Raw genomic sequence first — 132,353 nt, 5'->3', positions numbered from 1 at the left:
AGTTTCTCCATCTTCTCTCTTTCTCTGTATGTTATTGTGAAATTCAAACACCTGAACCATTAAACCTTCCCTCCTATTCCAGCAACTCACACCTCCGAACAGACACCCTTGTAACCATTCCCACCCCTGCTTTTCATTGTCATTCTCTTTCAACTTGTATAACAGAAATTTGAAGGTTCTTGATTAAGTATGGTTGCATCAACCATAGGTTTTAATTAATAGCCATTGGATTGGGCTTACACTAAAAAGCATGGGCTTTTGGAATTTGGGCCATGATTTGGAGTGGGCCTATACTAAGAGGTAAGACATCATATGACATGATGCATTGAATGCTATGGGGTAACATGAGAAATGCATGCAATGGGGGTTAAGATCATAAAATGATAATTTACTTATCATTACCAACAATAGCTATATAACTAAAATTTTCTTCCCTTTTACATCAATCTACTTAAATTTAGTCAAAAAGGATAAATGACCAAAATAAAATTACATTTCCGGTAGTATCTAAACTGAATCTAATTTTATTTTGTTAAGGCTAAAAAGTTTTTTCTACTTAGACTATTTTATACTATCTAAGTAGTAAGATAAACACCAAGGCCTCCTTATGAATAACCAAAACTTTGTTGCTTGCTCTATGAACTATGGCTATGTAGGATCAGCACAAGAAGCAAAATTGCAAGGAATCCAAGAAGAGCTCGAAAAGGCACTTCCATTGGCAGGACAAGAAGTGATTGTGTGGATGGATTCGAAGGAGATTGCAGAATGGCTAACATGTCCGGAGCAGCATTCTTGGCCTTATCAGTTTTATACTTGGTTATTTGACATTTCTCAGTTCATTACAAAACTTGGGTCTGTAATAATTCTTAAACAACCTAGATATTATCTTAAACCTGTAGATAGGCTTGCCAAATATGCTAGGCTTAATTCGGTTTCATCAGATTGCTTGGAGGACCATGTAACTATTATGTTTAATCAATATTAAGTCTGTTTTTTTTCACCAAAAAAAAAAAAAACACCAAGGTTCCTCACATTTCAAATTTTGTAGCTGAAATTTGACAAATGGTATTTTTAAATCATTCCCTAGATATCCGACGGTGGGATTCTCCACATCATTCTTTCATGTGGCAAAACTTGGTATCCCCCATTGAGGAGGTTCTATCTTAGACGTCCTGTGGGAAACTTTTTTCCATTAGTTGACACTGAAATTGTGAATATATTAAACTCGAAAACTAGGTATCATATAAATTTGGAAAATCTAACTAATACCTGAATTAGTGCCCGGCACCAAATTAAAGTTCTTATCAATGCCCCACCTACATACTATTTTGATTTCAATTCTACACAAGCGATTGAAGCCGTTAAAAAGTAAGTGCGAGTGTTCTCTATCCGGGAGCAGAGGGTGCACTAGCAACTCCCGCTCTCTGTTTCTCTAGTTCTGGGCAAAGAGGTCATTTCATGCCCATAAGAGAGAGAGATAAAGAGGTCCCCTTAATAGGCCCGGAAGCTTATAGGGGCTACAACTAAATAACAATCATGTCGGTGACTCTTTTTATGGTCTGATCAAAATAGTAGATGATCTACTCTTTTTATGGGTTCCCACTTCATGATGATGACAAAGCTAGTAGTTATCTATGTACAATTCTCTTCTTTTTTTTTTGTCAAGAAAATACTTATATTAAGTATATAATATATATATATATATATATATATATATATATATATATATGTAATATTATATACCTATAATTAATACAGGGTCGGGTCGGGCGGGCAGCTAGGCCCGAGGATCTAAACCACGGACCCGACCCGACCCTACCTGCGGGGTCAGACTATAACTAAACCCAAACCCGCCCTCGGGGTCAAAAAATCAGGGTCGGGCCGGGCCGGGCTCAGGGCGGGTTCGGGCGGGTTCGGGCCAGCCGGGCTTTATTGACACCCCTAGTGGGAAGTGCTAGCACACCTAGGAAAAGACGTAAAAATTTGTACCAAAAAGCTCTCTCTTATGGAAAAGACGCCCATGCCATGTGTATCCAGCGCTGCTATTGGTTGGAGCTGCTATGCGAGCGACCACTCGTAAAATTGGACTCTCTTCTTTTAAAATTAATGTAATGAAATGGATGTGGTGTACCCTATCACATCAACCCTCAGGTATGCTACTAGGCAAGAAATTTTTATCAAGTGAGTTCCAAATGACACTGTTAGGTAAGGAAAAACCTTCATCAAAATAAAGAAGGGTTCAAAGGAAATTTTGAGTATGATCAAATGATTTTAACCATCCGATCTAGGTGTTACTTTGTAAAACATTTTGATAATCATATATGATTAATGTTTCTTAACAGCCCAGATGAATGATAACAAATTACACAATCTATAAATGTAAGCGTCCATTCATTGCAAGTTATAGAGGCCCCATATCAAACATGAAAATTTAACTTAAAACATTATAAAAACAAAACAACAAAAGGTTTATTCCGTTGCCGGGACTTGAACCCGGGTCTCTCGGGTGAGAGCCGAGTATCCTAACCAACTAGACTACAACGGATCAGATGAAAAAAAACCGATACATAATAAATTACACCACCAATAAATCTAAGCGTATCGAATTTTTTTCCTGTTCCTTTCATAGGGACAGGAAATGACTTTTTAATCTCCCTCAAGCAAGGGGTTAGGTCATCATTTTTCTTCCCGCCCCCTATGAGAAGAACTGGACCACTGTACCAGGCAGGGAACAGGAGACAATAATGATCCAAACATGTTTACATTTGAAGTTTTAGAGGCCATATCAAACATGAAAATTGTACTTAAACGTTGGGGTTTTTAACAAATGCACCCCTAAAAATGCCCATTTGTCCAAATGCACCCCCTACAATTTTTCAAATTGTAAACTTCCCCCTACTTTCAAAATACTATAACACTTTGGTCCAGTTTGTTAGTTTGGGAGGTTAAACATTAGTTTTAGGAAATCTGATGACCAAAATGCCCTTATGACAAAATCCATTAAAATTAAAAAATAAAATGATCAAATTGCCCTCATTTTCCCCCATTTGTTTACGATTTAAAACTGAAAACTAAATCCTAAATCCACCAACAAATGATGATGAAAAGGAAAAACATCCTTGAAAAGATACTGTCTTTGAGTTGCAATGATTTACCATAACGGTTGAAGGCATGTTATTTCTATATAGACTTATTTCCTGAAGATTATGAGATCGATGTTGAGCGATTGATTCTGTTGTGGGTTGTAGAGGGTTTTATGAGATGTGAAAGAGATTAAACAATATTGGAAGATGTGGCTAAGGAATATTTGAATGAAATGATGGACAGAAACATGCTTCAAGTGGCACAACAAGATGAATTGGGGAAGGTCAAGATTTGTCCAATCCATGACCTTCCCCCTCCTCTCTCCCTTTTTCGTCTTCATCTCTTTCTCGTTTCCTTCTTTGATTCAAGAGCAGAAGATCGGGTTGTGAAAAGCAATCAAAAAAACGTCATTACATTACCAAGACTTGAACCCGGGTCTCTCAAGTGAAAGGCCAAGTAACCTAACCAGCTAGACTACAACGGATTATATATATTTTATTTTATTGTAAGTTAACTAATAGTAACAGATTGCTGCCTGCTCGCATAGTCCTTGCAAGTAGGAGGTCTTTACACATGCCAATGGATCGACTGGATCATATTTGGTTCGGTTTCGCAATATAAGTAACAAAATCCGAAGACCACTCAAAATTAAATCGGGTCAGCAAACGGATCAAACCATACTTGATCATCTAGAATGTCTGCATAAATGCAATGTCCATGCGTGGACTACATTATAAAACGACATCTAAACGTATGGAATTTTATCACCTCACATCCGGTGCACTACCCAATGTACCTTTAACTGCTTTTGTTTAAACCCCACCCCAAGTGCATGTTCACTGTCTGATGCACCTTTTAGGTGCACCGGCCTTGACAGGATAAGGATCCCTTAATGTATGGGATCAAGTATCATGGATTGTTGACCGTTGATCTTGAAATTGATTAATGATCTAAGAAGAAGATTGGTCAGTATCGATGGATTGGCTGGATCATGAGAACCGTATCTTCAGGATTTGGGCATTTTAAATTACTTTATCAGTTTTGCGGTTCAAGCCGAAATCTGAGGTGGGTCTTTGGGCTGGATAGTGGCCCGAACACATTGTCTTTTTTTTTTTTTACATGAATGAAAAGAAAAGGCACCATAAGTAAATTAAAGTAGATCAAATCTATTGATTCTTTTTTTTTTTTTTGGTAAAAAATCTATTGATTTCACCTTGTGAATAAACAATTCAATCACGGAAAAAAATAAATAAATAAATAAATAAACAATTCAGTCTTTAAGAATTAAATCTTAACCTAATCATAAATGCTGCTAATCTTAGATTCTGATAAGATTGCACTCTAAAGTCCACAATGGTATGAGAGGGAGAGGAGGGGGTCCATGGCAATCACTAAAAACAGTGCTAAAATGAAATATATTCTAAAAGCATGAGCATATTTGTGTTTATACTTTATACATGAATGTATATAAACATGGATTTTAAGGTTTGTTAAAATAAATGAGGGAGATCTAGAGAACAATTTCAATTTTTTATTTGGGCAAGAGATATCTACTTGGCGGTGTTTCCTACGTCCTCTCATAGGGCACCGTGAGATGAAGCCTCTGCTCCTTTGATAGATATGCAGGCGTGCTCACCCATTAGAGAGCGTAGAAAACACCACCAACTAGTGATCTTTTTTCCTTTTTATTTATATAGAAGAAGATTGACGAAGACAAAATTGATGCAATCCAATGATCTAGTCACAACAATCTAAAGTCCTCATTGTTGAGAGGCAAGCATAACCTTTAAAAATGAAATTAAATTGGAATATATACATGATTGAGACTTGAAAAGAAAGTAGTACCAACTCCATTAAAAGGAATACGCTACTAAAGTTGTAAGTTGTAAGTCAAGCAACTTATGTTGGCTTATATCATTTCTAAATAAAAGGAAAATAACACAAGTTGCATGACATATCAATTGAAAAAATCATAGGCGAATTCTTGGATCATCCGGTTCTTTCTTTTTGCCAGGGAGAGCCTTAGAACGCTTGATAATATAGGTCAATATCTTGTCAACTCTCTCTTTTTTAAGGAGAAGGAAAAGAGTCTATCGATTTCCCCTCTATGAATTGGTTGTACTCTTGTTTCGATGAGGCATTCTCTTCGAACTATTCATCCCTATTTGTCGCTAATCTCCCCCTCAGGAATAGGTTAATTGGTGTTGAAACTTTCTAGACATGTAGATAAAGTCATCATCTACTTGTGTAAAGTTTTGGCTTAAATTCATTTTGTGATTACGTGAATAAAGTTTTTAAGAAAGATTGAAAAATTAGTATTAAGTTTGTGAAATAATTTAACAGCTGAATAAACAAGGAAAAAAAACTTACTAAATTTTCTCCTTTTCCTATTTTTTATACCAATCTATCGACTAATCATTAATTATAACTATCCTGCCCGCATTATGGTTCTCACTTCCTCCTCCCCCCCCCCCCCTATTTCCTTTATCCAATGTATTAAGTACTTTGATAGAATTCATCCTTAAAAACATTTTTTTTTATAGAAATTCATCTTTAAAAACTAGTTGTTAAGGAGAGAGTGACAAAAGCACAGGAGATGCATGACATACATATTGATATGTGAAAGGGAAAAAGACCCAAAAAGTGTGTTGTGCTCGTTGGGTGTGTGGGTTTAGTACCCCCTTGGATGTTTGAGTATGGTATACGTTGTGTATCTGCCATTCCATCAGTGTATGATTTTGATGTGTGTTGTGTGTATCCACCATTTCGCGATCCCAAAAGTTTGTTAAACCTTTTGAGAAAGAAACAACATTTACCTCAGCGTCTCTCTTTTATTTATTAAAAGAGAAAAGGTCAAAATTAAGTTTTTCCGCATAACATTTAACTTATTCTAACTATTATGAAATAACACATGATTAGATGTTTGATGTAGCAATAATACCACAAAGGGTTCAAATAGATCCTACCACGTGACATACAAGTAGCGACATTAATGTTGAACTACAGTCATATATAATTTTTTTGGTAGAAAAAACTACATTCATATGCTTAATCCTCTAATTTAATGTTCGGTTATATCCTCATTCCATTTGGCAAGTTTCAATTGTTCTATCAGTTCAAACTTCAAACATAATCATCTCTTTTGGTTTTTGCCTATTTTTGCCTCGTAACAATTTTGATTTGGTCATTCTGACTCTTGGGGTAGGAGAAGAGATCCTTAGATGTCATGGGGGTGGAATTTTAGCCTTTCATGAGGGGTGGGGTGATCATTTCTCCTTCCCCCCTTGTGTCTGAGTGTGAGTGCTACACTCCCTTACAAAGAACTTTTTTTCGTATTAATTAAATATAAGATGAACTATGTAGATAATGTTAACAAGGAAATCATACATTAAGACACTGCTCATGTATGCATAATATGCAATCGTTTATAAATAAATGATCGATTATATTTTATAGTATTTTGTGATATTTAATAATGTTTTTAAGGAACCAAAATTAACGCAATCATTTGCGAATAAGTAATTGCTTTATTTTGTATCAGATATGATGTTTTTCTTATAAAGGTCCACAAAACTGTTGATCATGTTATCACATGCTTTGTAGTATTGCTATGTTTCCTTCCACTTTTCATATTCATATTTAGAGGAAGGAATCTACACGTCATCGGTGTGTATATATCTCCATGCCAAACCAATAGGAGCACAAGAAGGGTGTTGCATGGTTTCTCAATAAGGGGTTCATATGTCAAGGATTAGATGGAGTGTCAGGAAGATAGAGAATTTGATAAAATAATACACAACAATGACGTGTATTACCTTTTTAACGTTTAGAATTAATTTGTTTGTATCTTTTCTTGAATAGCTTCGTGAAAAATAAAAATAAAATTTCCTAGAAACGTATAAAGGTTGATTTTTTAGTTATAGGTAGCATTTGAATAAAATAAACATAAACAAATGCGGCAAATGATAGATAAATGGACTTGTCCCATTCAAGAATGGAGAATCATGCATACAAAAAATTCACCGAAGAAACTTAGTAAACAAAACATGATGACAGAATTTATTCTACATGAAGTGATGTCGAAAGCAATCCAAATATAATTAAAAAAAGAAAAAAGAGAAAAAAAACCTCCTTATGGAACAGATATAGCATCACCACTTTGTTTAACTTTGAATAATTTGTTGTCGTGGATTCAACTTTTTTATGACTAGAAACTCTCTGTCCATTAATTAAGTATGAATCAATCTTGAAAAATTAGACGCAAAGCATAGCATGAACCAAGCTTTGATTGCTTGGTAAAACCTCTTTTCTTGTGGATCCCACTCTTAATCATAATCATTTATGATCACTATCCATTAGAATGCTAACTGGTGTTATGTGTGGATGTGTACATGCACCCAGACATAACCCAACGCGAAAAGACCGTCACATCTCTAAAAAGGTGGAAAGGTCTAGGGGTGTGGCGATTTTTATGCATTGGGTTGTGTCTAGTGCAGGTACATGCCCACACACAACACCGATTAGCATTCCTTTTCCCTTAATTCAAATACCGAGAGAAACAATTAATTAAAACTCTCCAAAAGAAAACCTCCAAAATTACACTTTTTTGTACAACATAGTAGTTGGAAAACCGGCCGGTTTTAACTGTCGTCCGATTATTTGGTTGTTTAATTATATTGGACCCTTGAGTCCTCATATCTTAACTAATGGTATCTTCTTTCTCTAACCAAACCTATATATATACATAAAGGTTTTAATTCAATTTGAATCAGGTTTTGATTGGGATAGACATATATTGTGGTCTTAATCAACAATTAATTTCACTTTGGTACAAATGTCTTGGGGTACAATATTGCAATTAATATCCATAAATGGCACACCTAGTACTCCCCAGCTTGGATTAATGTTCCAGCATTCAATTAATAGAAAGCTCCTCCTCCTTTTTCATATCCCATCTTTCTTCTTTTGATGTATTTGAGGAATTCCATAGTCGTTTTGTATCTTCTCATTCTATTAATTAAAGTTCAGAATTTAAATTAAAAAAAAAAAAATCCATGTTTGCTCATATTCATGTCTTGTCTTGGTTTAAGAGTCCGGATCAGCTCGACATATGTGGAGAGTGTAAAAACGCTCCACATATGATGGGAGGCTGACACGTGGATATATACCCAACGGTGGAGTGGAGAACCATTATCTTTTTTCAAAAAGTTTTCATGGTACTAATTGTCTTTGCTTTACAGGTCTCCTTTCCCAAGAAAATGTACATTTGCAGGTCTCTACTTCTCTGTACATTTTCAGGTCTCTTTTCCCAAGATTGACATTAAAATGCCAACTCACTCCCCAACTATCCAAAATGCATTGAGCTATACTGAACGAATGTCTCTAGAGAAATTCTTGCATCTTTTACCTTGATGTTACAATTAAAATATGGTTAAGCCCTTATTTGTGGGGTTAGGGAGTGATATGCAAGATTAGTTAAATTGGTAACTTTAGAATTACTGGTGGTGATTTTCATGATTTTATATTATTGTTTCTTCATAACTTCTCCCCTTGCCCGGATCTAACTGTACGCTCAAAATGTTTTCTGTTAGTGCATCTATTGCACATAAGTAGCTCATTTTTGCTGTTGTTTTAATTAAATTGGGAATTATAGTCTGTCCATTGTTCAAGGGATAAGCTCATTCTTATCCTTGAAATCAAATTCATTATAATGACATGCACGGTGATACACACACCCTTTGGAACCTAATCGTTATCCTTTCCAATTTGTTGCTCTCTTTAATTCCTTCAATTCCTCACATGGGGGTGGAAATGATCACCCTACTCCTTATCCGAAAATACTGCCCAAGGTGAGGTCCACTCCCCTCTATTAGAGGAATTAGAAGAATTGAAAGTGCCCACAAATTGGAGATGATAATTATTCCTTGGAACCGCACAGTGGTTGTTTGATGAAATCCACTTTAAAAATTACCTATTTATAAAGTGAAAAAATGCAATTGCTGTATTTGAGGAGATGATTGGGTGTAGAATTGTAGTGAGGCTGATGGCCCGTAACACAAATTGGGAGACACCAGTTCAATAAATTCATATCTACCTTACTTTTTTTGCTTTGTGTCCACTAAATCAATTAATGGCATTGTTGTATTCAAATTCAGTCATAAGTTGATTCTCACTACAAACCCCAAACAACCATTTGGGAAACAATAACGATTGAATTGAAGAAACAAAATAAACAAAGCCACACATGTAGTGGTGATGATTTTCATTCCTAAGAGTAATCATCTTCTTCATCAATTTGCTCCTTTTGCTGATTCAATCGAAACTCCAACTCCTACAAAATATTCAGAAATTATTAAGTAAATGACAGTATGATAAACCTCCGACTCTATAAATTGCGAATAGAGTAAATGAGAGCATGATAAACCTGGTGAGATTGAAATATTGAATATTAGTGAGGCATGACAACACTTACATGAAAAACTTGAATATTGTTGTTATTGCAGAATGGTAACAATTGGGCGTCACTGGGAGGAAGATTTAACGATTCCTACCAAATATTTCCAAAAGAAAACATTATCTTAATATGGATATATGACACTCTTGATCGAAACTATGATTATCCAAAATATTAAAAAGAAAAAAAGAAGAGAAAATACTTATAACAGGTATTATTACCTCAGTAAGTTGAAAATGAGTGGTATGATGGGAATCAGGAGGTGAGATGGAATGCCCAAATTGTGTAGGACCACTAGAAGGATTGCTCGATCCCTTCCAAATTTTGACTACTTTGTCCTGTGATCAAATAGTAACAATCTTTTACTTTGTTTCCTCATCATAAACAGATACTAGTTATGGCCAGTCAAAACAGTAAAGAAAACAACCAAAGACAAATACAAGCTTCAGTGATAAAGGGATGGAGAAAAGTGACAAACCAGAAGGATTAGTATTGGCTTAGCTGTACAAGAAGAAGATACTCATAAGAGGTTCGAAGGAGCTCCGCTGTGAATAAGTAACTCACTTCCTCACCTCCTCCCATGCTTAGACCTTATGTTCATTGCTCTGTTGTAAGTAAAGTCTTTCTCTTAGTGTTCATCGTCCATGACGGAGAAAGAAGAAGAAGACACTAAAACAACGGCCTCCGAAATTCAGAAATGAGTGAGTGAATGGAGATTAGAATGATGGAGAGAGAGACCGAGATTTGAAGCTTGGACAGTGTTCTGAATGGTGGACAAAGAAGAAGAAACAGAGTATGTTTTCACAAATCACCACTTTCCTCCCAAGCCTAAACCCTCCAACTTTTGGATTTTGCTGAAGACCTGTGCCCAGTTCTACCATGATGGCCAAGTTTGGGTTGTCTGGTTCTATGCATTTTGGAGAGTTGGCAAGGGAGTTGCCATTTTGATGCAAATACTAGAAAACGAGACCTGCAAATATACAAAAATTGCAGATGCAGGTGCTACAGAGTAAAAAACATAGTACCATGAAAACTTTTTGAAAAAAGATAATGATTCTCTATTCCACCGTTGGATATATCCACGTGTCAGCCTCCCATCATATGTGGAGTGTAAAAACACTCCACATATGTGGAGCGGATCCGGACTCTTTGTTTAGTCCCTTTATTTTATTTTTATTTTTTTTAAAATTTTGGTGTCCTCATCGGAATCATACTGACAGGTAGGGATCGAGTTCCCTTCATTTGAAACTTTGAAAGGTAGTGGTGCATGTGACGTACGACGCATGAATCAAGCAAACCTCCCCCCCTTGCAAAGCAGGGGATGACGACAGGAGGTGTTGGAGCTTAACACTTGTGGGCCATCATTTCACAGTCCATCCACTACTTGCTAGATATGAAGCTTCAAAGTATCGATGATGGCCTCACATTTTTGTTTTTTTTGTTTTTTTTTTTTTTTTTGGATTTTTGGATTCTTCCTACCCCTCATATGTTAGATCCTTTTCTAGGAAATGAGGTTAATGTCTCTTTGATTTTACGATTTATCATATTTAGTGGGAGAGAAATTTGAGAAGATGGTCGAATTTTTCGTATATCAAACTATAATTAAATTTGGAATATTATCAATTTTGAAGTCCTTCAAAAGACTCATACTATCCTTTCCCCTTGTAGGGAGTCTGAAAAAAAATAAAGTCATTGCCTTTTATTGGGATGTGCTCATTCAATTCATTCCATCCTTTTCCTTCGACTCAATTAGAGTGTGGCTCAGGTCGATCCTCATACAACTCCCTGAGACCAGAGCACCACCCATATGGAATCCATTGACCCCCTCTGGATTCATGTGGGTGGTACTTGGGTCCCAAGGACTATCCTCATACAAAGTCCTAAGCGGGAGTACTCCTTCAACCATCCCTCCTCTTACCTAGGTCCTTTCCCCCTCGGCTATCTTATTTATGGTAGTATCTTTGCTTTGATGAGCCTGCATAGTTCCTACTGTTCATCAGTTGGACTTGATTAGCCTTATATTTTTCTTGGTATATTAAATTAAAAAAATACATACAATCTTTTTAAAAAAGCATTAGAGGAAGATAGGGTTTCTTACTATCATCTGTTTTCTTTTGATTAAGAGTTTGACTTGGTGTAGCCACGGTTGGTTATACAGAGTGTTTTAATATGACGGTTTTGCCTTTTTTGACAATGATTTGTAGAATATGAGGACGAGGTATATTTGGTAATTAAAAATTCAGCCTCATAATAATCGTTTGTCTTAAATGCAACACAGTTATTTTTCTGTCATATAAAAACGTGGATCAATTGCAAGCAGATTAACTATTTTTTTTTTCTCTCTTATTTTTGTACATTCTCTTTTTTCTATGGCGTGCCTGTGCTTTAGAGCTGGCCTATGCAATGGATCTTCATTGGCGGAAAATTTTGGTTGATCCACAATGTCCCTGTTGTGGGCCTGCACATTTGCTTATGTCATTTGGTAGTTGGGGTTCTTTCACCCATAAGGGTAAACAGGCAAGTTGCGAGATGCATGGAGCATTATTTTGCCTATCTTAATCTAAGTTGTCCAATGAGACTTCAACTACCACTACAAGAGAGATTTTTTAACAAATAGGGGGGAGGGTGTCTTATGGCACAAATGTGAAACAGGAAAATCGATCCTTTGTCCTCCTGCGGGCATGCACTCTATTGGCAAGCTACCAACTAAGCCAGCAACTGTTCATTTAACTCTCTGTATCTCGACATGACTCAGTACACATTCCACGAAGAATTAGTAAAAGGAGACTTAATAATCCAATTAAGTAAGGACTTCTGAAAACCCGAACCGACTTAGCCAAGTTTTTCCAATATTTTATAGATTCCTTTGGAACGATCGATCAATTGATCAACTATATATGGTCTAGAAATGCTAGCAGAAAATTGTTTAGAAGCATCCATTCGATGCTAACCATGTCTTTAGAGCTGATTTTAGCCTCCAGTCTCCACCAGCGATGATCAATGTTTTATAACTTGAAATATGGGTTTGACCTTAAAAGTTTATTCGGTTTATAGTTTATACTTAATGACTCACAATTCATCCCAAGAGCAGTTAAATAATAATTAAAAAATAAAATAAAAAAAAGAATGTTACTTGGTTATGTTGTTTCTATGTCCAGATATAAGAACACATAAAATTACCATCCCTCCCTAGACTTGGTTTTTATTGAGTTTTTTTTTTTTTTTTTTTTTTTGGGTGGAGGGGAGGGGGAGGGAACAAAGCTCATCCAAAAGGTGACAAACAATGACTATTAATCAAATTTTAGAAAATTTTCGATTCCATGAGAATAGAAGAAGTGGCAAACGTATCTTTCACGTACAACTGGGAATTCTAACCTTATAGGGAAAAGAACAAGAAGATCGAAACAGAAGATTTTATTAATGGGTCATCACTTGTATTCATGCACCATGCATGGAAATCCAACTTTACATTACAATACGGGTCAACACTTGTAGGGGACCATTGTGGGTCATACTAGCTAGTAGGGGACCAGTGAGAGAAGCAGCCACTTATGATGAAGTCAAGGCAACATAACTAGAGAAACTAACCCAGCTAAAAAGACCCAAAAGCCCATCGAAGAAACAAAGTATAAATTAACGAGTTGTGCAATTTATGTTGATTGGACTGTCGGTGGGGTGGTTGACGAAGAGGAGGATAGAGATTGCGACTTTTGAAAAGCTCAGGACGCAAGAAAAGAAAATGAATAATATTAAAGAAAAGGAAAAATTTCACAGACATCTCTTAAAAATATCCAATATCTCATAAATTTATCAAACTTGATCAAAATGTCCAAACGTTAAGCACAGTGAATACCCAATGGTAAAAAATTCATTTTATCTTTTAGTTATTTAAATAAAGGGACAAAACTATCATTTCATTTTCTTCCCTAAATATTCATTTTACCCCTTAGTTATTTAAATAAAATGATAAAATTGTCATTTCATCTTCTTCCCTCTATGGCTACGGCTCCGACGACCATCACCTGCTCTGGCTACAGCGACCATTACCAATGGCAAGGAGAAAAAAGTCTGAAACAAGGATGGATTTCCCTGAGCTAGGGGAAAACCAAGAGCCGATCCTCCTTAGATTTTCTCTTCAGATACCACCAATGGTTCCTTCGCTCCCTCCGCGGCCGATATCATCTCAAAACCAGTTCATCATACAGAGTTACAGATCAGAGAGAAAAAAGAAATCAAATCCCTTATGGCTTGCATGTATATACCCTTCCCTACCTGTTATAATACATTGTAATTCGAACCATCTCAAAACCAGTTCATCATACAGAGTTACAGATCAAAGAGAAAAAAGAAAGATTAACTATGCTTACATCTTGATCCAAGAAATCCATGAAAGTTCGCTTGTGAGCTACCATGGATTCTTCGTTGATGTCCATTTATGCCTTTTTCCTGCTTCACAGAGAGAGAGAAAGAACCCCTCAGAGACAGCAGAGAGATGACGAGCCGACGAGGGTTCACTTTGTAGAGTGCCTGCGATTTTCCCTTGTCTTTAGGTTTTGGCGGGAATCAGATATGATGCCCATAGCCATCATAGTATTGCAAGTCGTTGAAATCGAAACCTCGCCCTGCTTCCTCTGCAACTCCGATGGTCTCCAGGACAAACGATATTTGGCATTTAATTTGTAGGGTTAGGGTTTTAATTTGTAGAGTTAGGGTCTTTATGGGGTTGGGTTGCTGAGAGCATGGTCGGGCGGGGGAGACTGGAGAGGGTGGTGGCGGGGTTGCAGGGGAGCAAGAGGAGGGCTGGAGGGGGTGGCGGTGGAAGAAACAGCAGAAGGAGAGGAAGAAGGGGAGGAAAAAGGAATAAAAAAAAAATATTGAATAAAAATAAGGGCAAAATTGTCTTTTTATAAAAAACTAACTTCTAACATCATTAATTCATCATTAAGGGTATTACAAGGAGTTCATTGTGGTAAGGGTAATTTCATCATTATAAAAGAATTAACAGTAACTTAATTACACAGACCTAATGGAGTGGACTAAATTGAAATAAAAATATAAAATAAGGGTAGTCTGTGACATTTTGACCAAGTTTGGTAAGTTTATGAGATATTGGATACTTTTAGGGTGTGTCCGTGAAATTTTCCCTAAAGAAAAAAACCGTTGTCAGGTTGCATGGTATATATTAGCTTCGGACCGTGTCTATTTGTCCTATGAAATGACATATCTGTATCTATTGTGAAAGAAGAAAGATGGAGACAAGGAGACGCTAGTTTATGCTACACAATCGGATAAAGAACTCAATCCCTAAATATTATTAGAGGAGAGATTTTGTGTACGGTTGTGGACAGTGTATGGTCATTCAACAAACCATTGGATGGAATGAAGAGTCATATATTATACAAATGATAAGATTTATTTTTTTTGGAAGAAAAAAATTTGTAATATTAAGACAGCAAAAAAATAAAATTACAAATTATTTGACACCTTAATTATGGGTTATCAATAAAAAAATCCCTATTTAAATTGACATTTAGACAAATAGAACTCAACAACAAACAAAAATAAAATCTTGAGAAAAATACACTTGATGATGGCCAAATTTTTAGATCCACCGACCACTCAATAATTAAAAATAATTTCTAGAACTGTAAGAATTATATAATCTTGATTTACAAAGAACCAGAGATAAAAAGCCACAGAAACTAAATTAGAGTACTCAATTAGACAAGGACAAGGACTTAATAAATTTTAGAAAATACTTCCATGCAAGTGAAGAGCAAAGCTTTATCCATAAGCATTTGATGTGAACAAATGTCACATTCTGAAAGACTTAAGTGATGGAACATCTCGTCAATCAATAATCCATATTTAAAAAATAAAATAAGGATAATTAAGAATTCCCTTGTACAGACTCTATCTATATATTTGTCCTTTGTAATTGACAATGATGGTGGGAGAAATTTATTATTAGTCATAAAAATGTATTAATTATTAATAAATGCTATGAATAACAATCAAACTTCCTATAGAAATAGAGAGCAGGGGTTAGACCGTCGCAGGTGAAAGTTGCGGGATAAATAGGAGTGTTTTGACAAAATGAGTTATATAAGTAGTTAATTTTGTTTATTTTAAATTATTAAGGCATGTAACATGTTATGTAACTTCTGAAAGTGTTTTTTCTTTTTTGACATTTTTTTTTATGCCTTATAAAAGCTTAACTTACTCTCTAGCTACCTCCATGAGATTGGAGAATAATTAGTTAAGGGGAAGGTATTCGTAAACAGGAACTTCTCCCATCGATTCCATCAAATAGGGGGATGAGGAATTTTTATCATTTTGGATGGGTATTTATGCCCATTTGATTGCACTTAATGTACGTTGTGTACATGACGATCATGCATAAAACTTTTGCATTAGTTTATGCCTATGGGAAAATGAATAGTTGAATTTTACATATACAATATTGTATATAGAAAAGTACCTTTTAAATTTAAGACCGGTCTGTCAAGCTTCCCTTCACCCACAGTGAATGTGAGGTATTCCTTAACTAACCATAATGAAGGGAGAAGTAGTTCGGACATTCGTTTTATAAAGGAGAATAATAATAGTAACTCAGCAAAGTCATGGGTTTTCCACCTTTCATGGTGGAAGAAAACTCTCTCAAAATTTAATATATTTGAAGATATAAATATTATTTGGTGGAAATTTTGAAACAAGTTGATTATAAAGTATTATTGGATATAAGTGGTTGTTTATTAAATTTTATTTATAAGAATTTATAATATATTAATTTTATCAAAAGATATTTATCATAAATTACTTCCTTAGTAAAATATGTTAGAGAGAAAGAGGTCTTAGTCTTAATTGTCCCTCCGTTAAATTTTAAAGTCTAATTCAATCAAGAGCTAATGGAGGAGCACGAGCACATCTAGGTATCTACCCTGGGGCAAGGGTTGTTATTTCATCTTGCACACATGCCTACAATACTCTTGTTAATTAGTTAATTACCTTGTACTCTTCCATGACAATGAATTTCAAAACTAATTTTCCCTAAAAGTAATTCAAAATAAAAAATTAAGTTCCAATTAAATCTGCCACATGGCATTTATTAATTATTATTATTGACATGTAGGAATGATTCCTACAAAAAAAACGTGTGGGAACCGATCTCCTTTAACTTTTTCTTTTGTAACAGGAAAGTGTCCGTCCGCCCGCCCGCCGTGAGCCCGCCCAATTCCGGGACAGTTTCCCAGTTCCTTCCCTTCCTTCCGTCCAATTAAGAGAGACACTTTCCCAGTTCCAACATATCCAAATAAAGGAAATGGGAAAGGGGGGGGTGGGGGGGGGGGGGAAACCGTTATATTGTTCTGTGTCAGTCAGTGCAGAGAATAGTGTTGGTCCCTTGGGAGCTTCGATAATAGAGTGACGACACAGAAGACGTAAGCAAACCTTAACGATGAAGCTGACGCCAGAGAAATCGTCAGCACACGACTTCATCAGCTAACGCCTGGTTAATAACAAGAACCCAACTAACCAAAGCCCTTCTTTTTTCAGTTCTCACTTCTCAGCCCTCATATTCACTTCCCCAGCAATTTCCTTGTCTTTGAATTTCTCTGTTTTTCTGGTGTGGGAGAGATTTCTTGGTCTTGATGGATTCAAATCGATGGGAATTTCCACGAATAAAACTGATGATTCTGTTGAAATTCAAAGGGTTATCCAGTGAATTAGAAGTCGTTCAATTTATTTCTAATGGAAAGCGTTGACCTTTGAATGATTTGGGTGGATCTAGAAGGAAATTTTTTTTCTTTCTGTTGCCTAGTCTCTGTTGTGCTGGAACATAGAAAGAAAGAGAGAGAGATACAGAGGGTTTATTGTGGATGCGGTGGAATGATTAATTTGGAATTACCATTCAGTTTTCTGGAGAATTTGGAGGTATTCCAATTTTTGTTTTCCTGGTAATTGTTATGATTATTCTCTTTTTTTGAAAATTTTTAGTTTGAATGTTGGTAGTGTTCTGCTTGAGCTGACGGGTTGATGGAATTCAAGTGAGATCAGAGGGATCTTTGGGTTTTGAATTTGTTCATTGAGGACTGGAGAAAGTTCCGAGAAATGTGGGGACAAATTGGAGGATATGTAGTTTAGTTTTTGAACTTTTCTTTTGGCCCTTTTCTAAGATTTCTGAGTGGGACTTTCTCTCCCCCCCCCCCCCCCTCCCCCTCCCCTCCAAAAAAAAATTCTGGTTTCTTGTAAGTTTGAGGCTTTCTTCCTTTGTGAGATAATTGGACAGTCAAGCAAGATGGAAGCCATTATTTGTTTCTCTCGGCCTCCGTTTTCTTTTTTGATTAGTGTGGCATAGGAAGATTTTTCCTGAATGTTACTCTGGGATGCTTTCTTCAGGGGGGTTCTGCTTACCCATTAGAAGCAATTTTTAGTGTTCTTTCCCCCTCCCCCTTCCCTCTCAGTCCATCTATTTGTGCCACTCCTCTGATGGCCTGTCCATGCTATAATTTAGTAGTATATTTTAGTTTCAGTTTCTGTTTGTTCTTGCCCTCTTGCTGATTCCTTGTTAACCCTAGGTACTGTTGTAAGTGCATTCTTTGATTTTGTGTCTTTTCCAATGCATACAAAATATTACAATGTTTCACATGAATTTGTTTCCACTGAATGTGAAGCAGCTAGGATCATGAGTTGGATGATTGAGAAGTTTCGCTGTTGCACAATTCCTTTGATTGGGGGATGCCCTGTTAGGATTTGATTACCCGTCTGAACTCTGCTTGTGGCGATATTCATGATTGTCGATGGATTCAAATGCTGATTAGGTCCAATTGGAAGGATTTAGATTCTCTAGTAGAGTATGATGAATTCCACTGAGCCATCATCCTTTTTGAGCTTTACTTCATCTTCCCATCTATCAAATGATTCTAGTAGCTTTAACATGTCTGCCTCCAGTATGCCTGAATCTGGAGCTAGTCTTGAAGTCCTTAGTTTGAGCAAGCTTGGCTGTAATCTGGAACAGCTTTTGGCTGATACTACATTTGACTATAGTGATGCAGAAGTTATTGTCGAAGACATCTCGGTGGGTGTTCACCGATGTATTTTGGCAGCCAGGAGTAAATTCTTCCACGACCTCTTTGTACAGGGGAATACCTCTTCCCGGAAGGAGGGTAAACCAAAGTATTGCATGACCGATTTGGTGCCGTATCACAAGGTTGGTTATGAAGCCTTCTTGATTTTCTTGAGTTACTTGTATACTGGAAAGTTGAAGGCATCTCCACTGGAGGTTTCAACATGTGTCGATGGTGGCTGTGCTCATGACGCATGCCAACCAGCTATCAATTTTGTTGTCGAGTTGACATATGCTTCTGCAGTTTTTCAGATAACAGAGCTCGTCTCTCTTTTCCAGGTCAGTTATTCTCTGTATTCTGATGAATTCAACCATATCTGGACACTCCTAATCTAGTGGTTTCCATATGTATCTTCAAGTAATAAATGCCCGGCTGCACCATAATGGAAGATGGAATTCATCTTTAGGCAGCTTCTTTGTGATTTTGTTTCCTGAAATCTGATTTACTGGCAATGACAAATAATTGAGTTCAAGCAAAATTCTTGGAATTCCAAAATTTCATTTTGAAATTAATGCAACTGGAATGGAAATCATAGAGGATAAGATATAGGTTAAGACGCTAGCACATAGGAAATGGAGAGGAAATCTAGGAATATGAAACATTGGATAAATATTAGAGATGAATAAGAAAGAAATATAGCGATCTATTAGAGATGAAAATAAGGTTTTATCAGGTTACCAGGATATTATTAGATTCTGATTTGATTTTTTCCCTTTAGATTTCCTCAGATATATTTGATTTTCAACAAAGTTTGAAATATTCTTGTTAAGCTTGAGTAACGGAGTGCATTAACTTCCTAACCAATTTTTGCGTGTTTATGTTCTTTGTCACCTAAGAGATAATTCAGCTTATAGCATAAAGCACCATACCTAAATCCTGACCGAGCAATCTTTATCCATGATAGCTCAACCAGATGTCTGCCTGCTACGGAACTTAGATTTAGTTCAACTTCCATTTTTGACACTGATGTTAATGAAGTTCTCCGGAAACTTTGCTAATTGGAGATTTTGCTCAAGGGAGAAAATTTTGATCTCAGATTAGTAGGCAGTTCTGAGATACTGGACAGGACTCACTGCACATGTTTTAAAGGTTGAACAGAGATAAATCTATACAACCTTTATTCAGTTGGATTCCAGTGACTTCCTTGTGTCTTAAATGAATAAAGTATTTATTTTATTTTATTGAATTTTATTATTTGATTCAATTGTCAATGCTTAGTGGCACGTAAAATACATACTTTTTGAAGATGCTTGAAATCTTCCAAAAGTTTTGAGACATGGAAACAAATCCCCAGGATTCAAATAAAACATAAAGGCATATGTTTCAAGCATTATGAGGTCCTATACCTTGCGTTGAACCTTCACCTTTTGAAACTCTTCTGTCAATGTCCCTCCACACCCCCCCCCCCTTCTTTCTTCCTTTGGTGGTGAGTCATGGTTTCCATCTAATTGAGCATAATGTCTTGACCACTTCCTCATTTCCATTATGTGTGTTCAGGATATTGTTTGTGGCTGCTGGAACCTTAGATTTTCCAACATCATTCCTCTTCTCAGTATACAATGACCATGTGACTTGTATTTTGTTTCTTACGTTTTTGTATCAAATAAAAGAGAAGTTTTTCTAATCTAGCACGCCTAGAGAGTTTCTCTAGTCTGGTACCAATATTTGCCACGTGGCAGACTGGATAGAGCTGAAATGTTGTGGAAAGTTAGATCCCAAAAGCCCCTGCTCACAAGTTTCAGCCAAAATGGAGTTGGCCAGGTAGCAAAATAAAGCTCTGAAAATCCAGTGAAAAAAATGAAGCTTTTCTAAAGAGAAATGGATGGTAGAAGACAAGTGTTGGAGGGGTATATGATTGAATGAGTCTGAAATTTGACAATTGGCCAATGACCAATGTAGACTATTTCCTAGAGATCCCATATGTTCGAAATTGCCACAGCAACCTCAATATGGCAAAACTTGGTGCCAAACTAAAGTGACTCTCCAGTCTTGCCAGACAAGAAAACTTTTGCCAGTTATTTAAGATTTTTTGTTGGCAATGGAAAAACAAAGCCTAAAATATGATCACAGGGGCTTATGTATGAGTTCTGCATGTGTACATGCTTGTTATGGATGATTAAACTGACAAGCAGTTTTTCATTCACCTACAAACAACCATTACAACCCTGAATACAAATAGCAACCAATTCAAGTTGAACTATTGCTCCTAACTCTTCAGAACAAAGTTACATTAATATTGTAGAGGAGATGATACCTCTCTCAAATATTTTACTTTCGCTGAAGTCTGGCTATTAAGTTCTAGTCGGCTAGTAAGTTCTAGTTTTCATTTCTTTGGTTATTTGGAATTCATAATCAATTATGTGAATTAGTTAGTCTTTCAGGTTAATTTCCTAATTAATAGCAATCTTTCTTTTTTCTAATATCTTCTCAAAAAAAAATTTTCTAATAAGAAAATTTCCTATCAAATCACACAATTTCCATTCCCAATGCTAAGTTAATTTCCTAATTAATAGCAACGTTCCTTTGTCCATTAGTTTCCTAATTAATCACACACTTTAATTCAGAAAATTATTCATTCGCTCTCACATTTGAACCTCATATAATGGAATTATTTCATTTTTTCTCTCATCTTGACCCCATATTAACCTTTATATTTTTTAACAATATTTCTGAACCTTTTCTTTAATATTTTAGCATTTTATTGAAACAAGAATTAAGTTTGTAAATTTTGATGTTCAGAATTTTTTTATTTATATAATTCTACTGAATTTTTATTTTAGCTTGTTTGGTATATTGTCATCCATACTTTTCTTTTGTTTAAAACTAAATAACATTAATTCCGTAGATATTGATATTGTGTTATATATATATATATCTCTTAGTTCCCATGCATTGCATATGCTTCCTGCCAGTAAATAGAGAAAAGAGTGTATATTGTAGGCTCTCAAACTGATTTGATGGCACATCACTTCCATACGAACTTATTATATTGGGGGATTGGTTCATCTTTGATCGAATTTAATTGTGGCTGTCAGAGAAAATTTTCAGTGAGGAATTTTGATTTTAAACCTGTGAAGCAATGAAAAGAGGGAGATGGTATCTCTACATTCTCCCATGCTTCTATTACTGTCCTAATTCTTTGTTTGACATTAGTTGCTTCTGACTTTTTGATATTTCCATAATCATCTTATCTATTAGGATACACTTCTATTCTTGTACCATTGATCATCAATGATTTTGAGCTCATTATGAACTATCAAAGCCAAGAGTTGATCCAATTGATTTTTTAATATGGGCATTATGCTGGTGTATCCAGCTGCATCACATTTTTCCTCCATTCAAACTTGGCGTGTTATTTTAGATTTATGTGGGATGGACCTGATTTGCTCTGTTCAAAACATCTTTTATTTTGATGGTTGTGTTTTTAGTTCCACTTTATTTCCTTTCTTCATGCACTTAATTGTAAAAGGATTGGGTTAGGAGCATCTCAGAAAACATAGCCATTTAATTTAGGCCATGTTTCTTCACCATTTCTCATCCTGTTCTTAGATCGGTTCTGAGTTCAGGTTCCATATTTCCATGCAGCGGCGTCTTCTGAACTTTGTTGATAAAGCATTTGTGGAAGATGTCATCCCAATCCTTCTGGTCTCCTTCCATTGCCAATTGAATCAACTTCTCAACCATTGTGTCAATAGAGTAGCACGATCTGATCTTGACAGCATCTCTCTAGAGAAAGAGCTCCCATTTGAAATCATAGAGAACTTAAAATCTCTTCACCTCAAATCTCAGTCAGACAAGGAAAATGAAATGGACATGGATGCCATGCGTGAAAAGAGAATCAGGAGAATTCACAAGGCATTAGACTCTGACGATGTTGAATTGGTGAAACTACTCCTGTCTGAATCTGATATCACCTTAGATGAGGCCAATGCTCTTCACTATGCTGCTGCCTATTGTGACCCCAAGGTTGTGGCTGAGGTCCTCGATCTTGGATTAGCTGATGTCAACCTCAGGAATGACCGAGGTTACACAGTTCTGCATGTGGCTGCAATGCGTAAGGAACCATCAATTATAGTGTCTTTGCTGACAAAAGGGGCTTCTGCATTGGAAACAACATTGCATGGTCAAAGTGCTGTTAATATTTGCCGGAGGCTGACAAGGCCAAAGGATTATGGTGCAAAGACTAAACAGGGCCGGGAAACGAACAAAGATCGGTTATGCATTGACGTCCTGGAAAGAGAGATGCGGAGGAATCCATTGGCAGGGGACAAGTATATATCATCACCAGCTATGGCTGATGATCTGCATGCATGGTTGCTATACCTAGAAAACAGAGGTGAGCTTTCTATATGTTAGTAACTTGTGAAGCTTCAGACATCATATTAATTTTATCTAGCCGGCTACAAACTTAATCATTCGTCTTGCTCTTCGTCTTGCTCTTTGAAATCTTTATGGAATTTTGGATTCTTTTCAAGAGGTTCAACTTTGTCTTCCCTCAGTAAAAAATTCAACAACTGAAAATGTAGATTAATTTATATTGAGTATTTCTGTTGATGAGCTTTATGTATCAATTGCTGCAAAATTGCATTCTTTTCCTTGTGATGTTTCCGATTAATTATAGGAAAGGTCTAATGCAAGACTGAAGCTTGCCTTGAGGGACAACTTAAGACACTCAAAACTACCCAGCACCCACTGCTGCTCTTTTGTCTATGGAAGTAGACTTTTTCTCACTGTTCTTTCTCCATTGTTGGTGACTTCGATAAAGATGTGGCAATTTCTTGCTCGCATATATCTGGCCTGAAGGCCTTTAGAGCCATATATAGGCCCAAGATGAGTGAGGCTTGTGATTCATTTGGCTGAGCCTTTACTTCAGCTGTTCATATAAGCTATACAAATTACATTATATGACTTACAAATATCATTTATTAGAATGTAATATAACAGTATATACATTTACCAAAGAATAAATCAATGTGCTTGATAATAATATATCTTGTTCTTTAGTCATGGAAAACTTGAGAAATGTGTTATATATGATGAGAGAAACAACCCTAACCAGATCACTTGGTTTCTACATTCCTTCGCAAAATACGATAAGGGAAACAGTGTTTTATATCTCTTTAATCTTTATTAACCTACATCCACGGGAGAAGTATTTCACTATGTCTTCAACTCAATGTACAACAGTCCTCTTAAAGGATGAGGATTTGAGTGAATTATGGGATTGATTCACTTTACACAGAAGGAGGATTTCTATGGTTAGGAAGATTAGGATCCTTATCTACAATACAGCTGGGATCCAAGGAAGGAGGATTACTACAGTTAGGAAGATTTGGATCCTTATCATTATCTAAAGCAACAATTTCCTTTCCTTGCTTGTATCCATCATGAGTAGGTGTAGAGGAGATGATTCCTCTTATACGCTCCCTCAACCTCGAGGGGGTTGGCATCACCTTGAGATTGACCCTAAGAAGATTAAACCGAGAGGAAGGGAGAGCCTTTGTAAAGATGTCGGCCACTTGATCCTTCATGGAGATAAACCGAACATCAAAATCTCCATTTGCAACTTTGTCCCTAACAAAGTGAAAATCAATTTCGACCTGTTTTGTCCTTGCATGAAACATCGGATTGGTTATGAGGTATGTGGCACCAACATTGTCACACCACAATATCGGAGCTTCTGAAAGGAAAATGTGTAGTTCCTTGAGAAGAGACTGTAGCCAGGTCAAGAAATATAGAAAACCCACCCGTTGATTTTCTGTCATCTGGGCAACCCGCCCAATCAGCGTCAGAGAATGCAGACAATCGCATGGGAGAGTTCCGATGAAGGAGGAGACCATGAGTGACAGTTAACTTTAAGTACTGAAGAATATGCTTCACTGCCATCCAATGATCAAATAGTGGGGCAGTGCATTAACTCGCAAACTTTGTTGACACCATATGTGATGTCAAGACGGGTAAGAGTGGCATACTTCAAGGCACCAATAGTACTGAGGCATAGTGTGGGTTCATCGATTAGCGTGCCAGAAAGTTGATTGAGCTGACCAGAGGTAGAGATAGGAGTGGATACCAGCTTACCACCTGTCATCTTTGTCTTGAGGAGGAGGTTGAGAATGCATTGTTGTTGGGAGAGAAGAAGCCCCTGAGATACTGGAATGATGTTGATTCCAAGGAAGAAGTGAAGTGGTCCCAAATCCTTGATGGCAAATGCAGAGCCAATCTTGTTAATGAAATTGGTTAGAAGAGCTTCATGACTACCTGTGATAATGAAGTCATCAACATAGATGAGGATGTAAATGGTGGCACTGTTCTCATGATAGATGAATAGGGAGGTCCGTATTGGAGCCTTCAAAGCCAGATTCCAAAAGAAACATACTCAGCCTATCAAACCAGGCACGCGGTACCTGTTTGAGGCCATAAAGAGATTTATGAAGCTTGCATACATGATGTGGGAAGAGAGCATCGACAAAGCCAGAAGGCTGAGACATTAAAACTTTCATTTAAAATGCCATGAAGAAAGGCATTTTGAACATCTAGACACATGGCTAAAATTTTCAGTGTAATCAAATCCTTACTGTTGATTATAGCCCTTTGCAACAAGGTGGGCCTTATAACGGTCAATTGTGCCATCCTCAGTCTTTTTAATTCGAAACACCCATTTACAGCCTACAAGATTCATCGACGGGCAAGGAGGCACAAGAGTCCATGTGTCATTCTTGAGAAGGACAGTGAACTGAGTGTCCATAGCTGCGCGTCACTGAGGAGATTTATTTGCAGTGGTGAAGCTTGTCGGTTCTTCAAGGGCATGGTCAGGTTTAGAATTTAGGGAAAGGGTGATTGGTGGTGACAAAGGCCTTTGATCGTCTTGTGCCATCTCATGTTCTTGTGATCATAGGATGATGAGGTGGGGAAGGTGGAGGGACACTTGGGGGTGGTGAAGAGCCGACACTTGGGGAGGGTGAAGAGGATGGGTTGGATGACTAGGCGCAAGAAGCAGTTGGGAGATGTGGGGCACAGGTGGAGGAACTTGGGGTTGGGATGGCGTTGATGTAGGTGGGACGGTAGAATTTTTATCCTCTCCTGTTACAGCACGGTGCTGTAGCGCATCGTGTGGTAACAGCAGAGCCATGTGCGCCATGTGGGGCATGCTGTGCCACATGGCCTCTGCTGTTACCGCACGATGCGCTACAGCACCGTGCTGTAACAGGAGGGGATAACGATTCTGGGACGGTAGGAGTCCATGAGATGAGGGTTGGGGACCAAGGATGGAGGGTTGGGTGGTGGCAGTAAGGAACGCAACAAGAAGTTCACCAAAGGGGAACCGATCCTCATCAAAGACAACATGCCGAGATATGATAATTTTGTTAGTGCTACGGTCAAGGCACTTGTAGCCTCTGTGGTGAGAACTGTAACCCAAGAAGATATGCATACAAGAGCGATAGTTCAATTTGTGGTGATTAAATGGACGTAACAGTGGATAGCAGGCACTACCAAACACACGCAGCTGATTATATATGGGGTGTGTACCAAATAGTTGAAACATAGGGGAAACATTGTGTAGGGTAGACATTGGAAGGATCCATAGGCTTTTCTGAGCTGCCACACCTTGAAGTACTTGGTTTATGAGTCCCAGGTGAGGCGCATATGCATCACACCTTGAGAGAAATAATGTTGGGATTTTTCATGTATTTAATGAAGCCCTTTATTTGACGGGGCTTACCAAGTATATTAGTTGATAATCGTAAAAGACGGATGTATCAAGTATTTAAATGTTCGGAGGAAAATGAAAAATCAATCAACATAGATCAGTGTTGCAGATGTTTATATGTATATAATATTATATCTACCTTTACAATTGAGATATACTATGGGACCGCAGAATGATGGCCCCAACCACTTGCCTGGTGCTGACATGTCCTGTACTATATCCCTCTATAAACTTTATTTGCAGCCCATATGACTCTGGCTTCAGATTTTTCCCTATAATAATAACCCTCAATAGTTCATTTCTTTGTAAGGGCATATGGTTGAATGCTGAAAGTGTCATTGTAATTGGCAGTGGCATTTGCGAGACTGTTCTTTCCCTCTGAAGCCAAGCTGGCCATGGACATAGCACATGCTGATACAACATCTGAGTTTATTGGTCTTTCTGCATCAGAACGCTCTGGAAACTTGAGAGAGGTTGATTTGAATGAGACACCCACAATGCAGCAGAAAAGGCTCCGTTCAAGGTTGGAAGCTCTTAATAAGACAGGTATTTTTTTTACTTGCAACTCTTCAGTCTTGTTTTGAGAGCTAGTATCCTAGGGGTTGGATATGTAATGTCTACCACAATCCTTTGTGTAAGAATATACGAAAATGTTAATTATTTTACATATTACGCACTAATAGGGAATGCCTTGTATGAGTGTTACGAATTGATGAGTTTTTCCTCTAAATTTTTTATACCTTTGATTTTTTTTTCCAGTTGTGATGAAGGTGTCAAGTCATTGTCCCTCTACCTTTTCTCTCTTCAGGGAACAGGAGAGATTTAATAGCAACACATAATGAGTTTGTAATCTTTTTACGTCACATATCCAACTTGTGGCAGGTCCAGGTAGGGCCATGTGTCTCTCCATGTCATATCCAGGAAAAATGCAATAGAGAGGGACCGTGGGTGGACAGGGTATTATATGTACTGATCTAGATGGTCTACTGTAAGAGGAATGATCTAGATCTGTCGTATTATCTTCCCCCCCCCCCCCTCCCTCTTCGTAGTAAATTCACCCCCCAAGAAAAATAAATAGCCACATCATCCCCAAAGCTCTGTCAGTATGCTACATTTAATTTGGAAAATAAACAAAATATCCCACATAAACAAATATTCTACATGTAGTTTGGATATCAAATATAATATCCTTGTGATGTCCGCAACTTAGAAGTACAACTGCCCTGATACTTGCAATCATAAATGCAACAGGTAATAGAAATATGCTTGAAATTAGTTTTAGGCAAACTCCAACAATCAATTGTTAAATCTGGATGGGACTTGGCTGGTTAGTTACCAAATCCACCTCACATTTCGTAGATGTCTTTTTATCGTATGAAAAAAAAGAATGAAAGAAGAGAAGATCTTTATGACATCCATTTTATCATCAATGGAAGAGTCATGAGTTGCGCCATTGAAGTTCCAATGACTACAAGATTCCCTTGTGTGATGTCTAATGAAGCTTTCTTTTTGTGATTGTTATAGTGGAGATGGGACGACGCTATTTCCCCCACTGTTCACAAGTGCTGGACAAATTCCTGGAGGAGGATCTGCCTGACTTGTTCTTCCTTGAGAAGGGAACTCCAGATGAACAGAGAATCAAAAGGGCACGTTTTACTGAGCTTAAGGATGATGTTCAGAAGGCATTTAACAAGGACAAGGCTAAAATCAGCCGCTCAGGGTTGTCCTCATCATCGTCGTCCTCAACTTCTCTGAAGGGGTGTGTAAATTACAAGGTCACAAAGAAGTAAATGTATGGTAGTTATGTATTTCTGAAGGAAAAAGAAAGTACTTTTGAGAAATGTAAAATTTTTTTGATAGTATCGTTTGTCATAGATCTCCCATAAGAGCCTGCAATTGTTGGAGCTCCTCTGTAAACTTTTCCTCCCTTCTATAGCTCGACTGTTCGATCAGTTTATCTAGTCCCACATGAATTTCCTTCTCCTAATTCTCTGTACTTGATTTCAGAATCTGAGGTCTTTTTGAAGGTATTGTCTGGTCCTATGGAGTTAGAGAGCTATCTGTGGAATTCCTCTAGAGGTATCTAATGGTTTCAGTTTTGTGTTTCTTTCCAAGTCAAATTTATAAATTTGGAATGGGATATCTTTTCCCTAGGAAATATATTTGAGCTGGAAATGTTTTCTATATACAGTAACAGGATGGAGGTTTTAAAAATTCACAAAGAATAGGTATTTAGCTCATCAAGACCAGGAGTTGAATAGTTTGTAGAACTAATACTAATTTAGAAGGTGTGCCTTTATTGGAAGATCAAAAACTATGCTTCTCTTGAAGCCCATGAAAAAGTTTGTATCAATAAATTAATTTTGGAGTCAATTGGATTATTGATTACTCATTGCCACCGTAGTTAGCTGCTGTTCTTTAATGTTTCATTGTTGTTTGTTTTGTTTTAACCTGCAACAGTTTTGATTCTCCCTCATCATCAATAAATGTTATTAGTTGTTCAACAACTAGAGTTTGTTTGAGAGATTCCCGGCCTGAGAATTAGGGTAATGATAAAGTTAGGAAATCAGGGACTTAATGGATAGCTTATGTAAGCCTGTAAAAATGGTGGAGCATCAATCCTGGCCTGAAGAATCTGCATGGATTAGTGTTTTATTAAAGTTATGACCCTAGGTTTCAGTGGATTTGAGTAAATTTAGAGCATATATCTTGTTGAGCGGTTCATTTTTGCTATGTGGAGGTCTGATGTAGCCGATCTCACTATTTGATAGATAGACCATTTTTTCTTCTCACCTGTGAAGCAACCTTAGCCTTAGTCAGCTGTATTGGCTCGTGTCTTGTGTGGGATTGATATCTCCATTACACACGAATACATAAAGATCTTGTCAATAACATTCTAGAATCACTAACATGTGAGAAGAGATGCATACCGTTCATCGACGTATGCAGTGAGATGATCCCTTGACTCCCACTAACCATGGCGACGTTCATTTCAGTGATGGATTGATATGAAATTTAGCACAGACAGAGAGAGGACCTAAAGTCCTTTATATAGATACTGTGATGCATTCCTCCCATCAAAGATTACTAATTAGACTAAGAATAGAACTCTAATCCCTTTAGTCAGCTAGGATTGTGTTGGCCCTTTGGGATTTTTTTGTATGGATCTCCTTTACCTTCCTAGCTTTTTTGCCTTAGAATTGGGGGCCCTAGCTCTCGTAAGGCTTGTCTTCAAGAGTCTTAATGGAAAACCCCCTTTGGGATTGTATATCGCTTTTTTTGCCCTTTCCAATAAATTTGATATAACCTATTAAAAAAAAAAAATTATAAAGCCTTGTCCCTCCTCACTCGTAGAAGTAGAAGAAGGAAGATATTATTAAAATAAGAAAAATGGGTTATCGTCGGGCCATTGGGCACTCATTGGGCAATGGTGATTGATGATTGCTTCCGTGAAAGAGAGATTCTCTTTTGCACCTCTGACCAACGAACTTTAATACAGATAATAAGTATGGGAGGCATGGTTCCTAATCTTGTATCGGATCAGGTCAAGCCCGATCAGATACACCTGTCCTGACAAGGGCATAAAGGTAAAAACAATGGATTTTTATGAAAAAAAAGAGGCAAATGTGTCATATTTGTCCTAATTCTGGGCGATCCTGATCCAATCCGATCCCGATACCAAAATTAAGAAGCGTTCGGATCCTCTCCAATGACTTCTCCTAAAGTCACATTTCATATCAATTCAATGAGACTTAACTCCTTTTTTTTTATTTTTTTCAATCTTTTTTTTTCCTCTCCCTCCTTTTTAGGAATTCATAAAACGTTAATTACATATTTTTTCAATAATAATCTTAATTACCTAGATTCAATCACGTTTTATGGATTTCTAAAAAAAAGAGGGGAAGAGGGAAAAGAATGGGGTAACAGAGTATCAAATTTAAAACATATGCTTCCTTCTTCTATTATCTATCTTAAGCCGACCATAGCAGATCTTTCTTTGATACATTATCTTAAGAGACCCAAGAGATTAGGTTTAGAAATTCAATTGAAAACCCGAATCGCGTAAAGAGATAAAAACCAGATTTATAATTCTAGTCAAAGATTACTTTAGGACATATATAAAAAGGGCTGTTGTTCTCTGTGCCATAGTGCAGGCTGCCCCAGGCACATGGGAGTGGGTGCAATGACTATCCCGCCCCTCCTGCACTGACTGCGGCAAAGAGAACATTCGATTCGTTTTCTTTTAAAACCTGGTGCGGCAAAGAGAACATTCGATTCGTTTTCTTTTAAAACCTGGTGACTCGAATGAGTTAAACCTGATCATAACGAGTCATGTATTTTTATTTTCTTATACAGAAAAAGATCTTGCGTAAACGTGTAAAACGCTATTAATGCCATAATAAGGACGAATAAGAAAAGAAAGACAGCCCCGTATCCCGTATTCACCGCAAACAGTTTCGATTAAATACGGTATCCTGGGACTCCATCCGATTCCAGAAGTCGTGTAGAGCACGACCCTCGTCCTCTATAAGCTTTTTGAGCCTTCCCTCCAATTCCAACGGCTCCCTCTTTTCCTCCACAAGCTTTTGAAGAGCTCAAAACCACTCTCTCTCACTCTCACTCTCACTTTCTCTCTTGTTCTGCTCTTATATTTCTCCAATTCTATCTTCCCTATAACGCAACCTCTAATGGTGATTTTGAAGGTCTTCCACTGGAAACCTTATCTTTCTATTCAGTAGGTTTATTAATTACGCGGAACCCATGAAAGAAAATCCAGTTATTCGCTGACTCTTTCTTGCTTTTTAGAGTTAATATGGATCCTAATTCCGAAGTTCTTGAAATCAGCTCTGATGAAGATTCTGATGATGTGGTATTTGTGAGCGAGAGACAGAGTTCCAAGCCTGCAGAAAGACCAAAACTGGCCTCTGAGGATGAATCCGACGATGATTGCATTATATTGGATGGTGACCCTGATAACCCAGTTGCCGTTGTAAATGACCCTTCATGCTCCCAGGTTGTTTATCTTGATTTTAGTCCTTCTTTGCTTTAAATTTCAGTGCATCCTGACTTCTGGTCCCCCAATGCTCTTGTTTATTTGATCCTTCTTTCTGTCACTTATGGTGTGCTCTTATAGGTTTTGAGGCTACAAACTGCTCTTCCCAAAGAAAACAAGTCGTCTACGGTTAGAACGGATGCTTTAGCGGGGAAAAAGAGACCGAGGGAATTGGAGAATGAGGACTCAAATGGGGCCGAGAAGGTTAAAGCCATTGAGAAGCTCCGACAAATGGGTATTCGCCAATTACGCGAACAAGCAACCCTTCAAAGGATTTCATCATATGGGTTGAAGAAGAAACTCTTAGAGAGGCTCTCTGTCGAGTTGGATAAGGATTCTCAATCTCAGAAGACTACTGAAGGTGCATTTTTTCTTCTTCTTTTGATTGTATTCGAATGTTATTGATTTTATATACGATAGGAAGATAAAAAGAAGAAAAAGAAATGGGGGATGTATGATAGAATTCTGGTGGCAGGTAAAGAGGAATCATGCGCGAGCAAAAAAAAGAAATCAATTACGGCTACTAAGAAGGGTTATGCAGTTTTGGGTCAATGGATACCTTATCACATAAAGACACCTAACCATGTTTTGCAGCTTGTAAGAAACAGTTTATTCCTATTATTTTAAATATTATTATATCAATCCTCCTTAGACTGTTATGGGTTGAATTTGATAGTTCTGGCCCCTAAACCAGTAATCTGGTTGTTTAGATATGCGGTTTCTTTGGAAGAAGGGGGTTCATGTGGGATGGGAGATAGGGAAAGCTCACTATAGACTTAAAGAGAGGGGAGAAGAGGGAGCTGGACTATTTGGTTGCTCTTCTTATGAGGTTGCTTGTGGTTGCCAGTTGCTGCATCGTTGGATGATTGTTATGTAATTCCATCTTAAAGAGTATTTACATTTGTAGACCCTAATTGGGGTTTGTTGAAGTATCAATCAGACAAACCAAGTTTGTTGAAAGTTAAAAACCTCCGAATTGGATTCTGAGAGTTGTCACCAATGCAGGGACAGTACTACTGCTCTCCCAAGGTAAGCCAAGGGTGATTCTGTCAAACATCCTTTGAGCCCAGCATGATGATGGCATCACAGTTCTAGTCCTTACAATGATCTTTGACCAGTGATTCCTGATGTTGCATTTGTTCAGTAAGACTTAGCTTCTGGCAGCCACCAATTCTTTAGGATTGTTTCACCTTCTAGTAATGTTGATTCTTCTTGTCGTTATCTCTATTGTATGACCTTTGCCTGCTTGCTGACTGCAATTCAGCAGAGCACAGCAGAGGAATTGTGATGCAGATTTATCACCAAACTGGGCTTCTTTTAAGTTGATGCAGATTTATCAAATTGCAGGAAGGTTCCAGTGCTGGTGGCCCTTTGCCAGTCCAGCAGCTATTTATAGACTGTAGTTGTCATCCAATGAGCTGCTTCTTAGATCTCGTGTGTTGCCATGCCATGATTGTGTTGCTGCTAGAACCAATATCTACCTTTTTCCTTTTTGAGCTTCAGTTGATTCCTGAACATGGATCATATACATGCATACATATATGTAAACTAGTTTAGTTGCAGTGTTGTGATTCAGAATTTGGTGAAGCAAAAAATGGATCAGTTAGTAGTTTTTTTTTTCTTCCAACCTCTATATTGATTCTTTTTGATAATTAGATGTCTTGCATTTTCCCTATCTTAAAGATCTGATATTGAAATTCATAAATGAATTCCTTCTATCATCATCAAGATGCTCAGTGTTTCTGGGATTTTGACTGTCATTATTAGGTTCCTGACAAGCCATTTGACTCTTCATTGGGGGGGGGGGGGGTTCAACCTCGGGAGTCACGGCTTGAACCTGGCGTTGCCAAGTTCATCTCCCTAATTTGTAATACCAGCATGATGAAGCAGCAAATGTTGGAAATAGGTTGGTATTCCCTCTATTTACATTTTATGGAGTATCAAGGAGTAGATTTTGTCATTCTACATGATGGAGAATCAGTAGAGAGTTTGTAGTCTACCAAGTACTTATCTGTTACAGTTTATGTTAGACATTCATTGAATTTATACATGCCATGACCTGTACAATGTTTATGCCATAGGCCCAAAATCAAAACATTTTTTTCCTTTGTGATCTTTGATTTTCTGTTTCTTGATGTTGCCTGACTGATGAAATTTGGGAATTAGTGCATAGGTGGCCACCGACCACTCATTTATTAATTTGTATACAACTCACTGGAACCATCATGAAATTTGGTTTCAGCTAAGCGATGATAAATTGACTAGCATTACCCCTGAAATGTCAACATTTAAGTGATTTATTCTGTAATTAAACAGAAAGAAGTGCACGGCTGTTGTGATAATGATTACAAGGCCAAAAGCCAGCACCTCTGAATAGTATTACTCAATCAGATGGCTAACCATATACAAGGATTGGCTATGCACTCCTACATTAGCTAGCTCATTTACTTGAGAGTTTTCTGATCTCTTTCTCCATTGGAAGGAAAAGTTTTGTCTCTATTTTATTTGACCATTTAACTGCTTGGAACTTTTCTTTTAATTTGTTTGAATTTTTAAAACATACTAATTTTTATTTTCCCCTTCTCCCTCCAAAAAAGGTTTAAAATATGTGCAATGTCTGGAAGCTTGTTATATGTTTACTAACATGACTTTAATTTACTTTGTTATTATGTTGGCAATTTTATAATTCTATTACTTTCTGGGTCTATTTCTTGCTAGGAAACAACGCTGAGAAGTTGCCCCTTGGCAAGCTAAGCAAAGCCACAATTTTGAAGGTGAAAAATTGAGTTCATGCATTGAAGCTTTTTATGTTTCTTTAAGAGATATTGCGTACAGGGGCATGTCTGTTTTCAGTATGAAAGTGAAATCTATAAACACAGAACGAAGTACATTTGTCCCAAAAAAACTATATTTGTTTTGACATGACACAGAACAAAGCACAGTAACGAAGAAAATGTAGAAGGCTTTTGTTAGCTTTTAAGACTCTTGAAAGAGTCAGACAATTAAATAAATTGGAAATTTCAGTCACTAATGGGTTGATTTAGTTGCTGCATTTGATCTAACACGAGCATAAACAATTTTGCCCTGGCCAAAACTGTCTTATTTTGTTTCATGCAATGTTTCATGCAAACCTTTTAGGAGTTGCCTTCAAGGACAATCTTTCCTAGATTCAACTTTCTATGACACAAGCTCTCAATTGCAACTTGACCATGATCACCTTGCTTGTTAAATGTCATATTCCTCCAAATGTTTGTTTTCTTTACCTGAAGGCATCATTGTCAGTTCATAGCTTATTTATATACTTCCGTTCTGCTCAAGATGTTTTGGCTTATCTTCTAGAGAGAGAGTTTGGAGTCAGTTTGGCTATGCAACTTGACCTCGTAATTGATTGTGTTTTTTCTCCTGAGACGCCTGAGGCCATAAAAATTTTGAAGTTGCCACTGGAAGCAATATGGTGGTGTCTTTTTCTGAGAAGAAATAGAGGAACTTTTAAGGGTCATCCAGAACCAGCATATGGGTGATTTCTTAAGTTTGGATTTTTGTTTTTCTTCTGGCTGTTATTAGCAAATAGTTTGCTAGTTTATTATTATTACTTTTTCAGAAATTTACGTTTACGTTTACCATCCCTGTGGTTCCAAACAATTACGTCTATCACTCCTAGAATTTCATATATTTCATAAACTTTTCCTGTATTTTTGAAAGATTCTTACAAATGTACCCCTATCGTTGAGCATTTTGGGGTTTCGAGCTACAATTCAGACATTTGACATCCAAGTAAGTATCCCAATAAGCCATTGTTGCCGATTCATTGAATAGAAAAATTGATGAAAACAGATCCTTTTTTTTTCCAGGGGGGGGGGGGGAGTTCTCTGGAATTTATATATTAAAAGTTGGGTTTGGGGTGGACTAAATTGCTTGGAGGGTTCAAGCGAAGAGGGGAGAACTTTCATCAAGGCCTCTATCTTGGCGCTTTGTTGATCCCTTTTGAAAGATGAGGAGGATTCTCAGTTTGGGGTCTGAATGCGCTCTTAAGAAGAACATAAATTTCATGGATGATTTTGTGTTTGGAGTCATCAGCAACAAGAGGAAGCAAACGTTTGAGCAACAAAAACTATGTGACTGGATATCAATTACTGTAAAGTTTGATTATAATTCTTCCTTTTGTTCTTCCCTTAAAATAGGGAGTTTTTATTTTTAAATCTTATATTGAATGTTGTTTATTGAATTCAAGAACGACAAGGAGGGCGAGTGGCAGTTGGATTGTAGCACAGGGGGTAGAGGCGGTGTGGGGTGATTTTTGAAAAGAAATCCTTCCATAAGGAGTGAAGCGAATTTCAAGTGCAGCAAGGAGTGGGGGGCGGGTGGGGTTGACCGGTTGCAGCAGGAAGGAGGAGGAGGAGGCGGGTTGGATGCAGGAAGAAGAAGAAGAAGAAGAAAGAAGAAAGGAGAAGGAGGCGGGTTGGAAGAAGAAGAAGAAAGAAGAAAGGAGGAGGAGGCGGGTGAGGTTTTGACCTTGTTATGGTTTTTATAGATCCTGATTTATTTTAAATAAAAATATCCATAAATGATACCAAACACCTGCTAAAACGTTTTTGCGTCTGAAAAACAAAAAAAAAATGATACAAAAATGACACGAATGTTTCGTGTCTTTTCTCACTATTCAACCCAAGTCTTTCTTGGCCTTCCCTTAGCAATACATCTCATTTCTTGCTTATGGAGCTTTCGCCCTTTGTTTAACATGATTGAATTCTATCAAAAATTGTTTGTGATGTTGTTTCCTTGTTACTATGAGTTTCATCTACAACAAATCTGAGTTTGCCTTGTAATCCCAATTTTCAATTTTGTTGTAGGAAGATCCATTGTATTCTAATTATCAGCGCCTTCATTGTGAACTTACGCCTCTTGAAGTCGATTCTGAGGAATTTTCTATGGTAATTCATGTTGTTTTTACTTTCTTGGTCAAATTGAACTCCACTTTTACATCTCACTCATCCTTGATCATTCTTGAAATGAATTCAGGGGGAGAAAGAATCTAAACTGTTACAATACATGGTATAGTCTTATGATTTTTTTTTTCCTTTTTCATTTCACTGCCAGATTGAGAAGTATATGCAGAATACTCATGCAAAAACACATTCAAATTATACTGTTGATATTGTACAATTATTTAGGGTTTCCAGAGAAGGCGAAGAGGAACGCTTCAGGAAGGTAAAAAATGCAGCGTCCATGAAAAGAACCTTCTTTTTTCACTTCTTATAGAAAATTTTGCAATTCCTCCCATAAGGCTTTGTCTCTGGATGGTCCATGAAAAGAACCTTCTTGTTCATGTGCTTTTGATGCAGTTCTCTACTACCACGAATAGGATGCTTTTGTGGCATGGTTCTCCTCTCACGAATTGGATTGGAATTCTATCGGCAAGGTTATCACTTGATTTTTCCTGCTAGCAATAAGGAAATTTAGGATCTGTATGTCAACCATTCTGTTTCAAAAAATTGGTTCGGAGAGAATCGATTTTTTCTGTATCAAAAAACGATGTATGTTAAACCTGATAAAAAATTGTTTGTGTTATTACAGAGAAACATAAACATGTATGGATTGAATTGTAACTTCAAAACGTACCAGGCTCGATTTTACTTTCTGCACGTTGTTCGTGATATTTCTGAATATCTCAGCTGAAGAACTCTTACGCTCGAATTCCCTCAGCCTCCTCTTCAACTCTCGAATAGGCTCCCATTCCTTCTAGCTTTCCTCACTATCTCCCTTCCAATCCCACCGAAAGTCCTTCACTATAAGTTTCCTTCCACCCCAAAACCTATCCCTATCATCAAAATTAGTAATCCCATCCTTATCTTCAACTTCAGAAATAATTGTGCTCCTAATTGCGGACAGTTCAATCCGAATCTTAGATTTAGGTCTCCATTTCTCCAAAACCTTGCGGCTAAAATCCGGAGATGAGTAAGCTCGACGGAATTCAAATAACTCGAGCTCTCTGTCACAGGAAGTAGTGATTTTCTTGGAAGGGTTAACCCTATTTCTCATCAACTGAAAATCCGCATCAGCTGAGTCTCTCACCCCCCTCAAACCTTTTGAGATGAACGACAAAGCCTTCTCTGCTGTTGCTGCAGGGGTCGAAGGTCCAGCTTCTGTTCGGATATTCATCAAGCTTGACTCGAATTTCCAATCTGAATGACTGAATCAAAGGTTTCGAATTAGGGTTTCTACGATTCTCTTCCGAGGAGAGAAATCCAGAAAAGGATTTATGCAGAGCTTGGGAATACGAAAGGAAAGCTAACTGTTTTGTGTCCATGTTGTTTCTCTGACATTTCGTTGAATCAATTCTCAAATCTGAGGGTGTTTCTCAAAACCCTGCCGGAATCTATTATTATATCACCCAGTCCGTTTCAAAAAATCACAGAAACGGATCAAACAACACATACATAATAATCTGTTTCAATTCTGCCCCTAGAATCAATTTTTTACCATACAGATCCTTATCTGTGCTTTTTATTTTAAATTTTACCTTTTTTCATAATGTTTCACTTGGAGAGCGTTAGGGTAGTAGATGAGAGAATCAAGCAAGAGTAAAGCATAATATCCAGATCTGTTACATACTAAGTATTCAGTTGGAAATTGGGTCAGATAGGGATTCCTATATAGATCTGAGACGGAACATAACCCGGATCTGCCAGCACAAACTTGTTCCAGGATTAAGATCTACACAGGTCCAACCGTCCAACCCACATCTGGCACTGTCTTCTGCCCTTGAGTTGTCATTATTCTTTTCTCAGCAATGCTTCCATAAAGACAGCAGAACAGGACAAAGACATTTTCCTTTTTGTTAGTTATATATTACTTGGAGATGCCTAGGGAAATTGGGATCCAACATTAACAGGGACCACCTAGGTGGACAACTTAGTTGGAAAAAAATTCCACTTTTGATGATTTATCCTTTGGTTATTCAGGAAAAATGACCAATAGCCATCATATGCTTACTATGCTAGGTCCCATATGAAAAGGATAATGTGCAAGATTTAGAAGAAGTCTTTAAATTGGATTTTATTTTTTTTTAATAATGCCCTTCTAGACCATTTTAGGCTGGAAGATCTTAGTGTGCCTCGGATGTCTGCCACATCTATAATACAAGGTATTATACTTTTTTTCCCCTTCTTTTGACTCATTTTTATGTGGTAGTGTGTTAGTACATTGTTTTAACTGAATGATTCTTTTCATTTTTGTAAACTTTGAAGGGCATCAAATATTTTAAACTTTGGAATGAGTTGTGCAAAATATCTAAATGTTACTACTACAATAAATAGACAACAGGATCATTTCTTTTCAGTTTTCAAATTGAGAATGAGTCAATCAAAATATCTAAATGCTACTTCCACTGTTGTGAAAGATCATTTCTTTTCAACTTTCGAATGAGTTTTGCAAAAAGTGCTAATTCTTCTGTTACAAAACTACAGGATTACGAATAGCTACTCTACAAACACCTGTAGCAGGTAAAATGTTTGGAAGGGGTGTTTATTTTGCTGATATGTTTTCAAAAAGTGCCCACTATTGCCGTGAATCATATGTTACTAAGGCTGGCGTGCTGCTTTTATGTGAGGTACTCAACTTTCTAGTTAACAACTTTCTGTTAGTACAAGGTAAGACCAGGGCATTTAGGTAAAAGATGACTAACCGATGTTTATGGATGCAACTTAGGTCAAACACGACTAACCGATGTTAATGGATTCATGCCATACTTGTGCTCATCGGTCCGAACTGTCTGAAAGGATAACTATGGCTATTTTCCATACTTTTTACCCCACTTTTCCATCGCATTTCAGGCCTAACAGATTTCTGTGCTCAGGAGTTTTATTAGTATATTCACCTGATGGAATTGTTATAAAATCCATGGATTAGTCCAATTGAAGGACTCATGATAGTCTTGACTTTTGAGTGTTCTTCCACCAAAAGATGCATGGTTTTGTTCGTTGTACTTCTGTGGTTACCCCCGTTTCCCCTTCCAATTTAGTCATGCATGTCAGATAGCAAAATGTTCCCTGTGGTAGACTATTGAACCTTCTTTCTTGCAGGTTGCACTTGGGGAGATGGATGAGCTTCGATGTGCAAAGTATAATGCTGATCAGTTGCCAGCAGGGAAGCTAAGGTAACTTTCTCCTGGGGATTCTCCCTCCCCTTCTCGACTGATTTTTATGATATTTACTTTTCTTCTGAAATTTTGATATCATGATTTAAGGCGTAATATATGAGTGCAGATGGATCTTTGGTGTTAGATTTAGGGCTAAACTCAGTAAAGGCATCTGTTTCCTATTGATGACTTGGCGAGGTAAAATGTTGTTAAACCCAAGGCTCTAAATGAGCTGAAGGGGTTCATAATGGAAATGAGTTTTAATTTCAAAATGGTGGTACTGTATGTTTTGTTATAAGAGCTGAACATATGGAAAGGTAATCCAGTATAGCATGGGCTAGTTGGATTGGGAAATAAATTTAGGTAAGATGTCATGGCGGTTAGGCGATGGCCAGCTTCCTTGACTTCTTCTGGCGTGGCCAAGGTTGGCAAGGCAAGTGTCATATTTGAGGTATTTTTTCCATATTCCAGTTGAGTTTCTTTCATCTTGTGGGTCTTGGTGACTTGATCCATAAGGCGATCTCGGTCGCCTTGGGCATTGTGGGTGTGCCTGAAATTGGATTAGTTGAAAACACTAAGAGACATGCTTGGGAGTTGGGACCAACACAGAGATTAGTTCAATTGTTTTTTTTACTCTCTTGGGGGTGTGTTTATAAGATGGGACTTCAAACTATATTTTGCTTTATGATATAACACCATTAAAAATTGCTTGTACCCACCTGTCAATAAAAGAAAGAAAAAAAAAACAAAAAGAAACTTGTACCCCAGAAATTTTCAAATCATATTTAGATCAATACCCCACCATAAGGAAATAAGTTGCACCTCCAATTGTCCATGTCTGCATCTTCGCATTCAACTTTACTGCACACTGCAACAATGTTTCTGTTCAATAGAAATAATGTAGTTGGCATATAAAGACATTGAAAAGATGATGCTTATGTTTAACAAGGAACCATTTTTGCCTGTCTATTGGGGAAGAAAATATGAAAAACACTGTAGAGGTTAGTGGTTTTTTGCAATTTTTGAAACAGCAGTGTATGTTTACCAAGTTTGGTATTCAAGATTGTTGCTTATAGCCTTGGATGGCAAAGCTAAGGTCCCTTGCAAATTCAATATCACAGCACAAAAATAATAGGATCAACAGCTCCAGATTCATCAATGTCCAAGACTCTCAAAGATGGTGTCATTGTACCCCTAGGAAAGCCAAAGGAACAACCAGGTCCCAAGGTAGTATGCTTTATACTAGTAAGATAAAATAGTGAAATTTAATCATAATCATAACCTTACTGTCTCCAATCAAATGTCTTGCAGGGCTTTTTGTATTACAATGAGTACATAGTATATAATGTGGAACAGATTCGTATGCGGTATATCGTTCAAGTGAACTTCAATTTTACTAGTAATAATTGTGCCATTTTATGAATCTGGAGTACAAGATGGTGTCATTATCCCCTACGAAAGACAAAGGCACAACCAGATCCCATGGTAGTATGCTTTATACTAGTTAGATAAGATAGTGAAATTTAACCATAATCATAATCTTACAGTCTCCAATCAAATGTCTTGCAGGGTAGTTTGCTTTACAATGGCTACATAGTATACAATTTGGAACAGATTCAGATGCGGTATATCATTCAACTTCAATTCTAAGAGGTGGTAGGGAACAAGAGGTTTTGTTCCTTAATAATGTTTTTCTTAGGACAGTTGTTTCACTTCTTTAGTAGCACAGATATTTTGAGTTATTATAGCTCATCTTTCTTTTATTGATTCCGTCTTTAAGGATTAGCCCACCTATATTCTAAATTATAATGTTTTCATTTGAGAAAATTTTAATCTCTCAATGCTAGAACAAGGATTCAGTCCTTCATTGTCCATTCAGGATCACAAACTATAGTGATGCCACAGATATGTAAGATTGCTAGAGCCAATGATGTTGAAATGTGGTGCTTCACCCGAGTTCCTTGAATGGGTCTCTTTGTTGTTGAGAGGACCAATGTGGTGCTTCACCCGAGTTGTACTTTAAAGTTAACGTGTCACGATGTTGGTGACATTTGATTTTTGTAATCATGTATTCACATGTCAAGTTTCAGCCTGATTGGAATCGGCATCATGGCAAAACAATTGGCAAAACAATTCGTTAAGAAAAAACAGACTACAAAGAGGGTGCACGAGACAATAAATGGGAGGGGGCAGAGCTCAATTCAGTTTTTGCCCGAGATGGCCAATGACAGTCCCCCGCAGAAGCATCATGAGGGTTATCTCGGCATCGGCGTGGGCGGGTATCCGCCCAATAGAATTTCTCTAAAATTTTTTATTTCTTTCTTTCTTTAAGAGAATAAATAAAAGAGGAACAGACCTAGCAGTGTGGCTCTTACACCAGCATGGGGGCCAATCATATTGTGTATGGGAGCATCAACAAAGACAAGATATTTGCATTTCACGAGTGGCAAAATAGTCACTTCGTGTTGGGCTGTGTCTGAGCGTACGCTGCTGGACACTGTTCTTTTTTCCAAATAAAAAATTCCATTGTGAGGCATAGGAAATTGTTAGAGCAAACACCAATCAAAAACACGAAAAGAAACAAGAACTGAGCAAGAGGACACAGAGATATAACGTGGTTCACACACCAGTATGGTGTGCTACATCCATGGGCGAAGGCGAAGATGGATTCACTATGCAAATTGGAGAAAAATTACGATGGAGATCTCTCAAGAACTCCCAAAACGGCGCTGCTACTCTCTCCTATAAATCTTAAAATGAAAAAACCCCAAATCTTATTCATCTTTACAATAAAGCGAGTAAAGAACATAAATACTTCTCCATCGGATCCGGGTCAATATCGGCCCAAGCCCTCCACTACCATCACAGATCTCAGAAAAAGTTTCATTCGGATCGCCACCAAAAATATCGGAGCGAGTCATTCTTCGAAACGGGTCCAAAAATTCGAGACATACATAACAGAAATCTTGTAGGTCCAACGGGTCCAAGAATTCGAGACATACATAACAGAAATCTTGTAGGTTCAGAAAATTAATATACCTATCGGTGGAGGTAGATATCTATTTTGCGGTTTCATTCAGTGGGCATTGGGTAGATTTGACAATTTATATTTGTCACGTGGCAAATTCCAAGCTAAACACACTTGCTTTATCTAGTCTATTTTTTTTCATTATAAATTTAAACTAAGTTTAACCCTAAACTAAAATATGACATCAAAATATATTAATCCAAAGCCAAGAGATTTAATCCATGGGGAGTAGTTTTTTGTCGGGAGTGTGGTCTACGTGTACTCCCATGTGTCAATCTCTCTCCTCCTCAAAACAATTGTGTTAGAGGTTTCTTTTCATATGGGAAGGAGAGAGATAGACTCATGGGAGTGTTTGCTTAGGCCACACTCCCAACAATAGGTTCTTTTTCCCTAAATTTATTTAGTAAATAATAGTTGTTGATAAGCTCAGTTGGCAACGTCGAACACCTCACTTTAAGAGGTCATGACTTCAAATCTCCTTAGGGCTCACCTCTCACAAAAAAAATGTATAAAAAACTCAAGGACTGAGTTTCCTTTACCCATATGAAAAACTTTAAGGTCACCATATTTTACCCTTGGATTGGAATGGAGAAGGATAGTTTCGATACTGAACAATGGGAGTAGGAGTTTAATGATGGCACTCACTGTCTAGGGAGTTCAGATCTGCTACCCACACCTCTAGGGTGTGGGACCCATGCCTCATAGAGGGGTCAGATCTGTCCCCACCCTTCCCCCATGTGGGTAGCTGATCCAGATACTGTCTAGGAGTCCAATCATAGAGCCACATCATCTTTGATGAAGAGATTCTTTGATGGAAAAACTTTCACCTAAACTTAAATCCACATATGATGTCTCTAATAAAAAATGAAGGGAAAAGACTACCTCTAGTCTGACTCTCTTTCTCACCCCATATGGAAATGACCCCCTCCCCTCTCCCCTCTCCCCTCTCCCCTCCCCTTTTTCTATGTCGGGTAGAAAGTGAACACAATACAATCTTTTGGTTTAGGTTTGAAGTTCCCTCATAAACCAAAACTTTCTTACCTTTTCTTGTTAAGTTGAGCATTAATTTGCCTGAATTTTCTTCTGGGGATAAGTTTTGGTGTGTTTCAATTGCTTTGTAATGTTATATAGGTATTTATCTCACGTACTTCTCTTATCTCTGGTTTTAATCACGACATTGTTTCTGTAATTTGATTGAGGAAATTCTTGTTTAAGTTGATTTCAGCATTTTATACAAAAAAAAAACTCTGGATTTTAAAATTTTGAGTCCTGAGAGGCCATGAATTATATTATTTCTTTGTGGTTCTTTAGTAGTAATATTTACAGAATAAGATCACAATTTCTTGTGTTTATAGGTGATTTTTTTTCTTATTTAACTAACTAGTGATATGATGAATTTCTTTGTTAGAGAAGATATTTAAATACTTGTGGGAGTTGTTTCATTGTCATATCAGAATACTCTTACTCTTATGATAACCTTGTAAAAATAAACTTTCACCTCTCATTCTCCCTTGCTAATTCTTAATCCCTAAATAACCAACCCTCCCCTCTCCTCTCCTCCCATCGGTGACATCCTACTCCCTTTGGCTCATCACTACCTCTCAACCCCGCCTCCCCCTCTACCGTGAGCTACCACCTCTCCTCAATCTCCGCCCCACCCACACCCTCCCACCACCCTCATTTCCCCTCCAACACAGCAAAGACCCACAACAACTTCATCCCTTAGGAGATAAGAATTATGCAAATAAGAACTGTTGACTTAAATTGAAGCTGCAACCAGAATCAACCTACAATGGAGTTCGGGTAATAAAACAAGAAAACTCTAGCCATTTCAAATCTTATGAGGCTCTAAAATCAAATACAAGATTATGTCCAGTGTAATCTATATCAATATGTAGGCTATTCCTAAAAATATAGTGAAAATTTCCTGGGACCAGAGATGTAGAAGCAAAAGACATAGCAGTTCTGAATCTATGCTCGAACACCTACCCAATATCGAGACTTTCAGAGAACTGATAGTCTCTTGAACTGAAATACATACACTTACCTTGGATAAGTTCTAAGTAGGGGCACCACTTCAACTATAGTTACGATTGCCATAGCTTCTTCAACTATAATTAAGGAAAATATATCACTGGTAAAAAGGCCGTCATCAGATGTTTGCCGGCCAACATCATCTCTAAAACTCAATCCCCCTTTGAAATCATCAATCGGAGTGATGCATCACAATTTAGCTTCAAAAATTTAATCGAAGGAGGAGACCATTGATGAAGAGCAACTCGCCAGGGGGGGGAGCAGGCTAAGCTATGAGTTGTGAGGATGAGACTTTCGAGCTATAGTGAATTCGTTGAAAGCTTGTTGAGCTTGCCGAATGACATCAATTGGGAACCAAGAATGTTGTTTCATAACAAAAATAATTTACTGCAATAACAAAATAATTAGGGTAATTTACACATACCACCCCTGAGGTTTGACGAGAGTATGATTTTACTCTTCAGTTTTGGAAAATTCTGCGCACCCCCTTGAGGTTTACAAACATTAACAAATAAACCCATTCCGTCAGTTTATGACTAACAACGTTAAAAAGATGGAGTGAACTGACACAATTGCCCTTGCCTCATCTTCCCCAAATCAATTGGGGAAGATGAGTTGCAGGCTATTTCATGAGCAACTCGATTGAAGTTTCCAAACATTTAAACTACAATACCACAATTTATTATACAAATATTGATTAACAAGGACTACTGGACAAGACACAGAAATACAGAAAAATTTTCTGGTTTAGAACCCTAAATCTCCTAAACCCCCAAATCCTTCATGCCTTCTCTTCTTCTCAATTTCATTCTTCCCGTGGAATCAACCCAGCTTCACACCTAGTCTCAGGTTTCTGGTTTGGAACCCTAAATCCCCAAAACCCCCAAATCCTTCATGCCCTTTCTGATCGAAGTTCCATTTGAGTTGTAATTACCGTTGATTTGAAAAGGGAGTAAATCGAACCCTCCATTTTGATCAGCCAGCTTCGTGTGTCATCCGTGTCTCCATCACTCCCATCCGTCCAGCAACTCTGCAATTTCTGAGTTAAAGGATGATAAAGAGAGAGAAAGGAAGCAAATTGATAGCAGCGATGGGTTCGAGTAAAGATGAGAAATCGAGAAGGCTTTGGAGAGAGTTGAATACCCTCTTCGTCTTGGTAACTATGTCTATTTCTCTTACCATCTTCTCTGCTCCTGTCATCCTTGTCATAGCCGATGCGCTTCTCCCTTCTGCAATTCTCTCCACTTCATCCCTCTTTCATTTGAGACACTTTCTTCTCATGTTAGAAATTACGTTTCCAATCAACCCTAGTCGATATACCTCTCATCTCCATCGCCAGATCAGCTGTGATTATATATAAGAATTTAAACACACCCAACACAAATTCTGCTTCTAAATTAGTTAAATATTCAATTTTTGATTTACCAAACATAAAATTGATAAGATTTGGGTTTGATTGTTGCAGGTTCTTATTATTTCTGTGATGCACCTTTGCACTTTACACAGCCGTCCTTCATGTTAGTATTTTCTGTTATTATTAGGACATCTAGTCATCTAGTGTGGACTATATTTTCCATTGTAAATTTATGCCTCATATTTGTGAGAAGGCAAAATGGCTGGGAAAGGAGAAACAAATCAATCTGCGTCAAAATAGGAGTTTGTACCATTTGGGGATCTAAATCTGTATTTTTTTGTTGTAGGTTCTTACCATTTCTGTGATGCACCTTTTTGCCAGCAAAACGATTATCAAAAGTTTTTGTAAAGAGAGATTTATTTTTTGAAATAGCCTACAACTCATCTTCCCCAATTGATTTGGAAAAGATGAGATGCCCTTGATTTTAACACTGTTAGTCATGAATTGACGGAATAGGTTTATTTGTTAATGTTTGTAAATCTCAGAGGTACACAAAATTTTCTAAAACTGGAGGATAAAATCATACTTTCGTCAAACCTCAGGGGTGGTATGTGTAAATTACGCAAATAATTAAGGGCGCACCAAATATGCCACGAAATGAAATCACACAAGATAGAATAATATGGTTAATTGTTTCCTTTACTTCACCTCAACGAGCACAAGAAGAATCAATAGGGATTCTGTGGTTAAACAAATTAAGCAGCACCCGTTACGCATCCTTCCGAACAAGTCCAACATAAAAAAATTCCGAATTTTCGGAAGGGTGTAACAACCCCAAATGTGTTTCCATATAATGGATGACACCTCAGTCTTGCCTTAGACGACGACAATTCCAAAGATGAGAGTCTCCTTTGCGCAAAGTACATGATAGACTGATTTAACTGAGAAGCGACCATCTTTGGAACCTCTCCAAATTTGAGAGAGAGTCAATGTGGAGACAAATGGAAAGTAGAATATCCAGAAAGAGATTCTGATCTAAATGGCGAAAATAATCTTCAAGAAAATACATCTTCCAACATCTGTTTGGTACGCATTCTAGGTGGATTTCAAATTTTCGGACAATAAAAACAAATATTTTTATCGTCTGATAATGCAAAATCAACCTAGAATACATTTCAAGAATGCATACCAAACACAGCATTGGTAATCCTGCCACCCACTGGTCAGAACCTTTCTCCCAACAATGATACTACGCCAAGCCATGAGAGGGTTGATGGCCCAGCAAAGCCTATAAAAAGTCAGTATGAGAAAATTTTACCACTTGAATGGGGGTGATCATAACAACATTGCCTACACGAGGAAAAAATTGTGGCATCAGTAGCAGGTTCCAGAGGGATCCTTGTAGCAGTTACCAGGATGGTAACAGCTTAACATAGGAAAACAGTGAGGAAATCAAGAGTCACTTTCAAAAGCTTCATCCAAAAAACAAAAAATTAAAGAAGAGGATACCTACACTACCAATATGGGAAAATTCATGCCAGTGCAACTAGATGCACAACCCAAGCATAGGTCTATATGTATGAAAATAAAATTCCATTTCCTTAATCATCATCATCATCATCATCAAGTCATAAAAAACAGTACTGGTTCAAAAATTAAACTAGGACGGCCATTCTACTTGCCTTCAATCGAACTGGATGTATATAATGATAGCTTTGGTACTAATGGCCACCAAAATCATTTACCTCTACCAAAAAGGGGGGGGAAACTAGATGGAAAAAAATCAATAAATCCTTTTCTCACCCATTACCTATTCTGAGAACAAACTAAACTGAATAAGAAAGTTGCAACTAGTCCCAACACACAAACCAAGAGAGAGATTAGTAAGCTACTTTCTCCGCCTTTGTGTCCTCTGCTTCGGGAATTGGAGAGGCACAGGAAGGGTAACCAACAATATTTGATTGACACGTGAGAGCTTGCAACCCAAATTCTCATAATGCTGTCTCAAGGAAACAGGAGTCATCCTCAAGTCCTTCGCAATATCAGACAGGTCCGTCTGGAAGTTATCAACAAAGAGTGTCAACACCAGGACATAGCTTATAAGAAGATTGATCTTCTCATCTGACAGCCTGAATGAACCATCTTCAAACATCTTCAAGAATTTCTGACGTAGGATGGCCGGGATTTTATGTTGCTTTGCTGAAGCAGCATTGTCTACAGATCGTTGATCTTTGAACTTTAAGAGATGAGTCATGAATGAGAAAATGCAAGCAAGCATCTTCCTCTCTGTCTCATCCTGTACAAGAGAAAAGTGTTAAGCAAAACATTTTGTTGCATGTAAGAGAAACAAATTCTTCTATAATGATTTGGCTACCCTATTCATCATAGATGGGCATCCATTTTAAAGGGAAAATCGCTAATCACTCTTGGAAAAGACACAAAAATGATGGTATGATGGTGTCTTTATTAGATAATGTAACCAATGAATAGAAAAGGAGGGTGTGCCCAAATCACAATCCTAATTTAATCAGTGCATATGCATAATAAGTCATACACCAGGTCATGCTGCATATGTAGCAAACATGGAGCAGGAACTGGAACAGATATTAAATGCCTCCCATCGGAAAAAAGCTCCCACACCATTTTATGCAGAACTGATTAGACAATCGTGGCAACCACAAAATAGATGAGATATCCCATGAAAATTCTGGTTGGGATTATCCAAAATTCCTAAACCATTTATTGGAGACAACTGAATGTTTTGGGATCATCCGAGACTGGATTTTTGGGTCAAGTGAGACACATTGACTTGATTCAAATAATTTCCACCCTACTCTAGTATGCAATCCATGTAAAAGAAATAACATAACAGCAATATAATTTTCCACCCAGGAAAAATCTTACCTGGATCTCCCGTAGTCTATGAATTCGATTGCAGACAAAACTTGGATATGAATTGGGTCTTAGTTCTGCTCCTGATTGCAGGAGCTCCAGGACATCTAGAAGGTAATCCCATTCCCCTTTGAAAATAATATTCTCCAGTGGATAAGCTTTTTCTGGTATCGTTGCAGTGGAATCATGAGGTGGGATATTCCGAGCAGTACATAAACTGGAATTTTCCAGATCCTCCTTGTTTATCACAAGACCCTCAATTTTTCTGGCCATGTCTCCCTGAGCACTGGGATCTTCCTTTTGATTCAAGGACTCCAATTTGTGAGCCTGCAAAATTCAAAATAAGCTGGCTCTTTTTAGATAAAATTATTACAGAGCAATGTCGCAAGTATGATGCTCACTAAAAGACAAATACTTATTAAGATGTATAACCGCATAAGAACACCAAACTTTGCTGGGCTGTCCAGTGGCACACAAGCGGGGGCTGCATATTATTCAAAGGGAAAAAGAACTCTGTCCAGGAGTGTGGCCTATGCCAGCACTCCCATGAGTCTGTCTCTCCCCTCTCCATATGAAAAGATAGCTCTGCCCCCTTGATTTAAGGAGGAGAGAGATAGACACATGGGAGTGCTGGCGTAGGCCACACTCCTGGACAGAAAACTCCTTCCCTTATTCAAAATATATTTTGATGTCACTAAATGCCTGGACCCAATGGCAATGACAAATTCTTCTCCCACAATCCAACAGGATACAATACATTGTACGGTATCATCAACCTGACCTTATTATAAGTTTATCTTTTTTGTATAAAACTCGGGCCTAAGGCACCAAAATACTGGGTATCAATTTCCATCCACATGGCAAAGAAATTCAGTAGGTCAGGGATCTTCTTTCCCTCCTTTTGCAAGTTCTTTTCAGACATTTCCAGATTACACCTAAATTTCCAAAACTGATTTAAGGGAAAGAATTTGAGGACTGGTTAAAGGCCACTCAACGACATATTTTATTATCCTTTTTTCCTTTGGGAGGGGGCGTCTAATCCCCTTTCTTGTCTACCAAATATTTTCCCTCCCCAAAATATACTTTCCTCAATCAAGTATTATAGAAAAAGCAGTTTGCTCTCTAACATGCTCAGATATCTTAGGTATGGATAGTTAAGGGAGAAATCAAACCCAAAAAAATGGTTATATATTAAAAAGGAAGAAGGAAGAAGTGAACCAGGTTGGCCTGCTTGGAAGAACCGGAGGCAAAGACAATGCTCATGATAGCAGGAGATATGTGTATCTAAGAAACCAATGGGTACGGGACAGCCTTAAAAGCACCATCCCACTGCCATCAGCATGGGTAGTGCATCAAAAGCACCATTATTGATGCAACCCAGGGTTTCAAAACCATAATTAGGTCGGTTAGGGCCCACCCAAATTAATAAAATTCACAAGAAAACAAACGAGAGGCAATTTCAAAATTTTAGATCACTTCTGAACCTTTCTGAAAAGGTAAAAATAGGAACAGGGATGAACAGGTAAATAAATCTTCAAAGGAGCTTTTCTGTATTTTTAAAACTAGAGCCCAGGTAATTCAGAAAAGGACGGAGGAAGGAAGGCTTAAAATTATTATTAAAAGAACTGTCTTTTTTTTTAATAGGTAATATCAATTTATCAAAGAAAATAGAGAAAAGAGGGTATATAGTTATATACAAGAAATAAGCTGAAGCCAAAAACCCAAAGGGGGCTCCTCAACCCAAGCATACAGCTGGGGCCACACCAACACCTAACAAAGCAAAACAAAATCAAAACATCTGACCACCCCACATATCAGCTAAAGCAAAACAAAATCAAAACATCTGACCACCCCACATATCAGCTAACAAAGAACTGTCCTCACATGTAAATCAAGAAAATTGCTCTTTTTCAATCTCATGAGAGACCCCAAAATAGCTTATTAAAGAAGGCTGGGTGGAACTTGAGTTTTGAGATTTGAATCTCTAATACCAAGGCTCTTGCATTCATATGGGAGTATCTAAAACAACAATCATAAACTTAAATAAAAAATTCTGAAACACGCAACTGGCAGAACTCAAGACTCAGGTCAGCAACAGTAGTTAAATCTCTCACATTGTCTTCAGTCTTTAGCTCCAAACTTTAGTAATCTGAGCATAGTTGTCAATGCGCCACCTAGGTGACCCGCCTTGGCATCCAGGCGCCTTGGTTGCCTGGGCGGGTCTTTTGGTCGTCTACTCGCCTTGCGTCCAGGCCCCCTCCAATGCCTTGGGTCACCTAGATGCCCTGACAACTATGAATCTGAGTTGATTTATGTATGCGAGTTAATACCGAAAACCCAGATTCATAGGATTAGATCTAATGGTGATCAAACCTTTCTTAATGGATCGGTATACCATGCCGAAACAGGACATTAAACTTCCAAAGTTGAAATATGATCTAACAGAAAATATAACTACAATAACCTATTCAGAAGAACTTGAATTGCAAGAAGATGACTAACAGCCACTATGATGTTCTGGTTCACCATGAAACAAATATGAGTTCCACATAAACCTCGACTTTGAAGCTTGCCCATCAATCATTCACACAAGAGAATCCTTTTATCTATGGAAGAACTAAAACATACCAATCCATTCTTTCAGTCAATTCAACAGAGACTAATCTCTAATACAGAAAATAGAAACTATCCTAACTTACCTAATATCCTTCCCCAAACAACTGTAAACTTGAAATTTTCTAACCCATCATATCTTCCCAATAGCAACGAAGACTCAAAACTAACATCAACCTCACCCCAACCCCATAGTAACCATAGTTGTCAAGGCGTCACCTAGGCATCCAGGCACCTTGGACACCTTGGGCAGCTTGGACGCCTTGTTGGTGTCGCCTTGATTTTGGACCCTCTCCAACGCCTTGGGTCACCTAGACACCATGACAAATATGATAGTGACCCAAATAAGAAAATCCAATAACCCATATCCTAAGTCCTCACCACATCAATTATATCACTGCAACCCTCCAAATTAAAGAACTCTGCTGGCCCAACTGCGTTATCATCTTTTCCTAAAAAAATTTCTTCATAACTTCTCTCACTAACAAAGAGAATGCCGGACTACTACTGTTTGTTTTAGCTGACTCTGGATTTGAAAATCACCATTAATGTCTGGCCTCACCTCCTCCATCTGAGCCATTAATTTGGGTAGCCACTGATAAAGATCTAACCAACTAAGCCCCAGAAAGAGAGGTGATTTTCTGTCCCCCGCTCAAAGTAGGATCTTTTTGCCAAATAACAAAAAAACTTTCCAAATTCCTAACAAGATCTGATATTTCATTGAAAGAGAGAGATTTACAAATATGCAGGTAATGAGCCCAACAAGAAGTATAAAAGAACTGTATCAAATGGAAGAAGAAATAGAATGAGATAAGAGGCTTGTTCATCATTAACAAAGGGAAGATTTGACCATCAACCACTTGGAAGAAAAAATTCCCTCAATCATAATTGATAATCTCAATCATTCCACTCAAAGTATGCTCATTACAAGCTTTATATAGGTACCAACTAGACCCCTGCGTCCCTAAACAAATTTGACTTGTTGACTGTAAGACAAAGAATTCCTAACATGATTCAGATGACAAATTAGCAACTCCCATTGTGACACCCTACTTGTAAATTGATTATAACTTTCCAAATATAGCTCAGTCTTGTTGAATAGATAATTCAATAACCTTTCAAGTGGAACCAATACAAAATTAAATATATAAGTTTTGACCATCCATAATTAAGCCTCTAAGAAACGTGACAGAAATGACCAGTTGAGTCATAGGCACCAAAACTAATCCAACACTCTGAAGCATATAAAAGCCACTTTCGTTGGCTACTTGGATGATCCTACATCACCTGGTCATGGAACATTACTTGGAAATCCATTGGTTCCTCCTAAGAACAGATTCTTTCCATGGAATTGTGTTAGTAATGTTTCATTCTTTCACTAGGAAGGTTTGTGACTTCAATATGACAGTATTTCTCAGTTGGCTTTAAAACCTGAAATCCAGGTTGTACCTCTTTGGGTCCCCTACCGGAAGCCAACAAAATTAAATATAGAAACTGATAGCTATTAGTTTCCATTTGGGAACTAAGGGCAAACCACTATGAGGTTTCATTTTTGCAGGTCCCTAAAGGTGTGGACTGGAGTCGACTCTAACCTTCAGTAATCTTTTCCATGAAGTGGTCAGCCTCAAATTTGAACCCGCATTTTCACTCCGGCAGCTCAAATGAGTTCCACCATTGAACCAAGTGACAACCCTCAATGGGAAACAAAATTAAAGCCAATGCTGGTGGAAATTTATAAAAGTACTCAAAAGGAGGAATGGCTTTGCTATAAGAAATTCTAACAGTGCATGTCCTGAACTCTCGCTGCTAAGAAGAACCATGTGCCCTCTCAACTTCAAGAGGCGGCAAAAGTCACGGCTCTCACAAAAGTAGTTGCTTGTTGTTTAGGCTTCAAGAAAATGGCAGGGGGACAAAATGCCCAGCAGTAGGTTGGGTGTTCTCAGAATGACGAGTTAGACTCCTGGCCCTGGAAGCTTTTTCTGCCCTGTTGGTTTCAAAACAGTTAAATGGGATCTAAGAAACAAACATTTTCTTCTTTTCTTCCCCCCCCCCCCTTTTTTCTTTTTTCTGGTGTGTGTGTATGGGGGGGGGGGGGGAGCATACACTTATTTCTTTTGTCCCTGGGGAACCTAACATGCTGTTGGCTTCAAGATCAAAGCTAACTGTGCAATGAGCAGCTCCTTTCCCAGATTCTTGGGACTTGGGATTCTACTTTTGTAGTAAGTCTATCTGTTCATGGGTTTGAAATGACCTGTGGTTGACTTTCATCTAAAAATGCTGAAAGCAGTGGGTTTGTTTCAAGAAACGGCGTAGCATGATTTGGTTTCTTTTTAGGGGATTGAAGGAGTTCTTTCTCGTCTGTAACTACTAGGGGGAAAGAGATTTTAATTAACCTTTTTCACCTGGTTCTGTGCATCTCAAAGCCCATTTCTATAAATCTTCTTTGGCGTGTGAGCGTGTCAGGTTTCAGAGGGCTTCTGGGGTAGTTAATCACAAAAAGTGGGCTTATTTTAGTGGAAATAAACCTTGTGTTGGATTATATATGTGTTGGGACTTTGGTCAAAGGGATTTTCGTTGTAATAGGCCACTCAATGGTCTTAAACTAAAGGTAGGAGCCAGGATACGAGATGTGTCAAACAGGATTAGTTTAGTACAAATTCATAGGGTTATTTGAGTCCTTTTGCGTTAAAAGTTGGCTAGTTAAGTCCTAGAATCACTAGGAATTTGAATTCAGTTTACATTTTAAGCCTATATTCCATTTTTTAGAGTCCTGGTTTGAGTAGGAGTGTCAAATACTAGTCAATATATAAGTATTAGAGGGTCAGTTTATGAAGTCTACATATAGATGTACTGGCCTATGGCCTTACCCACGAATTATAAGTAATAATATTGAAGTTTTTTTCAAGATTTGGCTGGGTGGATTCATGGTGTGCTTGGATGGAATTCAGCATGCTAAGGTGGATTCCTCAGTGGAAGAGTGGATCCTCTACACGGGTTAGGTGGATTCCAGCCCTTTTCTATTTCTATTTTCTTGTCCTTATTAACTAAAACTTTCACGATAGTTTTCTACTCTTTCCGAAACCAGCGGCATCCCTTTTTTCTACATACAATCAAGTTAGCTTCTACTAGAAATAACTTCCTGAAATCTACTATATTTTACTTCAAAGTTTTGTATTCTGGTTCCTGGATACTAGTTCTCTAATATTCTGTTCTGTTATATTGAGTTGAGCTGCTGAAACTCTAATTCAATACTGCTATTTAGGATTCCTAGTGGTACTAGGACTTGCACATGCAAGCTCATCTAGCCATTAGATTTCTGTGAAATTTTGCCAACCTATTCTGCTATTAAGGAAGACAACTCAACCAGGGTATTAGGCAAATCTGAACTCACTGACTCATGTAATCAGATTTCGCCCTAAACTGTCCCATTCTCTGTTTGGTGATCCTGGCTCTGCTAGACAATTCTAGAATCTCTCTTGTAGAATTGTACTTGTATTAGCCTTCTTTCTTTTAGAATTGCACTTGCATTAGCTTTTCTAGGGGCTTGCAGGTTCTGATGATTTCTGAGCAGAATTGTATTTGTATTAGCCTTCTTTCTTTTAGAATTGCACTTGCATTAGCTTTTCTAGGGGCTTGCAGGTTCTGATGATTTCTGAGCGGGATGCCTTGAACATAAATTAATCATCTTTGTTTCAGCTTTTGATGTAATTTTTTATCTGTGGATAGTTATATGCTGATACACAGTCACAATTCTATACATCCTTCTCTCTTATACTTTATTAACATATTCTCCTTTGGCCAAAAAAAAAAAAACCCGCTTCTTGGGTTTTTTCAGCTTCCTCTTTCTCTTTTTCATCGTATGTTGGGTTTTCAATACAGCTCTGTAAAAACCCAGTACCCTAGCAGCAGTGGCATCTGAGTACCTCCAACTCCCCCCCACCCCACCCCCAAAACAAAACAAAACAAAAAAAAACAGTAGCAAATTTCTAAGGCTTTGTTATTTAAAACGATAAGAAAATGAAACCAAATTGTTGTCTTTTAGCCATTCCTGTTGGTACCAATGTGCCTATGCCTCGTTTTACAATGCTATAACTATAACTAAAGTTGATAAATCCTTCTTGTTCTCAACTTGCATATAAAATCAAGAAATAAATGGATCAAACTATTTATGAATTTGTAGTTAAGAGTAAACTAAAGGGTTCGCTGGATCTGCATAAGGACCTGTCCCATTTGACCAAATCTGATGCAAGTAAGAACATTTGAAGAACATATTATGCAAATAACAGTATGTTAGATTGAAGTATGAAAAGTGCTAGCTTTCCTCATAGTTATCTTCCAGTCGAGAGAAAGACAGGATTTGTCCTTTAGTAACTGAAAAAGGAAAATAGAGACATACCCGAGCTTTTGCCTTCTTCGTACCATACAGGTTAGTCAGATCTTTTATTTTATCTGCCTTCGTTTCTGATGCAACGATTTCTTCAGGCTCCTCATCACAGATTTTTGACCCTCCAACCTTTGGTTCCAATCGAAATATCTGCCACAACATATATGGCAAGGTAAACAAGGAGCAAGTGGCTTAAGTAATATAATACCTAGGAATAAAACTCAACAAAAATTGTAATCAATGACATATGGCCATATCATTGAGATTTGAAACCAACCAAAACAAATGAGTGGCTTACTGGCTTTATTTATAAAAGAAGTACGGAGAACCAAAAAAAACAGAGAGCTACAAACCATATAATGGAAGGGGGGAAGACCTTAAAATTGAAGATTAACTTTTTCACATGATGAATATTCAAATTCTAGTCTGAAGAAACAATCACAAGTTTTTACTGAGTAATAGTAAATAAATTTCCTGAAAGCAACTAAAATTGGTATCATTTATGGAAAACCCTTTGAAGGATTTTCCATAGAACCATAACATGGATGAATGTTGTGCATTAGAATCCCGATAACCATGCTGTCTAAATCCAGAAAAAAGAAGTAAAGTCACTATCCCCATACTGACCAGAAAAAATCCAAAAAGAACGGGAAAAACAAATATAAAAAAGGGCGTAACCAATGCACAAGGCTCCCACCACCGCAGGGTCTGGGTAGGGTCACAATGTACGCAGCCTTACCCTCGCTTCATGGAGAGGCTGTTTCCCAACTCGAACCCGCGACCAGTAAGTCACAATGGAGCAACCTTACTGAACCAAGGCCCGCCCTCAAAGGGAAAAACAAATATAATCCCATAAAAAAGTACACCAATTTTCCCACCCTAAAAGTTAACAATATTAAACCAGCAATTTTAGGATCATCATGACATCAAGCTTTAGTGCAAAAGATAAAAGAACCAGTACAATGTCATAGGAACTAATAAATATATCATTAATCTCCAAAGGCTAAACATATCCATCACACAAGGAACTTTCCAATCTTTCGAAGTAGATAAATAAGTCTTCTCAGTAGTCCAATTGAGTGCAGCGTAAAACATTTTCATGGGCTGGAGCATGTTCAAGAGATGTATTACCTTATTAGATGCAACGGGAACTATCTTTAGCGATTCTGTCTCCTTATCGAGGATTCCCAGTGCGTAAGTGCAGACCTGAGCCGCAGTCGCTTCACCAGTGTAATTGGTACCAACGAAGTTCACATTCGAACCATTAGGGCTAACAACGAGTTGCAGTCGATTGGGTCTAACTTTATTTCTGAAAACCGAAACCCTAGGTTCATCATCTTCTTGGTTCTTTTCAGGGTCGAAGCCAGAGGGAAAATAACCCACCAAAGGAGCAATCTTGTTTGGGTGTTCAGAGAGAATCTCCATCTTAACATCTAATCTCTTTCTCTTCTTCTTCTTCTTCTTCATACTATGTGCTCTATCATCTTGTGGTTCTCGCTCATAGTTCTCTGGCTCCATTTCTCTCTCTTTTTCATTAGAGTTTCTGCACTTGTGCCTGCAAGCATGGATTTTACCCGCTTATAACTCAAACAATACTAGACTCCTGAAATTGCTCAAATGAGATATCTGGGCAGGGGAAAAGAGAAAGCGCATACCTGATCCTCTGGGCAGGGGCAAATATGACTTTGGTTGCAATTTTAAGACACAGAGAGATTGTCTTGAGGTTGAAAACGCTCAGAAGCTCACAAGTTATATGAGCTCGAGCCCGGAGAGAGAGAGAGAGAGAGAGCGTCGGCTAACCCCTTTCTTTTTGGGAAATTATCAGCGCCACCGCCGAGCTATGTCATTATTTTAAGGGAAAATTTCACATGGCTCCCTCAGGTATGACTTAATTACACTTTTATCTTTGAGGTTTGAAAATTTTGGCGTACGTCCTAAACGATAAAATTGAATTTTAATTGATCAAGATGCCTTCATCTTCCCCCAAATCGTTTAAGATTTGAAAAAACCTATAACTCATCTTCCTGTTATATCATATACTTAATGGGCTCACATCGAGTTTCTCTACACCAATCCACCATTGCGATGGGATGAGAGTCAAAAACTAACAAGTGTTTTCAGACATTCAAGTGATAGGTGGAGTAATAATTACCATAGGATTGTAGAATATGGTCTCACAAATTTCAGTTCTCAAAAAACATGATGGGGTGGTTGATATTCTAGCACCGACCATCACTCATCACATGTTCGCTAATGATTAATTTATTCTTTATTATGCCTCTAATATTGAGCTTTCAGGTGAAAGAAACCCTTGACAGAAATGGTCTAGTGAGACTATGAACTTCTACAATTAAAGTTGGACAAAGTTTTCTTTCACACATGATGAAGGAGGAATTCATCCACCATACAGATTGGCGGTAATGCGGCATCAGATGGGCAGTATAGTGATGATCCAAGAGTTTAATCACAAGGTCACTTCACCAGTGAAGAATTTCTTTCTTCTCTAGAGTGAAGTATTTGAACAAGAATATTACCCATCGTATTTTGAACAAGAATATTACCCATCGTATTTTGAACAAGAATTTTATATTTAAAAAAAAAAATTATGGGAAAATTATATGATTAGTTATTTTTGGGTTTTCATTAACAAAACTATCCACCCTATGTTTGAATTATCAAAAATAGACAAAAACAAGTTAAAATTTACAAAACTGGACAAATTAGTGTCTTTCCCTCCCACACTTACTTTTTTAGACATTTTTATCCCTATCATTGCCTTCTCGCCCAAACATCCTCCGTTCCCTGCAACCCTACCCTTGTCCAAGCCACCGCCATTCTCTGCTACCCCAAGTAACAGAGGAAAAAAAGAGAGATTTTTTCAGAGAAAAACTGTCGAGGAAGGAAGGAGAGTCACTGTTTTGTCTAGTTTTGTAAAACTAAACTTGTTTATATCTATTTTTGTTAACTCAAACATAGGGTGGACAGTTTTGTAAATGAAAACCTAAAAATAGCTAATCATGTAATTTTTCCAAAAATTATTGATAAAGAATTTTGAATAAGAATATTGGGGCAAAGCAAATGACCTCCAATGGCCTTCTCTTAAGTAAGGGTGTCGTTTTTTATTGGAGTTTGACCACTAGGAACCGGAATGGATTCACCCAATAGATTTTTTGTTCGATTTTGGATCTACCAATTAAGTTATTGGTCTCCCAATGGTTTAAGAACTAATGGTCCAACTAAGAACCATTGGAATCGGTACAGATCCACATCATAAACCTATATATTATATAATTTTTAAGACTTAAGGTCATGATAGTTAAGGTCAAACTCTTTATTTTTTTTCGTATTTCAATTTTGACTAATATATCTTGTCTCATATACTATTTTACTAAAAATTCGATTGTGGAGATGCTAACTTAAGAACATGTCTTAAAATAATCTTATGAGAGTGGTGATATTCCCACTTATTAATTGCATATAAAACAAGAGGTAATATGGACTAGTTTGATGATTTGAGAAAAAAAAAAAACTGATGGTGTGCTACATATAATTTTTTGATAAAAAGACTGATTTCAATCATATGATATATACGGTGGGCTACATATATCATATGATTGAAATTATTTTCATTACAATATTTGAGTAGGGAGAGAAAATGTTGCTTGGTTGCATGGCCTCTATACCAGTGTAGGGCCAATGGGAGTGCACGCCTAGGCATCCAACATGGGGATGGGTGGTAATTTCACCACCCCCTCACTGGGTGTAAGGATACACAACCAAACATCCTTTTTCCCTGTTGAATGTATGTAGTTACGTGTCATGAAGTTTTTTTCTTTCAATTTTGAATTGCTTGGAACCGATTAGGAATTAGAATCAGTCCATCCATTAGTTAATGGTCATTGATCTCAGGTTTGGAATTGGTTAGTTTATTGGTCCAATTTTGATCCTGAACTGTTAAGACTGTAACCATTAAGGAACCAGACCGATAGCTTATAACGGAACCAATTGACACCCTTAGTCCCTTGCACCGAACACCCACCTTATCCCATGATTATGTTTGTCTGGTTAAGAGATTGATAGAAAAGAATAATAGAAAATGAAATAAAACCACAACTTGTGTGTTAAACAAGGCCGTTGAGTATGAGGGAAAAATTTTGGAATAATTATCACCTTCAATTCCTCCAATTCCTCTAATAAGGGGAGTGGACCCCACCTTGGGCTGTGTTTTCAGGTAGGGGTAGGATGGTCATTTATGCTCCCATGTGAGGAAGTGGAGGAAGCAGCGAATTGGAGGGAATATTAATCCAAAATTTTGCTACTTTCAAGGTGAATTCTAATTTCAAAGGATTTAGTTTTATCACACCTATGGTCCATAGGTTTCAGATGGTGTTCATAGGGTATCACACAATAGCAAAAGTATTATCCATCATTCATAAATAGGGATACATTCAGTTGTAGTCTTTTTTTTTTTTTTTGGGAGGGAGGGGTAGAAAGATACAATTTTGGTCAGTGATGACCATTGATTTGGGTGAAGGAAAAAATTTTCAATTATTTTTTAGGGGAAAGTTTTCATACATGGTCGTGTAAGCCGTGTGGCCCGTGCATATGTGAGAGGGTGGGAGTTTCAAGGCATTAATTAATGGGTGGGGATTTATGATTTTTCCAACTCTTTGTGAGAGACCCTCTCACGTACACCGCTTACACAGCCGTGTATAAAACCTTTCCCTTATTTTATATATATATATATATATAATTGAAAACCGAACCGATAACAACCCAATAATGGATCGATAAACACCCATTAAGTAAAACCAATAAAAGATCAAATCGAACGGTACTAAAACAGAACTTTACCTAGACCGAAACGGTTTCAGTCCAACCGAAAGCGGACCAAACCGCCCATCATGTGTATCTGAGATGGAAAATCGAGGGCACCGGGTATTGATAGGGGTCCACAAAAATAAATACGGTATACTGGACGGTCTGGGCCCATTCTGTCCAATTCCAGAAGTCGTGTAGCGCACCCCTCTTCTTCCTTTATAAGCTTTTGAGCCTTCCCTCCAATTCCAAAAGTCGTGTAGCGCACAACGGCTCCCTCTCCTTCCTCCACAAGCTTGTGAAGAGCTCAAAAGTCAAAACCCCTCTGTCTCACTCTCTCTCCACACACAGAAGTAAATGGCAAATAAGCTTAGGGTGGAGGAGCTTCGAACCCAGCTCTCCCAACGAGGGCTGGACACCTCCGGAACCAAACCTAAGCTAGTATGCTCATCTGCGTGTGTTTGTACGTGTTATCGATTCTGCAGAGTTCATTAATCACTTAATGGTGTGTTCTTACAGGTTTTGAGGTTAGAATCTGCTCTTCGCAAAGAAAACAAGTCGTCTACGGATGGAACTGATGCTTTAGCGGGGAAAAAGAGACCGAGGAAATCGGAGAACGAGGACTCAAATGGGGCCGAGAAGGTTAAAGCCATTGAGAAGCTACCAAAGGAATCGGAGAACGAGGACTCAAATGGGGCCGTGAAGGTTAAAGCCATTGAGAAGCTCCGAGAAATGGGTATTCGCCAATTACGCGAACAAGCGACCCTTCGAGGGATTTCATCAGATGGGTCGAAGAAGGTACTCTTAGAGAGGCTCTCTGTCGAACTGGATAAGGATTCTCAATCTCAGCAGACTACTGAAGGTGCATATTTTTATTATTCTTTTGATTTTATTCGAATGTTATTGATTTTAGAAACGATAGGAAGATAAAAAGAAGAAAAAGAAATGGGAGAATGTATGATAGAATTCTGATGGCAGGTAAAGAGGAATCAGATGCGAGCAAAAAAGAGAAGTTGGTTACGGCTACTAAGAAGGGTTCTGCAGTTTTGGATCAATGGCTACCTGATCACATAAAGACACACAACCATGTTTTGCAGCTTGTAAGAAACAGTTTATTCCTATTATTTTAAATATTATTATATCAATCCTCCTTAGACTGTTTGGGTTGAATTTGATAGTGTTGGCCCTTAAACTAGTAATCTGGTTGTTTAGATGCCGTTTCTTTGGAAGAAGGGGTTCAAGTGGGATGGGAGAAGGGAAAAGCTCACTATAGACTTCAAGAGAGGGGTTGAGGGAGAGAGGGAAGAAAAGGGAGCTGGACTATTTGGTTGCACTTCTTATGAGGTTGCTTGGGGTTGGCAGCTGCTGCATCTTTAGACGATTGTTATGTAATTCCATCTTAAAGAGTATTTTACCTTTTTAGACCCTAATTCAAAGTTGAATTCTTGAGAGTTGTCACCACGGCAGGGACAGTACTGAACTCTCCGAAGGTAAGCCAAGATTCTGTCAATAATCCTCGAGCTCAGCATGATGATGGCATCACGGTTCTAGTCCTTACAATGATCTTTGACCAGTGACTCCTGATGTTGCACTTGTTCAGTAAGACTTAGCTTATGGGAGCCACCAATTCTTTAGGCTTGTTTCACCGTCTAGTAATGTTGGTTCTTCTTGTCGTTATCTCTGTTGTATGACCTTTGCCTGCTCGCTGTCTACAAATTAGCAGAGCACAGCAGAGGAATTGCAGGAAGGTTTCAGTGCTGGTGGCCCTTTGCCAGTCCAGCAGCTATTTTACAGACCGTAATTTTCATCCAATAGAGCTGCTTCTCAGGTCTTAGTTGCAGTATTGTGATTCAGGATTTGCTCAACTGTCTGGCTTTAATTGTAGCTCTGTTTTTTTTTTTTCTGCAGGGGGATGAAATCTATGATGCTACCCTGAACCAAACAAATGTGTCTGACAATAATAACAAGTTTTATGTGATTCAAGCTCTTGGTTTGTGTTGACTTTTGAATCTTTTAATTAACCTATGAAATCATCACTTTTGAGAAATATTTAGGTTTACGGAATGAATTGATCAGTGGTCTTAGGTTTGATTGAGTTCTCAACATATATTCTGAATTCGTACTCTGAAAATGCTAGTGAACAATTTGGTAAACCCTTACTGGTGCTATTTCAAAATGTTTGCAGAATCTGATGATGGTGGTACATTTATGGTGTACACTAGATGGGGTAGAGTTGGAGTAAAAGGGCAGGACAAGTTACATGGTCCATACACTTCACGTGACGCAGCAATTCGGGAATTTGAACAGAAGTTCTTTGACAAGACTAAAAATGACTGGTCCAACCGCAAAAAGTTTATTTGTTACCCAAAGTGCTATGCGTGGTTGGAAATGGACTACGGTGAAGCAAAAAATGGATCAGTTAGTAGTTTTTGTTTCTTTCCAACGTCTATCTTGATTCTTTTTGATAATTATATGTCTTGCATTTTCCCTATCTTGAAGATCTGATATTGGAATTCGTAAATGAATTTCTTCTATCATCACCTAGATGCTCAGTGTTTCTGGGTTTTTGACTCTCATTATCAGGTTCCTGAGAAGCCAACTGACTCTTCAATGGGGGTTCAACCTCGGGAGTCACGGCTTGAACCTCGCATTGCCAAGTTCATCTCTCTAATTTGTAATACCAGCATGATGAAGCAGCAAATGTTGGAAATAGGTTGGTGCTTCCATCCATTTACTTTATGGAGTATCAAGGAATGGATTCTCCAAGACGAAGAATCACTTGAGAGTTTGTAGCAACTGACTTTTCCTTTTTGATCTTTGATTTTCTGTTTCTTGATGTTGTCTGAAATCTTGAATCCTCTCTTCGTACAATCAAGTAATTAAATATATGGGAGTCATCTGACTGATGAAATTTGGGAATGAGTCCATACACGGTGGTCACTGACCACTCATTTATTAACTTGTATATAACTCACTGGAAGCATAATGAAATTTGGTTTCAGCTAAGCAATGCTAAAGTGACTAGCATTACCCCTGAGATGTCAACATTTAAGTGATTTATTCTGTAATTAAACAAAAAGAAGTACATGGGTGTTGTGATGATAACAAGCCCAAAAGCCAGCACCTCTGATAGTCTGAATTATTACTCAATCAGATAGCTAACCATATACAAGGATTGGCTATGCACTCCTACATTAGCTAGCTCATCTACTTGAGAGTTTTCTGATCTCTTTCTCCATTGGAAGGAAAAGTTTCATCTCTATTTTATTTGACCCTTTAATTGCTTGGAACTGTTCTTTTAATTTGTTTGAATTTTTAAAACATACTAATTTTTATTTGCCCCTTCTCGATCCTCCAAATTTAAGGTTTAAAATATGTGCAATATCTGGAAGCTTGTTATGTTTACTAACATGACTTTAATTTACTTTGTTATAATGTTGGCAATTTTATAATTCTGTCACTTTCTGGGTCTATTTCTTGCTAGGATACAACGCTGAGAAGTTGCCCCTTGGCAAGCTTAGCAAAGTCACAATTTTGAAGGTGAAATGTTGAGTTCATGCATTGAAGCTTTTTATGTTTCTTTAAGAGAAATTGTGTACAGGGGCATGTCTGTTTTTAGTATGAAAGTGAAATCAATAAACACAGAACAAAATACATTCGTCCCAAAAAACTATATATTTTTTGACATGACACGCACAACAAAGCACAGTAACGAAGAAAATGTAGAAGGCTTTTGTTAGTTTTTAAGACTTTTGAAAGAGTCAAACAATTAAATAAATTGGAAATTCAGTCACTGATGGGTTGATTTAGTTGCTGCATTTGATCTAATACGAGCATAAGCAATTTTGCCCTGGCCATAACTTTGTCTTATTTTGTTTCAAACTTTTCATTACAAACCTTTTAGGAGTTGCCTTCAAGGCCAAATCTTTCCTAGATTCAACTTTCTATTACAGAAGCTCTCAATTGTATCTTGACCATGATTACCTTGCTTGTTAAATGTCATAATCTTCCAAATGTTTGTTTTCTTTACCTGAAGGCATCGTTGTCAGTTCCAAGGTTCATGAACTCGGTTCGGTACAGGTTTCGCCCAACCAAAAAACTGAGTTGGGCCGAGATCCCAGAAAGTTGGTGTATTGTTTTTTTTGAACTCGAAGGCTGGTTTCGGTGGGTTTTAGACGTAGTTTGGACCTGAAACTTGGTACTCAGCCTATTTTAGGCCATTTAAACACACTGACACTTTCAGATTTTGCAAAAACAAAGCCCAAATAGGAGTTTCACTTTGGACCCTAAGTTGGTAGGCAACAACGTACTAATAGGCCCTATTCTACTCAAAATTTAGTAATTGAAAGCAATCAAATCATACTATTAACAGAAAACAACTTAAATAAACATTACAAATGTAAAAGTGTACAATACATCAATCTTAACATATTGCATATATCTCTATCATAAACCACCGTCGAAAATCCTCAAAAATCAGGTCAAATGCACACTTCTTTGTCGAGTTCTGGAGAGATCTCGACTGTCTTGGTCAACATATGTACATTATAAAGGTAAGTTTGGTCCAATTCTCGGTTGAACCGAGATCTTGACCAAGTTGGGGTAATTTTTCATTTCACCTTAAGTCTCGTCTTGCTTTTTTCAAAAAGAGAGATATTACCAAGATCTCGGCGAGTTCTTGAACTATGGTCAGTTCATAGCTTATTTATACTTTCGTTCTGCTCAAGATGTGAGAGAGAGAGAGAGAGAGTTTGGAGTCAGTTTGGTTATGCAACCTGACCTCGTAATTGATTGTATTTCTTTCTCCTGAGATGCCTGAGGCCATAAAAATTTGAAGTTGCCACTGGCAGCAATATGGTGGTGTCTTTTTCTGGGAAGAAATAAGGAACCTCTAAGGTTCATCCAGAACCAGCACATGAGTGATTTCTTAAGTTTGGATTTTTTTTTGTGGCTTTTATTAGCAAATTGTTTGCTAGTTTATTATTACTTTTTTTTAATATTTTTGCAAGATGGGATTTTGCACATGTTTTGGGTGTTTGGGCCTTTATAGCTCATGTAGATTTTTGGCTTGTGTAGGATACCATGTCCTATTCTCTGAGTTTTATCCTTCCCCTCTTAATGAAATCCCATATCAAGGAGGATGGAGGAAATGGGCTACTAACTTATGGTAATGAGGGGCGAGGACAAAGATTCATCAGGTGCAGCATCCTGATATATGAAAGGTTTAACAATGTTGTTGCACCAACCAACATATTTATGAAGAGAATTGAGGTTGCAAAGAGAATAGCAATCTGTGTCAGGCCTGAGGAAACCTTTGCATGCCCCCGTTACCATTTGGTAGGGCTACTCCCATAGAAACTGTCTACTTGAGACTTTCCCTTGGCCCCGTCCGTAGGTCCTGAGACAGGGTTAGAATTCTAGTTCAGGGTATGAAACAAATGGCTAAGGAAAAATAAGGAATTTCAATTATGGCACGTAGAGCTAGATAGCATTGCTGGGTTGAGAAGAGAGAGATTGAATAATTATATTTAAATAATACCCAAAAAAGAATGAAGTTGAAACATAAGCATAATATAAGAATCCAAAGTGCATTTCTATGGGGTGCCAACTGCCAAGAGAGAACTGTTTCCTATGAGGTCCTATACTGAATCGGTGTCAGTTGGATTAGGGATACGTTTATTTAAGACAAATCAATCTTGATAGTAGATGCAACAGCCAAACATGTAAGAAAAGATAGAATTTGATCCACAACTCAAGAACCAATAGATCTGAATGACTGAAGAACAGAATAAGATCTTGAATTTCTTGAAGAAACAATGGATCTGATCAAGTAACGAATATAGAAAGTGCAAACACAAATTATGACTCGAAGGAAGATTTAAGAGCTACTAATAGAGTCACTGACCAAGAAAAAAATCTATTAAGTGGAAAAAAAGAAAATAAACCAGACTAGTGAACCACCATGATTGAAAGATTTTAAGGCATAGAATGATGCAAATTTTGTAACCAGCAACTAACATTGATGGACAATTGTAACAGCAGCAAGATTCTCTTGACCCTTTACTGTGGAGACACAGTTTTACAACTTTTACTGCAGCCATCACCTGAACTACACCTGCAGTGAAGCCGGAACAATTCTACCCAATGTCTAAAAAAAAATCTGCCTTAAAATGGTCCCCCATTGATATTCATAGATAGATACTCAAATATTCGAATGGTAAAAAACTTGATTTCTTTAATTTACTACGACTTATTTGACTTCTAAAATTTACTAGGACTTGGTCATAACAGAATCTCCATCTACTTGCCACTAAAAATGACCTGTAAACAGAGATCCTGACTCTGAAAGGATTGACATTAAATGATTAAAACAATCCAGATCCCTTATGGAACTCCTACTCAAACTCTAAGGGTGTCTTTGGTACACATTCTCAGAATCTATTTCTGGCACAGAAATTGTTCCAACTTCTTAGCCTTAAAATGGTCTTTTGGTACCAATTCATGATCCCTATTTCTCCTCCTGAGAATGGATTCTCGGAATAAGCTAAAAGGCCATTCTCTCATTTCGAAGAGACAATATCTGAGAGTGAGTGTGCTTTGATTCAGAATCTATTTCTGGCACAGAAATTGTTCTAACTTCTGAGCCTTAAATATCTGAAAGTTAAAAGGCCTTCTCTTCCTCCCTTTTTCTGCCGAAGATGGCTACACTCTCTGAAATCTCTCTCTCCCTTCATCTCCAGACACAATTTATCTTTTTTTGTTTGGGTGAATAAAAAATTCATTACCAAAAGGAGAAAGAGATATAGGGGCTCCTCTTGAAGAAGAGGGGAGAAGAGGAAACAATACAGTACTTACAATGAAAACAAAATCCAACCCACATTAGAATGACTGGGGGAGGTTCCAAGAGGCAATTATGTGTCTATTTCTAGGAGAGTCAGCACACATAAAGGGGGCCATGGATAACTTGGTTCTGACATCAAAGAGAATGGTGTCCTCTGTTGGAAAGATCTAGATTTGGATGTCTATCATCTGAGGTTACACTCCATCCAAATGTGATAATATCATCATAGCAGCTCCAAAAGCGAGCTTACCGCATGGTCACAAACAGAGTTACCGATAAAGAACATATTGAACCAAATCCATTCACAATGAAAGGGTAAAATTTTTCTTCTTTGGAGGCCAGCATCTAGAGATGAGACTATTCCAAATCGGGGAGGAGACGGGGCAGTCGAAGAAAAGGTAGTCAACATCTTCATTGGCATTTCAACAAAGGCAGCAAAAGAAGGGAGGGGATTTACCTTTGGAAGGACTGCGTTGGGAGACAGTGGGAGAGGGCTCGCTAGGTAGTGAAACTATGATGGGGAATGTGGGTCTTGTACCAGACCAAGTTGCGCCAAGGAATAACAGGGCTCCTAGCTCGAAGGGAATCCCAAGCCGGCTGTGATGTAGATCAATGGTGGTTGAAGAGAGCAAGAGTCTGTCCAGTTGATTTCTCTCCATCGATCCAGCATATTTTGTGGAAGATTCTCTAGATTTGAAGAGGATATCAACCAGCATACCCAGCCTATATTCTGCCTCCAAAAAGGGGTCGATCAGCTTGAATAGTTGGAAAGTCATTAGCCATTGACCAGTTCTTTGAGGAAACTTATTTTCCAGAATTAGTAGTTATTGATATGCTGATTTGTAGGGGCTTTAACAGATCTCGTGAGGACTTAGTAGGACAGCTTTCGACCAGCCTTACTTGTTGAATACTGTCAAAAGATTCCAAGTCTTCTTGTGTGGAAGTAATTTCCAGTTTTGAGGATTATTGGACAGCTGTCTAAGAAGATAATTAACAAGATTAGGGTGGGCCCCATGGCCAATGCGTGGAGAAGATGTGGAGGAATATTTCAACTGATTTGTGTGTCCCATCCTTACCTTGCATGGAGAATAATTTTGAAGCATTGCTGTTTGCGTGGAAGATCCCTTCCTAAGCAAATCGACTTGGTTTAGGAGTTTATTTAGGATAGTTTTTAGTTTCTTGCATGTGGGTTTTATTAGTTTAGGAAAGTCTCTATTTCTTTATTAGATTGCTTATGTAATTAGGACTCCTAATCATGGTTCGAGAACTCGGTTTCGGTATTGGTTTCGCCCAGCCAGAAAACCGAGTTGGATTGATATCTTGATGAGTTGGTGCATTTTTTTTTTTTTAACTCAGTAGATGGTTTCAGTGGGTTTTTGACCAAGTTTGGTCATGAAACTTGGTATACAGCCTATTTTGGGCCATTTAAATACAATGACACTATCAGATCGTCCAAAATCAAAGTCCAAATAGGAGTTTGACTTCGGATGCTAGTTTGGTATGGTACGATGTATTCATAGGCCCTATTCTACACATAATTTAGTAATAGAAAGCAATCAAAGCATACAATTAATATAAAACAACTTAAATAAGCATTAGAAATGTAAAAGTGTAAAATACATCAGTCTTAACATATACATTTATAATCCCAAGCCATATTGCCGAATCAAGTATTCCTCTGAATATGCCACATAGGATTCTCATGTCATAGTGCTGCTGAAGAATCACACATAGTCTTCCACACAATTCATATAAGTGTTGTCATCAACTAATGGAAGGTATCCTATCCTAGGGTATGGAAGAGGCGGTTGCGATGAGATCAATCCACTGCTACTGCCACCAGGCTGTTGAATTACCATTGGCATGTATGGCTGAGTTGGGACTGTGAATATGTCATCCACAAAACTTGACCCAGTGCTTCGACTGTCAAACTCATGTGCAGAGTGTACTGACTGCGGCTGCCCAAACTGACCATAGCCAATATATTCAGAACCGGTGCTCTCATGGCTATACTCAGAGTCATATTGAGGCAGAGATGCAATCCGACGAATTTTTGGTGGAAAATGGGATCAAAACCATGCAAATTAGGTTTTCAGGGGGTTCTCTGTTGAGACCAGCGAGAGTAGCGAGATCTCGACTGGTCTCGGTCGAGATCTGCACATTTTATATGGACCAGAACTTAAATGAACCGAGATCTCGGCCGAGATAATGTAAACCAGCCATTTCGCCACTCATCTCGTCTCGCCTTTCCAAAAAAGCGAGATATTAGCGACATCTCTCCGAGTACTTGTTCTATGCTCCCAATATTATTAGCCGATTGGGAATTGGGTTTGCTTTTATCTTGAGATATTTCTAGAAGATTGATTTATGATGTAATTGGTTTATTATAAATAAGTGTATGTGGCTGAGCAGAAAAGGGACGAGACTGAAGAAAAGAGAGCTATGGTTGAAGCTGTGAGATGCAGTGACGGTGAGAGGCCTGGACTGAGAGAGTCCCCTGTCTCCCTTCCCCCTTCTTCTTCCCTATCCTTTTATGCTCTTCTTTCATAAGTAAACAGAAAAAGAAAAATAAAAAAAATTCAGTTATGCAATTTTGTTCTTCCTTATTTTTTTGATCCTGCTGCAATCGATCGCCCAGTAGTTTTTACATGGTTCGAGGTCGAGTTTGCATTAGACTTGGAGCTGAAAATCCTCAAGGAAGAGGCAGACCAAGAAACAACAATATCATCGCTACTGCTGGGCCTTCTGGGGATACCCGACAGAGCAGTCCAAATAGCTGACAACTGGAGGGAGGTGGGGAGCCCAATCATCATGCCGAATAATGCCAGCATCCATGGTCATCCTATTAGCACCCAAGCTGTAAATACCTCTGTCACCCACTAACTGGAGAAGGACTCCCTGGGAATGCCAATGGTCCAGCCATAATCTAGGGGAGGCACTATCATCTATGAGAGAGTTGATGACTCCATAAGCAAGAATTCTAAGCTTCAGAACCTTTCTCCGGACCCAAGAAGCATCAGAGATCATGGGAGCCGACCAGATGGAGTCATTTTGAAGGAGCTTAGAGTAGATCTGTCAACCCCAATACTTTTCTTCTTGGCTGCTAATTTCCAAATCAGCTTGAGAATACCAGTAGATTTAACATCTTTTATGTGCCTTAGCCCAAGACCATCCTCTGCTTTAGGGAGCCAGACAGAGGCCCAACTGATGGTAGGCAGACACAATTTATCTTTAACCCTTAGCGCAATAGATATCTTCTCTTTTCTTTTCTTTTTAGTTTTTGATGAACATTCATTTCCTCAAATATTTTTTTTTTGGGGCTACATGAGCTACCTCATCTTATGCTATTTTGAAAACTTTAGGGTTATGATGTCTTGAAGAGAATTGCTGATGTGATTGGTCAATCTAATAGGAAGCAACTTGAGCTATTAAGTGGGTGAGAATTTCGTCTCTAGAGTGCTTCTATTGTATTTGATTTGTTTTATCTGCATATATTTGTGCTGGTTAAACTTAGTTTCATTCAAATGATTCTTTCAGGCCTCTACAGTTATGCTTTTCATGTTAATCATTATTGTCATATTAGAAACTTGAACAAGTTCTATATGGCCCTAATTTTTTGTTTTGTTTTCACACCCTCATTATATATATATTATTTTTGCAGAGAGTTTTACACAGTCATCCCTCATGACTTTGGTTTCAAAAAGATGCGTAAGTATTGCATGCTCTCTCTCTCGCTATATATATATATATATTCTAAGCTTTTCTTGGTATCATATTAAGCGGCTGGCAAAGAATGTAAATTTCTGCTCAATTGAGCATTGGAAAGTTTGATATTTTATGGTTTTTGTGAATTGAGATTTGGCATAGATATAAATTAATGTAGGCTTACAAATGTCGGCAGGTGAATTTGTCATTGACAGCCCACAGAAACTGAAACAGAAGTTGGAAATGGTAAATCTATTTTTCTAATCACACATTGGGTTTCATATTCAGATGTGAAGACAGGAATTGATCTCTTTCGTATGCTGCTGTTATTATTTCTTCATGTGTCTGCCTTGCATATATGCCCTTAAGGTGTTTGAGTACCAATTCTTTCTGGAAATTTTGACTTATACCTTCTTCTTTTTCTTTTTGTCTCTACATAACTTTGGGAAAAATAGTAATGTGAAAGAAGTTCCTTGTCCTCTGTTGCAGGTTGAAGCCTTGGGCGAAATTGAGGTTGCAACTAGGTTATTGGAGGATGACATAGAGAAGCAGGTCTGCTTATGTTATTCTTTCATTTGTCTGTATATGGTTTCTTTATTTTGTGCGGCTGTATGTTGCACTTTTGCATAGTTAATTCATAGATGCCTCCAGAATTTGATTAAAATTGTCAGCTGCAAGTATTTCAGGGTTAAAGACGCATTGCACAATTTCCACCTTATGAAATGAATCACATCTATAATTCTTTCCTCTTTAAGCTTAAATCAGCATTTCCCCCCCTCTGTCTCTCTCTCTCCAGCATTCGTGATATATGACCAACACAAAGTTTCCACTTTATGATACCAGGAAATGTCATTTTTTTGGGGGGAATTATTGATATTTTATGTGCCGAAATTTGCTTGTCATATCAGTGCATTTTCTCCCAGAAATTTGCAAATGACCCTACTGCGTTTGTGATGTTTCACTATGATTGCATCAACTGAAAGAAGGGAACAAACCCAAGCATAATGCCATCTAACTTAAACACTCAACTTCATTACTATCCTGTGTACTCGCTTTATGCCCACTTTATGTGCTTGTATATTAGGCCCATTACAATGAAACTCAAGAAAATAGAAGGCCCAACCTATAATATAACTACCCAAATTTCAGTTTCAGCCCGTTGGACTGCTATAAGCACCTTATGAGCCTCCCAAGCTTGTGCATAGGCCTCCATATGAGATTAATGTCTAATGCAACTACATCAGTTTCTTTCCTATATGTACTGTTTACCTCTCATTTCTGTCTCTTGTCTCAGTGAAATTCTTCAAGGGCTCATGGTGTGCCCTTTGAAACTTCACTTTTTTCAGAAGAAAAAATATAATGTCATTTAGTTAAACAATAATTACACGATCATGTATCTGTATACCGTGCAGAAAACCTGTAGAATCTCTTACAGAATACAGACACCTAGTTATCAAAATAAACAAAAACTTAAAAGAAGTTACTCATACATCAATTAATCCATCTGGAAGAGAAACTAGTCGTATCTTCCCATCCAAATTATTTGCTATCTAAAGCCCAATCAGTTAAATACTAGGCAATATCAACACAAATTTAGAGGCCAATTGTGGGGTCCAGGCTTGACTCAGACCCTTAATCATACAAGTTCAGAAAGAGGAACAAACCTTATGGTCATTAATTAATATCACGAGAATTCAATTGATGGAAAACATGAGGTCCAAAGTTTTCATCAAATCAAGGCAATTGAAATCTTTGAGGGAGTCGGAATCTGCAACTACACAGAAGCACGAATGTGAAGCCATCCGATTCCAAAACTATCAGATCTTGTTGGTTTCCCCCACCCTTCCCTCTTTAAGCTGGATATGTTGACTGATCTCAGTTGCCAGTGAGGTAATGTCATGTCGTAGTTTCATAACTGGATGTTGAACTTGAATGGGGTTCGATTCTGTTTTGTGTTCAAGCATCAGTTTTCTTCAAAAAGAAAAGGAATAAGGGCTGTACATCAGTGCATGGTTCACTTTTGTGCGGTCCCTGGGTAGGGTGGATTAAAAATTGTTTTTTGGCCTTTATATTTTTTTCGCCGGAGCAAAGTGGCCACTCTCAAGACAAGACTCTATCGATTGCACAAAGAGATGGCCCCTTAATTGGGGGGGGGGGGGTTGGATTTAAGAAGAAAATCTGTAACCATTTGAGGGGTTCCAATTTAACCCAGTTTGACTGGTGTCTATGGTCTGTACAAATTCCTTTCTATATATCCTAAATACTCGGGGTAAGCTTTATGGCTCTAGTTACTCCGTTCTTCTCTATGTAGGCCTTATTTCCCCCCCCCCTTTTTGATGTTAAACAGGCTATATATTCTTTCACATTAAATGTTTCGTGTCTTTTCTCACTATTCAACCCAAGTCTTTCTTGGCCTTCCCTTAACATTACATCTCTTTTCTTGCTAATGCAGGTTTTGGCCTTTGTTTAACATGATTGAATTCTATCAAAGATTGTTTGTGATGTTGTTTCCTTGTTACTATGAGTTTCATCTACAACAAATCTGTGTTTGCCTTGTAATCCCAGTTTTCAATTTTGTTGTAGGAAGATCCATTTTATTCTAATTATCAGCGCCTTCATTGTGAACTTACGCCTCTTGAAGTCGATTCTGAAGAATTTTCTATGGTAATTCATGTTGTTTTTACTTTCTTGATCAAATTGAACTCCACTTTTACATCTTATGCTTCTCATCCTTCATCATTCTTGAAATGAATTCAGGGGAAGAAATAATCTAAACTATTTCAATACATGGTATGGTCTTATGATTTTTTTTTCCTTTTCATTTCACTGCCAGATTGAGAAGTATATGCAGAATACTCATGCAAAAACACATTCAAATTATACTGTTGATATTGTACAATTATTTAGGGTTTCAAGAGATGGTGAAGAGGAACGCTTCAGGAAGGTGAAAGATGCAGCACCCATGAATAGAACCTTCTTTTTTCACTTCTTATAGAAAATTTTGCAATTCCTCCCATAATGCTTTGTCTCTGGATGGTCTAATGTTCATGTGCTTTTCGTGCAGTTCTCTACTACACCGAATAGGATGCTTTTGTGGCATGGTTCTCGTCTCACGAATTGGACCGGCATTCTATCGCAAGGTTATCACTTGACTTTTCCTGCTAGCAATAAGGAAATTTATCCCCTTTTTTTTTTTAATTTTCAAATTTGCCTTTTTTTCATAATGTTTCACTTGGAGAGCGTTAGGGCAGTAGATGAGAGAATCAAGCAAGATATCTGCTCTTACTTGTGATGTAGCCTAGGTGGAATAAGTCTCACTTAGGACCAGGTTGTGTGTTAGGGTTGGCCGAATGGGGTAGATTAGGGTAATTAGGGCAAAATTAGGGTTAGGAATGGGAGATTGAGTTAGGGCTTTATTGGGTAATGGTCTGCAGGTTTTTAGGAGTCTATTAGGATAGGTTTTAATTAGGTTTGAATAGGAAATAATATTTCAGAATTATTAGGGTTAGGGTTTTGGGTTTTGGGTTTTGGGAATGAAGGGAGCAAAGGGATCTAGGGTTTCTAGGGGGAGACAGGCCAAGGGATTCTGGCCGAGTGTCACAGTGGTGGGGGAAAGGGTTTGGTTGAAGTTTGGAGGGATTTGGATGGTTGGTTAGGGCTGGGCAGTGTTTAGAAGCTTTTAGGGTTTGAGGGAGAACTAGGGTTTTGCAGGAAAATAGTTGCAGGTTAGGGTTCAGCAAAGGGAAGCAGTAAATCAGATAACAATTACTGGTTGCAGGTCTGAGCTTGCAGAACAGTAGCAGATTGAACACTTGAAGAGGCCTCCTGACCTTCGCAGTGCAAGGAGTCGCAGGAGAACCCACCCTTAACCACCTTGAGTCCACAAGGATATAAACTAGCAGAAGGAGCAGTGGCAGCAGCTTGAAGCAGCACTTCCAGATCCGAAATCGGAGAATTTTTTGAGTAGAAAGTTGTGGGGGAGCCTCCCATGATTTATCTATTTATAATAAAAAGAGGTGGCCAAAAGGCCTTACAAATAATCAAGCTTAAAAGCAATCCTAGTCAGATTAGGAGTTGGGATTCCTAATCTGAATCCTAATCACAAGACAAAACATAATAGACTTATACTCTAAATAGGAGTATAAGTTTAAACAACTAACATAACTAAACACCCATCCCTCTAAAATTGTGGAGGGGGAACTAAGAAAATATAAACATAAAAAGACTGTTTTAACCCTAACATAAAAGAACAAACAAGTAAAGGCTCCACGAAAATCAAAGGCTGTTCAAAGGCTGTTCTTCTTCTTCCTGCGTGAACTTGGACCTGCATCAACCTGGCTCTTTTTTGCTGGGTTTTGACATTATGGTCCATTTTGGATTTAGTTGGATCTGTGTTAGGCGCTTCCAATTGCTGTATCTGAATCTTTAAGGTTGAGGCTTATCTCTATGTTATGTGTGAAGGATGCTCAGAGTGAAGCATAATACCCAGATGCGTTACCAAGTATTCAGTTGGAAATTGGATCAGATAGGGATTCCTATATAGATCTGAGACACCAACAGCTGCCTAGTGCAGTTGGTGAGCTGTGGTGCACTTCATGCCCATGCTCACCAGGAGGTCTTGAGTTCGAGTCTCCTGGCTGGTACCTTCCCCCCTCCCTACTCCACCCTCCCCTAAAAAAGTAAGATATATATATATATATATATATATATATAGAGAGAGAGAGAGAGAGAGAGAGAGAGAGAGAGAGAGAGAGAGAGAGAGATGGAACATAACCCAGATCTGCCAGCACAAACTTGTTGCAGGATTAAGATCTAAACAGGTCCAACCCACATTTGGCACTGTCTTCTGCCCTTAAGTTGTCATTATTCTTTTCTCAGCAATGCTTTCATAAAGACAGCAGAATAGGATGGAGACATTTTCCTTTTTGTTAGTTATATATTACTTGAAGATGCCTAGTGAAATTGGGATCCAACATTAACAGGGACCATCTAGATGGACAACTTGGTTGGAAAAAGAATTCCACTTTTGATGATTTATCCTTGTGTACTATCATTTTCCTTGGGTTATTCAGGAAAAATGACCAACAACCATCATATGCTACTATGCTAGGTTGCATATGAAAAGGATAATGTGCAAGATTTAGAAGAATTCTTTAAATTGGATTTTTTTTTTAATAATGACCTTTTAGACCATTTTAGGCTGGAAGATCTTAGTGTGCCTAGGATGTCTGTCACATCTATAGTACAAGGGAGGATACTTTATTTGTTCTTCTTTTGACTCATCATTATGTGGTAGACTGGTAGTGTGGTAGTACATTGTTTTAACTGAATGATTCTTTTCATTTTTGAAAACTTTGAAGGGGCATCAAATATTTTCAAATTTGGAATGAGTTTTGTAAAATATGTTAATGCTACTACTACAATTAATAAACAACAACAGGATCATTTATTTTTCAGTTTTCAAATTGAGAATGAGTCATTCAAAATATCTAAATGCTACTTCTACTGTGGGTGAAAGATAATTTCTTTTCAATTTGAGAATGAGTTTTGCAAAAATATCTAAATGCTAATTCTGCTGTTATAAAACTACAGGATTACGAATAGCTCCTCCAGAAGCACCTGTAACAGGTTATATGTTTGGAAAGGGTGTTTATTTTGCTGATATGTTTTCAAAAAGTGCCAACTATTGCTATCCATCAGATGGTACTAGGTCTGGCGTGCTGCTTTTATGTGAGGTACTCAACTTTCTAGTTAACAGCTTTAAGTGTTATGACAAGGTAGGACCAGGGCATTTAGGTCAAACACAACTAACCGATGTTCATGGATGCATGCTATACTTGTGCTCATCAGTCCGAACTGTCTGAAAGGATAACTATGGCCATTTTCCTTACTTTTTACCCACTTTTCCATCGCATTTCAGGCCGTCCAGGTTTCTGTGCTCAAGGGTTTGATTAGGATATTCACTTGATGAAATTTTGATGCAATCCATGGATTAGTCCAATTGATGGACTCATGATAGTCTTGATTTTTGAGTGTTCTTCTACCCAAAGATGCATGGTTATGTTCGTTAATGTACTTCAGTGGCTACCCCCGTTTCCCCTTCCAATTTAGTCATGTGTATCAGATAGCAAAATGTTCCTTGTGGAAGACTATTGAACCTTCTTCCTTGCAGGTTGCACTGGGGGAGATGGCTGAACTTCTAAGTGCAAAGTATAATGCTGATCAGTTGCCAGCAGGAAAGTTAAGGTAACTTTCTCCTGGGGATTCCTCCCTCCCCTTCTCGATTGATTTTATGATGTTTACATGGCTTCTGGAAATTGGGTATCATGATTTAATGCTTTGGTGTTAGATTTAGGGCTAAACTTAGTAAAGGCATTTGTTTCCTATTGATGGCAAAGTGAGGTAAAATCATAGAAGAACTCGTCTCGAGTACAGGTTTCGACCAGCCAAAATAGTGAGTTGGGTCGAGATCTCGACGAGTTGGGGTAATTTTTTTTTCCAACTCGATGGCTGGTTTCGATGGGTTTTAGACTTATTTTGGGGCTGAAACTTGGTATTCAGCCTATTTTAGGCCATTCAAACACAATGACACTATCAGATTTTGCAAAAACAAAGTCCAAATAGGAGTTTCACTTCGGACCCTAGGTTGGTAGGCGACGACGTTCTAAAATATCCTCCTCTACATATAATTTAGTAATAGAAAGCAATCAAAGCATTCAATTAACTTAAAACAACTTAAATAAGCATTACAAATGTTAAAGTGTACAATACATCAATCTGTTTAACATATTACATCTATGATCTATCATCCCATAAAATGTGATGCATTCACTCATTCAGAATGATTCGGTCCACATATTCTTCCCATGTCATAATGTTGCTGTAGTGTTGCACATAGTTTGCCACAGTACTCATACAAGTGTTGTTATCAACATAGTTTACCTTTCAAAAATTCTTCAAATTTGAGATGATGAATCACAAATATGATGCAAATCCTTCAATTTTGTAGCTGAATGTAGTCTCCGATAGGTTGTATGTTGAAATCCAGGTGCCAAATGAGGTAGCATCAGCTCACAGGGGAAAAAAGGGTCGAAATCGGGAACTCGACAGAGAACTCGTGAGATCTGTCGAGTTCTGGAAGTCTTTAAAGGAAAAAAAGGTAGAGATCTCGGGTCGAGATCTGTCGACCGAGATTTTGCTCAAGATGGTGTATTTTTTGAACTCGCCTAGCATCTTGTCTCAACCACTTCAAAAAGCGAGAAACTCGTCGAGATCTTGCGAGTTCTTCTTCCAAGAATAAAATGTTGTTAAACCTAAGGCTCTAAATGAGCTGAAGGGTTCTCATAATGGAAATGAGTTCTAATTTCAAAATGGTGGAACTGTATGTTTTGTTATAAGAGCTGAATATATGGAAAGGTAATCCAATATAGCACTATAGCATGTTCAAAAGGGGCTAAAGTTGGATAAGGAAAAAATTAGGTAAGATGTCATGGCGACTAGACGATGGCCAGTTTCCATGACTCTGTTGGCAAGGCAAGTGTCATATTCGAGGTATTTTTCCATATTCCAGTTTGACTTTCTTTCATCTTGTGGGTCTTGGTGACTTGATCCATAAGGTGATCGGTCGCCTTGGGCAATGTGGGTGTGCCTGAAATTGGATTAGATGAAAACACTAAGAGACATGGTTGGGAGTTGGGAGTTGGGAGTTGGGACCAACACAGATAGATTAATTCAATGGTTTTTTTTTTTACTTTCTTGAGTGTGTTTATAAGATGGGACTTAAAAGTTAAAACTATATTTTGCTTTATGATATAACAACATTAAAAATTGCTTGTACCCACCTGTCAAAAAAAGAAAAAAACAAGAAGGAACTTTGTACCCAGAAATTTGCAAATCAAAGTTAGATTATACCCCACCATAAGGAAATAAGTAGCACATTTAAGTGTCCATGTCTGCATCTTCACATGCAACTCTACTGCACACTGCAACAATGTTTGTGTTGAATAGAAATAATGTAGTTCGCATATAAATTATAAAGACATTGAAAAGATGATGCTTTTGTCTAACAAGGAACCGTTTTTGCCTGTCTATTGTGGAAGAAAATATGAAAAATACTGTACAGGTTAGTGGTTTTTTTGCAATTTTTGAAACAACAGTGTGTATGTTTACCAAGGTTGGTATTCAAGATTGTTACTTATAGCCTTGGATGGCAAAGCTAAGGTCCTTGCAAATTCAATATCACAGCACAAAAGGAATAGGGTCAACAGCTCCAGATTCATCAAAGTTCCAGACTCTCAAAGATGGTGTCATTGTACCCCTTGGAAAGCCAAAGGCACAACCAGGTCCCAAGGTAGTATGCTTTATACTAGTAAGATAAGATGGTGAAATTTAACCATAATCATAACCTTATAGTCTCCAATCAAATGTCTTGCAGGGTAGTTTGCTTTACAATGAGTACATAGTATACAATGTGGAACAGATTCAGATGCGGTATATCATTCAAGTAAACTTCAATTTTAAGAGGTGATAGGGAACAAGAGGATTTGCTCCTAAATATTGTTTTTCTTAAGGCAGTTGTTTCACTTCTTTAGTAGCACAGATATTTTGAGTTATTATAGCTCATCTTTTATTGATTCCTTCTGTAAGGATTAGCCCACATATATTCTAAATTGCTTTGTTTTCATTTGAGAAAATTTTAATCCTTCAATGCTAGACCTAAGATTCAGTCCTTCATTGTCCCTTCAGGGCCACAAACTTTAGTTATGCCACAGATATGTAAGATTGCTAGAGTCAATGATGTTGAAATGTGGGGCTGCACCCGAGTTCCTTGAATGGGTCTCTTTGTTGTTGAGAGGGTTGCCCAAAAGCAGTATATAAGTCGTACTTTAAAGTTAACGTGTCATCATGTTGGTGACATTTGATTTTGTAACCATGTATCATATTTGCCATGTAACAACGCGAATCATATTCACATGTCAAGTTTCGGTCTGATTGGAGTTGGCTTCGTGGCAAAACAAACCATTAAGAAAAATAGACTACAAAGAGGGTGCATGAGACAATAAAGGAGAAAGGGGGTAGGGTCATACATAGGAGTGTGACATTACATTCCCTAAATATCTATTGGTCAGATTTGTCACATCCCTTTTCTAAGTGGTAAAATAAGCGTCCTGATGTTACCAGGCCAGGGAAAAAAAAAGAATGAGGGTCATGGTTACAATTAAGGTAAATTCTGTCATTTCTGTTTTTTTTTTTAGAAAAATTCTCATTTCACACGTTTATTAAAAAATGTATATAGCATTTTCAAATAATTTTAAATAAAACAAAATTATATATATGAGTTTAGGAGGAGCGTGGCTCTTGCGTATGCGGGAGGGCTAATGAGAACACACCCATAAGCATTGGGGGTGGGATTTCCATATTTCATAGGGGAGTGGGGTGGTTATTTTGCCCCGCACTATATATGGACTTGGGCGGTACACTACCCTACGGATTTTTTCTCCAAAAGTTATTATTTCTTTCTTTAAGAGAATAAATTAAAAAAGAAAAGGTTCTTTGCCTGGCAGTGTGGCTCTTACATTAGTGTGGGGGTCAATCATATTGCGTGCGGGAGCATCAACATCGAGATATTTGCATTTCAGGAGTGGTACAACAGTCATTTTGTCCTGAGCTGTGTCTGAGTGTGGAAGCCAATGCTACCGGACAGTGTTATTTTTTCCAAATAAAAAATTCCATTGTGAGGGGCATAGGAAGTGCTGTAGGTTCAGACAGTCCTTCCACCAACTAATATACCAATTTTATTTTAACAAATAGAATTAAAAATTCTGGTATCTTTTTTATTTGTATATGGAACTCCTTGTCATATTCGGTGGAATATCTATTTTAGTGGTTTTGAGCCATTCTGGGCTTGTCTGATGGGCCTTTGTAGAATGTACAGATTTATCATTTGTATGCGCTTACTCGGGCTTGGCCCCATTGGGTTGTGGTTTCATTTGGTGGGCATGGATCCGGGTCATACAAAGCAACTTAAAAAATTACTCAATTTATATGCGCTTACTCGAGCTTGGCCCCATTAGGTTTATTATTTTTTAGAGCGCCGTTCTCTGTGCCACAGCGTAGGCTGCGCCTAGGCACATAGGGGTGGGTGCAATGACCATTCTGCCCCCTGAGTGGTAGGCCCATGTGCCTAGCGCAGCCTGCGCTGTGGCACAAAAAACATCCTCCCTATTTTTTAATGGCACAAAACATCTATTCTGCCGCATTGACAGATGATGTCTTTACACAAAAAATTTAATAAAAAAGAAAAACAAAACAACAGATGTCCATTCTGACCGTTAGATAGCGAAGACATGATTGGATTAGTCACATGTCAAATTTCGATTTGATTTGTGATTTTTGAAAAAATAACCTTCCATAATAATATGCATGTATAGAGAATATTTTTTATCAACTAAAAAAAAAATAAAAATACATGATATCAATATGTATATACTTTCCTCTCATAATCTGATCCATGATTTTAGGTATCAGTCTTAAATTGGCCGTATCGGGCAAATATTGAATCTACAAATGGTATATCCATAGTATAAACAAAATGTATAATTGTCAAAATGCGGCGGTACGATATTGGTATTTTTTATGGCAAAACCATACGATACAGCCAATATGAACTGATATCCGATTTGATGCGGTATGATATTGGTATCTTTTATTCTTTTATAGCAAACCAATCCAATACGACATATATGAACCGAAACCGATACGTATCAGTCTGATACCGATGCCTAAAATCAAAATCATGGTCTGATAGTCTCTCTCCCCTCCCCCCTCTCCCTCACTCTTCCTTTAAAAGTACCATTTCGCTCCTTCACCCTGTTGTTGGCTTGGTGTGTGTAAGTTCGGAAGAGTGTAGAATGTAGAGATCCCTTTCCCAATTCCCACGGAAAAATAAATAGAACCAATTTCTCTCCTCGTGGTGAAGAAAGAAACTTTTCATCCATCCATCTGATTGGACTTGAGAACTTTCAGAATTCAGAGCATGAAGCAAGAGTTATGATGAACACAGAGTCCAATCAAACGTCACATGACATTTGTGAAAATGCAATCTCTCCACATTTATTGGTAATCCTCTTGTTATGGATATCCTTTACGTGTAGTCAAATTTTGTCTGATAGGCCAGAGCCATTGATTGAACTAATGAATGCAACCGTAAAGAGTCCAAGGAACCAAAACATCTGGATTCCTTAAAATCAGCAATCCGAAGGAGGGAGGGTATCACATTTTGTGCGGATACTTTATCTTTTCCTTTTGTTTTTTCCATTTCTATTCCTTCTCTCGTTTGGAGATTCCAACAGATGGATTGAGCATCACGGTATTGTGAGTGGGTTGTGGTTGTTTTTTGTCTGGATTCCAGTTGGGGTTCTTAACATTTCTCAAATCTCTTTCTGCGCTTGTCTGGAGATTTTTGTGGCTGATAGGTGGTTTCTGCAATCGGATTGTAAGTTCCTTTGCTTCTCCTCCATTTTTGGCTTTCTGGATATTCTTTGTTTTTTGTTTCATTATGATCCTTATTGAATACGTTGTTTTTCTCCAATTTCGTTTTCTTTATATTTGCAGTAACTTTGCCTGGCCATATATTTCTTGCATTTTAGATGATTTTACTCTATGTCAATATAGATGATTTATGCCTCGATACAATGCCTGAAATAATTATGCTTCACCAGCAAACAATTATTGGAAAGGTAAAAATGAGCATTTTATGCTGATAATGGCAAGCCAAAGGAAGCAACTAGATGAAAATGAAGAAAATATAACAACAAATTAAATGTACTAAAAGGGGATGATTTATTTTGTTGATCCCATTTACTTTCCGGCCACCAGAAAGTGAACATAAAAGAAAGGGAAACGTCCAGTCTGAGAATGGTTCTCATTTAATTTTTTTTGAGAAAACAAGCCATTTCCTTTGGTTATTCCAATTGTCATCTCTAAGTGAACCCCTTTGGCTATGTAGGGTAGAAAGCAAAAGCAAGACAATCTTTTGGTTTAGGTTTGAAGTTCCCTCATGAACCATAATTTTCTTACCTTTTTCCTGCCAAGCATTAAAATCTGCCTGAATTTTCTTCTGGGGATAAGTTTTGGTGTGTTTCAATTGCTCTGTAATTGTTATATAGGTATCTTTCTCTCACGTAGTTCTCTTATCTCTGATTTTAATCTCGACATTGTTTCTGTAATTTGATTATGGAAATTCCTATTTAAGTTGAATTTCAGCATTTTATACAAAAATCTGTGGATTTTAAATTTTATTGTAATCTGTTCCTCTCAGACTGTTGAGTTGACATATGGTTGAAGCAATTTGTGATGATGACTGTTTCTAAGAGGACAGTTATGGAAATCAAATCTTACCAAGACCAAGCTGAGTTACTGGTGAGGGACTACTTGCTAGCTCATCCTTATATCCCGTTCACTTCTGTCCTTGGTGGCATATTTGCTTGCAAACTGGTATGTTCTCATATTTTCTTTTCTTTGGCTCATTTCTACTGGTATATATCTGTAGTTTGAGTTCCAATTAAGGCTAGACTGTGACGTCATTCATGATAGACCTTCTTGTTCTACATTTTGTATTTTTTTTATTTTTATTCTTTTGGTCTCTTATGTCCATGATAAAATTTGCCAAAAGAAGAATTAAGAGGGACAAGTGAGAGTGCTTTCTCATTTTTTAAGTTTTTGAGATCATATTGATTTCACTTCTCTATAAAAGTTAGCAGTTCAATTCTTTTTCATTTTTTTGAACACGTTTTTCTTTATGTTTCTTTAATTGTTTTCTCTGCTTGAAGGCCTTCGACCTTACCCAGTTGATTAGTTCGTGTTACTTCAGGAGCTTTGCGGCTCTTACAAAAATCCAGCGGATTGAGTGGAACAATAGGTGAGCTCTTATGCAATTTATTCCAATACTTCTCTTCCTGTTTCTTTTATTTCTATGTCCAATTTCTCACGATCCATTATCTATTTTTGCAGGGGTATGTCCACTCTTCATGCCATTTTTATCACGATAATGTCATTATACTTTGTGATTTTCTCAGATCTCTTTTCTGAACATAGACTTGCTGGCCTAATTACATTCCGAAGTTCACCTCTCTCTACTTTTGTACTGGGGGTGAGTACAAAACTTTTGAGCTCCTGGCTGGTTTTGAATTTCATATTGTTATTGATTTTTACATCTATGCTGTGACAATTTTTCATGTCGACTATCCAAAAAATTAGCCTGTTTGATTTGGGAACATTTGAAGTTAATTCTTCTAGTTTTATCAGGACAGCTTCCCAGAAAGATTCTCCATCTTATCTAATTTTGCCAGGGATTAGAAGGTATAGTCTTTACAGGTCCAGGTTTTTAACTTGAATAAAAATTAAACTGAAGTGCACACCCTTCCCCAAAAATATGCCTCTCTCCCCCTCCCCACAATGGTGTATGAGTGGCATTGATGGTTATTGACTCGACCTTACTGTTTCTTTGAGATAGTAGTCATATAAATGGCATTGATTTTTAATATATTAGAGATTCCTTTTCACCAAAACATTTCAACAAAAAATTGCAGTCAAATGGAGAGCATAAAGTACAAGCTCCATCCTGTTTTTTTGTTTGGTAGTTGTTCGAGTTTTATGTTTTGAACTGCTTATGTGTGCTATTGCTTACTTTGTTCTTCAAAGTATTCTGACGGAATTATCATACATCTTGGGATTTTCACTAATTAGCTTGCTACTCAATTGTTGCTTTATTCAAATCATACAATTAAGTCTTTGTATCATAAACTAAGTGTAACCTGGCACAGGTTTCTGCTGGATATTTCCTTGTGGACCTTGGAATTCTATTTTGGTTATATCCTTCACTTGGTGGAATGGAGTATGTAAGTTTGTTCTCTATGTGAAAGATACATAATTTCGACATTTTCTTTTCCCTGATAGATCATTATCTTAACCATATATAAAGGGGAAACGAAAGGGGGAAAGAATTCCAGCCATTGAGAACTTTGTCTTTGGAATTGTGAATGACTCGCAAGATGGTTGTATCTGTCTGTCAGGTTCTCCATCATCTTGTTTCTCTAGTTGCAGTAGCTTATTCTATGTTGTCTGGCGAGGGGCAGCTTTACACCTACATGGTTCTCATCTCTGAGGCGACAACCCCAACAATCAATTTGAGATGGTAATTTTGGATTGTTTACATTAGATTTAATTATTGAGATGTTAAATTTGGTGATCTTATTTCCTATAATCTGAAATTTCAATTAAGACTTCTAGAAATAGAATTTAAAATACTAGTAGGTGAGATACTGTGAGGTAAAGCCTCAGACTGGTCAAAAGAACCTCCATAATACCTCATCAGACGGGTAATGGAAGCTTTAATATAAAGACTGGTGTTCAGCCACCAAGTCCTACGTCCAAACTCATAGACTCACTGGGAAAACAATTAAATTGATATAAAGCATTCCTTCATCAGCCCACTAAAGGGGCATAATTGGACCTTGTTCAAGAGCTGCGCCATGAGGTGCTGCTGGACTTCTAAGTCCTCAAGCCATGTTTGCAATCTGAACCTTTCAATAGTATGAGTTGCACACTAGAGCATGCTGTAATTTTTCGGCTTGTTCTGGTGTGCTAGCCGTTGTATATAGTTGGGCCCTTGCTTGTTGCCTCCATTTGTGATCGAAAACCACCCTTCATTTGGTTGTGCTGCTATGATGTAATGTGCAGTCATCCTGAGGCAGCAGGATGTATGGTATAGTGCCCCCTATTTTTTTTTCTCTCTTAAACTCTCAATCGGCAGTGGCTTTAATGCAAAAAAACACCATTTCTAAGCTAGAAACTAGAGACTTAAAAAAAGGCCGTACCCAGTGCACAAGGCTCCCGCGTTTAACAGCGTCTGGGGAGGGTCAAATGTATGCAGCCCTACCCCTGTTTCCAGAGAGGCTGTTTTGTAGAAAATCAGGATCACAAGAACAGAGTAAACTGAGTAATTTATAGCAGAGAATAGAGCTATCAGATAAGCCTGCAACTCTGGTCAAAGTGGTCTGCAGGGTTCTCCTAGTGAGAATAAAAGACAGCTGGTTTACTGGAACTAGCATATTAAGAAATAAACTTCAGATTTTCAACATAGATATTGGGAGAGCAGATAATTAGAAGCTTAATTCTCAAGTTTGAACCAATTCTAAGTAGAATTCAAAGGATATGGAGGTATAAAACAATACTGAAACTTGAGGGAAAACAGGGGTGCCACAGATAATGGAGGTAGAGAAAACTAACCTAAGAATAAAGGAACGAAGAAGGGGAAATCAGAAGAAATACTGAAGACTGGAATTTACCTATACCAATTCCTTGGAATCCACCAAGCAACCCACTGAGAATCCACTCAGCAACATAGTTAAAAAAACTGTAATACATTATTCATCAAATTCGTGGATGAGGCCATAGCCCGCTGCATCTATATATAGATTTCACAAACTGACTCTCCAAGTCTCCTTTAATAACTTGGAACTCAAACTAGTATTTGACACTCCTACTCACCAGGATCTGAAAAGAAAAAGACTTGGAATTAAATCTGGAATCAAACTCCTAATGATTCTTTGACTTCCTTTTAACATAAAAGGACTCAATTAACCCGACAAATTTGGACAAATCCTAATTGACTAATCTTGTATTCCTAGCTCCTACCCATATTATATGCCTATTAATGTGGCCTTGTACAACAAAAACCCCTTGGACTAAGGGCCTAAGTAATCCAGCCCAAGGCTTATATCTACTAAAATGAGCCCATTTATATGATTTACATGCATCAGCACATTTATGTGATTTATCTGCATCATGCTCATTCATTCTTGTGCATGCTGTTCAAGATATCTTTTTCTGTGGACTTATCTGTGTCTTTGGGTTCGTAAAGGTATCTTAGCACTGCTGGCATGAAGAGGTCCAGGGTGTACCTCATTAATGGGGTTGCAATATTCTTTTCTTGGCTGGTGAGCTCTATCCCTTATTCTGTTTTTTTAATTCAAATAATTCTGGGGACACATATTACAGATGAGATATACATGTGATGCTGTTCTCTACCCTTAGACATGCCTGCTGAAATAAATTATGACATGCAGGTTGCAAGAGTTCTCCTGTTCATTTACCTATTTTACCATGTCTACTTGCATTCTTATCAGGTAATGGTAAAAGCTATGAAACTTCCTTTTATTCTCTGGAAATTCCATGGGGTTAATGGCCTCAGTTTGTTTTGTCTGGCATCTGAACTGAGCCAACCTAACTTTTCAGTCCAGGTGAACGAGGGCATGCTTAGAATGTAATGAAATATGGTAGCATGAGTTGGATCAGGGTCATAGTTTTATGTATGAGATAAGCGGTTTTTATTTCTTGAACTTTGTGGATGGTACTTAGTAGCCATCTGAAAACTAATGCAAATCCCAAAAATAATTGCCTGACTTTGAACCTTCTAGAATTCCAATTGGTCTGATGACATTTTGACTGAGCTAAAAGAAAGCAATGCTCCATCACTATGCAAAACCAACAAGATTTCACTTCCTGTTTCCTTGTACAACAGGTAATCCAGATGCAACCATTCATTCGTTTCATGGTATTCGGGGTGCCATCAATGCTATTTATTATGAATTTATTGTGGTTCGCAAAGATTGTCAAAGGATTGAAGAAGACATTGGCAAAGAGGCAGTGAATGATATACATGCATGTATTGTTCGGTTGTACCGGTCCTGTGCAATGTCTTTTCCTTTTCTTTTTTCTTTTTTTAAACCTGTGTAAATGATAGAAGGAAAGGAGAAGGGGGGGGGGGTTAACTTTTAGTTAGATGGTACAACTAGGGACTATGGTTTCTGATTCATTGTGAATTCAAAATGTTGTAAAGTAATTGAATAATATAATCTTTTTTGTTACAAGTATCCTTTCGAGTGTATAAATGGATTACGACCATTGATTAGCTCTATGCTTTAGTTACGTTGTACTGTTCTTTCTACCCAGATATACTACCATGAAAACTAGAAATGGAAGAGATTACAAATGGGTTTGGTTTGATCCCCTTAGACAAACTGGCCAGTTGGTCGTTCAGTTTCCCATAAAGATTCAATTGCTTGGGTTATATTATTTTCCTTATTCTCTGATCTTAGTATTGGAAAATTTTAACTCTTACCTTCATTCTGATGCCTTTCACCCAAAAAGTTCAGAATTTGGTACAAGTCATTCAATGAGATGCACTTGGATTGGAACATCCTCGGAAAACTCGTCGAAATATGGATCATCAGCATATTGTGAATTAATTTTTAGTGATACCCTTCAAGCTGCACTTGCATCGATCCCTTGTGATCTAGAATGACTTTTGGCTTAACTACTTAAGCATCTGCTACCACATTACTCTATCCAATTTATACTTCAGTGAGAATGTAAGCTCCTTAACAGAACTCCACTTAGCCTTTCTGGTTCTCAACTTCTTTTGTGGGTTCAACTCTACCAATCTTTTTCATCTTCTCCCTTAGCTTCCCCCTAACATGATCTCCGATCTGGGTCTGTGTGGCAGATATTGCTCTATAATCACCCTCCCAAATATTAGGAGGAATAACCTGCTCCTTCATCAAGTTGATCCTCTGCTCTATCTGCTCAATAGCTATCCTCTCTCTAACTGTAGCAGACCGCTGAAACGGTTCCCCAACAACTTGAATGTATAACGTTATGTCCATCCAAGGTCTTGCTCCATATATACATTGGGACATGACCTCTCAAAGACTGTTTCACAGAATGAAACCTTTGAATGATATTTCTGAATCTCGATTCCACTTGAAAACTTTTCCCTCAGATCTTTCATACACTTCTCAAGGTCGAGTTCTCCACCACCAAAAATAATGAATATTCACCAGTGGTGGCCCGCCTTTCTTTTGCATAAAACTAGAGGATCTGACTTAGAACAGACTGCTTAGACCTCTCATAAGGATGGGAAGTGTAGATGGTGTGGCAGGATATACATGTACATGAAGAATAGGTGAGATAGGAAACCGTACTGGAAATTGTTTATTGCTCAAACTTTTACTCCATTCCCTTCCTTTTACGGATAGCTGCAACCAGATGTGCTGTTATCAGATGGTATCACACCCTAGGCCATGATGCAACTAGGGATGTAAACGGATCGGATTCGGCTTGGATAGTGCTATATCCGCATCTGCATCCGATTAGCTTTTGAACGGATTCGGATAATGCTAAATGGATACAGATCGAATATTTTATCCATTTACATGTAAATATAGCTTTTCGGATAGCTATAGCCTATCCGTATCCACATCCGTTTAGTTTTCGGACGGATTCGAATATTGCTAAACAAATACAAACACGGATACAGAAACGGATTTCGACTATTCATTTACACCCCTAGATACTGATCCAATCTTAAATGGATCAAATGGTATCACGCCCTAGTAAAATATAGAAAATTTGACAAATGCAAATTCTAGGCCATGATAACACATATGGGTATCTCTATTCATCAATGACATAACGCTAAACTTGGCATTATCATTTACTTAAAATGCACCCCTATTTAAAATTAAGGGTTAAATACACGTACCCTCTAAAATGCACCCAATATTTCTGATCCTCGTACCCCTAGATTCTGATAATTCCACACGCACCTCTTGTAAATTCCACCTACCACCCCTAGCCATTTATATTGTGACATAATTACCAAAATACCCTCATCTCCCCCAAATCGTTCCCCCAAAATTCATTTCCCTTTCCAAACCCCTGTAATTTGAAAAGACCTTCCTCCTCCGCCCTTATCAAATCCACTCCCAGCCCCACCTCCAGCACCGCCACCCTTTCTGATTCCACCACCAACTAGGGTTTTGCTCTCTAGCTCAGTTCCTGTACAAGTGGACATAGTTCGTTTCAAAATCCTGTCCACAGCCTGCACATCTTTCTCTCGCGGCATGTCTCCGACGGATTGTATTGAACCTCCTCCCCCATGTGTCATCGGGATCGAGGTCTGTGTAAAGCCCGTTTCGCTTGGCGATGGCGGTCTGAGTAAACCCTTCAATCTTCATCAAGCTTTGATTAGTTTCAAGATTCAGCTGCAGAGTAGATCCCAGGTCTCAGTTTGTTCGGCAGCCATTCCTCTCCAGAACACAACAAGAAGCTCCGGATCCGCCGTTAGAACTCAGTCGCTGCAACGGAGAAAAAAAAGAAAGAAAGAAACTCGATCAAAGTGTCTAACCAAAGAGTTAAGATTGGAAAATAATAAATATGGAAAGTCCGCTCAGTAATTGATGCAATCTGCATGAACAATGAATGGCATTGAGGACCTCAGGGAGAAATATCGCAGGAGAGAACTATCTCGTGACGTGAAATCCTAAGCTACTTGGAAAATAGGGGAAAAATAGCCAACACTTCGAACAGAGAGACGAATCCGACACTAAGACAATAGAAACAGTTCCAGATTATTAAATGAAGTTCGACCCAAAACGGAGAAAAAAAGTACTCAAATCTCCCATCAGAAGTAAGAGCAAAACAAACTGAAACCCAAAAACTTAAAAGTATGGTTTCAGATAAGAGAGATAGACAGCAGGCAGATTTCAATTCTTATTCTTTGTTTTGTTTTTTATTGGTGTACCCTCGTACTGGTTTTGCCGCAGTAACCTCTCGAATCATCCTCCCGTCCGAGCAGTGTAAGATAAGTTCCATTAATGGATTGGAGTGGATTTGCAGGATTGGGGAAGATGAGGGTTGGGCAAAAAGGTCTTTTCAAATTATAAGAGTAGTTTGATCAATAAAAAAAGGTTTTTAACATTTCACGCTTAAAATTAACGATTTGGACTTAAATGGTTTTAAGAAGATAAAGTAAGAATTATACGTGGAATTTTAAGGAGGTGCGTGTGGACCTTAGGGGTATGAGGAATATTGGGTGCATTCTAGGGGTAGATGTATTTAATCCTAAAATTAATGATAATACATATATTTTGTTGGTTTCCTCTAATCTTTCAAACTTATTTCCATATCCAGAGAACTCTATGGTATCCAATTAAATTTTTATATCTATATCTATGGTTGCCGGTTAAATTACCAACCAAGAGTGAGTGAGTGCAAAGTAATGTGAGGGAGGGGTTGGGAACATTTTCTCCTATTATTCTGTCTTAATGTTTATTCTCTTCTATTACAACATGGTGTTGTAACGCATCGTACTGTAACAAGAGAGGATAACGATTCTATTCTTTCATGCGGAGGTGCTACTAAGGTGTAGGAAGCTCTTGTTGGGAGGTGATATACGGGTTCTGATGGTGCCGGTTTTGAAGGTGATGGTGATGGGGGGTTTTAAATTTGTTGGTTCTAGTTTTAATTGATGGAGGATAAAATTGAGAGTAACTTTCTCTTTTATTTATATACTCTCTAGGGAGGTGGCTCCAGTCTTGGACGAGAAGGGTCCAAGGTATGGGATTGATGAACATAAACCTGGAAATCAAATATGTATGCTTGGATCACTTTTTAAAATTTGAAAGTATTCAAATCACCCCCTGTATTAGAGTCCAATACTCAGATTACACCCTACCGTTGGTTTTACACCGTTATCTAATGAAATCATGAAGTCAGATAGTTAATTTTTTTGAAAACCCTAAACTACCCTTGAACATAGTATAGTTACAATTTTACCCTTGATTTCTAAAAATCCCAAATTCGATGATCGTCTTCCTTCCTATTCGTGAGCTACTCCGCTGTCGGAGAAAGTACATATAACCGCGTCTATGCCGGAAAAAATACACATACCACCGGCGTCATAGATCCAATCAGTGGTGGGGGCCAGGCAGTAGAACCTCATCAACTCATTTCCATCCGCAAGACACCGCGCATCATCATCCTCTCTACTACTACTACTGCTGCTTCTGCCGCTGCTGGTGACCTATTCCGATTGCGTCTACTATCACGAGGCTTCACCATCTCTCTATATCGATCTGACCGGAAAATATCTTAGGCGACCAGCTCGTGTGGAAGATTATCTCCACAACATTGTGAGATGGGTGTCCCTCAGGCAGCTCGGTCAGCGACGGAAAAAAGGGTTCCGGTGTTCGGGCAGGACGAGCGAAGACACTGCGTCGAACCTGGTTCGATGGGTTTGAACTAGATTCAGCTTTACTAGGTCCTCCTAAATGTCTGAGACTGGATGGAAAGTTGGGCAATGGTGGGTTTGATTTCCTGGGCCTCTTCTTGGTGGTGTCGGCGACGTCCTTGAGGTTCTGAACGCTCTTTCTGCAACTCAAAGAGGCGAGCAAGTGGTTGAGTTGCTTCGGGTTTGGGTGCTAAACGTCTTCGAAGGCTCTCAATTTGCATTGTAATGATTTGACCCAACCAGTCGCCATTAACAACAACAAAGATTAAATTTCCTCTTTGCGTTTTGGGGGATTCTCTCTCTCTCTCTATTGCATTTCATTTACATTTGGGGTGGCTTGGAGGGATTACCAGAGAGAAAAACCTCACGACCTCCATTTTTGGTTCTCCTTTTTTTCTGATTTGTTGGAACCCTTTTTTGGTTCTCCCTGTACAGACTGAGGTCGGAAGGTCACTACTGATTGTCTTCTCCACCTCAATCAGCAGGTTTGGATTGCGAAGAAGAAGCCGACGGAGAGAGATCTAGAGAGCATGGCGTGATAGGAATGGACCACAAGGCTAAAGCGAAGCAGAGGCGGCGGCGGCAGCGGCAGCGGCAGCGGCGGCGGCGGTGCTACCAGGGCGAAGCAGCGGCGATGGAGTATTTTAGGTTGAAGATGAAGGAAAGGGTAGTATTGTAAATGTGGTTCTAAAATTTTAGTACAAGGGTTAAATCTTACACTAATAATTAACAGTATATTAACACCGTTACTATAGAGGGGGTGATCTGAGTATTTTTTCAATTTCAGGGATGATCCGAGTTTCAATCCATTTTGGGGTGTTTTGTAAATTTTCCAAATAAAAAATATAAAAAGTCAGATTGAAAGTTTGTTACTTTTTGTGAGGCTACTTCATCCGCTTGTCTATGGGATGATGGGTTGAGAGTACCACTCATGTCTGTATTTTTAGTACACACATATACGTTAGGGGTGCAAGTTGGCCTTGACGGCCCGAGTCCATCCTGACCCGCCTTGAGTTCGAACAGGGTCTGGGTTGAGATACCTTGGCCCTGAGGGTGGGTTAGGGATGGAAAAGTCAGGGCCGGGCTGGGTTAGGTTTGAGGTTTCAGGTTGAGCTCGGCCTGGCCCAACCTGATCCTGTCTTTTTCTTGTTCTTCCTCTTCCTCTCTTCCTTTGTTTCTTCTTCTTCTTCCCAGCCTGGCCAGCCCATGCATGTCCCTTTCCCCCATGATCAGGGCCAATCAAGGCCAGCCTGGCCCAACCTTGAGGGCAGGTCAGGGTTGAATTTATCTGGCCCTGAGTTAGGGCCGGGTCAGGCCTGGGCTCAACTAAGGGGACTTAGGGTTGGACTAAAGTTTTAAAAGACCCAGTCCAATCTAACCTTGTTGCAACCCTAATATATGGTTGGTGTTGTCTGTGAAGGGAGCGTGGCCCCTACATGTGTGGGGGCCAATAAGAGTGCTCACATTAATATCATAGGGGTGGGATGATCATTTCATCCCTCTCTGTGTTTGATGAGGCCGATACATTCTCCCATAGAAAACTTTTCTCGATATATTTATATGAGACAAATGGAAGAAAGAACGCTAACTTGAACTCCCATGGTTTCCTCCTCAATCTGTTCAAAGGCTTACTTTTTGTAATCTAAATATGGTCATCTCTTCTACGTTTTTGAACGAGCACTACTTTGCTTTGCCTTGGATTTATTCTCATTATTAATTTTTTGTCAATTGGATAAGTATGAAGAATCATGGCTGAAATACAAACACGTCTATTCAGTGAGACCACACTGAAAACCTACTTACATTTAGCCTTAGACCAATAATTTAAGACCTAGCTAGCTACTTCGCTATAACACAAAAGTATTAAGGGCCTTTCAATTTTTTATGTATGCCACTTATGAGTAGTGAACTTCTTTTGCAACCAAAAGAAAAAAATAACGAACGTTTTTCTTCGACAATCGCAATCGTTTTTGTGGATCTTACCTTGAAACTTGCAAATCCTTTGGGAATTTTTATTTGTTCAAGTGTAGTGTATATTTTAATATATTTTTAAAGTGCATTGAACGGTGCATCTCATTTGAAACTTAGATTTCTATTCTTTCAAGTGTAGTGATTATTTTCCAATACATTTTAAAGATGCACTGGATAATACACTACACTTGAAAAAATGAAAATCCACTACTTTGAACTCAGGGAAAAAATACATACAAAATAGAAAACAAAGCATACGGAGGTCAATATATAAGACTATAACAACCGTACCTCTCCCTTCAATTTTATATTAAGGAGCCTTACAGGTATCTCTCTGTTTTAAGGGCCGGCGCTCCTACTTCCTGTCTCCATAGGGTGAATGCTGTCGTAGCCCTTTCTCTTTCATGCAATGTCTCAGACAGTACAAAACCCTAATGACAATTAATTGATGGACCATCAATAAACACCCAATTGATTAATTAATGTCCCAAATTTCCATTATAAATACAAGCTTAATCAGACCCTTTTACCATCTTAAACCAAATCGAAGAATGGAGAGCCCAACACCCTTCAAAGCCACCACCTTTCTTATCATTCTCCTATTCACCATATTGATCATTCAGTCCCATGCAAGACCCAATAAAAGCCCTAGTTCATCTCTAGTGTTGGGTATGACTCACTCTAGAGCTTCATCCCTTCCTATGCCGGCTGCATCATCAGGAGGCTCATCGGCATTGAAACCAATAGAAATGGTGGACATGCTAGAGCCATTAAAAGAAGTGAGAGATGGGTATCTGATATCTCTAAATTTGGGGACACCACCACAAGTTATCCAAGTGTACTTGGACACTGGTAGTGACCTTACTTGGGTTCCATGTGGTAACCTCACTTTTGATTGCATAGATTGTGATGACTATGGAAGCTATAGGCCAGCAATGGCCACATTCTCTCCTTTCCAATCCTCTTCAGCCCTCAGAGACCTATGTACAAGCACCTTCTGCATCCAAGTCCACAGTTCCGATAACTCTTACGATCCGTGTACCGTCGCCGGTTGCTCGTTAAGTACCCTTCTCGGCGGTTCCTGCCTTAGACCTTGTCCTTCATTTTCTTACACCTATGGTGCAGGTGGGATTGTCATCGGCTCCCTGACTAGGGATACCCTTAGGGTTCATGGGAATAGTCCTAATGTTTTCAGGGATATTCCAAGTTTTGTTTTTGGGTGTGTAGGAGAGACCTATAGAGAACCCCTTGGAATTGCAGGGTTTGGTAGGGGTGCACTTTCCCTCCCCTCACAACTTGGGTTGCTTCAAAAGGGTTTCTCTCATTGTTTCTTGCCATTCAAGTTTGCCAACAATCCCAACATTTCTAGCCCATTAGTTATAGGAGACCTTGCAATCTCTTCCCAAGACACTTTGCAATTTACACCAATGTTGAGAAGTCCAATGTATCCTAACTATTACTATATCGGCCTAGAAGCTATCAGTATAAGCAATATGAACACCATTGAAGTCCCCTCATGCTTACGGGTTTTCGATTCGGAAGGTAACGGCGGTTTGTTGATTGATTCAGGCACCACTTACACTCACTTGCCGGAGCCGTTCTATACACAACTCATCTCACTACTCCAGTCAATTATAACTCTCCCTAGATCAACCGAGATAGAGAAAAGAACAGGGTTTGATCTCTGTTACAAAGTTCCTTGCTTAAGCAACAAAACAGCTTTAGATAATCTTCTTCCTTCAATGTCTTTCCATTTTTCAAACAATGTGACATTAGTGTTGCCCAAGGAGAATTACTTCTATGCTATGGGTCCACCAAGTAACTCAAGTGTGGTGAAGTGTTTCTTGTTCCAAAGCATGGATGATGGTGACTATGGGCCATCTGGAGTCTTTGGGAATTTTCAGCAGCAAAATGTGGAGGTTGTCTATGACTTAGAGAAGGAGAGAATTGGGTTCCAACCAAAGGACTGTGCTTATTCTGAAGCTTCTCAAGGACTTCATCAGAAATAATTTTGTGATAGTTACTACCTGTTATTCCTGCAGATCTTTTAATCTTATTTGAAGCCAAGGCTCATCTGAAGTTGAGATCGATTATAAGATGTTCTTAATTTGATAGTCATATCAGTTTTCATGGAACCCTAGGATATATGGTTTTTTCTTTTTTCTTTTTAAAATAATCTCTCTAAGATTTAAAATGTATCACTTCGTTCCCTTCTTAATATAATTTTCTGTTTACCCATTAAATTAAAAAAATGTGTTGTACTTGTTTTTATGTTTTTATTATGTCCTTTCCCAATTTTGATGAAACATGCTTGTACTTGTGTTAGTTTATGAATGTAGTTCATTGTACTTCCATTACTCCAAACTACCATTACTGAGCGAGAATCCTGCAGATTCATCGGATGCTGTACTTGTCCTTGTGGTTCAATTCAATATTCTATCCGGATATGTTTCAAAATGTTACGTGTCTAATGGATTCTACTCTAGTGTATGAGTGTTAAATTGAGTCAGTCTAAGTACGGAATAGATTAAAAAGTTTGATTTAACGCGTTCCATCAACTTTGGAGCTTTTGACGTATCGATCAAGTATCTAATAGAAAACTTTCTCGCTTCAATTTCAGCAAGTCCTGAGGAACAAAGCATCGTTATTTGGCAAGTTTAAAGAGCGTCTACAGTAAGAAAGTCCAGTAAGGAGAGCACGATTTGGGCAGCACCAAATCTGGGTTAGAATTTTGGTCAATAGTTAGCTTAGTTCACTTTCATATTTGGGTTTTAGGAAGTCTATAGCATTGACCCAACCTTTCAATTCGATTTTTGGGAATCCAATCTTGGTAAATACCGATTTAATGGTGGTTGATCTGTTGGTAAATTCAGGAATTTTACATGGATCGATTATTAGTATGATTTGGGAAATACCGATTTAATAAAGGTTGTCTTGATTAAGATTAATTGTCTCTACTCAATCTCATCAGCGTAGGATTAAGTAGGTTAGACTTGAAATTAGGATTTTAAGTTTTTAATAAATTTGAAGAGCTATGCTCATTGTGATGAATGAATAATTTGAATTGATTAATGAAAATTGTAACCCAGTTGAGTACTTTGATCTTTGAAGAGTTAAACTCCTTGAAATTAGGATTTTAGCTTTCTCCACCTTCTATTGTTCCTTGGAAAGTACGATAGATGGTATTTCCGTTGTTCTACTTATTTTCTATCATATGTGTTTCAATTACTACTCCTACGTGCCTTGATGGTTGTGTGTTTTATTTTTTCGATCAGGGAAATTAATCCTCTCCAATTCCCTAAAAGTGTGTAGTGCGACAGTTCAAGGTAGAGACGTTGACACCTAACAGCTCGGACATCCAACAATGCCGAGCTCGAGAAGAAAGAAAAAAAACCAAATTCAAGGAGCTCGGACCGTTAGATGTACAAGCTGCTAGGTGTCGACATCTCCACACTGAACTGTCACACTGTCACACTTCAGGGAATTAGAGAGGATTAAAATCCATCGATCAGCCACTTCCACAATGTTGCTGCATTAATTGCTTAGTTATCAGGAATTGTGACAAACTAAATCCAAGTTCCATTGAACCAACTTCTAGTTCAAACACTTCTTTTTGTTTAGGTTAATGTACATGGTACTGTGTGTTTGATTCTCTCGATCCTCCAATATGGACCAAGACCAATTTATGCTTGTTAATCAAGAAGATTAAACTAGATTTAGGCATAACAACATATTGTAGACGCCGACACCTCATTTTTTCGTTCTAGAGACAGGCACAACGATGATAATCAGGTGCATATCTTAAAACGACGTGCGAGACCCAATTTTTAGTTTTGGAAGTCTTATTTAATCGTTAGATGACGTTTTGTACCCAAACAAAAAGTTAAACGAACTATCATTGTCTTGGACATTTTTTAAATACAAATATATAAAATAATAGAATTTTATCCTCATTGAAAGAAATGTAATATACTGGAAGAACAAAAAATTAAGAATACTTTCATCAACTTTGATTACAATAATATTTTCCAATATGTAAACAATGACCTTGTAATGCAGAGAGAGATTGATTCGGCAATAGATCAATTATATGTAAAGTTCTTTCTTTCTAGAAGCAGAAACTAGTGGTGTTAGTGGACATGATTCAGCCCTGATTAATGCGAAAGGACCCCTACGTGCATTCACGTCTCATTCAGCCCCATGGCTTACCTTGTACTTGAATTCATGCATTGAAGCAAAAACTTGGAGTTCAATATCATTTTTGTGTTTCCACTTCACTGGAGCAAACATTAATCAGTACTGATCATGAACCGGAACAACCAATATGTCAAATAAAGTAACTTCATTATCCCCCCTTTCCTGGGGAATTAAACTTCTTTATTCAAAACCTAGGAAAAGAGAATCCAAAACACTTTTCAGTTCACTATCCATTTTGTTAATTCTGTGCTAGCTAGGGAACTCCACAGAGAAAGGATGGCAAACCTTTCTAATGAATCAAACTGTGACTACTTGCAGAGACAACTCGATTTCTTCACAGATTCTCATCAAACTGCTAAAACTTTCCAAGGCTCGCCTCATTGTATCCAAGTTGAGAAGGATAAATTGAACAAATATGATCGACCCCTATTGGGATATACTATTAAACCAAAATTGGGATTATCTACTAAGTAATATGGTAGAGCGATTTAAGAATGTCTTTGCAATGGACTTGATTTTACCAAGGATGATGAGAACGTCAACTCCCAACCATTTGTGCGTTGGAGAGACCGTTTCTTATTTTGTGCCGAAGCAATTTATAAGGGGTTATTGGATGCTACAGTTTATCATATTTGGACACAGATTATACAGAAGAGCTACGTCACGCCAACCAAAGTAAGAATGGTTCTGGTCAAGTCACTCAGATTAGACTTTGGATCCTCTACTGCCGAGCTGCCTAGACATGGTGTTAACGTAATGTCTACCTTACCCCTGCCCAAATGCCTTGCCCAAGTGGGGGTAAGGCAGTCATTATGTGCAGCACCGTATCTGGGCAGCACGGTCCTGCCGGGCAGCTCGGTAGTAGAGGATCTGGATCCCTTAAATTATCTATTATTTATGTAGGGCCTTGAAAAGGTCTTGGGTATAGAAGCACTATTAAATAAGGTGGTTCTTATACCTAGGGTTTGGTATGGTAGGTTAAATGTGAGGCATATAATCAACAATTTTGAACTTGGAATTGTAGATCAGATAATACAGTGCCGATTCCGATCCCGATCCCAATCCCTATCAGCCAATCTAACCCTACATTGACTAGTAGTGGAAATGAGAATAGTGGTGTTATAAGATAATTTTTGCAGGTAGTGTATACATGTCTTCTTACACACACACACTCTCTCTCTCTCTCTCTCCTCCCTCCTATTTCTCTCATCAGTGACCATGTGGGTTTCTCTGTACATAAATATTAATTCAAACATCAAGAAACACAAAAAACAACACAAATTCAAGTAAGGATGACACAGAGATTTAACGTGGGTCACACACCAATTTGGTGTGCTACATCTACGATGAAGTTGAAAATGATTCACTATGTAATGGAAGAAAAATACAATGGACATCTCTCAAAAAAACATGCTGCAAGCTAGAATTCTCCCCAGAAAACCCAAACACAAAAAAATTGCTCAAATCACTCATCTCTTTTGCTTACACAACAAGACAATAAAACAAGGTAATACTACTCCAAGTCGGATCATACCGTATCATGGGGTTTTGCCCTCGCACCTGCTATCAGCGCAAGCCCTCTACTACCATCATAGACCTCACAAATTTCTCCTTCAGGTCGCCTAAAAAAAACAGGGCATACTTTGAAACAAGTACAAGAATTCAAAACACACATAACAATAAATCGTGATACATTCCCTGCCATGCATCTATTGGTTCAAATCTTACCTTCTTCAATGTGCTTAGAACCCAAGCATACAAAAGTTTAAAACTATGCTTTAAGCTGCTTATAAGACTCTTGTTATAAAAGCCCAAATCAAAGCCCAAATCTCAATTTGTTTGAATCTGCAAGACTTTTAATGGAGGCGTTTTTGCTGCAGCACACAAAAACCATCCGTCTTAGTATTAGGCTCCAGAGATACCGATATGTAACAGGCCGATACAATACCGATACTTAGAACAGTGAGGGAGGGAGGGGTTGGGATAAATAAAGCTTTTATTAATGCATGTTGCCACTAACTAGCTAGAGATCCCAAATGTTGTTAATAGATTGTGATGCTTGCACCTATTTTCTGGATATCTCTGGTTTTTGGTAATGAAAGGATGTATTCAGTAAATTGGGGGGAAAAATATGTTATGCCTGCATTTCCTTGAAAGCAACACTACTTTGGGTTTAGTTAAACATAACTTTCCAAATCATAGATCAGGTAGCATTTGGGCTTGGGTTTCATGAGATCCAAATGGGTCTAGAGTTAGTCCTTGTGGGGAAGGTATTCCAAGTCAAATAATAGAAGTTGTCATTTATTATTATTAATGCTGATGGCATTTAATTCAAAAATTAGAGCTTCAATGTGGAGAGGTCATTATCAAGGTCATAAGCCATGGTAGCCACACGTTATCCGACTGATGTGGGACTGAAACCCAATTTCTGGCCATAAAGTTACACTCATTGCATCAATCTGCCAGTTTTGGGTCATGGGCTGCCACATGACTGGTGCAAGGATAAACCACATTGATGGCATTTGATAACAAGAAACCTAAAAGCCAGTTTCAGGGTAGAGGGGGTCCTTCCCAGGGTCATTAGCCCAATAGTCGCACATTACCTGTCATATGTCGGACTAAAACCTCTCTATTCTTGGACATGGAGTTGTACTCATTATATTAATCCCTCCCCCCATTGCTAGTCCACACACAATCCACTCTTATACTATTTGTCGGTTTCTAATTAACCTACAAGTTTGAGGTTCAGGGCATGGAGGTCCGTCCTTCCCAGGGTCAGGAGTCCAATAGTCGTACACATTACTAGAATCCCTCATTTCTGGACATGGAAAGTATTACGTAAAAAATATTTTATTCTACGTACGGATCATTTGAGTATGTGAGTAGAATAATGCACCATGTAAATGACTTACATAATTATTCATCCGATAATATAAAGTGTTCAAAATACATTTAATCTTATGACATTAAACTCCCTAAAAAGATGGTGATTAGGTGGAACACAAAACCTTTTCTCTGTATTATTATTTAGAGAAAAAACTGAGGACACCGCCAGTGTACCGTAAAATAAAAAGGCCATTGTTTCTATCTCTCTTCCTCCCTCTTGAAAGCATGATAAAACCATTAAGAAATTTGCGTCATATGCTTGTCCCAAAATACCATCAATTCCTCTATCCCAGGGTTTTGGGGTCATATTTCTGCCTATCCTTGAATGGAAACTGCAAACTAAGGTTGGGAAATTAAAACACCGACTACTAAGAGGCCGAATCAAACCAATCTAGGCCGATTCTAGTCTGATCTAAAATGGAATAAGTCAGGACTCAGGACCGATCCTATCAAAATCGACGAACCCATCTAGACCTACCTTGAAGGGTAAAAATAATTGAGGGCATTTTAGTCATATCAAAGCTGTAAACCAATTCAGCATCAATCCAGTTCCATCATCATAACATTTCATACGTGAGGAGGGGGGGGGGGGGGCAATGCCAAAAGGTGCATAAAACCCCATAAAAGGTCAAAAAATAGTAAAGAAAACAGTTGCATCGGTAGAGTATAACAAATTAATAGAGAAAAAAAGTAGCTGAAAGGAAAAAAACGATAGCATGGAAAAGGAAAAAAGAGGAAAAGACGAATATATCCAAGTAGCTTGTAGATATACCACCCCTGTGAAAGATTACTGTCATGCCATCTCTTCAATCTTTCAGACCTTCACATGCACAAAGAAAAAGTAAACTGCCACCCCCACCCCCCATATTCCAATACCCAATATACCCAATGACAACCAGAAACTTCATTTCAGTGAGTGATGAATCAATGGCAATACTGTAATCTCACTGAGTGCTGTGCCAAAAATCATTGACTGGAGCGTTTGACCAGTCTCTGCCATTGCCAGTTCTGCTGATGGTTAAACTTCAAAGTACTGGACACAGTTCTCAGAAGGTAAAACTGCATCTCTGTCACAAATAAATGAGATAGAGAGAGAGAGAGAGAAAAGGCCAAATCAAATATGAATAATAATACAATTAAATATGACCACTAATGAGATTGGTTTTAAGTTCTAGGAAATACCCAAGAAATGAAAGAAAGAACAAAAAAAAAAAAAAACACAAATGGTGATGTCATTTATATATATACAAGCAAGCAAGCAAATGGGTCTTAGGTGTTCAATGTTAATCACGTGTTGTTTTTATTGACTATGGTTGGTTGTTTTGGAGCAGATGAATTCTTGTCTGAAACTAATGCAAGTATAGAACTGGCAAGCTTGTTAATGGCATCAACAAGACCATTAATTCCTTCCCTATTGATCTCTGTCTTTGACTCTTCCACCTTGAGTCTTCTTTCTTGAAGATTGAGAAGATCCCTGTGCCTCTTCTCTTCCTTTTCCTCACAAGCTTGGATAGCTTCTGCTATAATAGAAGCACTCTTAGAAATTGCAGAACCCACTTCATATGATGTGTTACCAGAGCTGCTGGTTCCTTCTCCCCTTCTTCTTCTCTTTGCTGATGAGTTTGAATGCTCACTTGTATCAGAATCTGAGCTATCACACATCTCGAAACATAAAAATATGGAATCAAGCTAATTAATAATGACTGAAAGAAAGAAAGAAATTTTTTTTGCAGCAAACTGGAAGAACAGCCCAAGAGAGAGAGAGAGAGAGAGAGGGGGAGATCAAGCAACCAACACTCCATTCTACAAAGAGACTACTAATTAGGAAACCATTCAAACTAATTTTAGAAAGAAAGAAAGGAAAACCCATCTGAGACAATGACTCAAACAACAATTATCCATCAGGACAAGAAAATGAAGTTTTAACATAAGGAAGAGTAATGGAATTAAGAAACTGAAACTTAAAAAGCATGATAAAACCATTAAGAAATTAGTGTTTTTGCATTTCTTTCAGCTTTTCTATTTTACACAAACAGACAGAAAATGTAACTCAACGGTTCCAAATGAACTGAAGAAATCAAATAAATTATAGCCTTTTATCTTCTTAAGACAGGAGAGAGAGAGAGAGAGAGTACCTACTGAGGGTAATGGCTGAGAATGTGGCAGAGGTTGAGGAGGTAGTGGTAATGGTGGAGTTGGATTTGAGGTGTGATACTGCAATAGAGGAGGCATTGAAGGCTGAACACTAGAACTAGGCATCTCCATGACAAGGCCAATGTTAGGAGCTACTGATCCACCACTCACCCTTGGAACACCTCTCTTCTCTACCACTTCCACCACAGCATCATATATCTCAGGCAACATATTAGAAGGCAAGTTCCTTTCTTTCCTCTCATGCTTCTCAAGCTTCCAATAAGACCCTTCTTCTCCAACTCCTCTCTCAGCTAACCTTCTCTCGTATTCTCTTACTTTCTTGTAATCTCTCATCAGATTATCCCACTTGTCATTGCACTGATTTTGACTCCTCAAACACCCATGTCTCCAACAATAATCCTCAACCCATTTCCATCTCAGCTCAGCTGGTCTGCTCCTCCCATCACCATCTCCACTTCTCTTCATTCTCCTCTCTTCATCCATCCTCTTTGCAGCAATAAGCACACTAGTCTCATGGACTGTCCAGTTACCTTTCCTGTACTCCCTCACCCCACCACTCTTGCCTTGGTCAGCCATATCACTAGCTAAGTGTATCAAGAAAACACAACACTAGCAAGGGATGAAGAAGAGAGAGATGAGCATCAAGGAGGCTGGGTGGTGGTGGGTCCTTTATATCTCTCTCTAATAATGACTTATTTTTGTTTGTTCAAAGTTCAAACTTTCCAGAAAATCCAAGCAAGGTAATAAGGCTTTTAATGGCTCTGCCTAGACAAGGATGGGATGAGAACCTCAACTTCAAACAACACCACAGAGAAGGATTTGGGTATCCATTGTTCCCATGTTGCTGTTGCAGTGGAGCTGTGGAGGAGAGGGATTATTGCACCCACAAAAGATCAACAGGAGAAGAATAAAAACAAAGTGTCTGGTTTCACCTTTTTATCCTTCTTTTTCAGGTCTCTTCTTTATTAATTATATTTCTGCCCTCTTGTTGAGCTTTTGATTTCATCTGGGCTCCCCCCCTAAAATCTTCAAAGTTCTTACTCCAAATCTCCAACTACTAATTCCAGCCACTGCTCCCACAAAGTAAGGAACGCAGAGAGAGAGTGGTGGAAATCGATCACGTCATTATAAGAAAAAGCCAAGCAAATCCATTCAAACTGACAGATCAACAAACCCAAAAAATCTCAGAATCAGAACGAGGAGAGAGAGAGAAAGAAAGAAGGGTTCTTTATCAGGAGAAAAAGTTGTTGGAAGAAGGAAAGGATATGGTTATGGTGATCGATCACATAGGTTCTAATCCTGAACACCTAAGAATCATTGATCATAGCCGTTCAATGTCTAATGGACGGTCCATAACAGAGAAATCTTACCACGTGTACTACGTCTATGTTGTATGATCCCATCATCCTTATATATAACTAAGAATCCCCCGAATCGTAATCATTTGATTAGTCACTCTTACCATGAAATAATATTAAAATAAAAGGGGGATCTGCATTTACTTGAAAGCACCTGATATTTCACCGAAATTACAAGATACCTTGTCTGGATCTGAGAAAATACAGAAGAGGACAGTTTTGTCCTTTTACGAGATTTGGGTGTCAACTTCGTCTTTCAGGCTTTGCAGTGGTGCATTAAAAGCCTGAGTGCCATGTCATCATATTTTTCGCTTTTTTAAAAAATGTGGCCAGCTTGGACAGTAGGGTACCGGATCCAGAGTTTCTTTGACCATAGTTTGACCGTGGGTTTTGGGGCCCATGAAGATGCTGACTCATGACTCTGTCGCTTTCCGTTCTTAGTTTTTTGGACTCTAGCCTGCTCAAAGTACATGCATCAAGGGTAATTTAGTTATTTGATCGGTTCGCCATAATAAAGGAAGGGACCCACGTTAGCTAGATCAATGATCAGGTGTGAAGGACACATACCTTATATTAATCCCAAGTTTCTAAGAGCCCTTGATCGATCTCATGGTGCTCTGATCCCAATCAAACGCATAAAAAAGTTTGTTCACTAAATCCTAAGAAAATGAATTTTTTTTTGGGGGGAGGAGGGTTAATACTAAGCAAATGAAATTCAATTGTGCAATATTCTTAGATTATTTTTTCTTTTGGTGATAATTGTGCAATATTCTTAGATTTGATTGGCTCATTTAAGGCCAAGAAACATATTGGCAAAAATATTTTCATCACCTAATTAAAGTGAAAAAAGTTTACCAAAAAAAAAACCTAAGGTAAAAAAAGAATCTCTTCAATAATGTTGATTTGATTTTATGATTGAACTTCTGAAATAATGAGTCTCATCATTAGCTCCTACCCTTTACAAAGGTCAAAAATACATTTATTGGATTTAATCAAAGGGTCAGATTCTCTTAGTTGAAGAGATTCTTTCTTCGTTATGATCGATGGAAAAACTCAATCCAAACATATTACTCGGCCAAAGTTTTAAGAAAACGATGAAATAATGTTCACCTACAAATATCAAAGTCCATAAAACATTAATTAAACGTTGTAACACATGATAATCCACTTAGTTGCACGATATGGAGGGAAGACATGATCATTCAACTATTATTGGATATTTAAGAAAATAATTTATATTAACCACGTGTAAAATTCAGATCTAAAAATGTTACCCAAAAAAAAAAAAATTTGAAACTTTCAGATTTAAATTCAATCAGGTCGACTTTCAAGTTGTTGGCATTTGGCAAAGAAGAAGCACCGCAGAGGCAACTCAAGCCTCCATATTCTGCCACGTGAGATACCAGGTATGATAATCCAAACCGATGAATAAGAAAAAGATACCGATTCATTATTCTAAAGTATGAAATTTTAGATAATAATTCAATTGTATGACCCACCATATAATACATAATATTAGATAAAGAAAGAAGAATCAATTTGGTATACAAGTAGACTCATCTTTGTCGAGTTCTAGTGCGGACAATTTATGAGACATGAATAAATCAAGCTTAGAAAACCAAACAAATAATAATAATAATAATAATAATAATAATAAGTCGGCCTGTTTTGGGAACAATCAAATTGTAAGGATATTTTGATAAAATCCAATCCATAGGTTCGTATGATTGAAATGACTCACCAAATTAGTTAAGTGTCCAAAACTAAAAGGATTTTCCATCTATCCCACTATTGATTTTTGAAGATAGCCCTCTTCCACCCAGTGTTGCAAGAATCAGGATCAAATCCATCGGATCATCCGATTCCACCCGATTCAGCTCATTCGATGTTTATACCTAAACTAGGTTTAGGGCATGTTTTGGCTGCAGATTCCCACTGATTTCTCATATAGTCATATATCCTGATTGCTTCCAGGACCGATCCGAGTCTAGATTCCTGATTGCCGGGTTTACCCAAAACGAGAATATTACAAGGTCTCACATGTTTCCATCAGTATATGTGATAGGTAAGGTGCTAAGAAGATTTAATGGTAGCTCTGCTTGACCTTAGAATGAGAGATGCTTTAAGGGTAAAATGGCAGCCAATCAATGTGACATGTGATAGCGAAGTTTTGGGTAGTAAAGGCCGGGTCTAGTCAAAATATCTCTTGGCCTCTTAGCAGCATGGTTTGAGGAATCGGTATTGAATCAGTTAGAACGGTTAATTCGTATCAGTACCAGTGGACACTGATACATATTCCTAACCGATCCCATATCGGTAGATCGATATGGATAAGATTAAAAATGTTAAAAATTATATTGTTTTTAAAAACAAATAGAAATAAACTTGATCGATCCAAAATAATAAGGATCAATTCGGATTGGTATCGACAGAGACCGATACCGATTACTAAAACCCTGCTTGGGAGGGACTTTTCCCTCTTATATCTTGTCTTGGCTCGGCTAACTAGCTAAGACAAGAGAGGGCTTTGTAATGTTTTAGGGAAAAGAAACGCTATCTAGTTGTGCAGCGTGGTGTGTACCAATTCCCAAACACAGTCACATGCAAAATGATCGACGCACCCCCAATAAAGACGACGCTAATACTTATTTCTTAAGACAAAATGTATCCCTTAAACTGAATCAATCTGGCTACCATCATCTCTTTGGTGTGATTCCTGCCTCTATATCATGGGAAATCAAGGTTTGCTTGCACTTTTTTGTTTTTTTTCGAGGGAGTGAGGTGGTTGTGCTAGATTCCTTATAATCAATTGATTTGTTATTAAGATTTTCATTCTGTTACTGATCATCTTTATTGCTTTTGACATGGGTAGCAGAGATCATAAGAGTTCTTTCAGTGAGAAGTCCTAAAGGGCCAACAACCCATATCCTCTTGGTAGTTAAGTCGCAAGTGAATAGGATATGTGAATCTGATTTCGAGCGAAGGTTACAGAAGGGTCTACAAGTATTCAAATCAAACCATTTAACTAAAATGACCTTTACTGGGATTCCATTATTTACCACCCTCCATATGAACATTTTGAATTTGGGGAGGATTCCTAGTTTCCAAAAGAATGTCCACCATTTTGGGGATTGCGTGACCCAAATAGAATTGGAAGAACTCGGAGAGCTTGGGCTAGTGAGATTGGATAATTTAGCTGCCAATTGGTTGTAGAATTGTCTAGATCGAGATAGATGACACCACCATTAATCATGCTCATAGGCGATCGGGATTTAAATAATATTATCAACCATAGAGGGGGGGGGGGGTTGGGAAACATGTTGAGAGGAGGGTTTGATTCCAGGAGGAAGAGCCAATAAAGTGGTTAACCCTAAGCCTGGATTCAAAGAAACTTGTGTGTCTTGCAGTGAAGACATTAAGTTTTGAAGAGCCCAAGGATCAGACCAGAAGAAAGTGAACCAATTCTTCGAGTTGCCATAAGTTTGAGATGGAGAAGTATACTCATGATATTTTCTTAAGTCCACGATCACCCCCTTTCCCTTATTACAATTTGGTCAAATAGAGATCTGTTATCGTGCCCACAAAGATTGGTTGTCATTAATGAGTCTTCATCCCAACTTGAGCAGAACAGTTTTATTTTGAGTAGCTGAGGATTTCAACCCCAAACTTCAGTGTTTGGGTGAGCAGATTTTTTTCCAAAAAATAAAATGGAACTTTTTAATCCCTTCTTTGTCACCATTTCAAAATTCAATACTACGACAAATGAAATTACGAAAAACAAAATAAGACATATGATAAACTGCAATTGCAGAGAGTACGGATAAATGGCCCGATGCTTTATTCTAGTGTGGCCTTGTTCTATGTCAACCTCTTCTCATAGACGTGTGTGCTTATTTCTTGTCTATAAAATTTTTGTTTCACAATTTGCGTTTGAGACTTCGATGGAAATTTTAGTCATTTAAATATGGATTCTTAAAAAGAACGAATTTTTGCATGGTTTTGTTTCTTAGCATTTCTTATTTTGTCTTCTTCGTCTCTTTCTCTTATATCCATCCTTTAAAGTTTTTGTTCTTTATTTGAAATGTGAATAATTCCATTTTATTGAACAAAATGTCAGTCTTTTATTTTTTGGGATAAGGTTTTGTACAATTCCAGCTCAAAAATGAAATTGCACATCCCCTCACATATCATTGTTCGTGTGAGAGGGTGATATGTCATAAAAGCCCCTGCCCCTTTTGTCAGATTCTTAAGAGAGTTCCTTTATTCACCCTAAATTGCGTTTAAGCAGTATAGAGAACCCTCTCCCTTTATTTTTTTAGAGTACTTTACAGCTTGAACTTTAATCTCTTTTTGACTAAGAAGGATGTTTCCCATTATGTACGAGTGGAAGGGTTTCCCACACCACACCAATGGATAGGTGTCGATTGGTTTCACTAATCATCAGCAAGAAGTAAGAGAGAGAGAGAGAGAGAGAGAGAGAGAGAGTCATGGAAGATGTCATGGAGGAGAGAACTCTAAGAGAGTGTGTGTAGCTAATGTCGTGGAAAAAAATTTCCTTTTACTATTTATGTCATGAGCAAGAGAACACAAATTGGTCGTGTATTAGTGCAGGAGCCAATGAGAGCATGTACTCAAGCATCAAAGTGATGAGATTTTTGCCTTTCCTTTGGAGTGGAACGGTCATTTCGTGCCCCCACTGTCTAAGTGCAGGGTCCATGCAACTAGTTAGCATTCTTTCTCCCTTACGTCATGTATGTACTTCATCCATCACATCAATGCTTCAGATTAGTTAGTTAAGATTTTGTATGTAAGGTTTGATACCCCCACTAAACCATATCAAACTCAAATTGCAAAATCACTAATCTCTTTATGTTGCATTTCAATTTTAAATTGCTATTATAGTAATATTTCAATTAATTTAAAATGCACCTTTTTTTTTTGGGGGGGGGGGGTATCATTCTAAATCTTGTAGATTTTAATTGTCCAAGAATGTGAAATCGACCTAGAATGCGTTTCAAGAATGCATACCAAACACAACTTTAAATAGAAAAGGGTTACTGTTCAAAAGAAGGAAAAACATGGTAAAAAAAACACATAAGCACTGGGAGACAACAAACTTAGATCTCCACCGTCCCATGACCACATGCAATTCGAAATGGGATTATGACAACAACAACAACAACTTAGGTGACAGAATGTTGTTTTTGGGAGTGAATTCTTCTTTTACCCTTTCATCCTATGATTTCCCTCTAGATGTTGTAGAGGGAATTGCATCTATTTCACTCATCATCTTTTCGGTAGTAGTGGATTTCTCCACCTAACAATTTAAGTTTTTTGGGTTGGACACTTCAACATGGTATAAATGGAGCCACCAAGTTCAACATTAATGATAGTACGTTTAGACCACCCACAAGAGGAGCCTCTTATACCATGTGTACTACAACCCATAAGAGGGGCAACACGTAAGGAGCTTAACCTTTTGGGTTGGACACTTCAATTTTTAACATCTCAAGTTATTTTTACTCAAACCTTGAGGACTAAACCTTAATTTGGGTATAAGAATGTGAGGTTATTTATGGAGTTACCAGTAATGTAAATAAATTGACTTTTAAGTAGATGCAAGGAAGAATCTCTTCAAAGCTATCCTGTTAAATCTAATCTTATGCTATAAGGGAGAATGGATCAAGGGCCTTTCCTCAAGTGAACAAAATCGACCTTTTATTTCCTCCCGCATCCCCCCAAGTCTTCAATTACATGAAAATTCTATTTTAAATAAAACTCAACATAACTAAACATTTCACTAGTTTGTTAGTAAACCATAAAATTTGGTTTTGGAGGTATAAAGTCTCCTGTTCTAAGCCTATTCTTTCATTCTTTGGCAATTTCGCCTCCAATTGATTGTAAGATATTACCCGACCTTGTTTGTAAACCGTCACACTGGTATTTGTATTAATGAATTGAAGTAGTAACAACTTGTCCTTAAAAATTTAATTACTCATAACTAATCGACTAGTTTCCAAACCATCTAATATTGAATACCCAAATAGCCAAAAACTAAAATCTAAACAGGGATTGAACTGAAAAAAAGTGGGGAATGGTAAACAGAGATGGCTATGATGGATGGTCATCTTTCTATGAAATGCCACTAATAACAAAATAAAGAAATAAACATCTTCTTCAATTCTCATCCCCAATACCAATTCTAATAAGGGAACCCTCACAGATGTAATAAGCAAAGAGAGGTGTACTGTTTTCCAGTGGTGTCTCCCCATGGTAGAGTGTCATGGGCTCTATTGGAATGCCTGAAAGCTGATGGATCATCTCCTTCAAGTCTACTACAGTAATTGTCTCATTCACCACCATATTGTAAGTTTTAGTGTTGGTCTTAGCTGAAATGGTAACTATACCAGTGGGCAAGTAGTTGTATTTAAAATATAACTCCATTCCATCTCTTAATCCATAGTAATTAAGGGTTTTATCATCTTTCAACTTCAGGCCATTCAACCAGAATACTTGCTGAGCCACTTTGGCACCTGATTTCCGTTCCATTCTTTGTTTCAGTTCAAGTACAGTCATAGAAGGCCACACATTCATCTCATGTATTACAGCATGTTCGGTTTCAATGGCGATCAACATTTTTTTTCACAGAACCTTAACCTGAAAAACTAATACAACTTCTTAAGAAAAAATATACAAAAAAAGTTTGAGAAAACTAATACCAACAATTGAAGAAGAAGAGATGTTGAAATGTTGTTACCTCAAGATGGCAAAGATCAATATTAAAAGATGAATCTTGGCTTCTTTGGTTTGAAATGCAATGCAAAACTTGGGCTTCTTAATTACAACATTCATGCTGATTGGATGTTTGTTATAACTTATTAGTTGCATGCTATGTTCATCCGGAAGTGGCCATTGATACATTTCTATTTTAATGGGTAATTTTCTAAAAGATAGGCATGAAGTGCCTTGGTAGTTACACTAGATTCCCCTAATTTACACTAAGAACATGCATTTACACCCAATTTGTTACTATTTTAAAGCTTTTCCCCTATTTAGTAACCTGTGTTTACTTTTCAACCATTTTGTCAGTGAATCAGTTAAATTTAAGTGGACCCATATTAGCTACGTCAAGGGTGTTAATCAATTCAGTTCTGGTATAAAATATTTGGTTCGTTTTGATTATATTGTAATTGACAACAATCAAAATCGAGCCGATTATTAATTAGTTTCAAATTTCCAAAGAAAAACTGATTAATAATCAATTTCGATTAATTGTTTTGTAATTGGTTCCAATTTCACAGTTTATTACTGATTCAATTTTGGTTTGTTGTTGATTTATGTTATACGGTTTGTAATCGGTTTAATCGATTTGGTTGTACGTTTTATTTGGTTTAATGGTTTGGTTATTCAATGTATTCTGTTCGTATTCAGTTTAATGTTTATCGATTTTAAAGGGTTCTGAACAATTAATTTAAAACTGACAGATTTATCGGTTCAAAACCGAACCAAATATTAAACAGTTCATCGGTTTCAGTTTAAACAGTTCGGTAAACGGTTTTGGCTTGAAATCAAATCTGATTTTGCCTTAGATATGCAGGAACTCTTAAAACACCATTCTTCAATTCAGAGCTACATGTCCAATATAGTTGACAAAAAATGGGTTTAAGCTGCCTATGGACTGTTGAGAAAACAACATAAAAAAAAAAATGCTGATTACTTGGCGAAACCCTAGCCATTATTCAATTGAATTAGGACCCTTAATTTGATGATGATGATGATGATGCATTGTACTTATTTCCATTCAACGATCAGGATTTTCCCACCTGGCATGCCTAAGATGGTTGCTTTGTTACAGTAATGGGCTTATGGGTTCATGGGTATATGAAACTTGGCCAGTAACTCAAATGGCAGGCCCAACTATGACCTTCCGGTTCAATTGTCCGAGCTGAAATGGCCTTTATTTTCAGGGATTGGATCATTGGAATAGGCTTATTTGATTTCTAGAAAGTATTGTATTTCCCCACTCCCCGGGTTTTAAGAATTGAAAATTGGTGTAAGTTTCCTCTATTCAGTCCATACAATTGGACTCTTACCTTCCTATGGTTCTAATAACAAGAATAAAATATTCACCAAAAAAAAAATAACATGAATAAAATAAGAAAAGAAAAATTCACAAAGAATCCCTATGAAAAAGACCATGCACCATCTTACTTCTCGATCATTCCCCCAAATTAGATTCACAGTGGGTTCAATGGTTCTTCCTTTAGAAAGTTGGAGCAAGAAAAGAATTTGTGGTTCAGTGTAAGCTGAAAAACTTCAGAGAATTCCTTGAGCAAGGAATCATGAGTAACAGCTATCAGGTGAGGGGAACTGTTTTCTGTTCTCCACCCACTGGATGGTCCAGATTCTCGCAGGAGTCCCTCAATGCTTCCAACCTGACGGTTCCTTATGCCACAGGGAACTATATGTTGAAAGGGTGTTAGATCTGTTGTAACATTCAGTGCTAAGCCATGATATGTTATCCATCGAGAGACCCGAATCCCAATGGCAGCTAGCTTCTGATTGCCTGAAGAAAAACATCACAATAGGTATAGACACTATACAGGACATCAATATGTCATAGAGAGAAATTTCACCAAACAGCTAGTGGACAGGTTTTTAACTTTGGCAGCTCAGTATTTCAATCCTCAGTAACCACATGATGAGCAGCATAAATTCAATCACAGATTATTCAACAACAACCATACTCATACTAGCATAAGACAAAAGTATCAAACCATGTGCCATAAATGGATCACTAGAAAAAATTATAAAGAAACATGGGGTCACAAGTCACAACTCACAATAGCACATATAATCAATGCAAACACAATTAACCATGAAAGCATGGAGAATATATCTAGTTTGGGAAGCCACAATAGCAGAAAGGGAATGGATATTTTTTCTAAGAAAACTACTCATCATGAGTAACCTAAGGAGCTACTTTACCAAGAGTCAGGGACGGTGATTAGTGGAAATATTCAATAAGATTTATACGTTCAGAAAATATATGCTCCTTTCCATCAACATCTTGAAATGATCATGTAGTTAAGCCTGTCAACAAAATCAGAAGACAATGGATGTAAATTGATTAGAGAGGGATTAAACCCATAATCATCCCTTGCAACCCAACATTTTTTTTTTTTCATTCCAGTTATTATGATTTTCTATGAAACTTTCGGAATTAAAGTATGAAAAATAATCACCTCAATGGAGGGCGGTTCACCTGTTCGGTTTCATGTGCAGAAATATTATCTAGGGGTATTTCAGTAGTTCCACTCCCCCCTCCCCCGGTGTATTTACATGAGCAACCCTAGATACTGCTTCCCACTGTGTCATATGTTCAGGTGACCTAACAACTGCCCCAAGGTAATTCACTTATCAAATAAACAAAGCAAAGTTGTCCATTACCATATGCTTTCTTCCTATCAAGAGAGTGGAAACATTCTACCTCCTCACAGTATGGAGAAATTAGAATCATTGTCATTGGCACTTAAATACAGGATGTCTGGTGAAGACGAGTTAAAATACAGACATGATTTGTGTAAAGGTTGGGTTTTTGAACAAAAGATTGCATTATTCCCTCTGTTAAGCCCAGTTAGCCACCTCTATAGTATTCAGCAATCTTGAATCGTCATTTACCCAAATCATCTACATAGGCACCACATTTGTAGAAAAATAACATACATCAAAAGCACAAAAGAACAAAAAAATAACATACAATAAAAGCACATAAGAACCTATAAAGCTAGAAATGCAGCATTATTGCAAGGAGGAACCTATTAGCACATTCATGATCCTTATAGTTTGGCATCATGTGAAATTAGAAGAAAAAAGAACAGGACAGGCATACTGTCGGGAGAAATTACTGGGTAATCAGATCTGCTGAGACGGTCAAAACAGTCATAATATTTTCCCAACTATAGAAAAGACCTCTGCCTGACAGAGACGAGTTGGTGACACTAGTTCTTCAGTGAAGACATGGGTTTAGAAAAAAAGATAAACAAGAAACTAAGATGACAGAAAAGTCATAATATTTTCCCAACTATAGAAAAGACCTCTGCCTGACAGAGACGGTGAGTTGGTGACACTAGTTCTTCAGTGAAGACATGAGTTTTGAAAAAAAAGATAAACAAGAAACTAAGGGACTCGCTAGATGAAAAGGCCAAGGTGTTCCTTTCAAATCTAGATATTAATGCAGGTTAGATGCCCATGGTCCTCATTGCAGACATAGTTGTTGGGATACTAGGCCCCATAAGTCCCCTCTAAATATGGGGGTAAAGTTGCACTACTCATACCCTGTTGGACTAGGAATCCCCATCAAGAGACTCTAAAGCATCAGCACCAATGGAACACTAGGAATCATAGTTGTCAAGGCGCTGTCTAGGTGACAAAGTGCCCAGACCTATTTTGACCCAAAAAATGAGGAAACAAGGGAGGAGGGGGTGATGGGACGAAAAGGGGGAAAGAAAAGGAGAAAAGAAGAAAAAGAAAACACATCTTGGAACAAAAATCAGAACACAGAAAGGGCACATATTCCTCGAATCAGGCACTCGACTTGGGCTCCTTGGTCAACAGCCATGGCTCGCCTTGGTGTGTGACAACTACTCTAGGAATTAGCTCCTAGATAAAGGATCAACACCTTGCAGAAGAAAGGGAAAGTTTGGGACCTGTATCAAAAGCTCATAAGCAAAGACTTCATTCCTCATATTCTAACTTTATACCACTCCATCTCATCCATATTTCCTTGTAATCATAAAAACTAAGAGACAACCAGAAGGAAGGAACTCTTAAGTAAACCTTCAATAAACACAGCTCATGTCAGAAACTGATCATATGTCAGTATTTTGGCCATGATTTTCTAACCACACAAGCATCTAATTCTAAAGTTGGCCGTGAAAAAAGCAACAACCATCAACTTTCACTTTCCTAAAACTAGTATTTTCTTACTGAGACCCAAAATAATTTAGAAACAGAATAAATCAAATCATATAGAGAAAAAGTCCAATCAAACACAATTAGGGTGAAAATGGATCCACGCTTAAATTCTTTGGGCCTACCAGCTTAATGTCTGGTATGCTGGACTGATTGCATCAGCAACTTTGTAAAACTTCCCTTCGAAATTCTTGTGTCAGCATACCAGACATCCTGATAAATATTTTATGAAATTTTCAAGCATCATATATCATAGAGACCTAGCAGAAGAGTTGCAGAGTAGATGATGCACACTGGTAGAAATTCCATAAAAGGATGACGAGACATACCAACCCAAACACCAGTAAAACCATCAAGTCGAGAAGCCTTGATAGAAAATGTCGATGAAAGAACTCGGATTACCACCTCCTCAAGTGCCCTTAGGTACCAATGAAGATCCATCTTGTGATACCTCAAATTGAGAATAGGGTACATGACTAGCTACAGAGCAGTATGAACCAAGAATCAAAATAAAAAAATCCAAAATAAGGTGGAATCAAAAGTAAACACAACAAAAAAGAATCAAGAAAGCTTAAGGACAATTAAAAAATGCCAGAACTAAATTAAATGACCTGACCATGCCAGCTTTCAGTAAATGTAAGCACTTCGCCTTTTCTATTCATTTTAAACCCTGGGGAGAACTCAAAAAGTGGCACACTCCAATCATTTACTTCATTCCCATGATTAATCTTGCATTATTCCAGAATATTTTTCAACAAATGAAAGCTACTATATACTCCACACCCTAACAGTCCATTATTCAAGAAACACCAAACCACAACTCAAACGATAAAGTAAAGAGCAATAAACCTCCACTGCATCCTCTACCAATTACCGTCATTTGGCATCCAAGTGCAATTCATCTGTGAACCATACTCTCCCAGGGCTACATCCCCTAAATTACCTGCAAAGAGGATCTCTCCTTTTAACCAGTCTTCTAAAACCTGTTCCAGAAAAACGTGAAACATACAAGATTGAAGAGCTCCTCCCCCTCACTAGCACCAAGAAAATCAGTCTTCTAAAACTTTTTACAGGGTTGCCCAGCTCCTTTGCAGGCAAAGATTTAAAGATTGGGATCCAGGATGGATCAGTCTCCACTGATCTTGATCAGTAGACACACACGCATGCCCTCCAGTCCCCTCATTAACACCATGAAAACATAAGCTTTATTCTTCCTTAACACCTCGGCTCCCCAGGCCAAAAAAAAAAGAAGCAATCAACAATAAACTACATTACAAATCTCTTATCAACACGACAATTTTGAACCATACGGGTAAAAGAAAAAGAAGTACCTGACCCGGTCCGTGGAACGTAACCTCCCCACCACGTTCTGTTTGGTAAACATCATATGGAGAATTCTTCCGATCAAAATTCAAGTATTCCTCAGAACTACCAGTTCCCAATGTATAAACAGGAGGGTGTTGAAGAATAATTAGATTGTCACAGAAATCTTCATCTCTTCCATTCAAAGCCAGCCTTTTTCTTACTACGGATTTTTGCCAGGACCATGCCTCTTGATAAGGAACGAGCTCTTTGTACAGATCAAAGCATTCACATCTGTAGATTTATAGGGGGGGGGGGGGGGACTGGTTAGAGTTGGTAGAAGTTTCTTGGGGATAAAAGTCCAATTGGCAGTATATGGGATAGGTCAATCCAGAGTAAACTTGACAAAATTCTAAATTCACGATAAGGTAATCGCCCAAGTAGTGAAAAATCAATTAATTTAAATTTGAAAGATCTCGTACAATGTTCATGACTTACAGAAAAAATTTTATTACTAGAAAAACACTATATTATAAATTGCAAATGTTTGCGGAAGAGTATAATAGAGAACCTGACCCTCTGTCTCTATGATGGATCTCCAAGGTGGATACTGGAGCCTTGAAATTTGAAACTTGGTTCAACTTCCACAAGACTTTGTAACAGTTAGAATGACATCTTTTCCCTGGTGGTAGACTTGCTGAACATGATGTGGCAAAACCACAACTCGTAGTCGCCACCAGAATCATCTTATACTAATCAAACTGGAACAAACAAGCAGAGTAATCTATGTAAGAGCATGCAAGGATGGTGTGTGTCGCCTATTCACAGTATTAGTATTTAGTATCATAATGAAAATTTATGTGACTGATTTTTTTATCATGTGGGATAGAAACCAAAAAGTGGTTCTCAATTGCCCCTCAATGTTTCACATCTGCATGAGAGATGTCATGTAGTAAGGTCCTTCCATTTGAACAGCTGAAGAAAAGGGTATCTGACTTGCAAGCAGAGGTGTCATCAATGTAAGACGAGAAAAGACTAATTATCACTAGGTTGAAAGACCTGACTTCGTGAATGTGTCTTATGGAGTGGGTCTATTCCTTGGGTAGGTTTTACCCAACCAATCTGAAATGCAATTTAACAGCTTACATCAATACAACTTCATCTAAGAAGGAGATCCTTATTCCATTGGCTAAGATCCCCCTAGCAAAATCCTTGGGAATGTAGAAAGAAAGAAACCATCCGTAAAATGAAGTCAACAATCCATCCATAAAACATTTAAATGAAGTCAACAACCAAAGAATTACATAATCATATAATCACAACATTACAAAATAAGTGAAACACAAAATCAAATAATCTCAGATTACATAATCATATAATCAGAAAATGATAAAATTACACGACTTATACTAACAGTTGCACAATTTGATTAGAATAACAAAATCACATACCACAGAATTACAGCAACCGGCCATACCACCAGCAGGCACCACTACTGCCACCAACATAGAAGAAGAAGGAAGATGAGAAGAAAAAGGAGGGGAAAAAACGCAACAGAACAAGAAAATTTAAGGTTTCAGAAATTTTAAAAGGGCATATGCCTTTGTTTCTGAAAAATCTAGAGATCATGTTTGTCTTCAGGGAAGTGTAGCACGGATAGGGGAACCAACACAATCAATTTTGCAACTAACAGTTGACAATCGAAAGAGGAACAAAGAATACTTCAGAGAAGAGTCGCAGGGAAAGGGGAAAAAGAAGACGATCCAGTTACTTCAATTATTCATTCGATTCTGTTACCTGATTCCTTGCGAAACTTCTCTGAAGAAGAAAGGAATCAGGTAACAGAATCGAGTAACAGAAAAGTCACCAGAAAAAAAATCGAAAGAAGAAGAGGAAGAAAAAAATATAAAACATCGCAGCAAGGATTCGAGGTCCCAGTCTGTCACCGGAGTAGGGTTCGTGGTCGCGATTCACCATCATCGAAGGAAATGGCGCTGGAGTCGCTGACCAAGAGCCAGCATCGCTGGAGCTGGAGGTTGAGGGCTTTATTTTCTCCTTTAAAGAAGAAGAAGAAAAATAAGAAAATGGAACATAGAAGCAAAGAAACTTACCGGGGAGAAGATTCGAGGTCGCATCCCTCACCGGAGCAGACTTCGTGGTTGTGATTCATCATCATTGAAAGTACTGGAGTCGCTGAGTAGGAGCAGGAGTTTGAGTCTCTGGAATCTTTCGATTTTGTTTTTTGTTTTTGGTTAAAAGGAGCTTATATATTATAACTTACAATAACAGAATTACATTCGTAGGTATTTCTTCTCCACAGCATCGCTCTGCACTAGATGTGAGAGAGCTGCTGGGAGGGAATCTACACACAGAGAAACCTCCTAAGAGGATTGCAAAAAACTCGCTAAGAAGTCAGCACAACAGTGGCGAAAACACAACTCATGAACGAGTCACGCAGATCCCAAATCTCCTCGACAAGCCACCTCACATCCCATGCTATCTGAATCGACCCAACAACCATTTGAATGGCAACCATCGAGTCTGACCTTACCTGAACATGGGAAAGGTTGAGAGCCCGTGCCTTGGTAAGGCCACACCTTATAGCCAGCAACTCCATGCGTATAACACTTGTATCAGCACATCCACCAGCAACTGCGAACCATGGCCTCCCCAAGTGGTCACACCAATAGCACCATACCCACTTCGCCGCTGACGCACCAAACCATCACAGTTGATGGCAAACCAGCCACAAGGAGGCGGTTTCCATGAATGGAAGGAACCATGTGGCTGTACCCAATGGACCGAAATCCCCCACCGGCTAAAGAAAGCATGAGTTATACCATCATCAGGAACCCGCTTCTTGCAATCACCAAAGGCCATTCTTGTATCCAAGAGAACACGTTGCAGCACCATGATGGGTGTATTGAACTGCTGCGAAAAAACCCTTGCATTCCTCTCTTCCCACAATCTGTAGACAACAGCAGTGAAGCTAAATTTGCGAACCAATGCAATGAGATTAGAACCTTGAAAATGGTCAATCAACCACAACACCTCTTCAGCCCATGTCCCTAGCTAGAGGCTCCCTGTTGAACCCATTATAAGAGAGAATCACTTTCCAAACTGCAGCCGAGAAGGAACAGCTAAAAAATAGATGCTGCAATGATTCAGAACCCTCATTGCATAAGACGCATGCTGTATCAACCTCATAGCCCCACTGTGAAAGTGATTCACGAGTGGATAATCTACCCCTGCAAGCAAGCCACGCAATAAAGGAGAACCGAGGCTGCGCCATAGGAAACCATATAAGATCAGACCATCCAACCTTCTCCCCCCGCACCCGAACTGCATCCCACGCTATGCTCAGAGAAAAATAGCCATTAGGAGAGGGAGTCCAAACTGAGGTATCAACACATAGCTTGACATGGAGTTTGGTTTCAGCAATCTCCCTCCATCGGTCAAGTATTTGGGGATCCAAACAAAGATCCTCCCTAAAGACCCCATCATCAATCAGTTTGCTCACAGTGTCAAATGTGCGACGTCCCATTGCATCAACCACCAAGGTTACCTGCCGAGCAAGTGCCCCACCTGGTAACCATGGATCAAACCATAATAAAGTTTGCTCCCCATGGTGAATAAGATGTCGTACACAACCCCCTGCAATCCTCCTGGTCTTCAAGATCTCCCTGAAAGAGTGGGAGCAACTAGAAGGCACAGGCAGTGACCAAATTGAATGATGCTTCAACCACCGATGCCGGACAAACAAAGCCCAACTAGAATCTTTTTCAGAAACAATAGTCCAGATAGTCCAGAATCTTTCGATTTTGTTTGCTTAAACTAATCTATACAACCCTATGAAAATCTATGAAATGGAATAAAATTCTACATATTTTTATTTTATTTTGTTTTTAAATGATTCGATGTATTATAGTGTTAAAAAATTATATACACAAAACCAATAAAAATATAAGAAATAGAATAAAATAAAATAAAATAAATCGAACAATCAGATGTGGCTTGTCCAACCCCGATCGATGCTTTCCATTTAACTGTCTCTTTCTTTTAGCTTTCTTTCTTGATAGTTTTTGGTATCAATTAATTTGTTGTGTGTGGAACCTGGGAAATATATTTGTTGCGGTACCTGTCCCAAAGTCCTGGTTTGAAGCTTTATATAATATCTCAAGGACAGATGCCATCGGCTTTTGTTATTCTCTTATACAACAACAACAACAGTATAGTTTTATTTCAATTAAATGGGGTCAGTTATATGGATCCTTTCAAAAAATAAGAGATCAATTAGCAAACTTTGTGCTTCCATTAAAATATGACAAATGCCTAGTTCAATTGTTCTTTTTTTGGAAATTGAAAGATTTGAGTGAAACCATAAAACAATTCAGTTGCTCAGTTTTTAGTCTGGGCATGGTTGTCAAGGCATCGCCTAGGTGGCTTTGCCTGGACTGTGCCTTGCTGATGTCACCTTAATTTTTGGCCCCCACCCTGATCGTCTTTGTTCGTCTAAGCTCTGTGACAACTATGATCCAAAGTGAAAAATGTTAACATTCCACTAAGACGAGACTATACGTAATTACATAGTGGGTTGAGCACTTACACTAACGTCATCACTAGATTTTTATTTTTTGGGTTTTTTTTAATTACCATTCCAAAATCTTTCATATTTATTATTAACCCCTCCCCAAAAAAAAACTTTGAAACACCTGTTATCCTCCCTTGTTGCATACTAATAACTAACTGGCCCTTAACTAATTGGCCCCCACCATTACAGACCTGTAACGGCGGGGGTTAGTCGTGATAGGGTGCCGTTGTCACGGATTTTTTAAGACCAAAATGCCCTTTTTGGGGTGGTAATTGTAAAAAACTCCCACCCCATCTCCACCGTCCCATCTCCTCCTCCTTCTCCTTCTTCTTTGAGTTGCAGAGGCACCAAGCCAGCGTCAACGCCATCGCCTGGGCTTCGCACAGTTCTTGCCACATCTGCACTGCCGGCGACGATTCCCAAGCCTTAAGTTCTTCGAACTATAGTTCTGCTGAATATCAAATAATTAAACCCTAATTCAATGCAAGAAAGATGTCTTTTTCACAGAACTTCTAAAAATGGCTAAATTCTTTGTCACCACTCAGGTTAAAACCATTCGGCTTTTCAGAATTCCAGATCCTCCTGAATCAACCGAAAAGATTTAAATGCGAAGTTAGACAGAACTAGCCGGCCTGGAAGACTGAATTGAATCCTCCAAAGAGGTTGTCTCCTCCGCTTCATACGTAGAATTCTAATCCTGAGAGCAACGCCTCCGACTTAAGATTGGAGGCACATTCACCTACTCTATTGGGGTAAAAAGAAGTAAAATTCTCCCTTCAAATCCACCACCTCGGATTCAAAGCTTACTGAAGCGGCACCACTCGCCAACAGCAGAAGCCTCAGTTTTCCTCATCTTCTATCAAACAATGCTATCAGTGCGAAAAATCTTACTGCTTGGGATTGTGAAAAATCTTCTCCACTCCAGAAGATGTACCAATCTTCACAGGTTCCCAGGAAAACTGCCATCATAATCACGGTAGGATTCAGAAACGAATCAAATTCTGTTGATTTAAACATTAAAAAAAGGAAAACTTTCTAGACTTGTCGAACAAGTCTCAGATACACAGTAATTATGAGGCACAGAAATCTAATATGCTGAAATTTCCAATCAAATAGATCCAGAACCAGAACCAGAACAAAAAATATCACAAATATTTTACTTTACCTTCGATCTGAAATAAGGCGAACTCAGAACAGAGTCAGCTCAAAAGCCTCAAATGCGTCTGATGTTTGAAGAAACAATCCAATCTCACATTTTAGGAACTTTCGAAGTAGATCTGACGAGCATCAAGAGGAAGCGAACTAAATTCAAATCTCACGTCTCTCTGAGCTACGAAGATCAAATGGAACGCAGAGACATCGACTATAGCAGAAACTAGGATAATTTCTGTAAAATTTTCGCTTTTGATTAAGCTCCGAAACTAGGATAATCTAACTTTCAAGGGTCCTATTCAGATTTCATTTTTTGGCTTCTTTCTTTCGATTGCTGCCTTTTCTGTCTGACTGTTGGTGTTTGGCTAGTTTTGATCTCCATGGGTTGGTTTCAGCTCTTTAATATATTCATCATTAAATTAAACCCAAGACTTCTGCCAATGTTCTTGCTTTGTGGCTCCATAGCCTGGAAGTGGTGAAGGATTCGGTCAAGGGAGCAGCGTGGAACTATGCGGAGCCCAGGCAATGGCGTTGACGCTGGCTTGGTGCCCCTGCAACTCAAAGAAGAAGGAGAAGAAGGAGGAGGAGGAGAAGGGACGGTGGTGAGGAGTGGGAGTTTTTTACAATTATCACCCCAAAAAGGGCATTTTGATCTTAAAAATTCGTGACAACGACACCCTCTCACGACTAACCCCCGTCATTACGGGTCTGTAACGGTGGGGGTCAGTTAGTTATTAGTATGCAACAGGGGAGGGTAACAGTTGTTTCAAAGTTTTGAGGGGTAATAATAAATATGAAAGATTTTAAGATGATAATTGTAAAAAAACCCTAATTGTTTTTGGTAATTATCACTAGATTTTATTTTAGCTCCAAGGGAGTGGTGACCTCCATGGCTCCATGCAACAGCTGATTCGATCATTGTCCTTGAGCTTCCAGCCTATGGACAGCTTCATTATCTTTTGGGTAATAAATAGCCTTTGGAGTTGTGGTTACTGAGATCAAATCCAGGCTGGTATTGGAGGGTCGAATCCAATATCTTAAAGGCTCGCATTAGATGGGAGAGAGCTCCTCAAGCATATGAAAACACCGATTTTAACAAACCAATTTGGGACAATGACTCTATAACTCCAAACATCTCAACATTATCAAAAAGCTTAAAGTCTGCCTAGTTAATGGTTGGCGGTCTTCGATTATTGAGGCAGATTCCTCTTAATTTGGTGATCAAGTGGATGAAGGGAAGCTCTGCTAATCCTTGGCAATATGTTCCATCTCACCGCGAAATCTGGACTCCGATGGCTCCTATGGAGATTTTTATTTGCATTGAGGTTTAGGACAACCGACACCTAAGTTGAGCTGGCTTGGCTGGGCTGGCGTGGATGTTAAGTTGGGACTTGGGATGTGTTTATTTGGGCAATGACCACCATTTAAGCGATTTGGCTTGAACCCATAAATATAGGTCCAAATTTGAGTGTTTAAACATGAAACCTTCCCATCAGGAAGCCAAGCCAAATGACAATTGATATGGTTTTGCATTGGCCTAGAATCTTGGACTTAAGAAGCTCACTTGGGTGTTAGACTTTAAAGCTGTGACGATACCTATTTGGAGATGATCCACTCATGGAGATGGAGGCCTCCGGTGAAGAAAGCACAAAAGAAACAATGCTTAATTCTAGAAATATAAAATTTAAAAAGGGCAAAAAAGATTTTTTTTTTTTTTTTTAAAAAAGAGTGATCAATCATATTCAAACAATTATAGTAATTTCCGCATTAATTTGTAGTTTTTTTATTTTTATTTTTAATGGGACTATTAATAGAGTCCTAGCTAGTTTGTTTGAGTTTGTAATGGACTTTTGAGTTTTTATTAACAGATAAGAGTCCGGAGGTCATAATCATTAATCACCTGCTTCTTGTTACAAGAGGTAAGAGGACCATCCTCTAATTAAATCTTTATTAACAATTGGATCTGGCTTTCTTTCAGTCGTGGCCGGAGCTGGAGGATCCAGTCCAACCAAAACAGGGGGTGTTTGATCATTTCAAAGGGTGGGGGCCACCTGTGGTGCAATGACCCAAACACCCCTCTTTTTGACTGGGCTTGATCCTTTCTAGCAGCTAGCTCCTTCCAGCCACGGCTAGCTGGAGGAGAGCCGAATTGCTTCCAAAATATCCTATTTTTTATGGGTAACAAAATAAACTTATCTTTGGCCCTATCCTATCTCTCCCTCTCTTCCTCCTTCAGTTCCTAAAATCTCTCTTTCCCTTCTCCTAAGATCCTTTTCCTCTCATCCTATCCTATTCTCATATGGCTGTAACGTCTCCCTCCTTCAATCCGTTTTAGTAGTTTTTAGGGGGACTATTAATAAGTGAAATTCCTCACCAATTATCCCATATAACAACTATAATATTATATTATCTTTCGGCCTCCTCCGGCCAGGACAACAACAACAACAACAACAACAAGTGGTCAGAGCTTCCAGGGGAGTTGGTTGCTTTGATCGGTGAGAGTTTCAGTTTGTATGCCGATTATATTCGATTTCTGTGTGTGTATGTGTGTGTGTGTCTCATGGCGGAACTTTGTACTTGCAAAAAAAACTCACCTCAACCACCACCACCCATCATCTCAGCAGCAGCAGCAGCGGCAGCGACAGTATGTCCCCTTCTTGTTGCTACCTTGTTGTGATGAGAAGGAGGATGAGGAGGAGGGTAAGAGTAGTAATAGTTGTAGTCTTGGATTATTGAGCATAGCCGAGAATAATAAGATTTATCATCCCCTGCCGGGTCTTCTTCAAAGTAAGGAGTTTATGAGCATGGAGGAGGACCAACAATATCCTATGAGAGTTTATGATTCCAATAATATACTCAACTCCTTAAATCGCTCAGGTGTGAAAAAGGTTGTGCTATCGTCAAGCCCTTCTTCTTCTGCTTCTCAATTTCAATCCTCCAACGTTGTGGCCATAGCCATAGCCATAATTGATAGAATAATAGCCTTCTCTAGACCTGGAGACAAGGCTTGGACTCCTTTCTCCTCCTCAGATTCTTTCATGGATATATTATTCTACAAGGACCATCTCTATGCCTTAAGATGTCGGTGGAACAACAATGAGAAGGTGAATGTCCATGATATCTTAATCTTTCACATGGACACGAGTGGTGGTGGTCCTACTACTCTTCTTCATCCAAAGCTTGTAGATACCCTAAAATCACCCAAGCGAAAGGGATATCATTCTAAATTGGGACGACGACCACAGCTTTATCTGGTGGAGTCGTGTGGTGACTTGTTAATGGTTGAGAGGGAACAATTATATATTAATTCCATTGCCAATACCTGGTCTGGCCAAAATTGATATCGATAATGTTAAAACAATTGGCTTCAGGGTCTATAAGTTGTGTCATAACAACAAGACTACTTCATCAACAACAACAACAACAACAACAACTACAACTTGGGAGCAGATAAACAACTTAGGTGACAGAATGTTGTTTTTGGGAGTGAATTCCTCTTTTTCCCTTTCATCCTATGATTTCCCTCCTGGATGTTGGAGAGGGAATTGCATCTATTTCGCTCATCATCATTTCGGTGGTGGTGGTTTTAACCCGAGCCGTGATAGTTGGAAATCCAATCTAGATGAATTCGATTTGGGTGAATTCAATCTGAAAGATGGACGAATAGAACCATTGATTTCATTGCCATTGCAAGAAGCTTCTTTTAGAGGACATCTCTTCCCAAGACTTCGCCCCTCCCCAATTTGGCTTACTCCCAACCCAAACTAATTAATTTTGTTTCTTCCATCTGTTGCTCTTTAATTTTATTTGAACATTCATTGATTCAGCAATTTCTCTTTATGTTTTTCATTCAGTTGGATGATCAAATTTATTTCTCCCACCTATGGTCTATCAATTAATTTGATTTTCTTTTGCATTTACTTTCCTAATTTCTTCTTAATTTTTTATTTTTTGTCTTTTTTCACTAAAGTTTTAATTGCATAAGATATTTCCAAGAGCAGATTAAAGATGTCCCAAGCCCAACCCTAGAAAGTAGTTCCTTGTTGAATCCAAGTGACAGATATATTGGCATCCCACCTTTGTTCACTTGTCGAGCTCTCAAGCCTGCACTGTAGTGCACCGCAAGATTAGGACACTGTAGAGATTTTTTTTTTCAAGCCCAAAACTTTCGATTCTTGTGAACACCCACCCCTACAACACCACAGTTTATAGCAGCCAAAACAAACTGAGAATTACGTGTAAAAATAGAAGCCCCATCCAACAAATTAAAACCAGATCTTGGATCATAGCTGTAGTTGCCATCTTCTAATTACGCCTCACTTGAAAGCTTCATTAGCCAGGTCATTCTTTGACCCATTTTTTGCATGATGATTTAAAAAGGGATTTGATCTGTAGTTACTTTAATCATAATAGATTGAATGCATCTTCCATCCCTTTCTTTTTCCCCACATGTTATGTATCTGCTTGCGCTAAATTGACTTTAACTAATACTATAGAGAGTTGGAGATATTCTATCTCTAAAAATGGTAGATTCACTACTCGTTTAGCAGCTGATTTTATTCAACCTACTTTGAAACCGTCCAAACAAGCTAGAAACTCATGTCGGTAGCGCTTTCTCTACAAGCTTTCTATTCACCCAAAAGTTAAACTATTTTTTTTGGCGTGTTTTACATGCAAGGATCCTGTCAAAGCGACTCTCTCAAAATGGACCCAGATCGTTTCCCATTGTGTATTTTGTGGATCTTGTGTTGAATTCATGTGGCACGGCTCTTCCTTTTATGTGATTGGTCTAAGCATACATGGGTGGTAGGCCCCTTGGGATTGAGAGGAGTATCTCTCCCACTCCTCTGTGGTCCGTCTTTGTTTTTCTTATCTCTCTTATAAACACCTTGATAAGGAGTCTACTAGATGGTTCTTTTCGGTTTTTATAATAACCTGTTATTTTATATTTGGCACCTTAGAAATAAGGTGATTCATGAATCTGTCAAATCTGATCCTATGTGGATCATCAACAATAATCGGGGGTAGTTCTTGACACTTTGCTAACTGTCTTACACCATATTTTTTTCTTTCTTTTTCCCTTTCGATAGATAACCAAGATAATTTTCTGGCATGGTGACCAAGAGTTCGTTTTAAGGTAAAACAAATTAAGCCAGTGGCAAAGTGCCTAAACATACAGCAACAAGGGTGAAAAGGGCCGAAATAAACACATCCCAACTTAACACCCACTCCAGGCAGCTCATGATTGAAACCATTGAACCGAATCGAATTATCCATGTCAAACTGGATAAAGAATTGAACAAACCATATTATTTTTTAGTATTTTAGTAAATGTGGATGATAAATTTTATTCTTTTTCTAATGTTTGAAAAAAAAAATTGATAGATTATGGGCTTAACGAATAAGCGGTTCTAGTTTTTATTGTTGAAGATGTAAAAAGTTGGCCCAAACACACACAATAGCTAGAGCCTGGCCCAAACTGAATACAAATTAGGTCAAAATGGAATGATGAACCAAATTAGAAACCAAAGCGAAACAGAACCGAGTCAGTTCAATTAATTCTGGTTTAGAAAATAGGCTCTTATTCGGTTTTTGGATTTCCACATGTTGTATATTGAATCGAACAGGTACCAAACAAAAAAAAACAAACCGATTGACAGCCTTTTCCATGGCAGACTCAGATTCGATATGGGTCCACTTAGGTTTTAACTAGTCTAGTCTAGTGACAAATTGGGTGACAACTAGAAGTTGGTAACTAGGGGCCGGGAAAGCTTTTAAAATTTAGTAACTGAAAATGCTAGTAATGTTTGGTGACATTTATTAGTTTTTCCTTTTTATTTATTTATTTATTTATTAAAAGAGAAAAAAAAATCACATGAATTGTTCCTCCTCGATCACCGGTCCACTAACAAATTGTGTGCATAATATGTAATTTTTCCCTTTTATTTATTTATTTATTTATTAAAAGAGAAAAAAAAATAAAATCACATGATTTGTTCCTCCTCACCGGTCCATGCCACTAACAAATTGTGTGCATAATATGTATGTTGTTAGTGAAAATTAGGGGAATCTACGTAGGTAGTGGTAACTAACTACCAGCATAAAAAGCCGGGACTGTATGTCTATCTTTCAATTCAGAAAATTAATTACCCATGAAATGAAGAAAGAATGAATGAAACATATATTATATTAATAAAATTGTATTTATTTCAATGAGAAACACATGCAATCGGATCACCACTTTGGAATGAATATAGCATACATAGTACATACAACTAATAAGACATAACAAACTTGTCAATCAATTAGCATGCATGAATTTTGTAATTAAAAAGCCCGGCCCCGGCCCCATGGTTGGGCATTGCTATATATATATATATATATTCTTCATCTTGAGTTTCTGTCATATTAAGCCAATGGAGATAAACGTCATTACCGCTGCTGGAGGAGTATCCTTCCGTTTGGAAGGTGTAAACGGAAATATGAGACTTCTTCCGTTCAAACGATTGGTGCAAAGAACTTGGGGTGCACTAGTGGCGAAACAAAGTTATCTGTTTGGTGGAGAAGAATTAAGAGGTAATACCCGTACTCTTCAATCGTTTGGGATACACAATGGTGCTACCTTACATCTTGATTATGAGACAGATGACGTTACGGAAAATGTCACTATTTCTGTTCGAGTAGATGATTATGTTAGAGTGATGGTATTCAATGTGGAATTACAAACTGTGCTTGGTGATCTTACGGTGACGTTGGGACAGACCGTGATGCAATTGAAGCAAGAGGTGAGAGACTTGATTATGGAGAAAGCAGAGCATCACATAGGGCGTATAAAATTGTACCGCAAGAATCCCGAACAAAGGATGACAAGCGGCGATGGTGCTAAACTCTTCCATTATTTCATTTCTGCGGGATCTGTAATTGAAGCTCGGGTGAAAGAAGCCGATGAATCAGATTCGGATGGTGACTAGAAATTAAAACTGCTGACGATATCTGATAGATGACTCTCAAATTTTACTTTATTTATTTTTAATATTTAGTACGTTCTTTAGAAGTTGCATTAATTAGTACGTTTCAGGTTAAGCTTCTGTGAAAAAATTGTTGAACGCCATTGAAACTGAACATACTGTACGTTGCTATACATGAGATGAGATGAATGTGTGGCCTTCCTTCTATGACTCTACTTATTGAACTCAAACAAAAGATGGAACGGAAGTGGCTCAGCAAGGATTAATTAATTAATTAATCTGGTTCAATGCCACCTGAAGTTGGAAGATGATCGATTACAAAAAAACCTTGATTACTATGAAGGCTAAGAGATAATCCATCCATCAGCTTTCTTGCAGGCATTCCAATAGAGCCCATGATGACACTCTACCATGCATGGGGAGACATCACTGGAAAACATATATGCAGTACTACACCTATCTTTGCTGCTTAATTAATTATTACATCTGTGAGGGTTAATTCACTTATCTCCATCTGTTTACTATTCCCCACTTGTTTTTCAGTTCAATCCATGCATATTTAGATTTTAAATTAGTTTTTGGCTAGCTATTTGAATATTCAATATTGGACAACACAAGCCAAGAAAACTGTTTATACTCCTTTATATTAATATATAATTTTTCTTTTTCTCACCAACAATAAAAAACACTCGTCAAAATCTCGGGGGTAATTATATATAAACATTATAACTGAGTTCTCAGGCGGCGGTGGTGAGTCAACTTGGATTGGTCCCGATTGGTCCCAAGTCAAATCCACCCATATAAATAATCCGATATCGATCCATCAATCCCATGGCTTGAAGTTATATATGGCAAGTACATAACCCATCTAATTACCAGACAAACTGTCAGTTGAGCTAGCTAGCTAGCTAGCTATCTCAGAAGCTTGAAAACATTGAGGGTGTCACACTCTCAATTCTCCAATCGATAGCCTCTTCCAAGACTTCTCATGCATGCATGAAGCAATAATGCTCCAATTGACTTCCTCCAAAACACTCACTACCCATGGAGCAATGTCTCAAGGATTTATAAAGATTATTTAAGATGACATGCACAGTACCTCCCCAAAAGTTATGTATACAAGATTTCTTGTACTTGATAAAAAAAATAAAAAAATTCGATAAAGTTTTCTTTCACTTCACCCGTGAAGTAAAGAAATCTCTTCTTTACTAGTAATGTAACCATGTGATTGGACTCTTATTAGGACATTATTACACTCTCATCTCCTATTGACAAAGTTGAAATTCCCTTCCCTAATGCAATCGAATGACACCAATGGGAGTAGTTGTGGAGATTCCCTCCGATCACACCCAGAATGTAGAGAAACTCGGTCTTAAAAAAAATTCTAGAGCAAATTACATGCACCTCCCCTTGTGTTTGAACCATTTACAAAACACTCCCCGATTGTTCGAACAATTACGTCCATGCCCAAGAAGGCTAACCATGTTAATTAGGTGTTAGTTTTGAAATGTAAAAGGTTATTATACATTGAACTAAAATGATAAAATAAAAATACCATTTATACCCTTTTTACATCCTCAAACCTAAAATCCCCAAATCTTCTTCTTTCTCCTCTTGCAACACCAACCCTCTGCACTTTCCCTTTCTTTTCTTCTTCCTCCTCCTCCTGCAACCTCACCCGCCTCCAACCTTTCCCTCTCTTCGAACAATCTCTCTCATTCTATCTCGATGGTTCTAATGCTTGCTTATGAGTTGCAGTTGATCGAGTTGTTCATGCATTGGATGATTCGATCAATCAAGCTTTAAGATTTTTTAACCTGGATTATTGTTTGCTTAGAAAAGAAAAAAAAAACTAACAACTGCTTCCATGTTACTAGTCTGCAGCAACCCATAAAATGGATGAAACCGGCCAATGTTACTACTGAGAACAAAATAACAAAATTGTGTACTCAAAATCAGAATACCTAAATTGCAGTTCTACTGTTTTCGATACCTGAAATCTCTAGGAGTGTATCGATTTCTTCAATTAATCCAGATCTGTTATCTGTCTTTAGTTGATTATTTGGGGCTTTTAATAAGCAGTTTGAAGTGGTCCTTGGACCTGTTTTTGGGGATGATTTGAGGTCTTGGGTTGCTGGAATTTGAATTCTCCATACAGTGCAACGGTTCTATGTCTTGTTCTCTGATTAGCAGAATTGGAACTTCTTATTATCTTCATCTGATTTTCTGATTTCAAAACAATTATTTAGGACATTGTTGTCCCTGTGTGGAAGATTGTTTGATATGATCACAGTTTGGAGTCATTCCAGTCCTTTGTTTACAAAGCCAGTGAAGTTTGTGACTGATGAACGATGATGAATCAGCTGGCGCAAATCCTTCTCAGCTTGTTGAAAATTGTTCCCCAGAATATTCCGCAAAATGCTAGAAACGTGATTTA

At 38.1% G+C, this 132,353-nt stretch overlaps 10 protein-coding genes, 1 long non-coding RNA gene and 1 other non-coding gene across 19 annotated transcripts; 6 read left to right on the top strand and 6 right to left on the bottom strand.

The window, feature by feature from the left end:
- Positions 1-2,472: 2,472 nt before the first annotated feature.
- Positions 2,473-2,545, bottom strand: TRNAE-CUC. The gene has a single exon. It is a non-coding gene; the product is annotated as a tRNA-Glu (tRNA).
- Positions 2,546-17,408: 14,863 nt separating this feature from the next.
- On the top strand, positions 17,409-28,358 carry LOC122651429 (BTB/POZ domain and ankyrin repeat-containing protein NPR1). 2 transcript variants are annotated; one of them, XM_043844808.1, is made up of 5 exons: positions 17,409-17,470; positions 18,214-18,941; positions 22,249-22,999; positions 26,723-26,917; positions 27,896-28,358. In XM_043844808.1, the coding sequence occupies exons 2-5, from the start codon at positions 18,393-18,395 to the stop codon at positions 28,159-28,161; spliced, it is 1,761 nt and encodes a 586-aa protein (XP_043700743.1). In that variant the 5' UTR covers positions 17,409-17,470; positions 18,214-18,392; the 3' UTR covers positions 28,162-28,358. The 2 variants fall into 2 exon arrangements, with proteins under 2 accessions (XP_043700743.1, XP_043700744.1); XM_043844809.1 differs by having other exon boundaries at positions 17,419-17,470; positions 18,271-18,941.
- A 2,826-nt stretch (positions 28,359-31,184) lies between these two features.
- On the top strand, positions 31,185-40,983 carry LOC122651235 (poly [ADP-ribose] polymerase 2-like). Its single transcript, XM_043844540.1, has 11 exons — positions 31,185-31,385; positions 31,506-31,785; positions 34,143-34,198; positions 35,127-35,198; positions 36,275-36,355; positions 36,522-36,632; positions 36,767-36,836; positions 38,885-39,033; positions 39,506-39,579; positions 40,683-40,788; positions 40,873-40,983. The coding sequence occupies exons 1-11, from the start codon at positions 31,185-31,187 to the stop codon at positions 40,981-40,983; spliced, it is 1,311 nt and encodes a 436-aa protein (XP_043700475.1).
- Positions 31,553-79,920, top strand: LOC122650374 (poly [ADP-ribose] polymerase 2). Of its 3 annotated transcripts, XM_043843789.1 has the most exons (19): positions 60,870-61,125; positions 61,204-61,326; positions 61,390-61,546; positions 61,663-61,784; positions 62,593-62,674; positions 62,870-63,102; positions 63,268-63,397; positions 64,169-64,224; positions 70,888-70,961; positions 71,187-71,233; positions 71,427-71,476; positions 71,720-71,782; positions 73,814-73,894; positions 74,064-74,174; positions 74,295-74,370; positions 76,823-76,965; positions 77,403-77,476; positions 79,475-79,580; positions 79,665-79,920. In XM_043843789.1, the coding sequence occupies exons 1-19, from the start codon at positions 61,042-61,044 to the stop codon at positions 79,755-79,757; spliced, it is 1,905 nt and encodes a 634-aa protein (XP_043699724.1). In that variant the 5' UTR covers positions 60,870-61,041; the 3' UTR covers positions 79,758-79,920. The 3 variants fall into 3 exon arrangements, with proteins under 3 accessions (XP_043699725.1, XP_043699724.1, XP_043699723.1); XM_043843790.1 differs by lacking the exons at positions 60,870-61,125; positions 61,204-61,326 and adding an exon at positions 31,553-31,628; XM_043843788.1 differs by having other exon boundaries at positions 61,204-61,546.
- On the bottom strand, positions 47,741-71,663 carry LOC122650376 (DNA-directed RNA polymerase I subunit RPA49). 2 transcript variants are annotated; one of them, XM_043843793.1, is made up of 5 exons: positions 71,641-71,663; positions 56,998-57,327; positions 55,879-56,016; positions 48,882-49,196; positions 47,741-48,273 (listed from the first exon to the last, which is right to left on the bottom strand). In XM_043843793.1, the coding sequence occupies exons 2-5, from the start codon at positions 57,289-57,291 to the stop codon at positions 47,866-47,868; spliced, it is 1,155 nt and encodes a 384-aa protein (XP_043699728.1). In that variant the 5' UTR covers positions 57,292-57,327; positions 71,641-71,663; the 3' UTR covers positions 47,741-47,865. The 2 variants fall into 2 exon arrangements, with proteins under 2 accessions (XP_043699728.1, XP_043699727.1); XM_043843792.1 differs by lacking the exon at positions 71,641-71,663 and having other exon boundaries at positions 56,998-57,612.
- LOC122650377 (TLC domain-containing protein 4-B-like) lies at positions 66,260-88,202 on the top strand. 3 transcript variants are annotated; one of them, XM_043843795.1, is made up of 11 exons: positions 66,260-66,270; positions 74,469-74,471; positions 82,494-82,724; positions 83,603-83,725; positions 84,061-84,149; positions 84,242-84,380; positions 85,054-85,128; positions 85,303-85,424; positions 87,153-87,228; positions 87,358-87,417; positions 87,813-88,202. In XM_043843795.1, the coding sequence occupies exons 4-11, from the start codon at positions 83,612-83,614 to the stop codon at positions 87,939-87,941; spliced, it is 804 nt and encodes a 267-aa protein (XP_043699730.1). In that variant the 5' UTR covers positions 66,260-66,270; positions 74,469-74,471; positions 82,494-82,724; positions 83,603-83,611; the 3' UTR covers positions 87,942-88,202. The 3 variants fall into 3 exon arrangements, with proteins under 3 accessions (XP_043699730.1, XP_043699731.1, XP_043699729.1); XM_043843796.1 differs by having other exon boundaries at positions 66,266-66,270; positions 83,610-83,725; XM_043843794.1 differs by lacking the exons at positions 66,260-66,270; positions 74,469-74,471 and having other exon boundaries at positions 82,665-82,724; positions 83,550-83,725.
- Positions 88,203-92,187: 3,985 nt separating this feature from the next.
- Positions 92,188-92,673, bottom strand: LOC122651234. The gene is made up of 2 exons (XM_043844539.1): positions 92,560-92,673; positions 92,188-92,499 (listed from the first exon to the last, which is right to left on the bottom strand). The coding sequence occupies exons 1-2, from the start codon at positions 92,611-92,613 to the stop codon at positions 92,188-92,190; spliced, it is 366 nt and encodes a 121-aa protein (XP_043700474.1). The 5' UTR covers positions 92,614-92,673.
- Positions 92,674-94,933: 2,260 nt separating this feature from the next.
- On the top strand, positions 94,934-96,351 carry LOC122650375 (probable aspartyl protease At4g16563). Its single transcript, XM_043843791.1, has one exon. It carries the CDS (start codon positions 95,006-95,008, stop codon positions 96,341-96,343), a length of 1,338 nt encoding a protein of 445 aa, XP_043699726.1. The 5' UTR covers positions 94,934-95,005; the 3' UTR covers positions 96,344-96,351.
- Positions 96,352-102,629: 6,278 nt separating this feature from the next.
- LOC122650040 (trihelix transcription factor ASR3-like) lies at positions 102,630-104,678 on the bottom strand. The gene is made up of 3 exons (XM_043843337.1): positions 104,291-104,678; positions 103,553-104,238; positions 102,630-103,063 (listed from the first exon to the last, which is right to left on the bottom strand). The coding sequence occupies exons 2-3, from the start codon at positions 104,145-104,147 to the stop codon at positions 102,705-102,707; spliced, it is 954 nt and encodes a 317-aa protein (XP_043699272.1). The 5' UTR covers positions 104,148-104,238; positions 104,291-104,678; the 3' UTR covers positions 102,630-102,704.
- A 6,428-nt stretch (positions 104,679-111,106) lies between these two features.
- Positions 111,107-111,565, bottom strand: LOC122651233. The gene has a single exon (XM_043844538.1). It carries the CDS (start codon positions 111,563-111,565, stop codon positions 111,107-111,109), a length of 459 nt encoding a protein of 152 aa, XP_043700473.1.
- A 1,566-nt stretch (positions 111,566-113,131) lies between these two features.
- LOC122651691 (octanoyltransferase LIP2p, chloroplastic-like) lies at positions 113,132-117,835 on the bottom strand. Of its 2 annotated transcripts, XM_043845185.1 has the most exons (5): positions 117,782-117,835; positions 117,420-117,499; positions 117,235-117,304; positions 116,233-116,383; positions 113,132-113,495 (listed from the first exon to the last, which is right to left on the bottom strand). In XM_043845185.1, the coding sequence occupies exons 2-5, from the start codon at positions 117,449-117,451 to the stop codon at positions 113,167-113,169; spliced, it is 582 nt and encodes a 193-aa protein (XP_043701120.1). In that variant the 5' UTR covers positions 117,452-117,499; positions 117,782-117,835; the 3' UTR covers positions 113,132-113,166. The 2 variants fall into 2 exon arrangements, with proteins under 2 accessions (XP_043701120.1, XP_043701121.1); XM_043845186.1 differs by lacking the exons at positions 117,420-117,499; positions 117,782-117,835 and having other exon boundaries at positions 113,135-113,495; positions 116,233-116,379.
- An 8,539-nt stretch (positions 117,836-126,374) lies between these two features.
- On the top strand, positions 126,375-130,988 carry LOC122651692. The gene is made up of 3 exons (XR_006331487.1): positions 126,375-126,546; positions 130,101-130,108; positions 130,979-130,988. It is a non-coding gene; the product is annotated as an uncharacterized LOC122651692 (long non-coding RNA).
- Positions 130,989-132,353: the final 1,365 nt, after the last annotated feature.

Source organism: Telopea speciosissima, chromosome 2 (assembly GCF_018873765.1).
Source record: "Telopea speciosissima isolate NSW1024214 ecotype Mountain lineage chromosome 2, Tspe_v1, whole genome shotgun sequence".
NCBI lineage: Eukaryota > Viridiplantae > Streptophyta > Magnoliopsida > Proteales > Proteaceae > Telopea > Telopea speciosissima.
This window is presented reverse-complemented; position numbering and strand designations above follow the sequence as displayed.

What these genes read in the sequence shown, in the direction of transcription:
- LOC122651429 (XM_043844808.1), top strand. Translation starts at nt 18,393, where the DNA reads ATGATGAATTCCACTGAGCCATCATCCTTTTTGAGCTTTACTTCATCT. An exon ending in AGCTCGTCTCTCTTTTCCAG is followed by an intron (nt 18,942 to 22,248) that starts GTCAGTTATTCT and finishes ATTTCCATGCAG; the next exon opens with CGGCGTCTTCTGAACTTTGT. An exon ending in GCTATACCTAGAAAACAGAG is followed by an intron (nt 23,000 to 26,722) that starts GTGAGCTTTCTA and finishes TGTAATTGGCAG; the next exon opens with TGGCATTTGCGAGACTGTTC.
- LOC122651235 (XM_043844540.1), top strand. Translation starts at nt 31,185, where the DNA reads ATGGATCCTAATTCCGAAGTTCTTGAAATCAGCTCTGATGAAGATTCT. An exon ending in TTCAGACATTTGACATCCAA is followed by an intron (nt 35,199 to 36,274) that starts GTAAGTATCCCA and finishes ATTTTGTTGTAG; the next exon opens with GAAGATCCATTGTATTCTAA. An exon ending in GAATTGGATTGGAATTCTAT is followed by an intron (nt 36,837 to 38,884) that starts CGGCAAGGTTAT and finishes TCTGTTACAAAA; the next exon opens with CTACAGGATTACGAATAGCT.
- LOC122650376 (XM_043843792.1), bottom strand. Translation starts at nt 57,384, where the DNA reads ATGGAGCCAGAGAACTATGAGCGAGAACCACAAGATGATAGAGCACAT. An exon ending in TTCCCGTTGCATCTAATAAG is followed by an intron (nt 56,017 to 56,997) that starts GTAATACATCTC and finishes ATGTTGTGGCAG; the next exon opens with ATATTTCGATTGGAACCAAA. An exon ending in ATAGACTACGGGAGATCCAG is followed by an intron (nt 48,274 to 48,881) that starts GTAAGATTTTTC and finishes TCTCTTGTACAG; the next exon opens with GATGAGACAGAGAGGAAGAT.
- LOC122650374 (XM_043843788.1), top strand. Translation starts at nt 61,042, where the DNA reads ATGGCAAATAAGCTTAGGGTGGAGGAGCTTCGAACCCAGCTCTCCCAA. An exon ending in AAGAGGAACGCTTCAGGAAG is followed by an intron (nt 74,175 to 74,294) that starts GTGAAAGATGCA and finishes CTTTTCGTGCAG; the next exon opens with TTCTCTACTACACCGAATAG. An exon ending in TTGCCAGCAGGAAAGTTAAG is followed by an intron (nt 77,477 to 79,474) that starts GTAACTTTCTCC and finishes TCAATATCACAG; the next exon opens with CACAAAAGGAATAGGGTCAA.
- LOC122650377 (XM_043843794.1), top strand. Translation starts at nt 83,585, where the DNA reads ATGATGACTGTTTCTAAGAGGACAGTTATGGAAATCAAATCTTACCAA. An exon ending in CAATATTCTTTTCTTGGCTG is followed by an intron (nt 87,229 to 87,357) that starts GTGAGCTCTATC and finishes TATGACATGCAG; the next exon opens with GTTGCAAGAGTTCTCCTGTT. An exon ending in TCTACTTGCATTCTTATCAG is followed by an intron (nt 87,418 to 87,812) that starts GTAATGGTAAAA and finishes CTTGTACAACAG; the next exon opens with GTAATCCAGATGCAACCATT.
- LOC122651234 (XM_043844539.1), bottom strand. Translation starts at nt 92,613, where the DNA reads ATGGCGACTGGTTGGGTCAAATCATTACAATGCAAATTGAGAGCCTTC. An exon ending in AATTGAGAGCCTTCGAAGAC is followed by an intron (nt 92,500 to 92,559) that starts GTTTAGCACCCA and finishes AGTTGCAGAAAG; the next exon opens with AGCGTTCAGAACCTCAAGGA.
- LOC122650375 (XM_043843791.1), top strand. Translation starts at nt 95,006, where the DNA reads ATGACTCACTCTAGAGCTTCATCCCTTCCTATGCCGGCTGCATCATCA.
- LOC122650040 (XM_043843337.1), bottom strand. Translation starts at nt 104,147, where the DNA reads ATGGCTGACCAAGGCAAGAGTGGTGGGGTGAGGGAGTACAGGAAAGGT. An exon ending in TCAGCCATTACCCTCAGTAG is followed by an intron (nt 103,064 to 103,552) that starts GTACTCTCTCTC and finishes GTGATAGCTCAG; the next exon opens with ATTCTGATACAAGTGAGCAT.
- LOC122651233 (XM_043844538.1), bottom strand. Translation starts at nt 111,565, where the DNA reads ATGTTGATCGCCATTGAAACCGAACATGCTGTAATACATGAGATGAAT.
- LOC122651691 (XM_043845185.1), bottom strand. Translation starts at nt 117,451, where the DNA reads ATGGTCCTGGCAAAAATCCGTAGTAAGAAAAA. An exon ending in CGTTCCACGGACCGGGTCAG is followed by an intron (nt 116,384 to 117,234) that starts GTACTTCTTTTT and finishes ACTGCTCTGTAG; the next exon opens with CTAGTCATGTACCCTATTCT. An exon ending in TTTTACTGGTGTTTGGGTTG is followed by an intron (nt 113,496 to 116,232) that starts GTATGTCTCGTC and finishes GTTTTTCTTCAG; the next exon opens with GCAATCAGAAGCTAGCTGCC.